This window comes from Tachysurus fulvidraco, chromosome 12 (genome assembly GCF_022655615.1).
Source record: "Tachysurus fulvidraco isolate hzauxx_2018 chromosome 12, HZAU_PFXX_2.0, whole genome shotgun sequence".
In the NCBI taxonomy this organism is placed as follows: Eukaryota; Metazoa; Chordata; class Actinopteri; order Siluriformes; family Bagridae; genus Tachysurus; species Tachysurus fulvidraco.
In genome coordinates this window covers 4061296-4168714 of record NC_062529.1, presented here as the reverse complement: position 1 = coordinate 4168714, position 107419 = coordinate 4061296, and the positions used below count along the sequence as shown (strand labels likewise).

The window sequence follows — 107419 nt, the reverse complement described above, 5'->3', positions numbered from 1 at the left end:
AGTTCCAAAAATCTTAAAAATGTTGTGCGACCTTGGTAAGCGCTCTGCTTGGTTGACTGTCGGACCAGTTCCCGCTGCCACAGGGACGTAATACATACACTACGCTGGCAGCAATAAACCAATCAGAGAACATTACGTAATACGTACAGTACGTACGCATTACGTAATACGTACAGTACGTACGCTTACCTCCGCCACGCTTCTGGTAGGTATACTACCGGTATGTTGCAAAACAACATTTGTTTCTTCCTAACCATTATGCGCTCCACACTCCAGTCCAGTAGGTGGCGGTAAATGCACCTTAAGTTGGTTTGCCATCCGCCACTAAAAATCAGATGCTTACGAGGCACAATTCAAACTACAGTCTATCAGTTACATGGTTGTAAATGGGAATAGAGCAGCTGAAAGTATTCAACATCAATGTATCTATGGTTCGAAAGTGGAGGAAGCAAGAAAATGTACTGTGCTAAGTTAGGAAGACACAGTAGATGAGGACTTTGATGGATTTGTGGGAGAAGATTGATTAAAAAATAATGTGTGTGTATTGTTAAATAGTAGAATAAAATTAAACTAAACTCACTGTTTTGCTTCTGTTACCTTTTTTGTAGACCGTATGTTTTAGCATGTGCCTTATAATACGGTGCGCCTTATGTATGGGTTAAGTACAGAAATAGACCCGTAATTGAGACTGCGCCTTATAATCCGGTGCGCCTTATAGTGCGGACAATACTGTAAGTAAATGTCTGTAATGTTAAGACCTAAGTTTAAAAAAAAAAAGAAGAAACAATCACTTCACATGGCTAGAACCTGATCAATAGCTCAATTTTTGATCTGTACAACTGCTGTGTTCTACTGTTGTGATTTGATTTGAGGGACTGGTCTGTTGTAATCTGCTCTAGAACCTGGTTTTGTTTTCATTTGCTCTCTGCTCTAAAACCAGGCCATTTATCATCTTGTTCTCCACTCCAGAACTACCTTTTGAGTCCTATTTTTTTTTTTTTTCAATCTGCTGACCTCTCTGATGTTCTACGCTTAGAAACTTGGCCAAATCTGGCTTTGGATCCTTTCCTTTGGAACCTTATTAAATGTTCTGTGGTTCTCCTTTGCAGAACCTGATCCAGCTGCTCGCTCTGCAATCTCGGGTGAAACAGCTGCAGTTGGTGATGGAGGGTCGCTACAGAGCCACGGCTAGAGAAGATGCGCTGCAGCTCCCCATGAACACACTGCAAGAAGAACTGAACACGATCAGACACGGCACACTCTAGGACACAGAGAACATCTAGAAGAGATAACATTTTAACAACATCTAAAATTATGATGTAATGCTTGATTTCAGTGTGTGTGTGTGTGTGTGTGTGAGACAGACCAGAGACGTTCTACAGCAGGTCCTTCAGGACTTACCTCAGTACAAGTCTATGCTCCACTGGATCTGTCTCCTCCTCTCTGCACACACACTTGTAGGAAGAGTAAAAGACCACTATGACACTTGTCGGTTCTTGTGTGAGTCTGGCAGCCTGTCTTAGTTCGTCTGCTTTCCTAGATCTCACACAGGACCTTTTTTGTTCCCGAAAGTCCTTTCATAATGAGGAAAAAGACAACAGCAACAACCTGGAAGTGTGTGTTCTGACAAGAACATGCTGCATAAAATGTACAAAATTCCAGTAACTTCTAGAATATCCAACATTTCGAGCATTTAGCATCCATCCATAGCATTTAGAGACTTCTAACATTATCTGTGTTTGCACATGTGTACCATTCTAGAACATCAAACACTGATTTTTGCCCATCTAGTGTATTACTGTAACTTTTAACATTCTAGAACATTGAAAACTTCTAGAACCTCTAATATAGTTCTGATTCCAGACAAATTAAAGGAATAGATTTAAATGATGATTTATATAAATGGTGATCTTACTGATGCTGTTGATATCAGAGACGTTCTTGTGCTGTTTACTCTAAAAGTCTCTGTTAGCATTGAGTGGGTGGGGCTTACTGTCTCCCACCTGTCACTCACACAGGTGTGGGTGGCACATGCGTGTCATTTGGGATGATGCAACATGTTTTAGGTGCAGATAATCAATTAAATGGGTTTTTATCATTAAAACACACCCAGTACTATTATTATCTTTAATTATTTCTAAACTAAAAATCATGAGTGTTATGTGCTTTCATGCTAAGGGGAGTGTGGGTACACATGCTTGATTTTGCATATATTGGGGGCGAGGCTGCGGGAAAATCAAAAGGCCAGTCGATACACCAATTTAAATGTTTGTCCAGAGTATTGCCCTAAAGAAGCTGGCCAAGTTTGGTGCAGATAGCTCAAACGATTGCAGAGTTATAAACCTTTAAATTTTATAATGGGTGTCTATGGCAAAAAAGGTAAGGCAAGGTCGTTTTACCCCTTTTCCACCAAATAGAACCGAGTGCTGGTTTAGAGCTAACGCTGGTACTGGTTCAAAGTTGTTTCCAACTGGCGAACCTTCTAATAACCGGTTTGCCTTTCCATCGGTTAGAGAGCCATCACAGAGCCGAGTCTGACATCACTGTATACATGTCACGTGTCCCAGCAACTTTAGCACAGCAGCGGCAAACACAAACACAACATCAACAATGGCGAATGTTGCTTTACTGCCCACAGCCCCTAACGCAAATGGCTAGACCAGCAATGTTTTGGTGCTACTTAAGAACCACTTTTCCTGGTTCAGAGCCCGTGCCTTGACTGTCGAAAAAGAAAGAACTGGTTCTAAATTAGGCTCTGGCTCTGAACCAGCACTCAAACTGCCTCAGTGGAAAAGGGGCAATTTAGACCCGGTACCATGAGCACTGGTACTCGGATCGATGAGAAAAGTAATAGCAACAAACTTCAGAACATATCCGATTTTGGTGCATGTGGTTCGAAAGCCCTAGGAGGTATAGCAATTAATTTTTGTCTAAGAAGAATAAGGAAAACAGAATGTTGGCTTCTACAAGCCAACATAATAAACCGGTGAATGGTTAGTCTACATCTATTATCAGACTTGTCTAAACCTGTGGACCAATCCCCGGCAGGATCAGGTGTACAGTTAAAATCTGCTGCTAATACGTATTTTCCTCAGAGGCTAGACAAAATAAGAAATAAATTTGTAAAGAAAACCTGAGTCATCTACATTATACATTCAGTAGGTTAATATTTTCTGATAGCAGTCAACCTTGAATGATTAAGCACCTGCCCAGTTTATCCTTAATTACATTTGACACTCTAAAGTCAAGTCAAGTCAAGTAACCTTTATTGTCACATCACCACAGCACATGGTGAGTGAAATTTTTGGGAGCGAGCTCCAGAAATTGCAGAACCATTTACATACAATGGTTAAGAAACAGAAATCAGAACAATTTACAAACAGGTTAAAAAAGTACCAGTTGAAATGTCCAAACGCGGAAAATGTGGAAAAGGTGCAATGTGCTCATACATAGTTAGTACACACAGTGTACTACTAGACATATTTACAATGCACTTCACATTATATACAGTATGAATTATTAATTTATATATATATATATATAACAGGTAAGGTGCAACAGACTGTACAGATACAGAAATGTCCTGTGGTACCGATAGCTTATTGTCAGATAGATTGTTATACTAAATTAAATGCAGTGTGTGTGTATAGTCCAGTGTGTGTAGATGCACACTGGACAGTTGGGATGTGCATGTTCGGAGCACACGGCCTGGGATGCCATCAGGACCCGCAGCCTTGTGGATGTTTACCCGTCGGAAGGATCAGGTTACATCCATGACAGAGACGGAGAGTGCACTCACATCTTCTGCAGCAGCCGTGGGAGTGATCTCTGTGTGGGCGTGGTTGTGAGCCTCGAAACGAGCATAAAAGTTTTTTAGCTCATCCGGTAGAGAGGCGGCAATGTTCACAGTCGCTGGTTTGTTTCCCTTTAAAGTCTGTGATGTTGTTGATGCCCTGCCACATGCTTCTTGCTTCGTTGGTGTTGAAATGTTCTTCAACTTTGTTTATATATTGTCTTTTTGTGGCTTTGATGGTTTTCCTGAGATCATAGCTGGCATGTTTGCGATCTTCTGGATTCCTGGATTTAAAAGCAGACATCCGCGCTGACAAGGCAGCTCGAACATCGCTATTAATCCACGGTTTTTGGTTGGGGTAGACGCGGATTGTTTTTGTCAGCACAACATCTGCCCGGAACTGGTCCCAGTACACGTGATCAAAACAGTCCTGTAGTATAGCATCTGATTGGTCCGACCAGCATTGGATTGTCCTGAGGGCGGGTGCTTCCCGTTTCAGTTTCTGCCTATAAGCAGGCAGGAGCAGAATGGACAAGTGATCTGATTTGCCGAAAGGTGGGCGGGGGAGGGATCCCGGAAGGGAGAGTAGCAGTGGTCCAGTACACGGTCACCACGCGTGTTGGTGGTGATGTGTTGGAGATATTTTGGAGCTATTGTTCTGAAGTTGGCTTTGTTAAAGTCCCCTGTAACAATAAATGCTGCATCTGGGTACGCGGTTTCCTGCTCACTTATATTCCCAAACAGCTCCTTGAGTGCCTGGTCTGCGTTAGCTTGAGGAGGAATATAAACAGCTGTGATAATGACTGGGATAAATGGGACTGTCTTATGAATATGATTATGATCAGCTTGGGAATGGTTTGCTTCCTACCTGGAAGGACGCTCATATCAGGTAACATGGAGGGGAGTGACATCTGCTCCGCGCAGACTCTCCACTGGCCTCCCACATGGCACAGTACTTGGTCCTCTTCTTTTCTCCCTGTATACTCACTCTCTTGGTGAAGTTATTTCATCACATGGGTTCTCTTACCACTGCTATGCTGATGATACACAACTTAGCTTCTCTTTCCCACCCTCAGATGCCGAAATTTCATCATGGATGACTGCTCATCAGTTAAAGCTCAATCCTAGCAAAACTGAACTGCTGTTCATCCCAGGTGATTCATCCCCAGGTCATGATCTTGCTATATCCTTGCACAATGATCTGATCTCCCCTTCAGCTACAGCTCGCAAACTTGGGGTAACCATGGACAATCAACTGTCCTTTTCCTCTCATGTTGCTAATGTGACTCGCTCATGTCGGTTTCTTCTCTACAACATTAGAAGGTTTCGACTATTTTTGTCCACACAGACTGCTCAGGTACTTGTTCAGTCTCTTGTCATTTCTAGACTGGATTACTGCAATGCACTGCTGGCAGGTCTACCTATGAACGCAATCCGTCCTCTGCAAATGATCCAAAATGCAGCTGCCTGGCTTGTTTTCAACCTGCCAAAGTTCTCGCATACCACCCCGCTGCTGCGATCCCTCCACTGGCTTCCGGTAGCTGCACGCATCCGATTCAAAACACTGATGCTGGCCTACAAAGCCAAAAATGGACCAGCTCCCTCTTACCTCAAAGCCCTCATCATTCCTCGCACTGCACCCCGCAACCTCCAATCTACCAGCACTGCTCGACTGGTTCCACCATCTCACAGGGTAAGAGGCAAGTATACTACAAGACTCTTCTCTGTTCTGGCACCAAGGTGGTGGAATGAACTTCACCTAGAGGTCCGGACAGCTGAGTCACTAGCTATTTTCAAGCGGCGGTTGAAGACCTACTTATTCAGGAAACACTTCAACTAGCACTTCTTTCCTTATCTTTTGCATTAAAAAAACAAAAACAAAAAAAACCTTTGACACCTTTTCCATTGTAACTTTGAACAAATGTTTTAAACTCATGGTATCTTAAGTATGTAACCTAGTGAACCAGCATTAATGTATTCAATGTTAGAGATTTAAGCACTTATGTACATCGCTCTGGATAAGGGGGTCAGCCAAATGCTGTAAATGTAAATGTAAATGAATAGGTGTCATAACTCCTTTAGCCTGAGATGTAAAAGACGCTCTAAATACACTCCTGATCCTATTCTCCTTACCCAAAATATGGCCTGCAGTTCCACGATACATAAGCATAATTTACCCAATTACCTAATTGAGATCCTCACAAAAGGGGGCATGGTGGCTTAGTGGATAGCACGTTCGCCTCACACCTCCAGGCTCGGGGTTCGATTCCCGCCTCCGCCTTGTGTGTGCGGAGTTTGCATGTTCTCCTCGTGCCTCGGGGGTTTCCTTTGGGTACTCCAGTTTCCTCCCCCGGTCCAAAGACATGCATGGTAGGGTGATTGGCATCTCTGGAAAATTGTCCGTAGTGTGTGATTGTGTGTGTGTTGGCACTCTGTCCAGGGTGTATCCTGCCTTGATGCCTGGGATAGGCACAGGCTCCCCGTGCCCCGAGGTAGTTTGGATAAGCGGTAGGAAATGAGTGAGAATGAGTGAGAGAGATCCTCACAAATTATCAGATTAGATTACAATCATACACAGTACAAAATGTGGTGAAATGTTTTTTCAGACTGTTCTTGATATACAAAATAGCCAATAGAATAAAAGAATAAAACAAAGGGGAAAAGGTATTAAAATTAAGACACAAGTGCATACAATAAAAGAAGATTGGATTCCTGTATAAATGAGCAAGAGGACATGTTTTCCTAATAACTGTTCTGCAGCAGAATTCCAGATGTTCTTTGAGATGATGTCGAGTTCAGTATCAGTTTCAGTACAGATGCCCAAGATTGTCTTGCTTTTCTCTGAAACGGTTGCTTCCGCTCACAGATGAATGCACACACCCGGTTTTGGATGTTCATGTGGATCCTTTTAGCAAAACTTTTTACAACTGACAAGTATACAAAATAATTTCTGCAGAATTTCCTTGGCTGTGCTCTTGGCCATCTCCCTCAGAAAATTCGGTTTCGCCTCATTGGAGGCAAAAAAAAAGAGTTTTGGGACAACACTGAGGCAGCAAGTTTTTGCTCCATTTCCAGAAGAACTTTACTGACCACTTGTGAGGCTTTGCTCATAAACTGATAACTGAAAGGGCTCTCGGATTGAGGAACTGATGAAGCACAACTTGGAGTCATCACTTCAGTTGTCATGGCGAAAGACTCAGAACTTGTGGATATGGTAAACAACGAAGAGTACCTGCTGTTGTAGACAATTTTTTCCAGCCCTTCAAGCCCTTCCATTGTCTGGAACTCTAGGAGGGACTTTAGTGACACTGCTGATGTCTCTCCTTCAGGTCTGTGGAACTCTTCAGAGTGATACAAGGCCAGGAACCTATCACAGATCTCATTAGTGCATGAGACACTGAAATCATCTAACTGTGTGATTGGATCTGTTGCACATGATGAAGCCCTCTCAGAGCAGCTCGTCCCTGGTCCTGATTCCATAATCCGGATCACCTCCTGCATCACACCTTTAATTTCCATGATATTTCTCTGATGACATCAGAAACCTCCATAAGGTATCTTTATACACACAGGGAAGAGAAAACAGTAACAGGAATGAATATTATTTTCACATCAACACACACATGAACCTAAATAAATAAATGCAGGTAAAATAGCACAATGTTAATTTAATTTTCTGATAAAAAACACAGATGACCCATGTTATTAGTCATTCAACACCATGCTGCTTGAATCCTGGATACTGATTAGTCAAAAAATAGCTTTGCTGGGAGGCTTCAGTAAACACAGTAGATGACAATGCTGCCACAGCAGCATACTCCAACTTTGTCACCTTTTAAAGTAAAAGAGAGAAATATGAACCTTGATCAGTGTTCAACCAAATGAAAACAGTGTTGAACTCTGCTGAGGTTCAAATCCAGCTTTAAACGATCCATGAGCCACATGATGTGATGATTACAACAAAATTAACTCTTCACATAACAACGAATAACTACAAATAACTACAGATTTACACACATCATTGAATCTGTTTCTCACATCAGTGAAGCGAATAGCATATTACACAATTCACTGATTCATCTGTTCATCAGCAAGATCTAGACATTCTTTCCATCATGCCATGTTTAGATTAGATAACCCACTTCCTAGTTTCTAACACACAAAGCTCAGAACGCTTCACCTGAAATGCCTGTCCTTATAATGATCCAAGCTGCATCTTCTCTACCTTCTTAATCCACTTTCGCTTCTGCACTAGTGAGAGCAAATTACTCTTAGCTTCTTAAGAGTAATTTGTTATTTGTTTTAAAGCTTTACATGACATGGGGACCAAAACTTCTCAGGAAACCAAACATATAATCCCGTTTGGAAATTAATTACACTGATGTCATTCAAATGTATGATAGCAGATGTTATAGATATTCTTATTATGTTGGCTTTGTAGAAGCCAACATTCTGATTTCCGTTATGAGCTTATTATTATTATTATTATTATTATTATGTTGGCTTTGTAGAAGCAAACATTCTGAATTGCATGTCTGAATTGCATCTCACACATGCAATACATCCAACATTAAGAATCGCATGTTCTATGCAGTATAACATTAAGTAGAATCCCATAATGACTGCTGTATTGACATGAAATGTCCAAACCCTCAGTAGCCACTTTTTGCCAAAAGTATTGGCACCCCACCGGGTATTCTGGTGACGTCACTCGACACCACATGATGTCACATGTAGCCCCGCCCCAAAAACAAGCGAAATTAAAAATTTGCACAACATGGACATGTGACATATCAAAACACTCAGCACAATGAGGGGAACCGCCCCACGGGTATTATGGTCACGTCACGTGACGTCACATGAAAATTAAAAATTTGCACTACATGGACATGTGACATATCAAAACACTCAGCACAATGAGGGGAACTGCCCCACGGGTATTATGGTCACGTCACGTGACATCACGTGAAAATTAAAAATTTGTACAACATGGGCATGTTACATATCAAAACACTCAGCACAATGAGGGGAACTACCTCACGGGTATTCGGATCACGTCACATGCTCATGTCCGCTCACCTCCAAAAGTATTGGCAGCCTAGCGGTCCAGTAGCTTTCACAATCTTTCTGTCCACTCGCCTCCAAAATGCATCGGCCTTTGCGAATACTTGCACCGTCAAAGCCAACATCAAAGTTAGTCGTGACGGACTTTACAAATCTAGTTATTATTATTATTATTATTATTATTATTATTATTATTATTATTATTACTATTCTTAGACAAAAATTTATTTTATAAAAATGCGGCCTAGGGCTTTCGAGCCACATGCACCAAATTCGGATATTTCGTAGACCCTGGTCTGAAGTTTGTTGCTTCTATTTTTCTAAGCGATCAGAATTCCGGCATTCCCGGTACGGAAGCTCAAAGTGGCCTTTTTTCCCATAGACTTCCATTATAAACTTTTGAGGTTTATAACTCGGCAATTTTTCGAGCGATTTACACTGAACTCGGACAGGTTCTTTAGACGGACGAAGTTTTTATTTCGGAGTTCCGACGGAATTTTTGGTTTTCCTTTAGTCGACGGTCAAACATACCATAGACTTGAATAGGGAATTCCGAAAAGTCCTCTAAGCTCTCACACATGCAATACATCCAACATTAAGAATCGCATGTTCTATGCAGTATAACAATAAGTAGAATCCCATAATGACTGCAGTATTGACATGAAATGTCCAAACCCTCAGTAGCCACTTTTTGCCAAAAGTATTGGCACCCCACCGGTATTCTGGTGACGTCACTCGACACCACGTGACATCACGTGTAGCCCCGCCCCCAAAACAAGCGAAATAAATTTGCACAACATGGACATGTGACATATCAAAACACTCAGCACAATGAGGGGAACTGCCCCACGGGTATTCTGGTCACGTCACATGACGTCACGTGACATCACGTGAAAATTAAAACTTTACAAATTTTGTTCTTATTCTTATTATTAGTATTACAGTATCATGTTGTCTCCCTGTCTATCTACATCATCAAAGTTGTCATGGCAATCATTACCTGTCTGGTTATTAATGTGATATAGAACTGAACTTCAGAGAGAAAGAGATAGTGAGAGCAAGACAGAGAGAGAGAGAGAGAGAGAGAGAGAGAGAGAGAGAGAGAGAGAGAATTGTTAGGTATGATTGAAATCTGGCAAGACTAGCTATGACAGCATAACTAAAAAGCTAAAGCCAGAAGGTGACACAGACATGAGGGTTTCCTGGGACGTAAAGCGTCCATCCACTGCACGGTCTGCAAACCTGGGTGACTTGCAAGGGTGGTAAGCTGACAGCATCCAGACATCCCAGTTCGCTAAACACTCTATGCCCATGAACCCTCCAGATCTGCTACTTTACCTAAGAAAAGCTATTCACAAAAATCTAAACTAAACAAATGTGTTTTTAGCCTGGACATAAAGACTGAGACTGTGTCTGTTCCATGACTGTGGGGCTCTGTAAGAAAGAGCTTTGTCCCCTGCTGTATCCTTTTGCACTTGAGGCATTACCAAATAGTCTGCACCTTTTGATTGAAGTAGGCAATCAAAAGGCGTGTGATCAAGTGCTTTATAGGTTAGTAATAGTATTTCATAATCAATGTGAAATTTGACTGGGAGCCAATGCAATGTAGATAAGATAGAAGTGATGTGTTCATATCTTCTGGTTCTACTGTAGTTAGGACACTAGCTAGTGTTCTGGACTAACTGGAGCTTGCTTATGCTCCCACTGGAACATCCAGACAGTAAAGCATTACAATATTCCAACATATAGGTAACAAATGCATGAACTAGTGTTTCTGCATCATGAAATGACATCATATTTCTGATCTTAGCAATATTTCTGAGACAAAAGAGAGGTCTTTTACTGCTGCACATGATGTAATAGAAAGACCACCCAGAGTTAATCTATAATCAGAAAACTTACTTCTGACTGCCTGTGGTCCTAGTAAAAGCATTTCTGTGTTGTCAGAGTTAAGCAGAAGAAAGATAGTAAGCATCTACTCTCTGATGTCCTTCACACATTCTTCAAGCTTATTAAGCTGGTGACTCACATCTGACTTAATTGAAACGTATAGCTGCAAGTCATCAGCATAACAGTGGAAGTTAATACAATGTTTACAGATAATTGCACCAAGGGGTAGCATCTATAGAGAGAAAAGCAATGGGCCTGAAGCAGAACCTTGCAGAACACCAAACATTTCCTAATTGTTTAGAGTAGTCAACGTTTAGATCTACGAACTGATAGCGATCAGTCAAATAAGGCCTGAGACAGGAGAAGGCTGTCCCTTTAAACACAACAACATGTTCTAGCCTACCAAGTAAAATATCAAATTGGTCAATGGTAACAAAAGCTGCACTAAAATCAAGCAACACCAGCAAAGAGACACAACCCTGATCAAAGGCCAGTAACAGGTCATTGACAACTTTAACCATTGATAACTGCAACCTTAAAAGTTTTCAGCACATATCCTGTGCTTGGGGAAGAGTTTTTTATTTTTAGAATGGGTTGGATAGCTACTGGTAATATCTGTTAAAGAAACATGAATAAATCAGTGAAATTAAGTCAGTCTCTTGGAAGGAATTAAAACGGTCTAAGTACTGATCAAAAACAGAGATATCTATGGCATTATCTATCAAATAGTTTGGTATCAAATTAATGGTCTGAAATTTCTGCCTAATGTTATCAATTTTTCCATTGATATAATTCATGAAGTCATTACTGCTACAAATAGATGGTGTGCACGTTTTGACAGTGTTTTTATTCCTAGTTCATTTTCCAACAGAATTAAATACACTTTTAGGATTATTTTTGTTATCTTGAATTAGGCTGGAGAAATACACTGATCTACAGTAGCAGCAATAAGATATTTTGTTTTAGCTATGAAGGCTTTCCTTCCATTCTGAATGAAATACTGATCATTTATTTTGATGCCATTTATGTTCTAATTTCCTAGACTTGTGTGTAATTTCCTAGTCTTGTGTGTTGTCATTGTACCAGGGTGCTAGTTTTTTCTCTTTAATTACTTTCCTTTTAAGTGGAGCTACAATATCAAGGGTGTAGCAAAATACTGACTCTAAATAGTTAGTCACCTGATCAAGTTCTGTGGGGTCAGATGGCAATCCAATCATCTATAATAATTCTGGGAAACTATCGGTAAATCTCTCTGTAGTAACAGACATGTACATTTATCATGGTGACGTGACAAATTGCATACTGTATCGTGCAATATCGTGTCTAAAGTGCATTTTAAATGAAATGAGATCATTGTCTGAGAAAGCTTCTGATTGAAGCACTTTGACTATGTTTTTAATAATTTATCCAAAGGTCAGAATGAGATCAAGAGTGTTACCTTCATTATGAGTGGGTCCCATTTTATTCTGGATAACTTGCTGTTCTCAGAGGCTCTTCTAACTTAATGGATATTAATGTCTGCAAAAATTATTGCTTTGTCTAAAGGAACAACTAGGTTAGAAACAAAATCTGCAAATTTACAGAGGAATTCAGAATATGGTTCAGGAGGTCTGTAAATAACAATTTGAGAAACTGACTCAGTAGACTTCTTTTTTGTGGCTACATATGTTATGTTAGTATGAACTTCAAATGTGTTGAACATAAATCTAGATTCTTGCTTGACACCTAGCTTATCATCGTAAATAACTGTGACACCTTCTCCCCTGCCTGTTTGTTGTGGCTAATGTATATGCGACAAACTAATTTGGTTTGACGCAGGATTCTGTTGAACACAGAACATTAAACTTCAGGGGTCTCATTTATAAAACTGTGTGTAGGATCCCTACTAAATGTTTACGTGTGCCCAAAAGCCAAAAATGGCATATGCCAAAAAAAATTTCGATTTATAAAACCGTGCATATGCACACCTGTAAGCAATGCTCCCGCAGATGTGCGTACATGAACCAGCCTCATATCCCGCCCTGTACACGCCCATTTTTACACGCCCATTACACGCTCCACAACTGCGTGGGCACGAGAGTGGACCTCATTATAATGAGTTTCCTCTGTCCTCTGCAGGTTTAAAAATGGGGTGAGGAGCCAGCATCTCACGGGTTAGCCACTGTTGCCTGCACATCATAATTATATTAAAAACAAAATTGTTACAGTTTCTACTTTTTAATATTGTTAAACTCACCAAGAAGACAGCTATCATGTACTGCGCCTGCATTTAGTCTGTTCCCTACACTGCTACAGTATGTGTCAAGATAAAGGAATCATGTGAACCAGGCCAGCGTGCCACAATGTTTGTGAGGGTCATGTTGGAGTCACATATGATTTGCACATTAATAGAATGCACATGCTTTCTATTAACATAAGCAAATTCATTTTCTGATGGTGCCCTTATAGCAACATGAGTGCAGTCAATTGCGCCGATTACATTTGGGAAACCAGACATTGCTGCAAATTGCATTTTAATTTTGGCCTGTTCTCGCAGTGTAGGGGAACCTGATGTATCGACTACCCATATTAAGTATACATTCAAAATGACAGATATTATGGCACTCAGGGACCAGACCTATAGGGTGAGATGATAGATTCCAATATAATTACTTCATATACAAAAAGCTCTTAGAGACAAAGTTGAGGATTACTTATAGTTTTTTTTATATATAAATAATTTACCTGTCTGCCAATTCCTGCTGGAAACAGAAGTTGCCAAGAACCCCAGAGTGGTGAGGACTTGTATTTGGACTGGGATGGCAGGGTTCCGGCGTGTTGCCCTCTCTAAGACTAGACCCAATTCAGCACATAGATCCAAGAGCACAGCTCTAGGGAATCTAAATCGGCTTATTAGCCAGTCATCATCATGGGCCAGGAAATCATCATAGTCCCTGAAAACTCGTTCTCTCTTTATTCTGCCATTGGCGTAATCCTCCAACAGTGTCAGCACTGCCATCATGAAGCATTACATACCCGGGTCACCAGAGGATTTATATGTTTCTAGCAATTAGACTGATCGTTTACACCTTAACAAAATCACATAATTAATTTGTGGGCGAAAATTTTATACAAAAATGTTATAGTGAACACATGCTTCTTCATGACGGTTTTGTAATGAACAGCATAATAGTTAGGACCCATGATGAGTAGCGATTGTGCTTCATGACTGTATTTGTAGACTTTGACATTTTATGATATATGTACATTAACGAAAATATTTCGTTTTTACATTGTGTTTTGCAGTTCTCTAATAAAAGGGTATTTCATGCTATTCTGTATCACATGTAGTCGTGCCATCTCCTCCTGCGCACCCGTTGTGGTCAATGTGACTGTAAGGCAGCGCTGATTATTATTATTATTTATTTATTTTTGAATACATTTTGAATTACGTTTGGATTTTACTAGATGTATATAGCCTAAAACAGCCAGTTCACCAATACAACATTTGTTCACCAATACAACATTTGTTTGACTGTATATTTATAATCACACCTCCAATGTCACCCATATGAGGATGGGTTACCCTTTGAGTCCGGTTCCTCTCAAGGTTTCTTCCTTCACCAATTCAAGGTTCAGAAAAAATGAGTTTTTCCTTGCCACTGCTGCCTGAGTCACCTCAGACTTGCTCATTGGGGATAAATACATACACATTATGAACTATAGATATCTAATAATAATCTTGAGTTTTTATTTTTGTTAATTCTTTATATTATTCCTTATGTTTACCTTCTGTTCTATGTTTATGTTCTGTAAAGCTGAGACAATGTCTATTGTAAAAAAAGCACTATACAAATAAACTTGAATTGAATTGAATAAAACAATCGGCACAAATAACACTGTTGGATTTAATCTTCATGATAATGTGGATATAACAGTATGAAATGGAGTGAAAATTTAACCTCTTACCTGTCGCCCCCCCATTTTCATGATTTTCGCCTAGATGATATACCCACCTAAAAAGTGGTACAGCTCCCATATACTTTGACACACAGAGGTGAGCCTGGTCTCATTGGAAAGAAAGTCTCTAGTTTCTTTTTTTTTCTTTTTTAGTTCATGCTATACTAAGCAAATTTTTATTTTTTATTTCAATCTTTGTATTGAGAAAGTAACACAAACAGTCATGTACAAACAATTTACAGGTATTCCCCTTAAATTTTTGTTATTTTAAAACACAATAAAACAGTAAGTAAAGAAGGAAAAAACAAACAAACAACAAAAAAAGGCATATACAGGAGACAGAAAACACACGCAATAAAAAATAAATAAAATAAAATAAAAATAAATAAACAAAAATTTATAAAAAATAAAAGTTGGGGGGGGGGCAGAATCAATCACATGGGAACGTCTGTTGCGATTTAAAATAGTCTATGAAAGAGCCCCACTTTTGGTGAAATTTTTCAAAGTTACCCCTGGATGAAAACTTTATCTTTTCCAGTTTAAGCAATGACATCACATTCTGTAGCCACACAGAAACTGAAGGTGCTTTAGAGGCTTTCCAGAGAAGTAAAATGCACCGCCTAGCCACAAGTGACGTAAATGTCAATATATCAGCCTGATCAGTGTCAGTTAACACAGAGTTAAAATTAGGTAAAGCCAGACCGCCACTAAATGTAAATCTCTGCAAAAGTGATTTCCTCACCCTGGGATTTTTACCTCCCCACAAAAAACAGGTAACAAGTTGGTCCAGTATATAAGGAAGGCAGAGTCCGGGTCACGTTAACTGCTAAATATTTGAAACCTGAAGGACTGAACTTGAAAGGAATGTCAGACTGTTTCAGTGTAAGAGCGAGAGAATTTATAGGATAGCATTCACTTTTAAGTAAGTTCACTTTATAACCTGAAAAAGAGCCAAATCTCTTCAACAAAGATAAAATTGCTGGATCAGAAACATATAGAAGGAGATCATCTGCATACAGTGACAATTTCAGACCAATGTTATAGCGGGATACTCCGTGAAATGAAGTGAGTGATTGCAAAGCTAACGACAAGGGTTCAATGGCCAAAGCAAAAAGTAAGGGAGAGAGGGGGCAGCCCTGTCTAGTGCCACGTGACAAAGTAAAATAGTCGGAAGAAATCTCATTTGTGTGAACACTAGCCTGAGGGGAATTGTACAACAATTGAATCCACGTAATAAATCGGTCCCCAAAGCGAAACTTATTTAGGACAGCAAAAAGATAGACCCACTCCACCTGATCGAAAGCTTTCTCAGCATCAAGCGAGATAACTACTTCTGGACTAGTTAAAGAGTGATTAGACAGAATGACATTCAAAAGTGTGCGAATGTTAAAAAATAACTGCCGTCCTTTAATGAATCCATTCTGTTCCTCTGAAATAATAGAAGGAAGGATTTTTTCAAGGCGTCTCGCCAATACATTGGCCAAGATTTTTACATCCACGTTGAGGAGGGATATAGGTCTATATCAGGCACAAGATGTAGGATCCTTATTCTTCTTTAAGAGAACCGTAATGACTGCCTGAGAAAGAGTGGGAGGCAAAGAGCCACGTTCTAAAGATTCGTTGTATACTAAAAGAAGAAGTGGAGCTAAACGGTCTATAAATTTCTTGAAAAATTCAACAGGGAACGCGTCTGGGCCTGGTGCCTTACCATTATGCATAGCTTTAATAGCATGCATAACCTCTTCTAATGTTAGGGGCGCATCTAAATGTTCAGCCATGGTGTGGTCAACGGTAGGCACTGCTAAATCTTTGAGAAAAGAAGCCAAATCTGATGTATCAGCTACAGATTCAGACTTGTACAGAGATGAATAATAAGTTTTAAATACATTATTTATTTCCTTTGGCTCAAAAACCATTTTGCCAGCCCTGTCTTTAATTTGAGGTATCAAACGGGAAGCAGCTTGGCGCTTTAACTCGTGGGCCAAGAGCCTACTAGATTTATCACCATGCTCGTAATAAATTGCGCGAGAACGCAACAGGAGACGCTCAGCTTCAGTTGTTGAAAGCAGGTCAAATTCAGTCTGTAGCTCAAGTTGTTTCTTTTGAATGCTGGGAGTTGGATTGGCAGCCATTTGCTTGTCTAAATCATAAATGTTTGTAGTCAGATCCTGAAGCTTAGTTTTGCGGTCTTTATTGGAATGGACAGAATACGAAATAATTTGACCGCGCATATATGCTTTAAGAGATTCCCACAACAATGAAGATGAGACAGCATCACTCCTATTAAAAACTATATATTCGTCTATTGCAGACAAGGTAAAAACCCTAAATGCCTCGTCTGACAACAACAAAGAATTGAACCTCCAGGGTGAGGAAAAACACGGCTGGCCAACAAATTTGTTATTAAGACCAAGTGGTGCATGGTCAGAAATAACAATTGCATGATAATCAGACTCTGTGACTTTAGGGATTAGGGAATTGTCAATAAAAAAATAATCAATACGTGAAAAAGATTGGTGCACCTGAGAGTAGAAGGAATATGTCCTGGCACTAGGGTTATAAAATCTCCAAGGGTCTACAAACCCATTTTTACTCATTAAATCCGAAATGGATTTGGACATAGAAGACTGGGTCAGGGTTCGAGGGTTTGAACGATCTAAGGCGGGGTCAATAACACAATTTAGATAACCAGCTAGTATTAAAAGATGGGTGTCAAGGAAAGGAAGGATACTCCACAACTTGTCTGTAAAACCTGGATTATCAAAATTTGGAGCATATACATTGACCAACAATACAGGGTTATTACAAAGAGTGCCAACAACTATTAGGTATCTTCCATTATTGTCAGCCACTGTCTTTGAAGGAGTAAACTGAACTCTTTTACTGATCAGAATAGCCACCCCTCTGACTCTAGAATTAAACGTCGAGTGAAACACATTTCCCACCCATGGACATCTGAGTCTAACATGGTCCCTGTCCCTCAAATGGGTCTCCTGCAGAAATATTACATCACTCTTCAGGCGCTTTAAGTGTGAAAATTTTCTGGACCACTTAGTGGGGCTATTCAAGCCTTTCACATTCCAACTCAAAAATCGAATACCAGTCGAATCACCACACTTTCTTCCTTGAGTGCTGGCCATAGCTAACAGACCTTAGTTTGAAAGTAGGCTACACATTTAAACAGGTCATTCCTCCCACCCCCATAAAAAGAAAAGGGAAAAGTGCACGTAAATGCGCTGACACACAAACAAAGTAAAATAGACATAAATGTGAACAAATATGAAAACAGAACCGCGTCCACTTCCCACCCTCCCCCCACCCGCACCGCAGATGTCCCCATCCCCAAACAACAGATACAGCAGTGCAAGCTCCTAAGCGGAGCAAGAAAAAAAGAGACGCTTATGTCTGTATAGCTAACCATAACATATAAAGAAAGCTCCTACAGAGACATTTCAAAATAAAAATAAAATTGTAAGGCATGCGTGTAATTCTAAGGCACGTATACAAATGAAATAACCCCCGACACTCACTGGTAGCGCGGTAAAAACTGAGTTAAACAAAACAAAGTTATAATTACACTCACCCACAGAGTCCTTTTGGGCCAATTTAAATTTTGTAATTTTGTAATTTTGTAAATTTGCAAATAAACAATATGTAACCCTCATATAATCAGTCTATTTTGTAATTTTGCTAATAAACGCCTTAGCTTCAGCTGGTAAAGTGAAATCGCGTTGCACTCCCTCGTATGTTATGCGTAACTTGGCTGGATGGAGGATGCCGAACCGGACTCCTTCAATGTCCCGTAGCTGGCATCGAACCTCATTAAAAGCTGCGCGGGCTCGTGCTGTTTTAGCGGTGTAGTCAGGGAAGACGGAGATGGTCATGTTGTGTAGTTTAATCCGCTGTAGCTCCCTTGCTTTCTTGAGGATATTCGCACAGTCTGTATAATAGTGGAGCCTTGCTACTATCGCGCGTGGACGTTCGCCCGGCTTGGGTTTGGGAGCCAGGGTCCGGTGGGCACGATCCACAAGTGGTTCCTTCTCAACTGTAAATGCCTCCATCAAGAGTTTTGACACATACTTTGTGGTTAAATTATTTGGAGTATCCTCCTGCACACCGACAATACGAACATTATTATGGCGTGACCTAGATTCCAAATCATCACATTTGCTCTCCAATTTAACCAGTTCTCCAGACATGTACTCCACCTAAACACGGAGAGTGGCTATGTCATCAGTGCAAGTGGAGAGGGACTGCTCCATCTCGGACACGGTGTCTTTGAGTCCGGTAAAGCTTTGCTGCATAGTGGAAATATTGGAGGAAAGATCGGTTTTCAGTGCTAGCAGCTCAGATTTAATCGAGGAGAGGTTGTCACCTAACGCTGCATGAAGTTCAGCTTTAAAAATTGCTGAAATTTCTTCACGAAGGGAGCAGAGAAGTTCGGTCTTGAGAGCAGTAAGCTGGCAACAGGCCGCAGGTGAGCCATTTGCGCTTTTATAGACCTTGGGTGGCATTGTAGTCGCCGAAAATCAAAATAATTCTTATTCAGAACAGGTTTAGAAAAATTATAAGCTACCAAAAGTGAGCAAATCGTGCCTAAAAATAATGGAGAAACAAACTCTGTAGGAGCGGAGCTCGATGCGACCTACTCCATGATTAGCTAAGCCGGAAGTCCATCAGTCTCTAGTTTCTGATACAAGTGTCAGGGTGATTCTAGGCCTTACTGACACAGAGTTACAGAGGCTAAAAAGTTACAAAGGATTTTTATTTCCATCTGAGTTGTTTACCTGATAAACTGATTACATACATTGCTGTATTTAATGATGGTGGTAAACAACAACTGAGGGTCATAGCCACATGTCTTGGCTTTCACCCAAAAAAATGAAGTCAAAAGACTCAAAAATGGATTTTATATGAATATTTTTCTACGGGCATGTCCGTCCGTTCATGTTTTTCTTGTTTATTTGTTTACTGTATAACTTTGTATAAAAAGACTGCATGCTTAGTTCAAAAGTCCTATAACAAAGACACCCCCTCTGCCTAGAAGTCTGCTGTGAAAAAAGGCCTGTAAACTGACACCCTGAGGCGTGAGAGTGTGAAAAGTTCAAGAAATGCGCAATAAAGTTGAAAAAAATTAATATGCGCATGCTCATTGCACAGCCCACCCTCACCAGATGTATCAGGTTGCATCTCGTTGGAATTGTCTCCTTACTGGCTAAAGAGCTATGATGCTCGCAAAACATCAAATCGCTACTGGAGGGAGCAATTGTCAGTCAAAGGGAGGGTGACCCACATAGCATGGAGAGACCTCATTGGCTTCTTAGCTGCCTATCTCTGCACCACAGGCACTGGTTGGCTCATGAGAGGGCTTGTTTGATTCGATAGACCCTCGACTACAAATCTGACACGTTTTGTAAGTTTTGTAAGCCTCCAAAGAGAAGTAGAAGTCGAACAAAGGACGGAATGGTTAAATTTACTATAAATCATATTATGCTTTGTGTGTGCCCTTAATAAAATCCTGAGAGTCTAAGCTTTCAAACAGTGTATAACTTAACCGTGTATTTAGAGGATTTAATGCTTAAAAGTTAGAATGAAGTTACAAACCTCCTAGCGGTGGTGGCTCGTTCTCGTGACGGCGACCTGATAAGTGGTTTTTAATTCTTATAATCGTTCTTCTCACATTTATTTTCTACAATCTAATTTCAGTTCAGGACCTCACCATCTGTGTCGCCAATTCCCTAAAGCTGAAAATATAAGTAGTTATAAACTGTCAAGGGTAAAGCTCTATCATTGTTTAGGAAAAAGAATTAGCAAAGGACCTGATTAGCTGTCTGCTTAGTCCTGATTGCTGCAATGTACTATTCATCAACAACAGCTCCAACTCCCTCTCTCACTCACACACACACACACACACACTTACTAACTTTGAGCTTATTTTGCTGCTCCCTCATCTGTGTTATGACCAGCTGATGAAAAAGATGATAGTCACTTCAGCCATGAGGGAGAACGGGAGAGATGCTCGAGACTGCTGGAAAAGCAGGAAAAAACTGAATACAGACAAAAAGTAACCATCTACACAAGCTCTGATGAGTTCTAGCTGAAATGACTGTAATATTCTGTCGGCTTTCAGGAATTGCTGCAGCAACATCCCTGTGTGTTTGAGTCCAAATGCATTAGAATATAAGGACTAAGGGAACTTTCACACATTGAAAGCTCCTCCAACATGAGCCTGCATTAAAAATATTAAAAAATTTTAATTTCCTAATACAACTGAAACAGGAGGAAAGTATCAAAATGATTAAAACTGCATTATTTTACTATTTTAAATATTGTCCTCTTTTCCATTGAGGTCCATCAAGCCTGTAGGTCAGGGGTGTTCAAACTTTTTGCAAAGATGGCCAGATTTGGTGAGGTGAAAATGTGTGGGGGTCGACTATTCAGCTTGACATTCTTTGAAACATTAATATTAAACTCAAATTATTTAACTATTTAAACTAAACTATTTAATGTTTTTTTTTTAATTGAAAAGGGCTTTCACTTTTCAAAAACAAAATAAATTATACACAGATTATAAAGATGAAAAAGTGCATATTAAAAACTGTGGTCACAAAAAAAAATTAATTCAGAGATTTTAGAATTTATTCACTTCAGATGGCTAAATAAATAACTTGCCTGCACTAATGTGATGAGTGATACTGAGATCTCGACTGTAGTAAATAGACCAGGTCTGGCTCAAAGATTGATGCGCAAGATGTCACACAGGTGAGAGTCACTTTTCTTGTCCTCTCACGGTTTTTGTTAAAGGTCATAACCGAGAATGTTTTCTCGCACAAGTATGTCGAGCCAAACAAGCTCAGTATTTTCTTAGCAAATGTTCGAATCTCTTGGAACCTGCCTTTATCCGGCTGGTGGTAAAAGTCAACGAGAGGCAGTTGTTGGTGCCAACTCCGACACTCGGCATTGCAATGCAGCTCAATGAGCTCTAGCTGCAGGTTTCTGTAGCGTCATCAGGGTCCACAGAGAAAGGAGAAGAAAAAAGCGTGATCTCCTTTTCAATTGCTGCAAAATCTCGAAACCGCTGTCGGAACTCCTCGGCCAGGGATGAGATTTCTGATACATACCTCTGTATTTGCGTACTGATGCGTTTGTAACAAGTGCGTTTGGAAAAGTTGCAGCTTGATCCCAAATGCTTTGATGTATGAATACAGTGACTTATCACTGAATTTTCCCCCTGAAGGCTCGTTTTTAGCGGGTTCAGATGCCATATTTTATCAACTAAAAATCCAAAATCAGCCATCCAAACAGGATCAGATAGTTCTGGCATCAGTTGTCCCTTATTTTTTTACAAGAATTGTCTGATTTCCTTCCTAAGACAGTAGAAGCGCTGCAGTGCAGACCCCCGACTGAGCCATCTTACGTCGTTGTGATACACAACATCTCCATATTCAGCCTGGATGTCGAGTAGAAACTGTTGAAACTGGCGGTGACTTTATTCGACAATAGTTTCATGTCACCTACGGGAGAACAAACAGAAGTAAATAAATCTGCTCCTCTTGTTTGGTCCTTTAGGCTCTGGAGGTCAAGTAGCTCTTCACTCACGATCATCTCATTGTCCACTCTTCTCAAAAAATCAGTGACTGGGCAGTGTCAGATGCGTCCGTGCTTTCATCGAGAGCCAACGAAAAAAAGTCAAGCTCTTTCACAGCTTTTGCCTCTAATTGCCTCTTAATATCCAATCTCATATCCACTCTTAATAGTCTTCAATTCTCCATACCATTGTGTTATGAGCCAGGCAAACATTGGCAAACTCTTGCTTCTTCTCAGGACAAATGTTCTCCACAAATTTCACAATTTAGTCTTTAATAAATTCGCCCTCCATAAAAGGTTTGCAATGCTTGGCAATCAGCTTTGCCACCTCATAGCTCGCCTTTGTGGCATTTTCATTTGACTCACGGGCTCTTGTAAAAAAACGCTGCTGTGCCGTTAAAACAACTTCTAGTTGCTTTATTTTTCCATGACATTCGTTCACAGTTAGCTTGTTGTAATTAGCATGTTTCATCTAGTAGTGCCTCTTGATATTGAATACCTTAAAAACAGCCACATTTGGCAAATTAGGCAGACACAGTTGTTTCGTATTTTAGTGAAAAAATATGCCAATTTCTACTTGTACGGGAAGCGACGGGCCCTCTCGGTCAACTTTCCTTTTCTTCGTTACAGTCGTCATTTTAGAAATGGGCTATAAAGGGTCATCCAGCGATAGTGCGGCCATGTGTCAGCTGCCATTTTCTGGTAAAGGACATGCCGGCTGTAGGTGAATGGATATAAGACATGAAACAAAAATTTGAGACAGCCAGGAGTTGAACCTGGAATCTCGTGGTACATAGTCAGACATGTTATCTATTGTACCACTGGCCCACAGAAGTATCATGCAAGGGTTCTTCCACATGCTTATGTTTGTAAACTGAAACGGGGCAAACAAACAGAAGCTGTGCTTAAGTTTTGCATTGGACTGTGAGGAGGAAAATCCAATGCCGTGACTCGGATTCGAACCGGGGTTGCTGCGGCCACAACGCAGAGTACTAACCACTATACGATCACGGCACACCAGGCAGCTGGCCTTGGCTAGGGGGCAGCTGCTATACCCAACGACGTACTGGCCCCTATTGGCCTGGAGTAGAGACAGAATTGGCATTTTGTTTAGAAATGATCGCATCAGCTGTAGCTTTTTTTTAACGCTCTGTTGAGAGACGAGCAAATCCACATTCAATCTAGGCCTACACACTGCATGTTTGCCATACCATACACACTGCATGTTTGGTCTTATTGACATTGGAACTGACATTCACAAACACACAGAGAGACAGAAAAAACACAGGCTTCATCTCAGTTTATCAACATGCTTAAGTATGATTTAAATTAAAGAATGCAATCTGAATTAAGATTTACTTACATTAATGCTTTGGGCAATGAATAAAAAAAAGGCAGTATACACTATACGATCACGGCACACCAGGCAGCTGGCCTTGGCTAGGGGGCAGCTGCTATACCCAACGCTGTACGTACTGGCCCCTATTGGCCTGGAGTAGAGACAGAATTGGAATTTTGTTTAGAAATGATCGCATTAGCTGTAGCTTTTTTTTTTAACGCTCTGTTGAGAGATGAGCAAATCCACATCCAATCTAGGCCTATACACTGCATGTTTGCCATACCATACACACTGCATGTTTGGTCTTATTGACATTGGAACTGACATTCACAAACACAGAGAGAGAGAGAAAAAACACAGGCTTCATCTCAGTTTATCAACATGCTTAAGTATGATTTAAATTAAAGAATGCAATCTGAATTTAGATTTACTTACATTAATGCTTTGTGCAATGAATGAAAAAAAAAGGCAGCATGAAGAGTTGCTGGCTGCAAGGAGTGAACATTTCATTAAAGCTCACAGGTCTCCCAATTGTTACTAACTAGAGGATGTCGTGAACATCTCACATGCTCTGCCAGAGACCAAGGTTCCCATACCGTTCAGTCTCTTGTCATTTCTAGACTGGATTACTGCAATGCACTGCTGGCAGGTCTACCTATGAACGCAATCCGTCCTCTGCAAATGATCCAAAATGCAGCTGCCCGGCTTGTTTTCAACCTGCCAAAGTTCTCGCATACCACCCCGCTGCTGCGATCCCTCCACTGGCTTCCGGTAGCTGCACGCATCCGGTTCAAAACACTGATGCTGGCCTACAAAGCCAAAAATGGACCAGCCCCATCTTACCTCAAAGCCCTCATCATTCCTCGCACTGCACCCCGTAACCTCCGATCTACCAGCACTGCTCGACTGGTTCCACCATCTCTCAGGGTAAGAGGCAAGTATACTACAAGACTCTTCTCTGTACTGGCACCAAGGTGGTGGAATGAACTTCCCATAGAGGTCCGGACAGCCGAGTCACTGGCTATTTTCAAGCGGCGGTTGAAGACCTACTTATTCAGGAAGCACTTCAACTAGCACTTCTTTCCTTATCCTTTGCATTTAAAAAAAAAAAAAAAAAAAAAAAACCTTGACACTTTTTCCATTGTAACTTTGAACAAATGTTTTAAACTCGTGGTATCTTAAGTATGTAACCTAGTGAACCAGCATTAATGTATTCAGTGTTAGAGATTTAAGCACTTATGTACGTCGCTCTGGATAAGGGCGTCTGCCAAATGCTGTAAATGTAAATGTACCGGGAGTCGAACCCGGGCCACCCTGGTGAAAACCAGGAATCCTGACCGCTAGACCATATGGGACCGTGGTTGCTGGAAAAGGCCACCTCTGAAACGGTTCCAGGGCAGGTTGGGGCGGCAATTTTGTCCGCCGGTAGGCGGTTTTAGCTCCCTCTCTGTCAACATGCTGTATCGACAAGATCTAAGCATTGCAGAGCACAATCGACTCAGCGTTCACAACTCTGCCAGCATCCAACAACTCGAAGGGTGGGATAGTAAAGCGGTCGCAGCAACCAGCGTACTGCCCACCACAGGACTGTCTGCATTTCAGGGATTACTAGAGCTGTTACTCTGCCTGAAATAAAGTCGATAGAGACTGTTGCCCACCTCTGGACTTGTCTAAAAGACTCGGCCGAGCCAGCCAGGAGTCGAACCTGGAATCTCCTGATCCGTAGTCAGACGCGTTATCCATTGCGCCACTGGCCCACGGAAGTACCAGCCAACTGTGCTCCTACCTGTTTATGCTTTTCAACTGAAAAGGGGCAAACAAACAAACAGAAGCCATGCTTAAGTTTAGCGTTGGACTGTGAGGAGGAAAATCCAATGCCGTGACCCGGATTCGAACCGGGGTTGCTGCGGCCACAACGCAGAGTACTAACCACTATACGATCACGGCACACCAGGCAGCTGGCCTTGGCTAGGGGGCAGCTGCTATACCCAACGCTGTACGTACTGGCCCCTATTGGCCTGGAGTAGAGACAGAATTGGCATTTTGTTTAGAAATGATCGCATTAGCTGTAGCTTTTTTTAACGCTCTGTTGAGAGATGAGCAAATCCACATCCAATCTAGGCCTACACACTGCATGTTGCCATACCATACACACTGCATGTTTGGTCTTATTGACATTGGAACTGACATTCACAAACACAGAGAGAGAGAGAAAAAAAACACAGGCTTCATCTCAGTTTATCAACATGCTTAAGTATGATTTAAATTAAAGAATGCAATCTGAATTAAGATTTACTTACATTAATGCTTTGGGCAATGAATAAAAAAAAAGGCAGTATACACTATACGATCACGGCACACCAGGCAGCTGGCCTTGGCTAGGGGGCAGCTGCTATACCCAACGCTGTACGTACTGGCCCCTATTGGCCTGGAGTAGAGACAGAATTGGCATTTTGTTTAGAAATGATCGCATTAGCTGTAGCTTTTTTTTAACGCTCTGTTGAGAGATGAGCAAATCCACATCCAATCTAGGCCTACACACTGCATGTTTGCCATACCATACACACTGCATGTTTGGTCTTATTGACATTGGAACTGACATTCACAAACACAGAGAGAGAGAGAAAAAACACAGGCTTCATCTCAGTTTATCAACATGCTTAAGTATGATTTAAATTAAAGAATGCAATCTGAATTAAGATTTACTTACATTAATGCTTTGGGCAATGAATGAAAAAAAAAGTCGGAACGAACAGTTGCTGACTGCAAGGAGTGAACGTTTCACTAAAGCTCACAGGTCTCCCAATTGTTACTAACTAGAGGATGATGTGAACATCTCACATGCTCTGCCAGAGACCAAGGTTCCCATTCCGGGAGTCGAACCCGGGCCGCCTGGGTGAAAACCAGGAATCCTGACCGCTAGACCATATGGGAGCGGGGTTGCTGGGAAAGGCCACCTCTGGAACGGTTCCAGGGCAAGTGGGGACGGCAATTTGTCCGCCGGTAGGCGGTTTTAGCTCCCTCTCTGTCAACATGCTGTATCGACAAGATCTATGCATTGCAGAGCACAATGGACTCAGCGTTCACAACTCTGCCAGCACCCAACAACTCGAAGGGTGGGATAGTAAAGTCGTCACAGCAACCAGAGTACTGCCCACCACAGGACTGTCTGCATTTCAGGGATTACTAGAGCTGTTACTCCGCCTGAAATAAAGTCGTTAGAGACTGTTGCCCACCTCTGGACTTGTCTAAAAGACTCGGCCGAGCCAGCCAGGAGTCGAACCTGGAATCTCCTGATCCGTAGTCAGACGCGTTATCCATTGCGCCACTAGCCCAAGGAAGTACCAGCCAACTGTGCTCCTACCTGTTTATGCTTTTCAACTGAAAAGGGGCAAACAAACAAACAGAAGCCATGCTTAAGTTTAGCGTTGGACTGTGAGGAGGAAAATCCAATGCCGTGACCCGGATTCGAACCGGGGTTGCTGCGGCCACAACGCAGAGTACTAACCACTATACGATCACGGCACACCAGGCAGCTGGCCTTGGCTAGGGGGCAGCTGCTATACCCAACGCTGTACGTACTGGCCCCTATTGGCCTGGAGTAGAGACAGAATTGGCATTTTGTTTAGAAATGATCGCATTAGCTGTAGCTTTTTTTAAACGCTCTGTTGAGAGACGAGCAAATCCACATCCAATCTAGGCCTACACACTGCATGTTTGCCATACCATACACACTGCATGTTTGGTCTTATTGACATTGGAACTGACATTCACAAACACAGAGAGAGAGAGAGAGAAAAAACACAGGCTTCATCTCAGTTTATCAACATGCTTAAGTATGATTTAAATTAAAGAATGCAATCTGAATTAAGATTTACTTACATTAATGCTTTGGGCAATGAATAAAAAAAGGCAGTATACACTATACGATCACAGCACACCAGGCAGCTGGCCTTGGCTAGGGGGCAGCTGCTATACCCAACGCTGTACGTACTGGCCCCTATTGGCTTGGAGTAGAGACAGAATTGGCATTTTGTTTAGAAATGATCGCATTAGCTGTAGCTTTTTTCTTTAACGCTCTGTTGAGAGATGAGCAAATCCACATCCAATCTAGGCCTACACACTGCATGTTTGCCATACCATACACACTGCATGTTTGGTCTTATTGACATTGGAACTGACATTCACAAACACAGAGAGAGAGAGAAAAAACACAGGCTTCATCTCAGTTTATCAACATGCTTAAGTATGATTTAAATTAAAGAATGCAATCTGAATTAAGATTTACTTACATTAATGCTTTGGGCAATGAATAAAAAAAAGGCAGTATACACTATACGATCACGGCACACCAGGCAGCTGGCCTTGGCTAGGGGGCAGCTGCTATACCCAACGCTGTACGTACTGGCCCCTATTGGCCTGGAGTAGAGACAGAATTGGCATTTTGTTTAGAAATGATCGCATTAGCTGTAGCTTTTTTTTTTAACGCTCTGTTGAGAGATGAGCAATTCCACATCCAATCTAGGCCTACACACTGCATGTTTGCCATACCATACACACTGCATGTTTGGTCTTATTGACATTGGAACTGACATTCACAAACATAGAGAGAGAGAGAAAAAACACAGGCTTCATCTCAGTTTATCAACATGCTTAAGTATGATTTAAATTAAAGAATGCAATCTGAATTAAGATTTACTTACATTAACGCTTTGGGCAATGAATGAAAAAAAAAGGCAGAACGAACAGTTGCTGACTGCAAGGAGTGAACGTTTCACTAAAGCTCACAGGTCTCCCAATTGTTACTAACTAGAGGATGATGTGAACATCTCACATGCTCTGCCAGAGACCAAGGTTCCCATACCGGGAGTCGAACCCGGGCCGCCTGGGTGAAAACCAGGAATCCTGACCGCTAGACCATATGGGAGCGTGGTTGCTGGGAAAGGCAACCTCTGGAACGGTTCCAGGGCAAGTGGGGACGGCAATTTGTCCGCCGGTAGGCGGTTTTAGCTCCCTCTCTGTCAACATGCTGTATCGACAAGATCTATGCATTGCAGAGCACAATGGACTCAGCGTTCACAACTCTGCCAGCACCCAACAACTCGAAGGGTGGGATAGTAAAGCCGTCGCAGCAACCAGAGTACTGCCCACCACAGGACTGTCTGCATTTCAGGGATTACTAGAGCTGTTACTCCGCCTGAAATAAAGTCGTTAGAGACTGTTGCCCACCTCTGGACTTGTCTAAAAGACTCGGCCGAGCCAGCCAGGAGTCGAACCTGGAATCTCCTGATCCGTAGTCAGACGCGTTATCCATTGCGCCACTAGCCCAAGGAAGTACCAGCCAACTGTGCTCCTACCTGTTTATGCTTTTCAACTGAAAAGGGGCAAACAAACAAACAGAAGCCATGCTTAAGTTTAGCGTTGGACTGTGAGGAGGAAAATCCAATGCCGTGACCCGGATTCGAACCGGGGTTGCTGCGGCCACAACGCAGAGTACTAACCACTATACGATCACGGCACACCAGGCAGCTGGCCTTGGCTAGGGGGCAGCTGCTATACCCAACGCTGTACGTACTGGCCCCTATTGGCCTGGAGTAGAGACAGAATTGGCATTTTGTTTAGAAATGATCGCATTAGCTGTAGCTTTTTTTAAACGCTCTGTTGAGAGACGAGCAAATCCACATCCAATCTAGGCCTACACACTGCATGTTTGCCATACCATACACACTGCATGTTTGGTCTTATTGACATTGGAACTGACATTCACAAACACAGAGAGAGAGAGAGAGAAAAAACACAGGCTTCATCTCAGTTTATCAACATGCTTAAGTATGATTTAAATTAAAGAATGCAATCTGAATTAAGATTTACTTACATTAATGCTTTGGGCAATGAATAAAAAAAAGGCAGTATACACTATACGATCACGGCACACCAGGCAGCTGGCCTTGGCTAGGGGGCAGCTGCTATACCCAACGCTGTACGTACTGGCCCCTATTGGCCTGGAGTAGAGACAGAATTGGCATTTTGTTTAGAAATGATCGCATTAGCTGTAGCTTTTTTTTTAACGCTCTGTTGAGAGATGAGCAAATCCACATCCAATCTAGGCCTACACACTGCATGTTTGCCATACCATACACACTGCATGTTTGGTCTTATTGACATTGGAACTGACATTCACAAACACAGAGAGAGAGAGAAAAAACACAGGCTTCATCTCAGTTTATCAACATGCTTAAGTATGATTTAAATTAAAGAATGCAATCTGAATTAAGATTTACTTACATTAACGCTTTGGGCAATGAATGAAAAAAAAAGGCGGAACGAACAGTTGCTGACTGCAAGGAGTGAACATTTCATTAAAGCTCACAGGTCTCCCAATTGTTACTAACTAGAGGATGTCGTGAACATCTCACATGCTCTGCCAGAGACCAAGGTTCCCATACCGGGAGTCGAACCCGGGCCGCCTGGGTGAAAACCAGGAATCCTGACCGCTAGACCATATGGGACCGTGGTTGCTGGGAAAGGCCACCTCTGGAACGGTTCCAGGGCAGGTGGGGACGGCAATCTGTCCGTCGGTAGGCGGTTTTAGCTCCCTCTCTGTCAACATGCTGTATCGACAAGATCTACGCATTGCAGAGCACAATCGACTCAGCGTTCACAACTCTGCCAGCATCCAACAACTCGAAGGGTGGGATAGTAAAGCCGTCGCAGCAACCAGCGTACTGCCCACCACAGGACTGTCTGCATTTCAGGGATTACTAGAGCTGTTACTCTGCCTGAAATAAAGTCGATAGAGACTGTTGCCCACCTCTGGACTTGTCTAAAAGACTCGGCCGAGCCAGCCAGGAGTCGAACCTGGAATCTCCTTATCCGTAGTCAGACACGTTATCCATTGCGCCACTGGCCCAAGGAAGCACCAGCCAACTGTGTTCCTACCTGTTTATGCTTTTCAACTGAAAAGGGGCAACCAAACAAACAGAAGCCATGCTTAAGTTTAGCGTTGGACTGTGAGGAGGAAAATCCAATGCCGTGACCCGGATTCGAACCGGGGTTGCTGCGGCCACAACGCAGAGTACTAACCACTATACGATCACGGCACACCAGGCAGCTGGCCTTGGCTAGGGGGCAGCTGCTATACCCAACGCTGTACGTACTGGCCCCTATTGGCCTGGAGTAGAGACAGAATTGGCATTTTGTTTAGAAATGATCGCATTAGCTGTAGCTTTTTTTAAACGCTCTGTTGAGAGACGAGCAAATCCACATCCAATCTAGGCCTACACACTGCATGTTTGCCATACCATACACACTGCATGTTTGGTCTTATTGACATTGGAACTGACATTCACAAACACAGAGAGAGAGAGAAAAAACACAGGCTTCATCTCAGTTTATCAACATGCTTAAGTATGATTTAAATTAAAGAATGCAATCTGAATTAAGATTTACTTACATTAATGCTTTGGGCAATGAATAAAAAAAAAGGCAGTATACACTATACGATCACGGCACACCAGGCAGCTGGCCTTGGCTAGGGGGCAGCTGCTATACCCAACGCTGTACGTACTGGCCCCTATTGGCCTGGAGTAGAGACAGAATTGGCATTTTGTTTAGAAATGATCGCATTAGCTGTAGCTTTTTTTTAACGCTCTGTTGAGAGACGAGCAAATCCACATCCAATCTAGGCCTACACACTGCATGTTTGCCATACCATACACACTGCATGTTTGGTCTTATTGACATTGGAACTGACATTCACAAACACAGAGAGAGAGAGAAAAAACACAGGCTTCATCTCAGTTTATCAACATGCTTAAGTATGATTTAAATTAAAGAATGCAATCTGAATTAAGATTTACTTACATTAACGCTTTGGGCAATGAATAAAAAAAAGGCAGCACGAACAGTTGCTGACTGCAAGGAGTGAACGTTGACGCATTTCACTAAAGCTCACAGGTCTCCCGATCGTTACTAAGTAGAGGATGTGGTGAACGTCTTGCATGCTCTGCCAGATACCACGGTTCCCATACCGGGAGTTGAACCCGGGCCGCCTGGGTGAAAACCAGGAATCCTGACCGCTAGACCATATGGGACCGTGGTTGCTGGAAAAGGCCACCTCTGGAACGGTTCCAGGGCAGGTTGGGGCAGCAATTTAGTCCGCCGGTAGGTGGTTTTAGCTCCTTCTCTGTCAACATGCTGTATCGACAAGATCTACGCATTGCAGAGCACAATGGACTCAGCGTTCACAACTGTGCCAGCATCCAACAACTGCTGTAGCTTTTTTCAACACTCTGTTGAGAGATGAGTGTGGTGGAAATTTCTTATCTAAAGATGTTCATAAGGTTTGACACATTTGAAACATTGAGCGTGAGTGGATTCGGGAGTTCACCGTGAGCCGCCTCAACGCCGGAATCAAAATTAATTGGACACCTGGAAGGTGAGAGGATTTATTTTATTTTAATTATAAGGTTGTAAGGGTTTTTTCCAGATATCCCTAGTTTAATTTATTAGTGTTGAATAGTAAAACTATATTGTTGGTTGTCTCTGTATAGAAAAGGCTGTAAAGACAGGATTTAGACCTGGATCTGTCGACAGGTCAAGGACCTGGATAGGCACCTAGTGTAAGGCCTAGAAATAAAAAGTAAAGCACAGTACTAATCTGGGTTTAGGTGTTAAAGGTGTCTTGTTTGTGAGGTTTTCAGAAAACCCGCTGCTAAGAGCTGACAAGCTTGGCGTAGACTCTCAGGTTAGGGGAAAAGAAAAAAGGCCAAAACAAAAGATAAAGCACACACATAGCACAAAGAACAGGCTTTCTGATGCAGAGACTGTCAACAATAAACTAAGATAGTCATGGGCAACAGTCAATCTAAGAGCAAACTCAGTACAAACATAGTGTGTATCACTGGACCTAATGTGAATTTTATGAAAACTAATTATGGTCCTGATTCTGTGTCACAACTAATGTGGTGGGTGACGGAGTGTGGCTTCCCAGACGGTGGCAGTTTTAGCCTGAAACAGTTAGACTTGAGAGGTAACCTGATCCAAATTGAAAGAGATAATGGCAGAAAGAAGAAGAGAAAGAGGGTAGAAGTAAATTGAACAGCTTTTCAGATGTGGAGGTCAGAGGCAGAGAAAAGGTTGAGAAAATCACAATCTTCCCCAAAGAGATTATCTACACAGTATTTTCAAAATACACAAATTACATTAAGGAGCCCCAAAAAGTCTCCGGTGTCTTAAGTCTTTTTTGGATGATCCTGACCTGGATGGACCGCCTCCTCGACCACGTCTGGCAGCGGCTGTGTCAACACAGGTGTTCACGGTTTCAGAGATATGCCCCCAAAAAGGGCCAGCCGCGAAGGAACCAGAAATGAAGAGTCTACCCACAGAAACCGTGAAGAAGAGTCCACCCCTCCACCCTCCCCACGGATCGTACACGTCAGAGGGAGAAACAGAAGGTGAATGCTGATCCTGGACCAGTTGAAGAAGAGGCTCAACTTAAGAGGTCAAAGAGCAAATTCAGAGTGTGATTACAATGCCCACGGTGGAAGTAGCTGGACCAGATGTAGGCCCCACGCTAGCACACCGTCCCTGGAGTCTAAAGGACATTGAACATGCTCATGAACACCTCCCTGACCCAAGAGAAGTCGGGGGGAAAAAGTTCTGTGTGGAGTTGGAACGTTTTTGCAAGGAATGTCATCCCACCTCACTTGAACTGAGGCACCTGCTGGGAAGAAAACTAGCAGCTGACATAACGCAAATCAAGTATGTATGGCCGAATGAGAATCTGTGCATGAGGCATCCAGATCATGCAAACTTAAGGAATGCGACGTACTCTAACTTCATAATGGAATTACGTGAAGCGTGTAGTGATGCCTTCCCAGCGAATATGGATATGACAAAGTTTGCGCTTTGCAAACAGGAGGACGGCGAAAACGTTGACAAATATCTCCATCGCCTCACTGACATACACAACACGCACAGCGGCCTCACTCCCCCACCTGATATGAATGAGAGAGCAGTGACATCGTACGAAGCACACTTGAGAAACTGTTTCATGAATGGACTGATTCCAGAAATATCTGACAAATTCAAATTCAAAGTGCTTATTGTCATATGCACAGACAGAAAGCATGTTTACCTGCACAATGAAATTCTTACTTTTCTGTCCACACTAAATGTCATACAGTAAAGTAAAAAGTAACAATAAATGAATAAAATAGAATAAAAAAGAGCAATAAAAGAAATAAAGTTCTTAATAAAGGAAATAAGAGGTGCAGTGCTGAATAATGCAATGAAGTGAGGTAGTGCAGTTCTTGGTGAGGTAGTGCAGTTCTGAGAAAATGAATGTGCAAAAAATGTAGTTCAATGTAAACAGTTATGTCCATGTAAACAGTAAAGCAGTTATGTCCATAATTGCAAACTCCTATCAGCTGTTTAGGAGTCTGATGGCAGAGGGGAAGAAAGAGTTCTTCAGTCTAGAGGTCCTACATTTCAGACTTCTGTACCTCCGTCCTGGGGGTAGAAGTGTGAACAATCCATGCTGGGGGTGGGAGGGGTCTTTGAGAATGGAAGCAGCTCTCCTGTGGACTCTGTGGTGCTCTGCAGAGAGGGCAGTGAAGTCCTGATGATCTTCTGCGCAGTCTTCACCACTCTCTGCAGACGTTTGCGGTCCATGACAGTAGTGCTGCTGTACCACACAGTGATGCAGTTGGTCAGGACACTCTCGATGACGCAGCTGTAGATGTTTCTGAGGATCTCAGGCTACATGCCAAACTTCCTCAGCCTCCACAGAAAATACAGCTGCTGTTGGGCCTTCTTGACCAGCTGCGGGACGTGAGGTGTCCAAGTGAGGTCCTCACTGATGTGGACACCCAGGTATTTAAAATGGCTCACCCTCTCCACTTCAAGCTCCAGGATGAACAGTGGCTGATGCTTTCTCCTTTCTCATGTCCACTATTTCCTTCGTCTTGTCCGTGTTGTGGTGAGGTTGTTATCTCAGCACCATGACACCAGACTGGCCACCTTCCTCCTGTAGGCTGCCTCGTCACCGCCAGTGATGAGTCCTATCACTGCAGTGTCGTCCGCAAACTTCAGGATGATGTTGTCCTTGCGGGAAGCGACACAGTCTTAAGTGAACAGGGTGTAGAGGATGGGGCTGAGTACACAACCCTGTGGAGTTCCAATGTTTGTGATGATACTGGCTGAAGTCCTATTACCAATCCTGACAGACTGCGGCCTGCCAGTCAGGAAGTCTAGGAGCCAGTCACAGAGGGTGGGGTGCAGACCAAGTGTGGACAGTTTGTGGGTGAGTTTGTGGGGGATAACCGTGTTGAAGGCGTAGCTGTAGTCTATGAAGAGTATCCTTAGGTATGAGTCCTTATTTTCCAGATGAGAGAGGGAATAGTGGATGGCAGCAGCAATGGCGTCCGAGGTGAACCTGTTGGGCCGGTAGGCATACTGCAGGGGGTCAATATTGTCTGGTATGCTGCTCTGAATGTGGGCCAGCACCACTCTCTCGAAACACTTCATGATGATTGGATTGAGTGCCACTGGCCTGTAGTCATTCAGGCAGGTGGGTGTGCTCTTCTTAGGCAGGGGGACGATGGTCGTGGACTTAAAGCCCGAAGGAACAGTGCACTGACTGAGGGAGAGGTTGAAGATGGAGGTGAGAACATCAGTCAGCTCGTTGGCACATGCTCTGAGGTCCCGTCCAGGAATGTTGATCTTCCTCAGAGTTTTGTGTACCTGGGTTGTTGAGACGGTTAGTGCAGGGGAGGGAGGCTGAGTGGTCCAAGTGTGTGTGAGCCCCCTCTCTGCAGTGTAGCTGGGCGCCTCAAAGCTGGTGTAGAATGCGTCCGGCAGGCTGTCTGTTGAGGTGATATTGTTAGTGGTGGTCCTGTAGTCTATTCGCTGCAGAACTTGCCACATCCACCCTTAGTCAGCAGTGAAATAGAAGCTGTCCAGCTTCTTTCTGTACTGCCTCTTGGCCGCTGTGATGGCTTTTCTCAGTCCATACTTTGCAGCTTTGTACTCGGTCACGTTGCCTGATCTAAATGCGAGAGAGCGAGCACGCAGCATGTGACATACCTGAGTGTTTAACCTGGGCTTCTGGTTTGGAAACTTCCTGATTTGTATGGTGGGCACGATGTTATCGACACAAGTGCTGATGTACCCAGTCACATACTCAGCATAGTCCTGTACGCTGACAGAAGAGTCCTCCAGAGTGGCTGCAGCTTTAAACACATCCCAGTCTGTCAAAGCAAAACAGTCCTTCAGGGTGCTCCCAGTCTCTGGCGTCCAGAGTTTAACCTGTTTGGGGACAGGGTGTGCTTGTGAAAAACCTATGCATCACATGGGACACTGGAAAACTGAGCTTCATCGAACGACATGCTCTGAATGAGGCGAAACCACTCGCACAACACAAGCAGGAGCAGGAAAAGAAGAAATAAGCACAAACAAACAGAGTCCAGCTGACAATGATGCAAGATGTGGCGGGGTCTCGAACACATAGAGGAAGAGGGAGATATCAAGGAAGAGGCAGAGGTAGAGGCCAAAGAGAGAGAACGGGAGACAGTGGATGTTTTATTTGCGGAAGACAAGATCACTGGGCAAGGGAATGTCCTAAGAAACGCAACGAAGAAACTGCATGACAATCAGCATCTCAGGTCGGGGTCGAGGAGGTCAGTCCTGAAGGGATGGGTGAGTCAAAATCTTTGATGCTTTGCAATGAAGAAACACTTCAGCTAACTCTGATTCTGACTTAAATGCTAAAGTTTTGAATGCTATTGTTTTTCTTGAGAAGAAACATACTCCACAAGGCCCATATGCAAAGTACAGTTTAGATGCCTATAAGCACATGCCAATACACACATTAAATGTAGAAGGGACAGACATTGTGTTTTTAGTAGATTCTGGTGCAGGAAACTCTGTGATCAAAGTACATGAGTTGAGTGAGAAGCCAAAAATGAGTGGTAGATCCCTGAATTCAGTTGGAGCGTCTGGGATTATCGTGAAAGAAAAATTTACAGCACCCTTAAGGTGTGTTGGGGATAACCAACAGCCATTCACATTTTCTTTCCTGCTATCTGAATGCTGCCCTATTAATCTGATGTGCAGGGATTTGATTTGCAAGTTGGGAATAAACCTAATTAGCACCCCAAATGGATTGAAAGTGTGTACAAGTCAAACAGGTGAATTTCAGGGCGTTAAGTGAGACCCTAGACCTCTGTTGTATGCGTATGAGTGGGAACTCAGCACCTATGCTGTGAATTCAGTGAATCAAGCACTCACAGATAAGGACCGTGATTAACCTTACTCGTACACAATACATGGACACACAAGATCTGCACTGCACAGCTCACACACACACAGGGCCAGATGTAGCTTACAAACAAGAGTGGTTTGAAAAACAAAAAGAAGCTGAGGAGTTGTTGTTGAAGAATCTGTATTGGGACAATCACAGATGTGCTGCAAAAGTGAGTCTGTCTAGGATACATGTGAAGCCGGGGAAGGCCCATCCATTCACTATAGAGAATTCACACCCACATGTGTCTCTAGCTAAAGGTGACTCAGAGAATTGGGAAGATTTAGGGAAATGGACATTAAAGTGTGTTGAAGCTGGTGATTGGAAGCCCAGTTCAGATCCCACAGTGTTGTACAGTGAGAAAACTAAAGCCTTTTGTATGTCCTTGAATTGGGTAGCTTTTGTTGACAGAACAGTTGAGATAATGCCACAGGAAGACACAGATGTACTGAAAACAATGTGGCAGATGACACACATTTCTGGGGAAGACCCCCAATTACAAGCAGTTCCCAGAGAACTTTGGGAAACAGGGAAATATAATGTAGGTCTAATCAAAAACTGTGCACCGGTTCAGATAACACCTAAATCAGATTACAGACCCTGCAAAACACAGTACCCCTTAAAGCCAGAGGCTATTAAGGGTATCACACCGGTATTTAATTCACTGCATGGGGCTGGTGTGATCGTGCCATGTGAAACCTCTCCAGTGAAGACACCTATCTTTCCTGTGAAAAAGATTAGGCCTCTGGAAGAACCAGAGGAGTGGTGCTTTGTCCAAGATTTGCAAGTAGTGAATGATGCAGTAATTTCCAGAGCTCCAAATGTGCAAAACCCTTACACAATCTTGTCTCAGATTCCACCAGACAGCAAGTGGTTTTCTGTAGTGGACTTAGCTAATGCTTTTTTTAAGTGTACCAGTTCATCCAGACAGCCAGATTTGGTTTGCATTTTCCGTCAATGGAAAACCGTACACTTTTACCAGATTGTGTCAGGGGTATTGTGAATCTCCTACTATCTACAACAAAGCCCTTAAGAACAGTCTAGAATCTCTGACTCTGACCCCAGGGTCAGCAATACTTCAATATATGGACGACTGCATGATTGCAGCGCCATCCAAAGACCAATGTGAAAAAGACACTGTTGCATTGCTTTGTCATCTAGCAAAGGATGGTCACAATGCTAACTTATCAAAGCTGCAGTTTGTACAACAACAAGTGAAACTAGAACAGGACATTTCCTAAAGAAAATGTGAATGTGCTTGCACATGACGTCAGTTCCCCTCATTGTGCTGAGTGTTTTGATATATGACATGTCCATGTTATGCTAAATGTTTGATTTCGCTTATTTTGGGGGCGGGGCTACACGTGACGTCAGTTCCCCTCATCGTGCTGAGTGTTTTATGTTGTGTAACTGAGATATGGCTTCTTTATATTGCAATATGGTTCGTAAGGTGCACTATATGGTTGCTAGGGTATGGCTGCACAGTTACTATGGTTATATTTGCAGACTAGTTTCTCACCTGCAACAAAAGAGCACACCTGAAAACCTATTTATCTTTTCCTGAAACAAGCGCCATGAAGATCTTGAACTAAAGCATCAATCAGTGATTTTACTGGGGAAAAATATAATCACATTACTATAAGGATCATTAGTTCAAATGTAATGTATTAACTAACATTTACTAACCGTGAGCAATAAATTATTGTATTTAGTAATCTTTGTTAAAATAAAGTTTATTCTTTGTTCATGTTAGTTCACAGTATATTAACTACTGGGAAAAAATATAATCACATTACAATAAGGATCATTAGTTCAAACATAATGTATTAACTAACATTTACTAACCATGAGCAATAAATTATTGTATTTAGTAATCTTTGTTAAAATAAAGTTTATTCTTTGTTCATGTTAGTTCACAGTATATTAACTACTGGGAAAAATATAATCACATTACAATAAGGAAATGTGTAAACAACAATCCACGTCCGTCCTTTGTTTTCGGCTCTCACTTTATTTTCCAAAACAAATGCTTGTAAAAAAATCCCCAAGAGTCTAAGAAACTGGAATATGTAAGCCTTTTAATCCAAAATGCTTTAATCCAAAATGCGTTTCTGACCGAAACACACAGCACTTCCGTCCTTTGTTTCGCCTCTTGTCCTAGGAGGCTTAAAAAACTACACTGAGCCTTCAAATGAAAATCATGAAAATAGGGGGCGATCCCACTATACTATATATATGAAATGAAACTGAAGCTCACTGTGAAATATAGCAACAAGCTTTAATAAAGACCTTTACACAGATTCACTGGTGTCTGCTGCCCTCTTTTGGATGTTAGCACATCTACAGAGAGATTCCCCATTCAAGTATATCTACAAAATAGATAGCACACCTCTCCTCAATGAGCCGGTCGATTTGACACCTCATTTATGGGTCTAGGACAAAAGCTGCGGGACAAGTTACGCGCCGAAAAAGTGTCCGGAATAATAATAATAATAATAATAATAATAATAATAATAATAATAATAATAATAATAATAAGTATGCAAGAGAATAAGAATGTGCTTTAGCAAGCACATTATTTCTTGGGACATCTGATGTCAGAACAAGGCAAAACTATTGAGCAGAACAGAGTTGCAGCAATACAAATCATCCCAAAACCTAACACAAAGAAACAATTGACGTAATTATTAGGCATGTTTTCTTATTGCAGGACCTTCATACCCAACTATGCAGTCCTCAAGGTGCCCTTGAGTGCAAACGTTCATGGGAAAGGCCTACAGATCCACAGTGCACTGACTTGGACACCAGAGGCAGAAAAATCCTTTGTAGATTTAAAAATGGCTCTACAAACCACCCCAAAATTAGGGATTCCAGATCCAGATAAGCCATTTGTGCAAACAGTGGATGAGAAAGACGGATGTATGAAATCAGTGCTAATACAAAATCATGGGGGAAAATTAAGAGCCTATTTCTCAGCTAAATTGGATCCAGTAGCGGCAGGCCTGCCAATGTGTTTAAGAGCAATAGCAGCAGCAGCACGGTGGCTGAGATATCATACTATTTTGCTTGACATGCCAAATGTGAAAGTAAAACTCTGTACTGTACTAAACCCTGTGACTCTTCTCCGCACAAAAGCAGATGGAGAACCACACAATTGTGTTGCAGTTGTAAATTACATTTGCAGTCCTGGGTCTGATTTGCAGGAGACGCAATTGCAGAATCCAGATCTTGAGCTTTTTGTGGATGGATCAGCCTTCAGAAATCAGAAAACAGGCCGCAACTGCGTGGGGTATGCAGAAATTGGGCAAGCCCATGCATCAAAAGGGGGGATGTATAACAGTGTCTCCAGATACTGGCACACTAAGGGCTTTGCTAAGTATTCCCAGAAATGGTCCCTGAGCGAGAGGAGAAACCAGCAACCGACAACTGTTAAGAGGATTGAAAGGGAGCATCAGGGCACACGGTGACGTGTTAGTAACGTGAGCTCCAACTGACTCTCTATGACGCGTGGTGTCTGAGTCAGAAGAAAACAGAATAAACACCGGTATAACACCTACTCTCCAACACTGAGAAGAAGCAGCGTCATCTGAAAGAGTAACATTGACATACACACACACAAATGTGAACACAAATGTTAATGAAATGAATAAACTAAGTGAGAGAGTAGACGGCTATACAGTAACACATACTGATTACTAACCCAGACTGACATATATACACACACACAAAGGTCTGGCTTCTAAGGACGATTCAAATACTGTAGGCAAGGTAGAAGCTCCTGTAAGGAGAGGAGCCGTGTTAACTATCACCCTATAATCCAAGGGACCACAGGCATCTTTATGATCTGCCTGTTAATAAAAGAGAATTCAAGGAAAAACTCCCGAAAATCCCACTTCTATTAGAAGCCGCAGAGATGTGTATGAAAAGACTTACTGGCAACTCGACAATTACACTTCCAAAATGATCACAAATGATTATGTCCTGTTATGTGTGCATGATGATCCCCACATCTGCAAGCAAACACACAATGATTCCCATGAAAAGTAATGGTAGTGAACTGAAGGCAATAGCCCAATACTGTAAAAATTCATACTGCATGTTTAAGCAGGATTCTTATGGAGTACCGAATGGTACCCAGTTAAGTCTGGTGATAAATTCACCAGCCTCCCTATGGTGTGAAGATGGAGGACCTGGGAGGACTGGTTTAACTAATGTCACTATATGTCTACATACAGTACTATAATGAGTGTGTTGAAATGAACACCCAAGGTAAATCAAACAAGAAATATAGCTGCAAGCAGCAATGGCGGGCCCTGGCAAGTTTTTTTATCGCTATACGGAGCCTCCCAGAAAACAATGCACGGTGGGCAAGTGCATCAAGTGGGTAAATATCAGTGGACTATTTCATGTTGTTACTGACCCATTTGGGGACTGTAGGTAAATGAAACCCCACATTTTAGAAAAACGGGGGCGCTAGTGAGCCACTTAAGAGACACACCTTTGGCTGATCTTTTTGTCCACACTTAACAGCCGACAAATGTGATGTATGTGTCAAATTTCAAGTTAATCTAAGCATGGCAAAAGTCGTAAATGCCTGAAATAAAAATAAATTTTGACACGATGCCATGGCAACAGTGTTTGAGATATCAAAAATCCGTTTGCAATTTCGCATCTCCAATATTTCTGCATCATGGTGGCCAAGTCTGTTCTCAATTGCATGAATCCCCTAGGAGGAGTATTTAAAAGTTTACCGCATGCAGCTGTCAAAAAATCCACCTTTGTGACTGACACACTTCCTGGGGCCTTTTGGTGGCACTATACCCAGGACTCACAATAAGCACATCAATGCGATCGGAATCCTTGGCCGAACATACACACCACGTGTCATCACAATAAGACATTTTTTGCCTTAGATAAAAGACACTTCCTGTTTCTCTGAATTCGCCATAACTTAGTCGCCTCGACCATGGCAGCACCGTTCGAGATCCCTCCGCAACTTAGCAAGTGCAATGTCTCGGCATCATGTTCACCACGTTTGATGTCAATCGCATGAATTCCCTAAAAGGAGTATTTAAAAGTTCACCACTGGCACTTTTGAAACCATCCAAAATGGCCGACTTACTGTTGGGCGGAGCTAATAGGTTTGATTGTGAAATTTGTTTGGGTCGATGAGATCTATATACATACCGACTCTCGTACATGTGCGTACATGTTTGGCCGATCTGTGCACCAATATTTATTTTTCCAATTCAGGGGGCACTACAGAGCCCTACTGCCATGCCTATGTTCCAGCCTTTGACAGGTCCTAATGGCAAATGACTCTGATGTCTGTGCCAAATTTCTGGTATTTTCGAGTATTTTAAGGCACCCAAAGTGCATGCCAAGAGCTTAAATATGCCTGAAAATGAAAGTAAAGTTTGACGCATTAACCGTGGGAATAGCGTTCGAGATATCAAAAATCCCTTCGCAAATTATCATCTACAATGTCTCGGCATCATGTTCACCACTGTTGGATTCAATCGCATGAATCCTGTAAGAGCAGTATTTAAAAGTTCATTGCATGCAACTGTCAAAAAAATCCACCAACTGTCAAAAAATCCACACAATTCCTGGCACCTGTTGGTGGCGCTATGTCCGAGATTCACAATAGGCACATCGATGCGATCGGAATCCTTGGCCAAACATACACACCGCGTGTCATCCCAATAAGACATTTTTTGCTTTAGATATTAGACACTTCCTGTTTATCTGAATTCGCCATAACTTTGTCGCCTCGCCATGGCAGCACCGTTCGAGATATCAAAAATCCCTTCAGAATTTAGCAAGTGCAATGTGTTGGCATCATGTTCACCACGTTTGATCGATGAGATCTATATGCGTACCAACTCTCGCCCATATACCAGGCTTTGCCCGAGCCTAGTGTCGCACGACTCTGACGTGTGTGCCAAATTTCAAGTGTTTTCGAGCATGTCAAGGGACCCCAATTGGCCAATGTGTGTAAAAAAAATAATAAAATTAATAAATAATAATAATAATAATAATAATAATAATAATAATAATAATAATAATAATAATAATAAACCCGAGCAAAAGCAATAGGGCTTCGCACCATTCGGTGCTCGGGCCCTAATTAACACATTCATTGCACAGCCTCCTCCTAAATTAAACTACACACACTGTGTTGTAGGAACAGGAAACATACCATTAGGTAATATCGCCAGCCAGAGATGCACTCACTTATATTACTCAAAGTCGGATGACAGGACTTGCCCACAGGCAGAGTGTTCCTTTATTCATCCATCTGAACACTACGCAGAGCTGACGATTGGTACTGGGTCTGTGGTAAAAATGTGTATTTGGCCTTACACTGTAACTGGAAAGGAGTATGTACTTTAGCAAGGTTTAAGTACCCTGGTGTGGTCATACTTCACTCACACTCGCCGATAAAGCGGCCCAAAAGAGACATTTCTGATGATGATTTTCCACCGCCAGAACAAAGACTAAAATAAATAAATAAATAAATAAATAATTTCTTTGATTCCTTCTTCCCACAATATGGGATGACTCAGGTATGGAATCAACCAGAAGTCACACATTATCGGAGATCAATGTTGCACCTTCTTTCCCTTCATGGGTCTACACTGCATGATATGCATAAAGTAGCAAACCAAATGAAACGAGATAAACACGGAGATCATAGTTGGGGTCTGATAATCCCAGTGAGTGTGGTAGTAATCTTATGTTTGTTTGGCCCTTGCACATATAAATGCGTCCATCACATCATAATGTCCAACCTAACGACTAAACAACTTGTGAAACTGGACGATGTTGACAATGATATAGAATGGATTCCTCCATTAGACGATGACTATTTCACTGAATTTGGCTAGACTGATCCAGAAAGAGACAAAGATGAATACAGACAGTAGAGACTTGTGACTTTTAGAAAAGTTACAATGGGATTGATGTTAAACGCTTTGCCTTTAATTGCATTTCTATGTTCGGGTTCTGTCCCCACAAAAAAGCGTATGGTCCACTGAAGTTCATGTATTTTATGACGCATTCATGAAAACCTTACAAGGGAAATGATATGCTGATGTGAGATTATACATTATAAAACTAAGCTTAAGCCATATGAAAATATACTCATAACTGATTAAGTGATACTGATTAAGCAAATGATAAATAATACTGTGGATCAAGTAGTTGATAGCATATATTATTTAGAGTCTGGATTTGGTTACAGATTAATGATGAGTAAAATTTTGTGTATTGTCCCAGAGACAAAAGGGGGGAATTGTGGTGGAAATTTCTAATCTAAAGATGTTCAAAAGGCTTTGTCATTTTATGCTTGTACCCTGTATGCATCATGACCACAGACTGACATTGTACTCAGTTGTTTTGTTCAGATTATAACAAGGGCAGTAGGGACTGGAGACGAGTTGTCCATGAACAACGTACAGTAAATCTTCTAGTAGGCCTTCTAGAAGACCTTGGCCTGGTCAGATTAGCTTGGTCAGGAGATGACCATGTGGTAATTTTGAGCCAATTGATGATGTTTTGCTTTTACATATCTTCTTCTCTTGAGTTCTGTCTATAAAATCTTGATGTAATCAATAATTGTGGCCCTTCATCTCTCATGCTACATGTGGAGTGTTGGGTTCTGCGGCACAGCTGAGCACAATAAATTGTGTAACCTTTTTTATTCTTGCCCGTGTCTAACAGTCCTATACTTTATTCTTTAAATCTCTCAAACCTCAGAATTTCCACAACAATGACCCTGTTCAGACTGCAGGTAGAAGTGGCCCAAATCTGATTTTTTTGGGGTCAAGTGACCAGGTCAGACTTCTTCAGTAGTGAGTAGTGTGAACACTCAAATCTTGCCCAGATCTGATTTTTTCAAATCAGATTTAGACCACTTCCATGTGTGGTCCTGAATCAGATCCAAATCTGATTTTTTCCAATGTGGCCACAGTGTGAACAACCAAGGTGGATTTGAAGCGACTTTTACTTTTTATGTGCCGGCGAGTACGCACACAAATGTGACTATGCCTACAAAATGGAGAACAGTGATGGAGCAAGTCAGTGGAGGGAGAGTGAGGTGTTAGACCTAATTAGTATATGGGGAGATACTTCAATTCAGCCAAAACTAGAAGGATCATACCGTAACCGCTACGTGTTTGAAAAGAAAGCAAATGAAATGGAAGAACGAGGACACAGGAGAACTTGGCTGCAGTGCCAATGGAAGGTGAAGAGTTCATTAATGTTACTGCTGCCATTACACAAACATTTTGAAAGAAAAGCGAAAATGCTTACTTCCTCCATAACCTCACCAACTTTTTAGCGCAACGGAGTGCTGCGTGTGACATCATTGTTATTGTTCGTTTGCGCATGCAGGTCAGTTTGAAACAGCAAACAGTTCACACTGGTATCTGATATAGGCCACATTTTAAAAGGTAATGTGAACAAAAAAATCAGATCTGAGCAAAATAGTATGAACGGGGTCAATGAGCAAATTCACATCCAATCTAGGCCTACACACTGCATGTTTGGTCTTATTGACATTGGAATTGACATTCACAAACACAGACAGAGAGAAAAGCACAGAGAGTTCATCTCAGTTTATCAACATGCTTAAGTATTATTTAAATTAAAGAATGCAATCTGAATTTTAGCATTAATGCTTTGGGCAATAAATGAAAAATAAAGCAGCATGAACTGTTGCTGACTGCAAGGAGTGAACGTTTGCGCATTCCATTAAATCTCACAGGTCTCCTGATCATTACAAACTAGAGGATGTGGTGAACATCTCTCTAGCTCTGCCAGAGACCAAGGTTCCCATACCGGGAGTCGAACCCAGGCAGCCTGGGTGAAAACCAGGAATCCTGACCGATAGACCATATGGGACCCTGGTTGCTGGCAAAGGCCACCTCTGGAACGGTTCCATGGCAGGTAGGGGCTGGCAATATACTGTAGCGTACTTCCCATGACAGGACTGTCTGCATTTCAGGGATTACTAGAGCTGTTACTCTGCCTGAAATGAAGTCACTAGAGACTGTTTCACACCTGTGGACTTGGTTTGTGCAAAAATAACTATTAAAAATCCATCAATAGAAGCCCATACAGTGCCAATGTGCTTCAGTCATTTTCTTCAGTCAGTGTAGGGACTGTTATCAAGGTGGAGAAAATCCTGAATAGCTCTAAATTTAAGTTGAGTTCATTACACAAATTTCAGGTGCCTGCTACTTGTAGTAAGCTTAAGATAAAAAGGAATTCCACTTTTCAGAACAAAAATGACCCAAAAGCATATACTGAAGTCAACAAAGGAATATCCTAAAAGTTGATCAGTGTTTTGGAAGCCCCACCCAAAGCCCAGACCATAATTTAAATAAAAATCTCTTGGGCAAATTGAAGAAGGCTGTGAATAAGAGATGTGCTTAGTGCAAGACTTGATGCCTTACTTTCTCCAAAAATATTTAATTGTTTTTCACTTAATCTTCATTGATTGTATAAAAGGGAGCGGAAAGCCATTTGGGATATAACTTGATCTTTGGACAATTTCTGTTACAATTTATTAAGTCATGAGATAGGGCAGAAAATGAATGAATGAACGAATAAAGTTATCAGATCTTCGCTTTACTCATTATGGAGAATAGCAGTAGCCATAGGTTCTTTTGGGGTTTTTTTTCCCTTTCACTTCAATGTGGCACCACTATTTAATTTGTAATACATTCATTAATTTCACCACACATTCTTTTTCAGTTGCTCTTTCAATATACAAGAAGAAAAAAGACTGTAGTTGGCACTGCCCAGGAGCAATGCCAGGATGGCCAAGTGAACAAACTGATAACATTTATTTACACCCCTTGTTTCATCTCTAGTTCCTTTGAATATCACAGCTGCCTTAAAAAAGTATTATCTTTTAAGTATTTTGGGGAATGGGCTGCCCATTGGATGTATAATATTAAAACAAAATTATTTACTGTCATTAGTTTTTAAATTGAGGATTGATAAGTGATGATTTTGAGGGCATAAAAGAAAATATAGTTTAGCCCCCCACAAAGTGCAATTTATTGAGGATGCATTAAATCAGGAACAAGTCTATTTTAAATCCAACATATAGAATATTTAATCAGAGACTAAGTATAGGAAAATACACACACAAAAACACAAACAAAAGCAAACGTACATTAGGAAAAAGGTTATTGCATTATCATCAGATTGTAAAGTCTGCATCAGTGCAGTAAAGAGCCCTTGGCTCAAATATAGATTTTATTTTGCATTGGGAACCATGTTTGGAATTCTGAATTTCTTGAAAAGAATGAGACCGATACAGGATTACAGTCCGTTCTGATTTTAGACACCACAGCACATAGCCCATTTTGGGCCAGATGTCACTTGTTTGTTTTGAGGTTCAGTCCTGTGTAAGTGTTGGTTACTGTTTAGCTCTTGAGGTTGCTGGCAGGTAGAGTGGTCTTATCCAAATCATCAAAATAGGGGTGAGTCATAGCCTGGCGTGCAGAAATCCTCTTCAGAGGGTCGTAGGTGAGCATTTTCTAAATGAGAGAAACAGTTTGTCACTCATTTCTAAACACTCTGGGTTTAATTTTCCTACTTTATGTAAATGAAAATCTAAATGGAAATGGCTTACCGCAAGCAGGTCAATACCATTCTTGTCAAGATTCTTAACCATGCTTCCCAAGTTGCCAGTCTTCCACTTGGGGAAAGTATTCTTATAGTCAGGTAGCGACTCTACATCTGGCCACACCTCATTGTTTGGGGTACCAAGAATCCTGATAAATCATATACACACCCAACTGGCAATGTTATATAATTAATAGCATAAATGAATGGTAAAACACAGCATGTTCAACACAAACAGACTAGGGAAACATCCTCCCATCATACAAATGGAGTTTGACAGTAATTGTATAAAAGTCTTAAAACCATCATGTTTGTTGTCAAATCATATATTTGTCTTGTCTGAATAGTGCATTATAATTGTCTGTGCACTTTGCAGCAATAGGATATGATTTCCACCCATCAACAAGAGGGATAGTTAGCACACATTACATATGCCCCTTTTCCACCAAGGCAGTTTGAGTGCTGGTTCAGAGCCTAATTTAAATTCAGTTCTTTCTTTTTCGACACCCAAACACCGGCTCTGAACCAGGAATAGTGGTTCTCAAGTAGCACCAAAACCCAAAACGTTGCAGGTCTAGAGTTAAAGGAGGGGTGCACGATGTTTGAAAGCCAATGTTGACATTTGAAATCACCTAAACACATACATACATACATAACCCAGGCAACTATTATGGCAGAACCTGCTGAGGCAGCTGGCCAAGGGGATATTTGTCAGTAAATGAACTCAATGGGTAATACAAATGTGTTTTTGTAGCACTGTGTGTTGCAACGTGAAAGGTTTAGTTCCGTTTCACACGGAAGACATTCGGTTCTCTCCAGCGCTGGAAAGCTGATCCTATATTAACATGCGGCCTACTTCTTACCTTATCTTAAGCCTTTTTTCGCTTTTCATTTTTATTCGCCATGCCCCTTTCTGCTGCATTTCTCAAACATCGTGCTCCCCACCTTTAAAAACCACTTGCGTCAGGGGCTGGGGCAGGGTTACTGTTAAGCGGCCTTCACACTGCACACGACAAACGGACACGACTGTCGCATTTCGCCCCTAGTGGCAGTCGCACGGAATGTGCAATATGATCGTGTAGACGTCAACATGGGAGAGAAGCTAATTCTCGTGACACCCGAAAATAACCACGCAACTCTTGCACTAAACGGTGATCCTCGCCGAGACTTTTTCTCTGAGTCAGGTAGTGTTTTATCCAGACTGATTTGAAATATTTTCTTTTGCGTCTCCAGTAAAGAAGAGTAAAAGCAAGAGCCTGTATTCTCCCTCCATTTATCATGGTGAATGAATTAATGAAGGAGTACAAAAAAAAACAATCAATACAACAATAAATCCAGAAAGACCATGAATAATTTGTGGAAACATTGACACATTAAAAACAATACAATAATAATAAATTATTAATAATGTATTACTTTTTTATCAATAACAATGTATTTAAAACAAAAAGATTGCTTTTGATAAAGTTTAAAAATGACTAAAGTTAATATTAATACTTTTTAATAATTCTTATCACCTCACGCACACGAACCTGATTGGACAACATTGGAATACATCACATCCGGTCGGCATATCAGATGCGGTGTAGTCGCACAAGTTCAATTTTTTTAACGGATCCGACGCTCAAAACGGATCCGAAAATTACGGATCCGCAGATGGTCGGTACCTCACGCAGCGACCTTGCGACTCTCCATAGGAAATGAATGACTTTCGGTTTATCGGCAGTCGTTTGTCGTGTGCAGTGTGAAGGCGGCTTTAGCGCTTTGATAATGTACCTTAAGTATACCAATGTTTAATACACTTTTTCTTTACCACAATATGATCAATTTTCAGCACACGTGATCGTAGGTAGCTACGTGCTAAGGCTACCTTTTTTCTGTGTTAACGATAGAATAATTTTATGTACTTTCCGTTATTCTCGATTGCAACCTCAGTTTATAAAAATTACATTGAGCTGCACGTACACAGTGACGTAAGAGATGGCTCTCTAGCCCATGGAAAGGCAAACCGGTTCTTCGAAGGCTCGCCAGTGGAACCAACTTTGAACCAGCACCCGGTTCTTTCTGTTGGAAAGGGGGCAATACTGCTCCATCATTTAAAAGTTTTTCCTTTGGTTATTTATTTATTTATTTTATTGGATTGGTTTTCATATAGATTATTTGACTTAATTTAAAATGTTCTTTCTGCCACCTCATACTGCACTCTATTCAGGATACAGCTGTCCGTCATACACTGGTGTGTGTGTACCTGAAGATGCGGAAGAGCTGGTCAATCTCGGAGTCTCCGTGGAACAATGGCTTTTTAGTGGCAAGCTCAGCAAAGATAGTGCCAATACTCCAAACATCTACTGGAGTAGAATAACGAGAAGCTCCCAGTAACACCTCTGGAGCCCTGTACCACAGAGTCACGACCTACAAAACAAAAGAACACAATTTCTGTTTATATTAACCGTTGCTATTGAGTTACGCAGAGACTGGAGAATTTGGATGGTCATATACCTCATGTGTGTAGACTCGAACAGGCACCCCAAAAGCACGGGCCAAACCAAAATCAGCCAGTTTTATCACCCCTTTGTTATCAATTAGCAGGTTCTGTGGCTTCAGATCACGATGCAGAACTCGACGACAGTGACAGAACAGAATCCCTTCCAGGATCTGATACAGGTAACTCTAAAGAACGGAGAGAGAACACAATGATGCAAGTCATGCAGATAAATTCAGCTATTTTACCAAGACCCTTCAGAGAGGAGTTTTTACTTTAATTTTGGTGCTATAGAGCAATTTTTTTTATTATAATGCTATTTCAGTTCCACATGCATACCACCAGTGATATGCATATAGTTGTAGCATACCTTGACAAGCATAGGGTCCATGTACTGGCCCGAGGGAATAGAGTCCAAGTATTTCTTCAGGTCCATTGACAGAAACTCAAACACCAAATATAGTTTAGACTCCTGCATCAACACATCCAACAGTCTGAAGAGCAAAAGAGGTGTGAGATCAGAGACAAGAGACAAACTGAAAGTTCATCATACGGCAAAACACAGCACTTGTAGAAGAACATTATCTGCATTTTTCAGTATAAATGAGCTCACAAATGCCCAGGACTGGCTAGAGTTTCTGGACAAACAGGAGAAACAAACAAATAAACTATCCCTCCCAGCCAGATTGGCAAAGATGTCTGGCCATTGATGTCTGTGGCACCATCAGATACATGCAAGCTCTTCTGTAGTAATGAATACAAAATTGGATCAAGTACACACCGTACGACATTGGGGTGCTGTAACTCTTTGAGCAGTGAGATCTCTCGTACAGCAGTGCTAGGCACACCCTCCTCCTCACTCTCCAGACGAATCTTCTTCAGAGCCACCACCTGACCTGTGGACTTGTGCCGGCCCTTATATACCACACCATACGTACCTAAGATAAGACAATATAAACAAGTCAGTTTTACTGTGCTTTTCTCATGAATTAAATGGCAAATAAATTAATACACTAAACAAATGGAACAGTGTGTGCATCACCAGCAGTTTGTTCGAACTTGCATATTAATTTTTAACTTGAACATTCTGGGTTGACTAAAGTTTAAAATCCTTTGATTGTCATGTAGCATTCTTTTCACTTTGGATTCCTAAATTAACTAACTTGATATTACCTAAAGTGAGAAGTGCAGTTGCACTTTAATCCTTTGATTTATTCAGTTCTTCTACCTCCTCATCTGTATATGCTGCTCGAGGAATTAAGTTCCCAAAGCTTCAGCTTTCTCCATCAATGCAATTAAGCTTGTCATCTTGGAGATCACTAGCTATCCAACCCAAATTTCTGCTCAGAATTAGTGCAATAGTGTCATATGCCATGTCTACTGGTGTACTGTAACTTTGAGTGTACTGCTTGCTGTCTCCACTAATTCTGTTGTTCAGAAAATAATACTTAGGAGGAAATTCAACTCTTTTGCGTGGTATTGAAGAAATGTAAAAACATCCTTCCCTGTGAAATATTAGGTGTAAATTTAAAAGATTCAAAAACTGAACTCAACCGGTAATATGTACTATACAAGAAAAATAAATGACAGGAATGGAAAAACAAACAAAAACATTCACTCACCTTCCCCAATTTTCTCTATCTTGAGATAGTCTTCCATTATCAGAAGGTCTCTGTTAAGAAAAAATATAAATAAATAAAAAATCCACCATGATTGCAATGCAAGCATGTTTTTAAACATGTATTGAAAGTAAACTAAAATATTTTTATCCATTAGCTGATTTTCTATTTATTGGAAAGTCCATATTTGTGCAGAGATGGCAGTTCACTTAGTTAACAACACAGTAACACAACACAGTAACACAACACAGTAACACAACAGTCAATAAGTGGAAAATATAATGTATAAATCACCTGCAAATACATTCTGATTGTCAGCAATATTGCTACATGTTAAAATATCCTGTAAATTTGGTCATCAGCATTCAGTAGACCTGGTTTTAACTGGTTTCAATTTTAATGGTTTAGCCTCTATCATAGCCTTTTTTCTTCGACTTCTTAACCTAACATTTCGGCTAAGGAAACTACAGTCAAATACATGAAATCATTAAGGTAGTTTTCCGTCTATGATTTAGTCAAGATGATTATCTTGATTGTTTATTTTGTACAAAATGTCTGTAATCTCACTGTAATCCCGTTGCTAATCTCACATTTCAGTTCATAAACTAGCTAGCTAGCTCGTTGTGTTGAGCTAGCAATGTGTTACCAAGTAACTGCTAACAGACAGAATGAATAATTAGCAATACTACCGTACATTTGAAGTAAAAGTCGCTTTTGATATAGGAAACTTACCAAAAGTTGATCTATTTTTGATACTGCGAAGACGTGAGAAGAGTCTGCATTGACTAGAGGATTTCCCAAGTTCAAACTGGCCGCGGTGACGGAATTCAAAACCAACCAATCACATTGCTGGGAGATTTTCAAAAGCGCCAATAAGGAGCAAGCACAGCTGCAGCGGGAGACATCTTTTAAACGCGGCATATCCGTGGGAATGTGGATGCGTGCTGCCAATTCCGCGAGTATCCCGTACAAATGATCTTACTAGGTGGATCGTTTAATACAGGTCTTCTCAAGCATCTTGCACCCACGGGACCCATTTAACTGTGAAATGAACTCGGCACATATTTATATAATAATAATAATAATAATAATAATAATAATAATAATACTTTTCTTATACCTTGATTGTATTGATACACATTTCATTACATTTGAAATACACCCGTAGTGCATATACTGCATTTCCTTTAAAAAAAAAAAAAAAAAAACTTTCCTATTTTAAGTAGCATAAATTAAGCCAGGAGTATCATAACAACGCTGTAAAACCGAGGGCATGGCAACCCAGTCATCTGCGGTTGTATACGATTAGTTGTTTCAGTTGAAAATAGTTCTGTTGCGATTGGTTGGAAGAACGTGTCTTTCATAACCTGATTGGCTGAAGCAGACACAGAGGCGTCCTTGCATTCAGTGATATAATGTACTATCAGACGTATTATTTGTCAGACGACATTCGTCAGTACAGTGAGATAACAGCTTGTTTGTCAGATTTCTCTATTTTCCCTATAATTATATAAGGAAACTGATTTTATTTACATTAGTTAGAAAATATAATATAAATAAAATAAGTATTTTCTTTACCTTTATGACCAAGTATATAGTATAAAAAAGTCCCTAGTTTGTTGGAAAGGGATTTATTGCAGGTATTATTAAGTAATTAATAAAAGTCAGTAATGTACAAATATTGGTAGAGATAATGTTATATAAATTACACATAATGTTTATATATTATTAATGAAAGCTCTTGTTTTTATATTACAAAAAACAATAATTAAAATATGTTCATTAAATGACTACCTGCTGTGCTGATTTTTAGAGTAAATAAATTAATTGTCTCATTTCAAGAGCATCATATGAAAAAGCACCAGTTTAAAGAGGTGCTACTGCCTGTGTTTTTATATTTCTTGAATAGAATAAAGGAGATTTTTAACTAACAGGCACAATTAAAGCTGGTAAACAGTGACAGAAATTACAATACTTTACAATTCAACATTAAATAGTTTATTTGGGTCAACAAAAAAAACAACAATTTGTCACTTAGCTGCTTCGTTTATTATATTGTAGATTTAATTGTAACCTCAAATTCATCAAAGATATCAATTAAATACCAAATTGTTGTCCTAAGAATAGAAATGACGTCATAACGTTTAATTATTTGACATGATTTTTTCATATACATGATTTTTATATAATTTTTCCATCAATAAATAAGCATTTATGTGTTATGTATATATTTTATTTATGTTTATATTTTGTTTATGTTTATGGGTTTGCATCGTTCTTTGTACCTTCTGGCAATTAATAATTAATACAATTACATAAACATACAACTATTCCTCGGTCATTACCCTTGTTTACATTATCGGAGCCGGAGGGCGAATTTGCGCATGCGCGTTGTATGATGACAGTTCCATAGCAACCGCTGTGGATAACATGGTGAGAGGCTAATTTATGTTTTTAACGTTTACTAAAGTGTTACGATGTTAACGAAGTTAAAAAAAATAGCTGGGGCACTACAAAACTACAAAATTAGTCAACTAAATTAATTAATCTAACGTTGTACATTCGGCAATCGGGAATTCATGTGCTTAGCTAATACAAGTTAGCTTCAGTATTCTAGCTAAGTATTTTAATGTCTAAATGATATGAAATCCCAACAATGCGAACAGGACAGAAAATGCCAGCATGCTAATCTGGTATTAAGTAGGCAAAGTGTTGACATTGTAGTTAGCAAAAAATAAATACATTTCTGGGATTTTAATACCAAATCCTCATGTTTTGTTTTTGTTTGCAGGCAAAATCAACTACTATTAAAGAGGCTTTGGCGAAGTGGGTAAGGAATAATTAATCTCTCTTTGCTGTTTTTATGTCGCTCTTATTCAGTATATATGATAAGAGGTTGGTTTTCCTCTAGGAGGAGAAGTCAGGAGAAAAAGCAGGTGATGCAAAAGAAGTGAAGCTCTATGGCCAAATCCCTCCAATTGAAAAAATGGATGCATCTCTCTCCACCCTTACTAACTGCGAGTGAGTTTACCTGTTTATTTTTATTTCTTTAGTATACACTTTTGTGTGTTTATCGCACAACTTTGGTCATGTTTGTTCTTGTGTTTGGTGTTCAGGAAACTGTCATTGTCAACCAACTGTATTGAAAAAATTGCCAACCTAAATGGATTAAGTAAGTAAATACTGCGTGCACATATGTGTAAATCTTACTTGTGAAATACAGAACATCAATCTTTTCTAAATGGAACAAAAATACAGTTTATCATCTAAAAGTAAAATGGCATTTTCTGATTCTTGTAGAGAACCTAAAGATATTATCCTTGGGTCGTAACAACATCAAGAACCTTAATGGACTAGTAAGTGAGTGTTATACACCTTAAATAATTTAGTGTGAACGAATGATCATAAGTGGCACCCAGTGGTATTTGAATATATATATTTTTATGTTTTCTTCTGTATGCACTAGTATACCTAGACAAATTCTTTGTACATGTAAACTCATGGCAATAAATGTGATTCTGATTAATGGAATAATTTGATTATATTTTAAGAAATAGAACCAAGTACAGAGTAGGAGTAAATAAGCAGTCCCACAAATGACCAGGCTGATATATAATAATTCCACAATTTATTCATCTATTTATCTTCTCTAACCACTTTATTTTGGTCAATCTGGATCTGGAGCTTTTACTGGGAACATATAGCCAGGTGGCCCATCCATCCTTACACACACATTCACACCTAGGAGTGTAGCCAATCCATCTACAAGCAAGTTTTTGGGAGGTGGGAGGCAGCATTAACTGCTGTAGCACCCATTTGTGTGAGAATGTGTGTTTAGGCATTTGTCTGTGTGGTCTTGTCTTTTAGGAGGCCATAGCAGACACTTTAGAGGAACTATGGATCTCCTTCAATCTCATAGACAAGCTTAAGGGAATCCATGTGATGAAGAAGCTCCGTGTCTTGTACATGTCCAACAACTTGGTCAAAGAGTGGGGTGAGCATGTTCTCCAGTGCATAACATAACAACATTTGGAACAGCTAGTTGTTTTTGGGAAAACAAAAAAAATAACTGGTCATCTTTTTTTGTGCTGATATTCCATGTCAGGGGAGTTTGTGAAACTGGCAGATATTTCATCACTGGTAGACCTGGTCTTTGTGGGGAATCCATTAGAAGAGAAATACTCTGCTGAGGGAACCTGGATAGATGAGGCCACGAAGAGGGTCCCTAATCTGAAGAAGCTTGATGGTAAGGAAGATGTTATATTTTTAAACTTCTACATACTTGGCTTTACACTGATACCAGCACCGCTGTATATATAAACACATATAATCATGCAGATTCACATTCATTTTATTCATATAATTAATTTATCCACATATAGAGAGATACATGTTCTTAACATTACATTAAGCAGTGAATATACTTGAGGTATATTTACAAGTTCATCACTTAGAAACATTTGAAAAAAAAAGGATTTTAAGCTCCATTAAGGCTTTTTAAAAGTGAATTGTGAATAAAGTGAATTGTAGCTTTAGTATTTATTGAAATACAATGCTGACTCTTGGAACTCTTCTGTCATTACCAGGGATTCCTGTGATTAAGCAAGAAGAAGAGGAAAAAGAGGCAGAAACTTAATATTCTTTCTCTGTGGTACAGTTTTGATGTCTTCACTACAACATGTTAGAAATTAAGTGATTTTGTAGTATTTGCAGATTTTATATTTTGACTTTGTTAATTTATACAGTTCTAACAGCTAATAAAAGTAACCTCCACAAAACCCCAGAAATCAACCCCACAACTTTGTGGCATTATGTAGCTATCTCTTGTTGTTAATGTGACTGTAACATAAACATATCATATTTATGTTGTATTGTAAATTATAGGGTGCAAAGAGTCACACTAGAGGCACAAATGAAAATGTTAATGTTTTATAACAATGAAGAAGAAATCTAACAGACAAATATACTAGATGCATTTTAAAATAATGTAAAATTCGTCTAATCTGTTTTTGTTTACAGTAATTCTGAAGGATTTTGTAATGTGATTTTTACTTGCTTTTATGACTTTTTAGACAGGTTTCTATGATATACATTTATGTGGGATTTATCAGTATATTTAAAACATCTGTTGCAATAAAAGAACATAAGTTCCTTTTTGTCACCAATATTGTGTTTACAGATGATATACAGGGAGTTGAGTTCAGTTATTTTTATATGGCCAAGAGAGTTAAAGCTTAAATAGTGAAAAAATAGCAATAACATACAAACATACATATGAAAAGAGTCATATAAAGTTATTTAATTATTTACTTCAGGGAATTTGAGTTTTGTCAGACCTTGTCTCATTTCATTTGGAGAAACAAAATATGACATACACTTAAGTTTATGTAAATCTATTATAACACATTATAATTAGGAGTTACAAACTAAACAACTATTTTTGGGGTTCTCCAACTTTTTGCAGCAAGGGACATCTGTTAACTGTAAAATTTCCAGGACCCCTTCAATTTAAATACAGAATACTTAATTGGTCATTTCATGTTAATGGTTCTATGTATGTAATCATCTTTATTTGCCTTTGCTGTTGATGCCTTCTTTCTATATGCATTGTAATACCTATAATGCCCGCTAGGTGACATTAACACTTCAGAAAACAAAGGTGTACTTTTCTTTTATCTTTAAAACAAATGTCCAATCTTTCTTCTGCAACAGGTAAATATGTTTTTGTATGTTTTGAATGTAATTCACACATTAAAACATTTTTTTATTTTGTGTCTGGTATAAATGGGCTTTTACACTACAGAAAAGTCTAGCAATATTGCCTTGGTGAAGGTGAGGTGGGATTACGCCACCTTTTTTTTGTTTTTTTTTATCATTAAGTGACGTGTTAGAGGTATTCGTCCTTTTGGCCTTCTCCAAAGCCAATGACACACCATACGACCAAATGGATAGAGTAGACAGAAAAATAAATACGAATATTTATTACTGTTAGGGGAGATTTGTTTTAGCCAGTCCACCTACTTCTATGTTTTATTTCCTAAGAATAGAAGGAGAGGAAACCAGAGAATTTACAAAACTAAACCCACACCAGGTTGCCTGTTGACATACACACATATGACTTAAATTCATTTAACCTAGCCCTTGTTATTGTTGGTCACTCATTACTTTATATGCATGGGTTATGTTTAATTACAGTATGGTACTACTCTTCTGGGAAGGCTTTCCACTAGATTTCAGGACGTAGATCTGGGGATTTGTGCTCATTTAACCACAAGAGTATTTTAGTGAGGTCTTGCATGTAGTGGACATTCCAGTTTATCCCAAAGGTGTTCAGTGTGGCTGTGGTCAGAGCTTTGTTCAGGCCACTCAAGTTCTTCCACATCAACTTGGTAAACCATGGAGTGCATTTTGTGCAGAAGAGCATTAGCATGTTGGAGCACATTTGAATTCAAGTAAAAAGAAACCATAATGCTACAGAATACAAAGAGAGCCTGTACAATTGTGCGCTACATATGGGTGTTATGGTCAGCTGCAAATGTTTGGACGTATAGTTTATCTGAACTCAAGTATTATTTGTAGATATTCAAATTCTAATTTTATTTGTCACTCAATCATTCACAGTCACACAATGCATTGTACGACTGTCCAAAAAAAAAGCCAATAGTAGAGTAAAGAACAAAATAAAGGAATAAACATAAGGTACAGGTGAATACAATATAAGGAGAAAGATATATATATATATATATATATATATATATATATATATATATATATATATATATATATATACGCACACACACACACACAGTCAAGCCCAAAATTATTCATACCCCTGGCAAATTGTGACTTAGTTACTTTTATTCAACCAGCAAGTTTTTTCTTGATTAGAATTGACTCAGGTGTCTCCCAGAAGATAATAAAACGTACAAGAGGCATCATTGTGGAAAAATTATTACTCATCTTTTATTTACATTTTAACAAAAAGTGGCATATCCAAAATTATTCATACGCTTTGCAAACTGTCAATAGAAAAGCCTTTTTTGGCTATTACAGCAATCAAACGCTTGCTATAATTGCTGACCAGCTTTTTGCATGTCTCCCCTGGTATTTTTGCCCATTCATCTTTAGCATTGAGCTCCAACTCTTTCACTTTGGAGGGTCTCTTTGCCATCACCCTGATCTTTAGCTCCCTCCACAGATTCTCAATCGGATTGAAGTCAGGACTCTGGCTGGGCCAATGAAAAACGTTAATGTTTTTGTCTGCTAACCATGTCTTCACCACTTTTGCTGTGTGCTTTGGGTCGTTGTCTTGCTGAAATATCCACTGGTGCCCAAGTTTCTCTGCAGACTGCTTGATGTTGTTCTTGAGAATTTTGATGTATTGCTCCTTGTTCATGGTGCCGTTTACTGTGATTAGGTTCCCTGGTCCACCAGCTAAAAAACACAACTCAAAACATTAGGTTTCCACCACCATGTTTGAGAGTGGGGATGGTGTTCTCCTATTTTACACCAAAAGAAAACTACATCATTGTGGCCAAAAAATTCAATTTTTTTCATCTGACCATAAAACAGAAGGCCAAGCGGGCTTTTGTGTGCCTTATCTGGAGAAACGGTGTCCTCCTTGGTCTGTGTTTGTTGAACCCAGTGGTGTGCAGTGTCTGTTGGACTGTCTGCCTTGAGATGTTGCCCAGATTCATCAGGATGGCCTTGTTATTGATCCTTGGATTCTTTTTTATCCCTCTCACTTTTTTTTTCAATTTTGGCTTCCGACGAGGTCCTCTGAGATTCTTCACAGTGCAGAATGTCTTGAATTTTTTAATAATACTTTGCACTGTAGCCACGGGAACTTTAAAACATTTAGATAAGGTCTTATAGCCATTTCCTGACTTGTGAGCAGCCACAACGCGCAGTTGCAGGTCCTCAGTGAGCTTCTTTGTCTTAGCCATGACTGTTCAATTCAATTCAATTCAAGTTTATTTGTATAGCGCTTTTTACAATAGACATTGTCTCAAAGCAGCTTTACAGAACATAAACATAGAGCAGAAGTTAAACACAATTAATGATAAAGGAAATAACGAATAATAAAAGAAAAAGAATTGACAGAATAAAAAATTCTAGATTATTATTAGATATAAATAGTTCACAATCTGTATGTATTTATCCCCCTATGAGCAAGTCTGAGGTGACTCAGGCAGCAGAGGCAAGGAAAAACTCCCTTAAATTAATTCCTTAAAAACTCCCTTAAAAAGGAAGAAACCTTGAGAGGAACCGGACTCAAAGGGGACCCATCCTCATATGGGTGACACTGGGGGTGTGATTGTAATATACAGTCAGATAAATGTTGTATTGGTGTAAGGATCATGGACTTCGGATCTCCTTAGTATCACAGAGTCTAACTGGATATGTCTCAGGATTCTTAGAGTCGGCCTCGGCTCAGTGGACGTCCAAAGGCTACGTCCCACAGAGGACGTTGGGAGCTGGTACAATGTCTGGATGCCTCGGGATGGGTACAAAGAGAGAAGCAGTGGATAGGGATTAACATATCTGCTGTTCATAAAAATGTGCAGGTCTGATGTACTGGTGCATGATACTATAGGATGTATTATGTGTATGCCTGACTAAAGAGATGAGTTTTTAATCTACATTTAAACTGTGAAAGTGTGTCAGAGCCCCGAACACTATCAGGAAGACTATTCCAAAGTTTGGGAGCTAAATAAGAAAACGCTCTACCACCTTTAGTAGACTTAGATATTCTGGGAACTACCAGAAGTCCTAGGTTTTGTGATCTCAGAGAGCGTGAAGGATTGTAACGTGTTAGAAGACTAGTTAGATACATGGGAGCTAAACCATTAAGAGCCTTGTACGTAAGTAGCAGCAGTTTGTAATCAATTCTAAACTTAACAGGTAGCCAGCGTAGAGATGATAAAATTGGGGTTATATGGTCCTACTTTCTTGTCCTAGTGAGAACTCTGGCAGCTGTATTTTGGACTAACTGTAACCTATTTATTAAAGATGCAGGACAACCACCTAGTAATGCATTTGAATAGTCCAGTATAGAGGTCATGAATGCATGAACTAGCTTCTCAGCATCAGGTACAGACAGGATGTTTCTCAGCTTGGCAATATTTCTAAGGTGGAAGAAGGCTGTTTTGGTAGTATGGGCGATATGATTTTTAAAAGACAAGTTGCTGTCTAATATAACACCGAGGTCTTTCACTGTCGAACTACTAGTAACAGTACATCCCTCTAAATGGAAGTTAAGTTGTGAGATTTTCTGTGCACTGGTTTTTGGACCTATAAGTAGTATTCCTGTCTTATCAGAGTTTAACAACAGAAAATTGCAGCTCATCCAGTCTTTTATCTCTCTAAGGCATTTAGTTAGTTTGGACACTGTGGCTATTTCATCTGGTTTTGATGAGATATATAACTGTGTGTCGTCAGCATAACAATGGAAACTAATTCCATGTCTTCTAATAATGTTCCCTAATGGAAGCATGTATATCGAGAAAAGCAGAGGTCCTAGAACTGATCCTTGAGGATACCCCATAATTAACTGGTAATAAACTGGAGGATTCACCATTTAATTCTACAAAATGGTTTCGGTCTGACAGGTAAGATCTAAACCAACTTAAAGCCTGTCCATGAATACCTGTGTAATTTTGTAAGTGATCTAAAAGAATGTTGTGGTCTATAGTGTCTAATGCAGCACTAAGGTCAAATAGAACTAATAAGGACATACAGTCTTGGTCCGAAGCTAAGTCATGTGTAACTTTAAATGTGCAGTTTCTGTGCTATGATGGGGCCTGAAACCTGACTGAAACTCTTCAAGGATGTTGCTCTCCTGTAAGAAGGAGCTCAGTTGAACAGACACAACCTTTTCAAGTATTTTAGACATATACGGAAGGTGTGAGATAGGTCTGTAATTTGATAGTTCATTTGGGTCTAAGTTAGGTTTTTTGATGAGTGGCCTAATAACTGCCAACTTAAAAGACTTCGGGACGTAACCTAAAGATAACGAGTGTCCACAAACCAACAGAAGAGAGCGTCTGTTTTTCACCTGTTTCAGCTGTTCCCAATGAATCAGGGTAATTAGGATGCTTTAGAACAGCTTGGACTGTTTGGAATGGTATAGATCTTTTTATGGTATAGATCGCGCTTGACTGTGTGTGTGTGTACAACTTGTTTTTGTGACTGAGATTATTACATTTGTTGTACACATACTTAATTTGTGGATTTAACAGGTCTTTTGAATCAGCTTCCAAAACAGTCACGTGGCTGTATGCTGAAGCGACGACTCTGACGTCATTCATCACGTGTTCTGGCAGAACGAATCAAAGTCGGAAATAGTGTTTGTGCAGTTTTTTTTTTTTTTTACAATACCTTCTGAAGCTTGACTATCAACTCAGAAAAAAGACTTTTATTATAAAATGCCTAAGAAGAAAGAGGAGTGTAAACAGAACGTAAAAGCCAAAGAAGTGATCAGGACGCTTTGTGAGTTCCTTTCAGTACTGAACGTTGAGTCAGTACCGACTCCTGAAGTGTTCAGAAGAGCCAAATTCAACAAGACACATGCGGTCAGTGAGTCGTTTCTAAGGGCGACACTTACTTCACACAACACACATAACCCGAAGTCCTTCATTAAAACGCAAATGTACGATAAAATATTTACATATATTTTCTATTCCAGGCCCAAGAGTTGTGGTGTTTGCTCATCAGTGTCCTTAAGAAGGTCTTCGAACCAGACTGCGCATGCGCAGAATTAACCGAAGACTCTACTACTGGTACTGAGAGTTTGTCCAAGATATTGTACTGATCAAATTTCCAAGTGTTCATCTAATGTAGCTGCCATAAACCCGTGTGTGTGGGGGTTTTTTTTTTGTGTTTGTGTGTGCATCTGTCTGTGTTTTTTGTGTGTGTGTGTTTCCCATTGTGAATTTAATAATACTTACAGATACCCAGTTACTCTTTGTAAAAAGTGCCCTCTGGCATAGTGGTTACGGGGGCTGGTGGGTTGTCCAACCACATCCCTGTGAAAGCAGAGAGAGGATCGGAAGCAGGGATCTGCTGCTAGCCTTCAGCTGGCTTATTGCATCAGGAAACCTGTTTGAGGCTCTAATGCGAGAGAGACTCCTGCAGTTAGATGTCCTCTCCTCTGCAGCAGGGGTGAGTCTCTTGAAGTATATGGCAAGACATGAGTTTCCAGCACGTTCCTCCAGTCTATGAGAGACAATGACTATACATACGTTGAAAATCCAGGGCTGCAACCAAACCACACATAATGTAGACAACATTATAGACACCACAGGTGTATTGACAGACTTCTTACAACAGTAGTATGCAGGTTGGGATGCAGCTCATTCTGGAAGATGCTGGAATTATTTAGATTTCTATATATTATAGAAATGAGTATGAAATTATTATCGGTATGACCATCAAGGTTTCTGAGTGTTAGGTGAATAAGCAAAACCCTATGCTATTTCGCTAGAACAGGGCTTAGTGCCTGTTTGAGCTCAAAGACAGATGAAGGGGAAGACATGTCTCTGTGATGATGCATTAACCTCTAAATCTAATCTAAGTCATGACAGAAATTTCATCAAATCTTATCTTCTTAATAACTTTAGACAAGAGTGTAGTGGTTATTTCTAACAGCTTACGATAACATGTTACTACAAGAAATTCAACAAAATCAGCACAGATAAAAAAATCTTTAAACCCTTGAACAGGTAAAGTGCAACGAGACTATAGTTATTTTTAAGGCTTTTTTAACATGCATGCATGCACTAGCAAAAGCCTTAAACACCTCACAGTGGTCAGAGCCACATGGAAACCTTCGAACAGTGCACGTAAAATTAGCAACAGCAAAACTGTTGTGGTTTGAAGAACCAACTCTGCTGCTACAAGTTAAAAAGTTTACAATTAAAAAGTTAGATTGCCAATGTTAACCCACAACACACAGACAAAATAGGATTTCCTTATAAGACATCTTAACCTACAGCTAGGGTTTATTTACAACATTAGACCATAGTGTTAAATCAGTGGGCTTGTAATTGGCTTGTACATATTTCAGTTTTGCTTTACTTTGATTTGTCTTCACGTTATCTGCAAAAGATGGGCGTGTTCTTAACATACATCCAGAGCATATGTCTCATTATACCAACACTGTGTGTGTGTGTGTGTGTGTGTGTGTGTGTGTGTGTGTGTGTGTGTGTGTGTGCGTGTAAAATCAGGGTCCACCTGAAAAACTGGAACTGGACTTAAATGGATGTGGAGAAAAAGATGTCAGGAGGTTGCAGTGGCAGTATGGGAAACTGAAGCTGCAGTGGCGGAGTCTTTTTATAGCTCAGCAAGAGCAGACCAAGCTTACTGACAAGGCAAGTGACGAGTCATGCTTAATGAACCTTATATTTTGGCTGAAATGGTAACTAAAATGATTTGTTGTTTGTTTCTCAAGGTCTGCTATCACACAAGCTTAACACCCATCTGTTACCCCAGCACTGCCTATGTTCCTAATATAACTGGATCAACTGCACTTGAAAAGGTGACCTATGACGGTTTATACTGCCAACAGCATTATCTGCCAGTGCTCAGGAACAACCTTGTCAGTTTGTATGATTTGCAAGATAGGATTACTGTGGTAATTATATATACACTGTTCAGCCATATGGAGATTTATTCTTTTTTGGGTGACTTTTGGTTGCATACCAGGAACTGCCCATCATTTTTGGATATGCGCAGACCTGTCATCTAGCCATCACAGATTAGCCCTAGTCAAAGTCACAGAGATCCTTTTGCTTGATCATTTTTCATGCCTCCAAAAGACAACTTTTACAACCGACTGTTCACATGCTAATATATCCCACCCCTTGACAGTTTTTGTTTGAACAAGATAATCAGTGCTATTCACTTTTTTAATGTTACAACATTATGGCTAATCAGTGTATATCTCGTCTATAGCACTTTAGAAGGCTGAAGATTTTTCCAAGAAAATGTTCCATGTTTTTTGTTTGTTTGTTTGTTTTTTAAATTAATTATTTATTATTATTTTTGAAGACACTCATTCCAGTGACCTCACTGCATGTCGATTGTTTATATGCAAATTGAATATAAGCTACAGCACATTTAATGTTTAATGTCACATTTGAATGTTTTCATGTATTGTGTTTTAGGACCTAGAGCGCATACAGACCCTGAATGGAATACTTGAAGCATATTTAGAATGGAAGACTGTGGAGCCACTGTTCTGGTGCTGGATGGTACGCAGGTCTCTACGTTAAGTCTGTATTGACAGCATGTAAACTGTACTCCAGAATTATTTCAACGTTTGAGGAAAATGCAAAAAGTATGAAAGAAGTGACTAAATGAATGGAGTAAGCGATATTAGAATTCAAACACACATAGACATTATATAGATGTATAAAGAGGAGAGAGAAATATTTATTGCAAAACAAACATTGGCTCATCATTTTGCTTATGACCAAGTCTCAGCAAGCTCTCACCAGATTTTGGGCCTAGATATCTTGGTGCTTAGCAGAATGATGTCCTCAGTTTTCAAAAGTTTCCCTGCTCACCAGCTGCTAAATGGCTTCAAACCATCACTATTTCACCACCAAATGTTACAGTAGGTTCCGGTACACCTGTTGCGGTGCTGCACTTACTGCTGTGCCACTGCCATGTTATGCACAAATTCTGGTCAGATGTGTTCAGTCATAAATAACAATACTAATATTATACTACTATATTAAACTAACAGAGTACCTTTATGGTAAGTGTACCGGATTTAACAACCACTAAGTGTAGCTGTATGATGCTCTTGTATCCCTTTCATAACCCAAACTTCTAACTCGGTTATAAATTATTATTATGTTTACTAAAGAGGAATGGATTTGTAATGGGTAGTTCATAGTTTACAGTCTTTGCATATTCAATTAGATTAATCTCAAACATTGCAGTATATTATTAAAGTAGAACAAGGTTTTTAGCTCTGAGCCATTGGCACTTTTCAAACCCCCCCACTAACTCTGCCTTGCTAAGGTGCTTTGAAGGCTTTGCTTGAGCTGGCATCCATCTCACATCCATATTGCACTGAAGTAATTTAGAAGCTTCCTGCTAAGAGCTGTGGTTTCAGAGCGCTTGGCAGGAATCACTAATTTTGCCTTTGAGTTTGTAGATTAAATTAAAAAAACAAAAAAAACAAAGAGAAGCAGCGTGACAGTGTTGAGATATTATACATGAGTGGGAGAGATTTTAAGTTTTCCGAGGTAGCAACGAGGAAGACGGTTCTCTTTATGTCTCTCTTCAGGTGGCAGTTGCTGGTTTATAGTTTCTTTTCAGTTGAAGAGTTTGAGACATGTTCAGTTCAAGTTCATTATAAAAGGCAGAGTTTATGTACTAGTACTGGGACTGTGCTGAAAGACCTTTTGATATTATATTGAGTACACCCCAGTTTATACTCTCAATGTAGTCTCGGAGCATCAGTTATGATTCTTCCTTCCACACTTTATGCTCAGTGAATGAAGAATGGAGAGTTAATTCATTTATAGGACTACATTTGAAGCCCAATTTGGAACAGAAGACACTTCTAATATAAATAGAAAAAAATCTGTGAATAATTGCTTAAACGACAATCAAAACCTAGCCAAGTATGTTTGCTTTTTGTAGCCATGTTGCTAATTACCTGAAAAGATTAATAGAGACTCCAACTGTAGTTAGAGTGTGTTAAGGTTCAGTTGAAGATATTGTGAATAAAAGAAGTGGAATAAGTACAGGACAGTTTTTAGATTTAAGCCATGGGTACAAGTCAATAGAACATTACTGTTGTTTTACTAAACCTTTGGTGCTTCTTTAGGTTGTCCATTTCTGGTATGATTCCAGCCAGCACTTCTAAATGAAGCCAGCTACTCAAACAAAACCAATTTGCACTTTGTATGTATCCCTGTACAGGACAGTGTGATTGATGGCTACCTCTCAGATGGGCATCAAGAAGGACCTGTAGGTGCTCAACTAACAGACCAGGTTGTCACTCAGAGCTGTTCCTATGGTGACAAGGCGAACGGATCTGTGAGACGTCTAGACAAGATGTTGCTGAGGCTACAGACTAAGCACCAGGATAGACTAGTAATAACCACACACTAAGGCACAAACATATCTAATGATGATGATAAACCATACAAATAACACTGAACTAAAGCTTGCCAAGTGAATTGTTCCAAAAAAAAAAAAAACATTTCGGTTAATGTTGAGGGTTTCAATAAATTGTTCAACACTATAATATGATATAATATATACTATATGATTAACATTTAACATAATTATCATTTATTGTTCAACCCCAAAATAATTAACCGCAATGAAGTCATTCACTACACATAGGCAATTTTTTAGGTTTACTGACAGTGAAGCTGAATTAAATGTGAAGAGAAAATACCAAATCAGATGGTTTTTCACTTTTTACATTAGCAGCTAATAAATACTATCGCTAAGCTATTGCAGTCTAAAGCCTGCCTGGATGAGCATAGAAACTTGGCACAGATTTGGCAGTATTGCACTCTAGTCCTAATAACAGTTTTTTTTTTCTGTCTAGGTTTCTTTGAAAATGACAATGTGACCTCTCAGTCAGCATTTCTTTATTCATCTGATAATAGCTGTAGCGCTAGAAACCTGGTCTACAGCACATTTGTGATGTCTGAAAAATTGACTGTCGTTTTGCCAGTTACCTAATGCAAGCTTTTATACAACCTACTCCACAGACATGTTAATTAGTGCCTCCTACTTTTAAAAACTCAAAAAATGCCTTGAGCAGGTTACAATATGACCTTAAAATCAGAACAATGAGATATGTAAACTTGTCTTCAGTGTTATTCCTGATAATGGAGGAGGAATAGTGCTGTTAATTTGTGATCTTTAAAGAAATGTCACCTCATGATTAATACAAAGTTTTATTGCAGGAATAAATCCATTAAGAACTTAAGTTGGTCTGCGGTTAACAGAGATAAAAGTACTTTGAGACACCTTTATCTATTACACAGGTTTAGCATGGGAAATAGAGAAATCTGTACAACTTTTGTAGATGGATCCTAGCCTATTTTTGAATCTAGCTTATAAATTTAATTCATTGGAATTCTAGTGTTAACATTGCTTATTTATTTCCTGTCCGGTTTCTCTAGCACAGATGCACAGACACGACACGACTTAGCCACAAGCAGAAAGAAGAGGTGGAGAGGAGAGTGGCTTCCCGACTGCAGGACTTTTCTCTAGTTAATACTCTGACAGCCATAGACAAAGGCTTTATGCCATACTTCCATGAGCCACAGGCCTCCAGGTCAACAGGCAAACCCCACAGAGGTGAATCAGGCAAAGCCCAGACTTCAGGAATGCTCCAGGCATCATCAGTGCTGAAGGAGTTAAGGCATAGAAAGGCAATACTAGAGTGGGAGATGGAGCTGCTAAGACAAAGCAAGCGAGAGGAAATGCAGTCAAAGGCTAACAGACTAGATGGACTGGTGTTTATTCTGCCTCTCAAGAGATGACACACACACATGCTACAAAAACGCTTCAGGTTCCTTATATAACTAAAAACTTTCCATACACTACTCTTCAGGTGAAAGTTGATTTTTGTTATGAAACTAAATAGCTCTGTACAATAGTTATGCACTCCCTGTACAATATCTATGTTCCTTTTCAGTCCTTTTGATCTCAAATTATCATTCTTTCTTTATGCATTTAATGCAGTTGGTTGCATTAAAAAAGAAAAAACAGAAATGACACAAATAATACAGATAAGCAGATCTGATGCACCAATGAATTTCTGTGTGTTTGTTAATTTTTTTTCATGAAATGTATATGCGATGGCCTCGGAAAACCCAAAGGATGTCAAAAATCAGAACAATTTGGGTTTTGATTAAAATTTAAATGACCTTTTATCGGCAATACATTATTAATATAATATCAAGAAAATACAAGTCAATTTTTTTTTTTTTTTACCAAAATGATGTGGAAATGTTTTATTGGAGTTGTAAGTTTTCATGTGGAACTGTGTCTGCATAAGCTCTGATACGAGCCATAGCCTCGGGATGAAATGACATCATATTGCACCATATTACATTTTCACAGAGCACTCACCCAGCTAACTATGGTTAATAAAATTGCAACAGAAATGAGAGCTTACTTTATTAACTGCTCAATAATACACTTAATAAACTGGGCCTAAATATGATGAGTTAATGCCTGAATTCCACTCGTTGGTTTTCAGACCACTGAACTACCTAAAGTTCAGTGTGGTTGTGTATCTGTTTTCACTTTCAATTTAGTTTCTGTTCATGTGTTATCCACATAACCGGGCAAGGAGCTTTATGACATCCACGTCTACTGTCTGACAATTTGTTATACCACAGTTTTCTCCCTGAAATGAATGTTTTGAAGAATATATGCTGTGATACACAATCACACTGAACTTTAGGTAGTGTGACTTGAGGTCAGGACTGAATTGTAGAGACTGGAACTAAGAAATTTAAACTCATCGTATAACTAACATACCGTCCCTGGGTGCTAGAGGGATAATGACTAATGTAGCACTCCTAGTCCATGTTGTCTAATATTTATGTAACCACTTTCTGAGCTGACTGCTTCACTGTGTCAGCAAAGCCAAGGGAAGTGGTAAAGTGTGTGTGTGTGTGTGTGTGTGTGTCTTGAATATGCAATTCAAGTTCAGCTCATCCACATCAATTTTACTCACACTTGTCCAAAACACTGCTCAAGATATCCCATGAGATTATCCTTGCTACTGTACATTAGATGAGAATTATTATTTTGCTAGCTGTTCAACTACTAATTAAAAATGAAAAGTTTTGGGATAAATGATAAATTTCCTGTCAAGAAAATGGGTACTTATAGTTAACTAGAACAAATTCTGCAGGGATTCACAAGTAAGTCCCTTCAATTAAATATAAACAATAAAAGTCAAAATAATATCAAATAAAAAAATAATAAATCTCTCTCTCTCTCTCTCTCTCTCTCTCTCTCTCTATTTATTTCATTGAGTATCCTTAACATAATTTTATAATGTTTAATTGTATGCAGAACCAGAAATAATGATCAAATATGCTGCTAAAATAACTAACAAAACGGAGGACTTTTTATTTCTTGCCAGTATTTTCAGTCCTGGATCCATCCAAAGGAAAGAAAACAAGGAAATGACAGTAAACTAAAGCAAACCAAAAGCAAGAGGATCTATTACAGGTGCAATTTCATGACTGGATGATACCCCATGCCCTAAGGACAGCAAACTCTCACCTGAGCATAACCAATATGTATTCCAGCAGCTACAGACAACATACCAGAGGATTTACAGTGTTTATAGACTCATTTGTTGAAGTTGAAGCACACACTGGGTGACATTAACAAGACCTATCTGGCAGTTACAACCAAACCCCTTAATCCTTCTGTAGTACTTAATTAACAGCTGTGGCCTTTAGTCATGCCACATTACTCAGAATACCACCTTTTTTAGTGGTGTTTCTGGGTACCTGTTCTTCCATAACGCTTCTGTTTCCGTGTAGTCATGCTGGTAGTGTTGCTGTCTGGTTTTGCATACAGAATGCACAAAATAATGGTGTCCTGTCAAAAGAGATTAGGTGTAAGAACCATATTAATCTAGCCTCTTTCACCACTATGAAGGCAGGAAATTATCCTAATTGACAGTGTATACAGTGCATCTAAACGTTATTGAATGAGGGCTGGCAGGACGAAGCAGTATGTGGATTTTCCTTCGCAAGCTTTTCAAATGTAAATTGAAAACTTTTTCAGGGCCCATTTTAAAAATGTAGTGTTAAAAACATTTCAGATTAAAGCTAAAACGGAGAGTAGTGTTTACAGACATCAGGCTGAGATTTGTATGCTAAAATCCAAAAAACACTCTATTTGTTCTACTCACTGTATTTAGTGTTTTAGTTTTTAGATTGATAACATTTTCTTATATCCACCCTATATATTATATGATACACTGACATCCAATAGTTTAAATTTTAATCTGATGCCTCAGGCTATATTTTAATTTAATTTAAACGGAAAAGGCCGGAAAAGGGTGGCTTGTCCCCTTCAGGTTTGTGGAGAGCTCCTGCCTCAAGTGGAGGAGTTTAAGTATCTTGGGGTCTTGTTCACGAGTAAGGGAAGGATGGAGCGGGAGATCAACAGGCGGATTGGTGTATCTTCTGCAGTGATGCGGTCGATATACTGGTCTGTTGTGGTGAAGAAAGAGCTGAGCCGCAAGGCGAAGGCGATCTACGTTCCTACCCTCACCTATGGTCATGAGCTTTGGGTCATGACCGAAAGGACAAGATCCCGGATACAGGCGGCCAAAATGAGTTTCCTCCGCAGGGTGGCTGGGCGCTCCCTTAGAGATAGGGTGAGGAGCTCGGCCACTCGCGAGGAGCTCAGAGTAGAGCCGCTGCTCCTCCACATCAAGAGGAGTCAGCTGAGGTGGCTCGGGCATCTGTTCCGGATGCCACCTAGACGCCTCCATGGGGAGGTGTTCCGGGCATGTCCAACCAGGAGGAGGCCCCGGGGAAGAGACTATGTCTCTCGGCTGGCCTGGGAACGCCTCTGTATTCCCCCGGAAGAGCTGGAGGAAGTGTCTGGGGAGAGGGAAGTCTGGGTGTCCCTGCTTAGTCTGCTGCCCTCGTAACCCGGCCCCGGATAAGCGGTAGAAAATGGATGGATGGAGGGATGGATGGGTATACGTTTAAACAATATAGTAATACTGTACTAAAGACTGAAGTGCTTTGCCCTTTTCATTATTTATGGGTAAATTATTTATATTTTAAATGTATGCTAATATAGAATAGTATGTTAATAGATTTTATTTTAACTTATTGCTGCATTACTGTACATTTTACTTTTGTTGGTAATTGTTATTGTTTACTTCTCTCTTTAGACCTTCAGGCTAAATAAATCATTGTGACACCATGTTCTTCTGTGAAGAGCTATAGGTTATATATTAGGAAATATTAATTAATTAGTACCTCTCCAGGATGAACTTGAGAAAATTTTGTTGATGTGACGTAATATTGAGTGTTTAATCGGTAGTTATTAATAAAGAGATGTAGTTAGTAAGAGAAATGTAATAGTCAGTTTATACTCAGTAGTTACTCAGTAGTACTCATTTACTGCTAAAGTACTGATTGAGTAAATAAATAGTAATTAACATAGTAATTAACAATAGTAGTAACAGAAAACTCTTTTCTGTTCTGGCTCCGAGGTGGTGGAACAACTTACATCATCCTTGAACATTTAAACTAGCGCTTATTTTCCCCTGTTTGTTAGCCAAACAGCGTTTTAGGTTGGTGGTCTCCTACTGTAAGTCTGTAATCCAGTGAACCAGCATTAATTCATTGATAGAGACTTCAGTGCACTTTTGTACATCGGTGTCCAATATGGTTTAGTGGTAATGGTTCCTGGTTTTCATAGTTTAGATATGAATTAGACCGTCTCACAATACAGCGTTAACAAAGCTTACAGCTAATGCAATGATGTCTAAATGTATAGCAGCTGCTTGCTAACCAAGCCTAGATGTGTGAAGTGCTGTGGTTAGTGCTTTGCGTTGTGGCCACAGCAACTCTCGTTCAAATCTGGGTCATGGCATTAATGTTTAAACTAGTCCTTCTTTTCCCTGTTGGTTTTATGTGTATATATATATAAAAAAAGAGTTTTCGGACGATGGTAACCTAAGTCTACAAATTAGTGAACCAGTGTTAATGTACTCATTGACAGAGACTTCAAAACACTTTTGTACGTCACTCTGGATAAAAGCATTTGTCAAATGCCATAAATGTAAATGTGATTGTATTAGTTCTTTGTAGTTCACACAAATGTTTGTTTGTGTGTGTGTTTGAGCATGTGATCGAGTTTGTGTGTGTGTGTGTGTGTGTGTGTGTGTGTGTGTGTGTGTGTGTTTCCCAAAGTGTTCTTCTTGATTACACTCACTGGGAATGCTTAAAATACCAAAGAGAAACAAGTGTACTCAGAATGGTTGCCAATATAATGCATAAAATTAGTCTTATTAGTTTCTCATTTCTCCTGCTGGGAAATTTGTTAATTAGCTCTTTATAATATTTGCAGTATTTGATTGCCACCATGAGCTCTTAGCAGCATGCACTGAGCTGCATATAAATCATCCTGGCCTTGTTTTCTGCTTCAAAAACAGCTCTCGCTGGACTAATTTTTTTTGTTGTTTATCATTCTTAATGATTCAGGTAATGTGCCAAGAAGACATATCATGCCAAAAAGAATTATGGACCAAAGTAAACTAAAATCAAAATAAAATCCATTGATATAACTCAAAGCAAAGAGAAAATGTTTGTGTTTAATATGTTTAATTAACAGTCATTTAGTCATAACATTTATAACTGTATAACTATAAAATAAATAATCTGCGATTATTTCAGTGAACAGTTAAATATTACCCCAACCTTTACTTGAAGTGTTAAGATTAGAGACACAGAGGTGGATGATACTGATCATCAAGTGATTATACATTTCCAGATAATGTCCTTTGTTTTGTCTCTCTCGTCTCCATCCTCTATCTGTCTAGAGACTTTGGGCACTGTTGAGAATAAATAACACAGTAACCATGCTTACTTGTGATTAAATGTAAGCTGGATTTATGAAAAACCTTTGTAAACCTTCCAGGAAAGACAGCCGCGTCTTTGTTGATGTGTGCTTCTGCTGGTCTATGCAATCTCTTTTTCCATCTAACCCACACAAAAAATAAATACTAGAAATACTGTCAGGTACTGGCATGGAGATAATGTAATAATACAATGTGCGATTTTTCATCTTATGCTTTGAGGGACTTGTGAATGAAAAGCCTAGACAGGCTCACACACCAACATAACAAGGCATACTTTCCTACTGAGGGAGATAAACAACATACATACTGTAGAGTAAGCTCAAAATAGACTGCATAAAAAATGTTATGTAGGGGGGTGAACATGAATTGTAGTTATTATCCATGTTCATGAAGTTCAGATCTCAGACCATCTTTCCTTATCATATAGAGGTTTGATAACGTCCTTGGCTTTAGACTTTTGCATCAAAATGCATCAAAAGATAAATCCATTATTTTTCTTATTAATCCATTATAATTTGATTGAAACTGTTTTAAGCAGTTGGTTAAACACCAGATTCGAAGAAGAAGAAGAAGAAGAAGAAGAAGAAGAAGAAGAAGAAGAAGAAGAAGAAGAAGAAGAAGAAGACGTTGTTTAGGATGTGGATGTAACAGGCAGAAAACATACTTTGTATTATAATAGATGGGTAAAAGACAATCTCTGAAGGATTGCTGACTATATTCATTATTTTACTTTAAATGTTTCACGTTGTTTCATGTAACTCTTGTTTGGTTTTACGACATTTCTATTACTCATTGAGAAAGTGACCTTGAATCTTGAGTCTCTGGTTTCATGTCTTGTCTCAATTCTATCTTGATCTGTCCATGATTTCACCTGTAACTGCCTCAGCCCATCAAAGTCTGCAATGCACTGCACAAATAGGAAAACACAATGGTTGTTGACACTGAAGCATTTGTCCCAATCTGCTAAAAATAAATAAATAAATATTGCTCTTTATCAATTCTCTCTTGTTATTGGTTCATCTTGGTCCCTGACTGCAGAGATAATCAGCCTGTCTAAATCTAATTGCCCGTGTAGCCACCAGTGCTTTTCAAGATTGCACAGATAGAGTTTAGCCGAGTGTGCATGTTGCTTAGAGACATCTGCACTGTGTTCAAGGCCTCATTGTCTCTATGTGTCCCCAGGAAACCCCAATCCTAATCTTTTCACTACCTTGATCTACCCTTGTTTTAACCACTCTATATCACAAAAATCTCTTTGACAATGAGTCAAGCAGGGACAAATTTAACAACTCTGGTGGAGCACACCTGAATCAATCCATCTCTTTTTCATACTTAATTTACAGTAACAAAAATAGGATTTTTGTTGTTCTGAGCATTGTGGTATAAAAAAATGTAAAAACATGAAACAAACAAGCACATCCCAATGAGTTTGAATTTTATGAGTTTGAAATTTAAAAAAGCAATTCCCATTTCCATGCCTCTATTGGGGGCATATATAGCCTTTATAATTGCCTTGTATACATAACAGCACAGTGGAATTATTTTCTTTACACAACCCAACTGGGGAGGTTGAGGACAGAGCACAGGAGCAGCTATGATACAGCACCCCAGGAGCAGGAAGGGATAAGGGTCTTGCTCATTTGCCCAACAGTGGCATCTTGAACCCCAAACCTTAACCACCAGAACAACCGCTGCCACAATTATTTAATCTCTCTATAGCCCCAGGTCTTTTCTATAGTCTCTGCACTTGTTGTTAAGCTACACATACAGATGTATATATACAGACATTATAGTGAAAAACACTCATATATTTGCATTTTAGCAGCTCAAAGTGTGTATTGAAGTATTTAAGAAAGTACTGTACCTTCCTACTTTCATAGTATTAAAAAAAAAACACACACACACATTCATGGATGAATAATGAATACACTGCCCTAAAAAAGTCATGTATTCTGGTAAAATGTACACAAAAAATATTTTATTCAGGATACATTTATTCATTCACTGATTTTCAGTAATTTCTTCTTCTTTCTGGTCAGAGTCACGGTGAATCCGGAGCTTATTCGTGTGAACGCTGAGCTCGAGCTGGGCTATGGGCAGTTTAACATAACACACCTATCTGCATGTTTTTGGAATAAGTGGGCAAATCAGAGAAATTCTAGGAATCCCACATAAACATGCTAAGACCATGCTTCTATCCAGTGCTTGTGGAAATAAAATACATTTACTGTAGGTCTATGCACAATATTTTATTGCTGTGTATTATTAAAACTGATGGAAATATAATGTCCATAGACATTATAAACAAATAACATAACAAAAATACATAACAAAAATAAAAGTCCATAGACAATTTGTTTAGAATGAGTTTCATTTGAACCAAATTGAGATGTTACAATAAAAATGCATGTGCTAGTCATTCTTACTCAACAAATAACACGCAGTTTACACACAGCCCTACAAAGTGAGTGGAATGGGGCCAGATTGTGGTATTGGCTAAAGCAATTCAATTCCACAAGTCACAAAAGTTAAATTAGGGGGGAAAAAAACGCACAAACTGATGTGGTAGCGAATGGTTAAGTCCTCAGAAGAAGAAGAAGAAGAAGAAGAAGAAGAAGAAGAAGAAGAAGAAGAAGAAGAAGAAGAAGAAGAAAAAGAAGAAGAAGTTGTTTAGGATGTGGATGTAACAGGCAGAATACATACTTTTTATTAGATGGGAAAGGATAATCTCTGACTATAGGACTAAAGGATTGCTGACTATATTTATTATTTTACTTTAATGTTTCATGTTTGTATATAATTTGAACTCTTGTTTGGTTTTACAACATTTCTATTACTCATTGAGAATGTGACCTTGAATCTTGAGTCTGTGGTTTCATGTCTTGTCTCAGTTCTATCTTGATCTGTCCATGATCGCTGACTACTGATTGTTAGGTCATGAATTCGAATCCCAGGTCCACCAAGCTGCCACTGCTGGGCCCCTGAGTAAGGCCCTTAACCCTAAATTGCTCAGTTGTATAAATTAAAAGAGATCATAATAAGAGTTTCTGCACACACACACACACACACACACAAAAAAGGAAATGAAATGAAGTCTGTGCCACTTTGTTTAGATTTGGAAGATTTCGATTTAGTTAGTTTTTGAGTTCATTCATAAAAAATGAGGCAGGGAGGCGGGGGCTGACATTTGACATAAGCAAATTGGCAATAAATTAGGCTCCCTGTCGAGGGCGTGAGTGGAGAATGAGACACTGAATCAGGAGAAAGAAATTGGATTGGACAACACAGTCCGCTGATGCGCGTGAGCTTGATGCTTTATTCTAAAGCTGATATTCAAAAGGTTTTTCTTTTTTATATGTCTCTCGAATCTGCCGCTTCTTGTAGTGGGATTTAGGCATCGCGATAAGGATTAAAGAGTCAGCCGTCAGTGCGAATCAGCCCTGTGGACGACAAGCAGCAGTGTTTGGTAAGCGCTTGATCTCTAACGAACGGCGTTTATACCTTGTGTGATAACATTCTAAACATATGTGGTGCATCATTTCAGCTGCTTCCGAGTGCCAAATGATGTGAAATATACAGTTATTAAAGCAACACTGTAGATTTTTTGTTTATAGAAAGCTTCTGTTCGAGCAAAGGGGGTTTAAAGACATGCATTGCCATGTTAAAACTTTGGGAGCAAAATACTTCAGTTTTCAATTTCAATTCAATTTATTTGTATAGCACTTTTAACAATTTCTCATTGTCTCAAAGCAGCTTTACAGAAGTATGGAAACATAAGTATATATTAATATTATTAATAATAATAATAATAAGAAGAAGAAGAAGAAGAAGAAGAAGAAGAAAAAGAAGAAGGAAAAATAAGGATAAAAATAAATAAATGAATATATACTGTACAATTAAAGTTTAAAATTAATTTAAAAAATTAATTTACAATACTATGTATCTATACTATTGATCTATATATAAGTGGGGCATGGTGGCTTAGTGGTTAGCACGTTTGCCTCACACCTCCAGGGTTGGGGGTTCGATTCCCGCCTCCGCCTTGTGTGTGTGGAGTTTGCATGTTCTCCCTGTGCCTTGGGGGTTTCCTCCAGGTACTCCGGTTTCCTCCCCCGGTCCAAAGACATGCATGGTTGGTTGATTGGCATCTCTGGAAAATTGTCCGTAGTGTGTGAGTGAATGAGAGTGTGTGTGTGCCCTGCGATGGGTTGGCACTCCGTCCAGGGTGTATCCTGCCTTGATGCCCAAAGACGCCTGAGATAGGCACAGGCTCCCTGTGACCCGAGAAGTTCGGATAAAGCGGTAGAAAATGAATGAATAAATGATCTATATATCCCTATCTCTAATGAGCAAGGCGGGGGTGAAGGCGGCAAGGAAAAACTCCCTGAGAGGACATGAGGAAGAAACCTTGAGAGGAACCAGGCTCAGAAGGGAACATATCCTAATTTGGGTGACACTCTACAGTAAATAGTGTGAATTATGTCCTTTCTACAACAGTTTATAATAGTGCAACCAAGAGCTCCTGAGGAACTAATGGGTCATCGTAAACTCTGAGTTCAGCGCAGACCTGATTGCTGATAAAGACCAGAACCATACAGCTGTCTGACACAACATTGGCTCAAAAGAAGTCATGACGGTCTCTGGACGGCGCCATTAACAACGATATATATACCGATATGTCCTGATTCATTAGCATAATAAGTGGCAGAAAAAAGCTTTGCATTTGAATATTTCCTAAAGCATAAACTTATTGTTACATCCCTTTTTTTCAATGAAGTTATAATGATTTTAAAATCTTGTTTGTTTGGTTGGTACTGAATAAAAAACTATAGATGAGGAATGCTGTTATAAAAAAATAATAAACAGCTGGTTGATGTGAATGTGGCTCCACGTGAAGTCGAAGTGGATTGTTTTCCTATAACAGCACACCACATCCATTGTAATTTAGTCTTTCTGTGTCACATCTAATCCATCTTATAGATGTATATAGAGGTTATTTAAAGTGAGTGAGCATGTCCTGAAGTGTTTTATTCCTCTTATAGCACATCACTGAATTAGGTCATGCTTACATAAATATAAATATATAGATATATAGATATAAAATGTTATCACTTACATTATGGCATCCATAAACAGCTGGTCCCTCATCAGCTTTAAAAGCCACAGATTGCTGCCAAGAAACCAGAGAGCCAGAAAGTGTCCAGTGTCATGAAGCCTTTTCTATGGCAAAATTCTTACTGACATGTTATAGCGTGTTGACAATCAAGACCAAATGTTTCCATAAACAAAGCTTCAACTTATTAGCAAGTTTTTCTCTGTTAAATCATCTTTTACACATTTTTTTACCCACCCATACAGGAGCTATTCAGTTAGCATGAATAACAAATGTCTTTCGATTCACTGTACATGTGTATGCTTATCACAAAAGTCATAACATAAGTATTAGGCTACATGCCCAATAGCATTTTTGTTTGACTTACAGAGGAGCATGATTGTGTGTCTCACTATTACAGGCATACATGTATAGATGATGCTGTAACTTTTAAATTGATGGAAAAACAAACAGTGTAGTATGTATTCTTGCAGCAGCTGCAACATTTTTCCAAAGATCGAAAGCCATCCTCTTTTATGATGGTGTAGTGCATAGGAAAAATGAGAGGAGTGTTTAAATATCAAAACCAAACTACAAATGTATCAAACAAATATAACTCATAGTTTGTTTGGATGTTAGGCTCTTGCTATCTTTATTGCTGATAAAGCTAAATTCCATGGCAGTTAACCAAGAAATAAATGCAGTGTTATTGTTTAACTTATGTAATAAGGTTTGCATTGTTCTAAATAAAAAGTGATAATGCTGCAGTCTTGTGTTGATTGACAAAGACAGGCTGAGTTTCCTCCTGTTAGTGGTTGCTATAGTGGAATGTTGATCCGCATGTTTCATGTGGTAATCTTGCCTTTCCTGATGTAAAAATTTTTTTCCAGGGTTGTGACAGACACTGAAAGTATGTAGACTTGTGCATTCCCCAGATTCTGTGTTGTAGCGTCCCTGCAAACAAATTGAACCCATTACATTGGAATGAGAGCACAGGATCCTAGCCTAGTCAGCAGGGAAAACAAATGCAGTCTGAGGGAAACATTAAAATCAATGAAATATGACTACTTCTACTTTTTTGCTCACAGTAGGTCACCTAGTCAGAAACTTGACATAGCTATGAGGTGAGTTTTCACAGGAAACTCAGTGTGCGCAAATGTTTGAGTCATAATGGTGGAAAGGAGTGAAAATAGTGGTCTACTGTATGATCAGGAGTTTGTACATAAAATTCCAAAAATACCAAAGCCGTCCGTGGTCAGAGGCCGACAGTACATATTTTTCTGTGTTCTCTGGGTGTCATTCATAGCAACATGAGACAGTTGTGGGTGTCCTGGAGCTCATGTATGTGGACAAAGCTTTCCTCTAAGGATGTTATGTAGGCTGGAAGTTAGCAGGTAAACAAATTAAGGCAAAAATTTTCAGGAAAAAGAAAACAAATCTATCGTGGATGGGCATTTTGCCAATGTCTTGGGGTCAAACTGAAGCAAAAGCAAAATTTTAGAAGTAATATATCCTTATTTAATGCTTAAAGATATCCTTATATACATAAACATAGCCATAATTTAACTACACGTCAGCTACACATTAAGGATAATATTATTAAAATCACTGTAACTGTAATGTTAGCTAAATACATTGGTTTGAATGACTTATCACAATTTGTTGTAGATAAGTCTTGTAGATTTTCTGGCCCTGAACCCATTCATTTGTAAAATTCACATGGGGCTTTAAGTGACTTTTAATGTTTAAAATGCTCAAAAGGCACCGAGCTCTTGCAGCATGTAAACATCAGTGTAGAATCCAACTAACTAATGACCACATAATTGATTATGCATGGCATAACATCTGTTCCAAAGCCTAATTACTATTATTTTGAATTACTTCATTCATTCATCTTCAGTAATTAAGGTCCAGAGTCTATTATGCAGCACAGTGAGTGCCAGGCAGCATATGCATACACATTTACACACATCTAGGGTCAGTTCAGGATACAATTCATCTTAAGGCTATGTAGAAAATTTGTCATATAATTTAATGTAAAATGAATTGTTACTTTGCATCAGTAAATTATAGTATGAGTGCTGTTATGATTACCTGTGGTTTGATTTGCAGTTGTCACAGCTGTCAGAGCTGTGGGTTAGCGTTGTTTCCTCACCGGTCCAGTGTCCATGGTTTGATTCCATGCTTCGGATCCTGACTATATGGAAATTTACATGTTCGCACTGAGTCCATTTTGGTTTCCTCCAGGTTCTTCACCCACTTCCCATAAACATGGTGCCCTTCAATGGACTGAAATTCTTCCTCCTTATGCCCAGGGTTGTTGGGATAGACTCCTGTTCCATCACAATGCTAACCATGAATAATTTCTAACTGAAGATTAATGAATAACTGATTTATTATTTAAGAGATGTGAGAGAAAAATGAAACTTTGCTTTTTGATTGTTGACCATATAGCTTAAGCTCTTAACAAGGTCTTATGTTACTCATGAGAAAAACTAGTGTCTGTTTTAAATATCTGGCCAGAAATTCTAAATGTATATAGGCCTAATAACTGAATCACTACATGGCTTGATGGTGATATAATCAGATGGTGTGCTTTTATATAAATGGCCAATTTTATTCATGGGAAAGGATGACTATAGGTTAAGAATTCATCAAGCATTCATAAGCACTTACAATCTTATGATAATTGGGAAATGATTTGCTGTTTCATTTTCAGTGAATCAGCCTGTAAAATTTGATTAAAGTGTAATCATTAGACTGTAAAAAAAAGTAACAAAAAAATTATTTGGTTCAGAGACCTGTCAATAATTTGTGTCCAAACTATATTAAAATTCGTCCTGACAGAGTTCATGTACATTTAATGATCCATCAGAAAATCATTAATCCATAAAATTAATCAGTTGTTGACTTCCATGTTCCATCAGCTTGATAACAAGAACATGAGGCTTAATAGTGTTAAACGTGCTGCTAAAATGGATTAACAAGACTCTATTTCTGTTCCAAATGCTTACAAATACAGTTCATCAGGACTAGCTGTGTATCCTCCAGCCCTCTTTCTTTTACCTTGCTTATATACAAATGGTAAAGAGTCACTATACAATAAACACTAAATATTGATAATCAAATAATTCCTTACTAGTTCTTTCAGACATTTAATTTGAACCGATTTAAAGGGCAATGAGGCAAAACCATTAACGGTTTTTGGACACTTTCTCAATCCATGACATTTTCCACAGCTCATGGTCCACACAGTTTCCACTTCTAATCTTTTGTACTTCTGGATCACGTAATTTTAGAAATGAAAAAATCTTTGTCATTTTAGACTAAAATGACAATTCAGAGAATTTTTTCAAAATATAAATAATATAAATGTAACTCTTGTCCCCCTTTGAGAGCCAGCTTCATGGATGTAATATTAGTCTGCCACCTTAAATAAACACATGTATTGTCACATTTCCTGTCATATTAACAAATTTATCTTAATTCAATAAAATGACGCCAATAAAGTGTTTTCTTTTGAATGGATGTAAATAAGGTGTAATATTTTACAAATATATATAATACAAATATTTTGTAAATAGGGTGTAATATTTTTCATTTGTACTGCATAGCATGAGAAAACACAAATTTGCATGTGCATTAGGATCCCAGGTTGTGTAAAGTGAGCCTGTGCATGAACACACATATAAATAATTTTATCTATTTATACACGGTCACGTCACCTAGAAAATCCCCTGGTTGCTTAGTTACAAGTAATCCACTCATAGACTCAAACGAAGGCCCAAATGATATCAACCGTCTGAAATACTTAAACGCTTATCAGTGTTTCAGATCTGACATATATTTGGCTGGTGATTAGAATTTTTTTTCTGTGAAGGTTAGGTGACAAACGAACACAAAATAGGAAAAACGAACACAAAATATCTCAGTATGTTATCGTAACTTGTACTAACAAACTTTCTATATATGTAATGGGGATTTTTCTCAAAGCCAGTTGCCATTCGAAGGTCTTCAGACTGACTGTCCAGGTCTAGCACTCAACTGGGATTAGAAATGTCTCGAAGAAGAAAAAAACAGAAAAACAAAAAAGTAGTTCTAAGTGTTAAATACTTAAATCGCATGACTTGAAATTTGCTGACTTTTTGCCATAATCTGGCAACTTGACTTTGACAACAGTGAGTTGTGACTTCACTTGGATTCGAGCCCTTTCACTTGGAAAGACTTGATAGATTCTTTCTCGCTGGATTATCCCTGAACAACACAAGATGTAGTTCAAGACATTCAGATGCAAGTGCAACAACTTTGAATTAAATTGAAATATTCAGCTTTTATAATGACAGTTATGTCTCATTTTGAATGAGTTTTATACTTTAGATTGATGTCAATCAATCAATCAATCAATCAAGAACACAATGAACCATAAAATAGCAGTTGAAACCGGGTCTATGCGTTAAAAGCTTGTATGAATAAATATGTCTTCAACTGCGATTTAAAAACACTCAGCACAGTGATGGATCGTAAATGTGCTGGAAGTGCGTTCCACAGCTTTGGTCCCTTGATGGCAAATGACTGGCCTCCAAACTTCTCATAATTGTATTTGGGAATGACCAGAGAGGTATGTCCAGAGGAGCGGAGAGATCTGGCTGGTTGGTAGACCTTTATTAATTCTGTGAGATAGGCTGGGGCCAGACCATTGATGGCCTTGAACACACAGAGAAGGACCTTATACTCCACCCTAAACCGCACCGGAAGCCAGTGAAGCGAGTGGAGGACAGGGGTGATGTGTGAGCATTTGGAGGTGTTGGAGAGAAGACGTGCTGCCGCATTTTGTACTATTTGAAGCCGATTGAGAAGTGATTGATTAAGTCCAGTGTAGAGAGCATAACAGTAGTCAATCCTTGAGCTGATGAAGGCATGTATAGCTTTTTCAAGGTCAGCTTGAGACAAGAATGATTTTACCTTGCTGAGTAGTCTTAACTGGTAAAAGCTCGCCTTCACTACTGCACTGATTTGCTTATCGAAATGCATTCCCTTGTCAAAGATAACACCCAGGTTTCGCACGGTAGGAGCAAACTGAGGTGTTAGAGAACCAAAACTATCACCCGTTTGATGTGATAGATCAAATGATGAGCACTAACTTAAAAGGCCTGAATGATTTACATAAATGTACTATTCTAATTATTGGCCTGTCCTTAAATTTGGTAACGAGTGTTTTAATGAACTATCTGACTAAACAGTATTCTGCTATGGTTACAACTCAAAATAATCAGGTGAAGATGATTATTTTATTGTAAGTATCAACATGCCAGTACAAGAAAGGACGTATTCAGTACTGGCAGAAGCAAGAGAAACAGCATACCTCCAGCTTAACCTGTTTTGCTATCATTTGTGCAATGATTAACCAGTCAGTCATTACACATACTATAGATACAAGTGTTACAACCAACCAGCTGTAATGTCAGAATCCATGAACCCTGACAGTTGTCTGAGTCAAACAACAAAACTGTCTAGACCAGGGGAACGAGTGCAAAGGTAAATTGAAGGAGTCAAGATTTTCAAAGCATTTTTCTCTCTGCTGATTCATTCTTAAAACTGCAATCAGAAACTAACATGTCGATTTTTCCATTGTAGCAACGGAAGCTCTAGCATTAAAGCACCCATTATATCGATACAATATATAGAGTATATTTGGTCTGTAAAAGAAACCATATTTAATTCTGGGATGGGACAGAAACATCAATATTCAGGATCTATATAAATAATTTACTACATAGTGCAATGCTTTGGATATAATAATATAATGAATTAGCTGAAGGGGATAAAGACAGTGGCCTCTCACTGCAATTTTGTGGAAGCTAATGTGCCTTTTGTGTGCATTGATTGGCCTGATGAGCTCATTCTCTATTGCTTTAGTTCACATATTACCCCATGTGATTTGCCATTTTAATTAAGCTGTTGATTTAAAACTGCAACTCAACAGCCCTTTCCAATGAGTACAGTAGTGTGAGAAAGAATTTTACAGAATTTTGGTGTGCAGTAATATACCAAACATGAAAGAAGTATTTTTCAACTAGTGGCATATTTGGTGCTTGTGGTATGTCTTTAGAGAAATTTTAGTACATTTTTGAAAATTGTACATTTACAGCATTTGGTGCACACACACACACACACACACACACACACACACACACACACACACACACACACACACACAAGTAGTGTGTGTGTGTGTGTGTGTGTGTGTGTGTGTGTGTGTGTGTGTGTGTGTGTGTGTGTGTGTAATGAATATGAATAAAATATCTGTAGATGTCTGCATGATGTGTATTGAAGCCTTATATATTTATGTTTGTGCACCACTTTTCTGTTTCTGTTACAACTTTAGGAAACATAAGACAGATTTCCACCAAATGAATCATGGCTGAGTTTAGTTGTTCAGTTGCTGTCCATTAATGAGATATGGTGAGTTGTGGCTGATGGTTTTTACCAATTCGTCTTTAACGGTGTTTTCTCAGACCTATTTATATTCAGATTAGCATGTGTTTTTGACGTTTTGCATTGCACCAAATGCTGTAAATGTACAATTTTCAAAAATGTACTAAAATTTCTCTAAAGACATACCACAAGCACCAAATATGCCACTAGTGGAAAAATACTTCTTTCATGTTTGGTATATTACTGCACACCAAAATTCTGTAAAATCTATATAAAGCCAATATATAAATTTTATTTGATCTACATTTTAATCAATAACAGCCAAAGGTCATGGTGGCATAGGAAAAACTCCCTGGGATTATATTAGGAGAAAAATATATAAGGAGGGAACTCATCCCTGTCTGGGTGACATTGGATAGTGTAATTATAAATTATTTTCTTTCATTAATTGTGTAATATATGGTCAAAAACTGCAATTATGTAAGTGGGAAATTAATTCTAGTTTTAACATAAAGTCCATATTGATATAGACATCAAAAAAATGCAGTAATGATATTTGTTCAGAGTCTGGAACCTGGGTGGAAAAATTGTTTCTACTGTAATTTTCTGTTAAGCTTCTGGTGTACCAGTGTTTATTAAAATAGTAAACACTCCATCTTTGAACTGCCATCACATGGTTCAGCTATGTGCTCAGGACTTCATTAGTGAACATTTGAAGACTTCGGCAGGAACGAACTAGTGTTAAGTTTATAATGAACTCAGAAATTACACTGACCTGTTAATTACTCAGCAGCTCTTGATTGCACTATTCCACTCGAATATAAACTGTTGTAGAAAGGATATTGTTTACATTTACATTTTTGACTATCAAGTGTCACCCAAATGAGCATGGGGTTTCCTTCTGAGTCTGGTTCCTGTCAAGGTTTCTGCCTCATCATCATCTCAGGGAGTTTTTCCTTGCCACTGTTGCCTCAGGCTTGCACTTATATTAGTAATAAATATTACAGATAAATAGCAACAAAAAAAGCTGTAAAGCTGCTTAGAGATAATGTCCATTGTTAAAAATAATATACAAATAAATTGAATCAAATTTAAATGAATTGTGTGTCAACAGCAATATTATTATGCATTTGTTTTATTGTGCATCATTTATGAAATGTAGCCTCTGCTTAGGAAAATACTGTAATAATGAAGTGGAGATTTTAATGTGCTGTACATCCCTGATCTCAATTTATGTGAAGTCATAAATTATATTCTAACCACTGCTCACACCTCTCTGAAGTGTGCTAGTCCCCCACTGCTTAGGGCTCATCATCCGTTTTCATTGCCTTCTTAATATAAATGGTTGCTATGGAAGCCAGGAGCTCTGGAATATTAGAGAGAGATATTTCTGAACTCATACTGCATATGGTAGTGCCTTAATTCTTCCATTGCTGTCATAACCTACTTCTGTGAGGTTGGTGCATTTTGAGACTAGCCTTTGGAAGCTTGACAATGGGACAGTCAGATGGGTGCGCTTAGAGTTTCAGTAAAATACTGATATGTACTGTAAGAAATAAAATACTTAAGGGCAAGCTTCCATAGGATCAGTAGTGGTGTGGGCTTAGGGAGTCTTTTCTTGCCGATGTTTTCTCTGGCTTGCTCATTATAAATCTACATCAGGTTTCTCTTAAGCTTATGCCTTATGTGTATGTGTATTGTTAAAAAAGCATTATATAAGTAACCTTGATAAATTGGTGCAATGGGTTATTCTTGCTGCCTCACAGATCTAGAGTCCCAGGTTCAATTCTAAGCTTGGGTTTTTGCCTATGCAAGGTTTTGTATATGCTTACCAACTGTGTGGGTTCCTTCAGGTTTTCCAGTAGGTGGATTGGCTATGCTAAATTGGTTGTTAAGACTATGCCCTGTGATGGAACCCGATGTCCAGTTTGGGTGCATTCCCACCTTAAACCATGTTACTGGAATATGCCCCAAAACCACCCTGACCAGGACAAGTTTCAAGGAAGAATGGACAGAATAGGCAACAATTTCGCATGAGCTTAATAAATAGGCATTTTTAGAAGAAATCTAAAAGATTTTCTACAAAAGATTGTTTACTTTTGTCTAAGATTAGGCTGGAATGAAAATAATTCATATAAGTTCTACAAATGGGTATTTTACAGGACCAGATTAAACCACATTGAACCAGTGTATAACAGAGAACATGATTAGATTTACCAGACTGAACTCCTTTTCTCTCATTGACAGGATCCATGTACCAGCAAATTCAAAAGACCAGCCGTGGCTTCATATGCAGGCCACACAACGACTGGCTCCCACCAAAGATCGCAGCTTCAATCAACAGAAGCTGAACCAGAGTGAATTTAAGCTTGTAAGCATCCTGTACGAAAGTAATTTGCTCTAACTCTGGCTGTATGGAGCCAGGGCTCAGCAGCTCTGCCATGGTGTTATTGTTGTCCACCTGACATAGATGAGTGGGTCTGTGTCTATCAGGAAAGGGTTTGCTGCAGCCAAAGAAGATATGTGTGCAAACATTTCAATACTTAACCTCAGAGACACTGACTCATTTCAAACACACAGCCATTCAGGCTGTTGAATATTGAGAAATACTGAGCACACCCAAGATTACATGAAATTCCTAGATATTCCCAGTTTTCATAACAAGCATTGTCTAAAGACACTTACATCAGCATCAATGGATTGCTAGAAGTTGCTAAATATGAAGTAAGCATTTAATATCTTACATATTTTTTATTATTTTTATACCCATTATATTATACCTGTTGTCATGTTTTTAAATAAATTGTGAGTTAAGAGCAATAGAAATCTCATTATGGTTTTGCCTTCCCCTGACAAACAGCATGTCTGTTTAACTACCATAATCATCATGATGAGCATGGCTGTCATGGATGCGTACCTGGTGGAGCAGAACCTGGGTCCACGTAAGATTGGCGTTTGCATCATTGTATTGGTAGGGGACATTTGTTTCCTCATAGTTTTGCGCTATGTAGCTGTTTGGGTAGGGGCTGAGGTGAGGACTGCAAAGCGTGGCTATTCTATGATCCTCTGGTTCCTTTATATCTTTGTTCTGGAGATAAAACTGTACTTTGTTTTTCAAAACTACAAGGCAGAGCGCCAGAGTATGGAGACTGTCACACGGAAAGCTTTGACTCTGCTACTCTCAGTTTGTGTTCCAGGGCTGTATTTTGTCCTGGTGGCCCTGGATAGCATGGCGCACATGAGAACTTTTCGGAAAAAAGAAGACATGCGAGGTAGATTGTTCTGGGTGGCACTGGACTTGTTGGACATACTGGATATCCAGGCCAACTTGTGGGAACCACAGCAAACCGGACTGCCCATCTGGGCTGAGGGACTAATGTTCTTCTATTGTTACATTCTTCTGCTTATTCTGCCATGTATATCTCTCAGTGAGATCAGTTTGCAGGTTGAGCACATGTCTCCACAGAAGATGATGCTTTACCCTGTCCTCAGTCTTGTTGGCATTAATATTGTTACTACTCTTATTCGTGGGGTCAATATGGTGCTTTTCCAAGACAGTCGAGTGTCCACCATCTTTATTGGTAAGAACGTAGTGGCCTTAGCCACCAAGGCCTGCACATTCCTGGAGTATCATCGGCAGGCTAAAGAGTTCACGCCACAAGACCCTGTAACCATTGCTATGGAGACACAGCAGAACTCAGTGCCACACAATGAAAAGCTGCCAAATACTACCACTAGCTTTCCAGAAGAGTCATCATCCCCCCATGAGATCACTGACACGTGACCAGAGTTTAGAAGAACTCCTAGGACCAATTCCCATAGTAAGCATTTTGGAAGTGTTTTGGAAGTCGTCTATCTCCAGCTTCAAACCACACCCATCTGTCCTGTACAGTGCATTACAAACTATATTTAAACTACTGATCTCAAAACATGTATTTGCAGAGCAAAAGTGTGGTGATAACACCCATTAAGCCAATTTAAGGCACTAGTACAGAATAAACACAAATCTATGTTGTTTATTTACTTCCCCATGTTTTTATTTCATGGAAAATTAAATTGCATTTTAATTTCAGCTTGCTCACATTCATCTGTTCCCAACCTCATGCACCATCAACATTGTTTCATGTAAGGCTGTTAAAGTTATTTATAAAGCAGGTGTGTGCTGTTGCTCTGTTTCTGCTGCAGCAAACCAATCTGCCTTTGATTGGATTTGTCTGAAGGTTGCTTACACTACACACACTTCTTATTTACCTTTCACTACAGACTGAATTTTATGTTAGACTGATTGTAAGTTTGGTGCTTGAGAAATATTAGGCAGGTGAATGAGGTCGTCTTTTCCAATCCTTTTTGACTAGACAGCTAAAGTTGGATGCTGAAGTTCCTCTTTATAAAGTATTTTTATCTTCCTAAACTGAAACATGACCTCAGCGAATTAATGATTAGTGGCCATTTATTACCAAAGTGAAATGTCTTCGGAATTATTAGTCATATGTATGTTTTCATCAGGATGAATAATGTAACCGTAAAGGGGATTCTGTTGCCATGAAGAGAATATTTGTATAACTATGTTAATTAGAGGTGCTATTTTACAGCAGTTTCATTACAATTTGAGATTTTCCATAGCTAGGATTAATTTGTTATTTAAAGAATTTCCCAGATTTCATGACTTTTGGTTAATTGCCTTGTATGCTTCATTATAGAGCCTATATAATACTGTACTTTTACATTTCACAAAAGAAAACACCCTTCAAATGATCCATAAGGGTTGCCAAATTTTCAGGTCAATAAGAACTCTCAGTCAATCAGTTTGAACCGGTTAAATATGTGCACATGTCCAGAAATACACATTTTGTTCGAAGCAAAAAATTGTGTATCGTAAACATTTGGATAAAAGAGATATTTTTATGATTTTATGAAATTTTGTCAATTTTATTGACATTTAAATTGCAGGAAATGATTGCAGAATATTCGGAAATGTGTTGCCTGTCTGAGAACATTGTCCATGTCCATATATGTGTGAGATGATGATTTTAATTGCCTCTCAACTTTTAAAAAGTTATTAAAAGAAATTTAAGAACATGTAAACTTTGGTTTGAGACTTATTTTTATATGGTTATCTTATAGTCTTCTATATTCCATACAGTGTTTAGAGCTGACCAACAGAAAAAAATAGGCTTTTAATCTTTCCCCTTTCCCCGTAGGCATTGTCCCTGTTTATTTTTTGTATTTTCTAGAAACTACTATATAGAATTTTAAGTTACATTATTTTATAAATTGTTTTCTATGGGTGTAGGTGTAGGGTGTATAGGTTTAAAATTAAATGTAGAATAATATAAGCTGACTTTATAACATAAAACGATGAAGCACTAATAAAATAAATAATAAAAGTATACCACAAATTCAGTAAAGGAAATCTCAGGGGTTTTTTTTCCCCCAATACATTTATTCCATTCTACAAGGAACTGCTCAATGTTGATATTTTAAAGGGATTACAATGCATTTTTATTAGACATATTTTCCTAATGGTCAAATGACAGACATATATTACAAATCATGCTATATGTGTTTACATATCTTTACAGAAGTCAAAACAAACAAATTGGCAATTATTATATATAAACATATAATATAAGAATATATATATTAACAGTAAACAAACAGCACTTACATAACACAGTTTTTTTTACAGTGATTAAACATACTTACTGTTTTTTGATCTAACGAACATTCTTTTTTGTTATTTGTTTGTTTATTAAAAAAAACCTTGTTTCTTTTAGACACATATAATTTATTTTGAGTTAACCACCAGCAATTTCTGCATGTATGAGTTTAGCCATTTCTGTCTCTCCATGGCTGTGAGAAGCTTACTCTTCTCTCTGAATGCTGCATCATCTGCCACAACAATGTTTCTCTTTTCTTGGTTTCCCACCTTCTGCTGCCAGTCTCCTAGCCATCCCTTCATCAGTTTCTCCTCAATCTGTGATTGGCTAAGAGGGATCCACTCATTCACAGGCAACTGCTCTGTTCTGGGCTCGGCTCCATCGAAGTTTGGGTTGGACAACATTTGGATGCTCCAGTCACGGAGTGAGATGGAAGGGTAGAGAACCTTCCATTGCTCCTGTATAGAATCCTGGCCGTCTGAAGGGGATATTCTGTGGTAAAACATTTAAATGTATGCTTTTATATTTCCTGTTTTGCTTTTATGGGGATAGGCTATAGTCTGAATGTAATAAGTATTTACCTCTGGAACGGTTGGGGGTAAGCAGAAGTGTTCAGACTCATATACATCAGGACGATGAGCAAAAGTACAGGACGAGGAGTTAGAGTTAAAGCTACCATCTGCAGAATGTGTAAAGGTAAATCTGTAGGTATTAATTAGTCGCTTCATAAACTTCATTTATCAGGCATGATTTGAAAATGTAAATTTCTATATCAAATTTCTGTACTGTTTATCCTACACGATGGGGAGCCTGGAACCCATTTTAGTGAACTTTAGTGCACAAGGTGGGAAAAATCCTACACAAGGCACCAACCCACTTAAGGACACATTCATTCACACACTACAGACTATTTAGAGATGTCAAATCAGCCTACAACATACCTGGGGAAAATATAGAACCACATTAAAAAGAAACAACTTTATATCAGTTATATAAACAGATATCTTTCTCACCTTCTGTTGCTGATTGCCTTCAGATCTTGAAGTGGAACACAGTGTGGTGTTTGATGAAGTCCAAATAGGTATACAGTTCTCAAAAGTAATACATTTGAAGGTACACGATTTCCCCAAACTGCTTTCTTGCGTTCTTTTTAAAAAAAAATGCTGTACTACAAACGTTATTTTAATTGAATTAACAAAGCTAGAGTTTTACCGTAACCTAAGGTGATGGTGCAAGAAAAACTGTAGCATGCATTCGCGACAAGTGCTGGAATAAATGTGCCGGATCTTAGATGTACAAGCTTATATATACAGTCTTACTGAGTCAGAAGGGTATAGAGATGAAAAAACTATGAAAAGACGTGTCACACGCCCCTAAACGTCCTGTTTGGCTACAGATTTAAAATAGAGAGGAATAACAGAGGAACCTGTTTTGACGTCATTGCGCTTAACGATGTCTCAGAAAAAGTATGAATGGAAAGATGCAAGTGTGATCATTGAGTGATCCATTTAGATTAAACATCCATGTACATGGACCTTCTTGCTGGTGATATGTGAAGCCCTTTACTCTTTGACCTCAGTTTTCTTAAACCTACAAAGTTCCAGTGAGATGGCATAAGGCAAGGTTATTTGTGATGGAACCGGAAGTGTGTAACAAGCGTCCAGAATCCAATTTTGATTTATGTCGTTAATGTCTTCAGGCAGCCTACGCACAACATGTTGGGAATTTAAGCCATGCAAAATGTTAGTCTCATTAAATCTGATGGCCTTTTACAGCACCTGTCAAATGCAAGAAAACACCCAAAACACGTTAAACTGGCAGAAATGTGATGATAATAATGACTCTAAAGTACATAACCTATTAACTGGTGATTTTGCATATATATAAAAGGCTCAGAAAAAAATTTAACAAAAATGGCCTAATGATCATCAAACTTTTTTAGTTGTATATAATGGTGCTGTTATTAATGAAATACACTAGCATAGTGCTGATTAAACGTGAGATAGGAGCAGAAGACTAACTGAAAGACATGTTCATTGTTCTCTTGTTAAAAGCAGCACATTCTTCCTTAAGGACAACACACTCTTTCACGTATGGTCCAGAGAGTTCTCGTTAGTGTGGGTTAACTTTATTTTGCCCTCATTTAAAATAATGGGCAGCGATAAAGTACATAAGCATCAGACAAAACGGAACCTAACACTCATTATGGAGCAAGGCAGCACTGACGTGCACTAGTCTCTGGATGAAGCGTGAACAGAACAAAGGAAGAAAAGGGGGCTGTTACAAAGATGAGGCCATGACACATATGGCCACCGGGTGCAAAGAGGTTTTGGGCTTGAGAGCAGACCTTGGTTGTGATCTATACAGATGTTGAATGGCATAACAGTGATACTCATATACAGCCATTAGTCATGCATATATTTATGCACACAAACACCATCATATTTTGTCCATATCTCACTCAGCTGTCTTTTCACCATTATGACATCACATTGTCATGTGTACTATGGTAAATTAACACAGTTAATGAAATGATGCAATCTACTTGAAATGCAACATTTTCTCTTATTAAAAATGTCTTTATATGACATTTGTTTACTTTTTTAATCTTAATATTTCATTATAAATGTTTTGTCTTCCTTATTAGATTAATGCTTGCTTTTATTGTCATATAGTTATATTATCAGTCCAAAAATATATTATCATTAATATACTGTATATATACATGGCTAAGCAGTGACAACAATTACATTTTAAGACTTAATTTTAATGTGTATTGATAATTGTGATGATGGTGACTGTTGCCATTTACTATAAACAGATGTTTAAAAATGTTTTCAATTATGATTTAAATTAATAAAGGCAGAAATCACATCTCAGAAAAAACTCATCAGTTCATTAATAAGACCAGTGAAGGTAAATGAAATGAAAAATGCCCTTTTACCTTTTTGAACTAATGTCTGTAGCTAGTCTCTGGCTGTGTAGCTGCCTTCAGCTTAATAATAATAAAAATAATATCTAAATAATAAATGCATAAAATTGGTTAAAATGCAACAGACGGTAAGCACATCGTGGATTTCTCAGCTTTATGAACTCAGCTACTCAGCTTTTTTTGTATTTTCATGCCTGTTACCAACCCCTGCATCAAGCTGATAGGTGCATTAAAAAACATCGCATTTATCAGGAAACGTACGGTTTCGCGTTCTTTCATTTGTTTACTGTTTTATTGGCTTTAGCATTAAGCACATATGAGCTTATACACCTCTAATGTTATTCTGTATTCCAAAAGACCTTGAACAAATACTGGCTCATGATAAAGATACAACCTTCTTGTAAAGGTTGAAGTTCAGACATGTTTTTAAGACATATTTTCACAATAAGAAAAAATATTCTCTCTTAGCACATACTGTGCCGGCAACACAAAGTTTTCTGTTTGAATGAAAATTTACTGTGTTTTTCTCACATTATTTAAGTGAGAATAACTTATTTTTCTCTCATTCTTATTTTATAATTTTAATTTTAATTTTTTAATTTTATGTACTATGGCATTATGTCTAATTTCTTACATGAGACAACTGAAACAATTTGGTTATAGATTAAGCAGGTAAGCTGAAAGTTGCAGCGGGAGTTGATTTTCATAAAAGTTCTGGTGCAGTACAACCCATTGAGTAAAACTGCAACATAGTAGTTTAACTCTTACAAGTCGAATTACATTTGGACCACTGAGAGCATCCTCAGCAGCTGTATCACTGTCTGGTTTGGGAATTGCACCGTCTCGGATCGCACGACCCTGCAGCGGATAGTGAGGACAGCTGAGAAGATCGTCAGAATCTCTATTCCCTCTATCATGGACATTTACACCACAAGCTGCATCTGCAAAGCCAACAGCATCGTGGATGACCACACACACCCCTCACACACACCCTTCACCCTCCTGCCATCTGCCTGTATTCAGGACCTCACAACCAGATTGTGTAGCATTATTTTCCTTCAAGCCATCAGATTCCTCAACATTCAGAACTGAACACACACTCAATCTATGCTTACATCACCACTGTACGAACACTGATAATGTTAATGCTGTTTATGCTGTTCAGCTCAGTGCTGTTTTGCACAAAAGGTCATGCCGCTATTGAAAGTTTACATATGTTTACAAATTCAAATTCAATTTATTTGTATAGCGTTTTTAACAATTCCCATTGCCTCATAGCAGCTTATTGTGATGGATTATTATTTATATAATAATGGATTATTTTATATATATATATATATATATATATATATATATATATATATATATATATATATATATATATATATATATATATATATATAATAAGGATTAAAAGTTAAAAGTTTAAAATTTATTTAAAAATTTAAAAATATGAACTTAAAATGTACAATACTATATATCTATCCCTATCCCTAATGAGCAAGCCGGGGGCGGTGGCAAGGAGGAAAAACTCCCTGAGATGATATGAGGAAGAAACATTCAGTAAGAGGAACCAGGCTCAGAAGGGAACCTCGTCCTCATTTGGGTGACACTGGACAGGAAATGATATAAATGTAAATAATGTCATTTTTACAACAGTTTATAATAGTGCAACTGAGAGCTACAACCATCTTGCTGTGTACTAATCACCCCTGTCATTTGCACAATGCAATTGCTATCTGTACTCTGGTCTTTGCTATATTTTATGTACCTATCCTGTAGCATATTGTATTGTTTGGACTGTCTGTCTTTACATTTTAGTCCTTAGCTCTGTGTTGTCTCTGTGTATCCCTCTGTTGTTTTATGTAGCACAATAGTCCTGCAGAAATTTTGCTTCATTTCACTATGTACTGTGTCATCTATTTATGGTTTTAAATGGCAATAAAAGCTTCTTGACTTGACTTTTGATTTGACTTAAAATTGTTCCTGTGATATTATATTACTCTAAAAACATGCTAGAAATGTATTGTACGTAAATGTATTAGGTATTAGGTATAATATTCTTGTTGTACCAAATAGAAATATGATCTAAATGACTTATTGATGGTGTGTACATTCCATTCAGGAAGCAAAAAAAAACAAAAAACAAAAAAAAAACATTTTCCACATGTTAATGCTTATTATAAATAGACTGTAAATAGATAGTGCTGTGTCAGTTACTTTGAATTTAATTCTGGCAACTAAACACAAATGGTCAACCACATGATGATAGGATACTTTATTGGTGTACAAGTAAAAAAAAAAACCCTGCTTGCTGTGGCTGGATTTAAATTGTTATAAATTTCAATTGATTTACATCGCATATTGGAAATGCACCTAATCACCCTGAGTCATATATAAAAAAGTTTAAGCGATTCGAGTCATACATACAAACATTATTCGTGTGCTCACTGTTTATCACTGGAACTATTATCCAGAACATCTGAATTAAGGAGCAGACATTATATTAAGTGAAACCAATACAATGTGGCAACAGCAAAATTTAAGACCCAGGTAAAGTTGACAGACAAATAAACAGAATAGGTAAAATACAGATGAAAAAATATGCTGGTTTGTCAGCTATAATCTGACATGTGCTATAACATCAGATGTGCTAAAACATTAGCCACATTTAAATCTAGACTGAAAACCCATCTTTTTAGCTGTTCGTTTCTGAATGAACACTGTGCTACATCCAAACTGATTGCACTATGTATAATCCTTTCCTCTTTTCAATTGTATTAATTTTATTTTTAAATCAATGTTTAAATTTTAAATGTTGTGCTTATTGTTTTATGATTATTTTACTTTCTTTTATGTAAAGCACTTTGAATTACCATTGTGTATGAAATGTGCTATATAAATAAACTTGACTTGCCTTGCCTTGCCTATAATTTAAACATGAGTGGCATTTCAATGAAAAAGAAAAATCATAACTATATAATCTATAAGCCTTAATCGATTTCTGAAATACAGACCCAAAATGTTACCCTATTAGAGTGAGGAAAGGGTTTTTGTCAGCATCTGTGCATAGTAAACGTTGTCATGGTGACTCAAAAAAGTCACTGTCAAATTTTAATTTTTGAAAAAAATTCCTGTTCAATTCATCAAACCAGTGCCAAAATGTTTTTGAGTGTTTGCATGACTTTTAGGAATACTGCTCAGCTGTGTGTAGTAGAAGGTAATGACAAGTTTATCAAACAGTTACTATTAAAGAAGAGGCTTCTTATAAAATGCAATTCTGCTGTAACCCCTAAACTTTAAGTACATTCATAGAGTATAGAATAAAGATACTTCCTTTTGCTTTCAGTTACATTATGGGGTTATTTAAAAGCAAAAACTTCACTAATTCTTACTGACTATAAGTCAAAGTGCAATTTTGGAGAAGACTTGGTGCCAAGATGGAAATACAGTAAAATTCCACTTAATCAATTGCTTTTTATAACTGATGATAGTGATGTTGTAGAGTGTTTTATTTTCTGTGATAGGAGCAAACATAATCTTTTTTGTAATTCAGACTTCAGATCAAACTCTCCTCCTGGGCAGGTGTTGGTTCAGGGGTATGCTGTATTTGTTTGTCAGGTTCCTTCTCTGGCCAGCGTCCGTGCTGGTACACAAAGTAAAATTCTTTGCGTGGCTCACTGCAGTGCAGGGTGGATTTTATAGCAAGTGGTAACTCCTCTGGAGTCAGGGGTCGGTAGTGGCCGTCTACTAGCATAGTCAGACAGTAGGTGTCAGGATCCTGCACTTCAAACTTCTCTGCGCACTGGGCACTCAAGTCCCGAGCAGTGGTTTGGGGATCTACACCCAGAGTCCTGGTGTTAGAACATGCCTCCAAGAAAGAGACAGTGATGAAATCCTACAAAAAAAATAAAAATTCAGGTATGAAACTCTAACTATTTTGCAGACTGCTACCTAATATGTGTGTAAAAGTTCTATAAGCAAGTCTCACCAGCAGGAAACATCATTGATGTACCCTACCTGTATGGCTGATTGTGAGGCGCGTGCCTTATTAAGAGTACGGCGACGCTCCCAGCGATGGATAGAGTCCTGGATTTCCAAACTCAGTTGCCTGGAAGCTGCTTGCTTATCGTAGTTTTTGATATGCTCCAGAGCACCATATGTGGTGGTTAGATAGTATGAGCCTAGGAATACAAATAATACATCACTCAATGAATACTACAGTGTACAGCTGTAGTTACATGTACAGTGATGAGGAAGGTGAGTCATGCAAAGAGAGCCTATATATTGAAGTTTTCTGAGCTCAAACCTCTACATGTCGACACTAAATAACAAATTATTTGTGTTGGTTTCTTAAAAGAAGCTCAGGATAACCCACAAAACTTAAAAATTAAAAAAATTAAAAATTAAAATTTAAGTTAATGTTAGCTAATGCTGCACTGTGTAAGAATGTTATAAATACATTGTAATTGAGTAAGGGAGCAATAAAATATGTATAATATGATGTTCCTGATCTGCCCTGATTCACCCTGCCAATCCAGTAAGAGGAGTAACAGTGTTCTGTCAAGGGTATTGGGTAGGAAATTTGTATGCATATCATACACCAGCTCAACTCTGACTCCACAATAGCCGACTGATGAATCAGGGGAAAAAAAGTCAAAGAGATACAGAGTGTGTGTGAATCAATATAATCAATAATAAAATAGATTTAGGAGTGGATGGAATTTTTTTTTTATTGTTGAAAACCGCCAGGTAAAGCATTTATACTTTCTATATACTTTGGAATTTGGATTGTTGGTTTAGCTAAAAAGATAACTGTACAACTACTTTTAACTTAAAGTTCTATCATCTTTGGTAACTGTCATCCAATACTGTAGCTTTTAAGTTGTGATATGATAGTTTGGTCCTCTACACTATACCTCAGCTGTCTACATTAAGGTAGCAGAACATATAATTAATATTTCCTTTAGCAGGTCTAAGACAGGGCAAGGCTGTGTTTGAAGAAAATGCCATTTCTATGCCGAATTTCTACTCAGAAACTCAAGGCAGTCGCTGTGTAAAGCAAGTCCTTATAAATCAGTGTAGCTGCTCATGGGCTCAGTGGCAGTGGCGGTTCAAGTGGTTAAGTTTTTGAACTGAGGATCGGGGTTCAAGCCCCAACACTGCCAAGCTGCCACTGTTGGGCCCTTGAGCAAAGCCATTAAAACTCTGTGCTGCAGGGGCACTGTATCACGGCTGATTCTGTGCTCTGACCCCAACCTCCAAAGTTGGGATATGCAAAGAATATAAAAAGAATTCACTGTGCTGTAATGTATATGGGTCAAAATAAAGGCTACAATCTGTCTATTCTATCAACACTAAACTAAGGATCACTTTTTACTTTTAAATGTGATATGCTGTATATATAAATATTTGCTTTAGATCAATCAACATACAGACGCATAAATTTAAATTAAATGTATAACACTGACAATATAGTTTGCTGTTTTGAGGCAGTAAATATACAGTACATCATTTATCACCGTCAGGTAGATTGTTGCTAATAAAAGACCAGTATGCAGGCATCCGGCACTTTGCAGCTCATATATACAGTTACATACTTAATATACAGACTTATATAGAAGAAAATAGAAAATAATATAGTGGCCAGTGTTGAGTTCTCACTTCCTATATCCACCATGGTTGTTAGCAATTTAGTAAGCAAACTTTTTAACTGGGAAACCACCATTCATTCATTCATTTTCTACCACTTATCCGAACTACCTCGGGTCACGGGGAGCCTGTGCCTATCTCAGGCGTCATCGGGCATCAAGGCAGGATACACCCTGGACGGAGTTCCAACCCATCACAGGGCACACACACTCTCATTCACTCACACACTACGGACAATTTTCCAGAGATGCAAAACAACCTACCATGCATGTCTTTGGACCGGGGGAGGAAACCGGAGTACCCGGAGGAAACCCCCGAGGCACACGGAGAACATGCAAACTCTACACACACAAGGCAGAGGCGGGAATCAAACCCCCAACTCTGGAGGTGTGAGGCGAATGTGCTAACCACTAAACCACCTTGCCCCCTGGGAAACCACCACTGAATTGTAAAATTATGTATTTATTCAGAGAAAACAATTAGTTTTTGTTGAATTATTACTCCAAACCATGTACTATAATATTAAATAGCAAGTCATACAGCATTGTGGTCCTGAGTATTTAGTCATGGAAAAAAGCCTTGCATTCTCCTTGAATGTGTATTACTTGCCACTGATAAGAATGAGATTCACACGGTGCACCATGACCCATGTCATGAAAATAAAGTAGCTTTTTTTCTATCACACAAATCCTAGAGCACATCTATTAGCATTTTATCAGTTTTTACTCTTACTTACTTTCATGACATATTCCAATATTCCAAAATTTCAGGAGTTGGCTGTATTTAATATTTTATATGTGCTGTGGGATTTCCTGTAATTAAGATACTATACAGTAGCATCTGTGTGTGTGTTTATATATTGACCTTCTCCAAGCTGTAGCGCAGGGTCCATCAGTTCCATCATATACTCCACATCCAGCAGCAGTGAAGTCATGTTGCAACGAGCCAGTACGTACATCAGTACAGGCAGGAAGTCGTCTGCACCATGAGGCTTCCCTAGAGAACCCAGCATATCATTTTACATATCTCTGATGTATATAAGACATCTCAAAGCATACATGGCATTTACAGCATTTAACCTATGACTGTAGTCAAACTGCATTGGAGAGAACCACAGCAAACAGTAATATAATCTCCTTCTCACCCCATAAACTGTAGCCTGTTTTTTTTTATTTTTTGCAAATGATAGAGTTCCTGATTAGATTTGGTTAATGAGAACAGCTGTGGTATTGGGACTAATCATGTTGTAAGAAGGAAAGGGTGGAGCAGAGCATTGGCAGTTCAGAAAATACTTTTATTCTTGCCAAAACTAGACAGAAATTGAACTCTCTTGTAAGATTACATCTGGAAACAGAATATGACTTATTATTCTTCCAAACCCCAAAATGGTTTCTGTTGTAAGAATTAAGGAAGTAAATTAAGAACAAAGGCTGCCTGCTGTGTGAAATACTGCACATACCCAGACATGAAGAAAATAGAAAATCTATTTTAGCATGCTATGGGGAATGCCATTGCTAATGCTGACTTTTATCATGGTTGAAAGAATAGTATCAAACACACGGACAGTCAGATCAAAGTTAATACCTTAAGTATTATGTGAAAAGGAAGTACATAGGATAAGATTTTCACGCAAAGGGTCACCAACCATCAAACTTAATGCCTGTTTTCCAATCATTTCCAATTCCAATTTTCCAATCAGCTAATCATATGGCAACAGCGTGATGCCAAAATTCATGCAGATACAGATCAAGAGCTTCAGTTGATGTTCGCATTAAACAACAGAATATAAAATTAATGTGATCTCATTCACTTAAATGTGGCTTGGTTGTAGTTGCCAAATGTGCTGATTTTGAGTTTTTCAGAAATTGCTGATCTCCTGGGATTTTAACACCAAGAACAGCATTTCTGTGGGTGGATGAGAAATAGGTCATGTTCAAGAACATAGTTCATGGCCAAACTGGTTCACAATGCAGATTATAGCATAGATTAATTGTAATGAGGTATAAGATCTGAATACAGAATACATATAATAACAGAAGTCTACAGCTACAAATGTTTGAGTTTCTAAAATTCTTAAACCAAATCACTGAGATCAGATTTTTCCCCCCTTTCTGATGTGTAATACGAATGGAATAACACCTTACCATATAAAACTGCTTTAGTTTCAAAAGGGATTTAGTCATCCCAAGTTATTCACAGTAAAGAACACAATTACTGACCTGGGCAGCCAACAGACATGGACTCATATATGATCTTGCAGGTCTTGAGGAGCAGGTCTATTTTCTTCTGTGGTGAGTATTCCTGATGCAAGTTTCCTAATTTCCCTTGGATTTTCTCCATGACAGGTGAGTCAGGAACACATGTGGTTACACCCAAATCTGTGGTAGTGGTGCCCAACAATATCTGCTGATTTTCCTTGAGCTTCTTTAGGGTGCCTGCACGTGAGTGGATGTCCCTAAGCCCATTATATATCGCCTCTCTTAAGGGCTTCAGAACACTTTTATAGAGTGATGCCTCAATGATTATCTCTGTAGAGAAGGAGATTAATTACGAATAACATATAAAAAGAGACCTCAAGAAGCTAAGCAGATTAAGAACTTGATAAAAGTAAGAGGAAATGTAATCATACAGAAGCTTATCCAGAACTCTTTAATTCTTAAATAAATATAATTATACTAAATTGATGGCAATTATATTAGATCACTTAAAAATGTGAATATAAATTCACCCTGTCATGGAAGTATATACAGTAGATAAATTACCCAGTTTCTCATCAGAATAAATAGATGGCTCCTGCAGGTTCTGCAGCTCTGTGCTTTGGATCAAATAGCTCTTGAGCTGTGTCATCATTTGTCTGATCTCTTGGAGCATCTCTGTACTGGAGGAATGCCTCTTCATAGTGTCCAGTGTAAAACCACGGTAGTCCTGTACCAGGTTACCAAAGTATGTGCTCCCATCTCTAGTAAGCTCCACAATCCTTTTCTGAAGCTTGCGGTCAGTACTCATGAAGCTTGTGAATACGGTGGAGAAGTTCACCATGGAGAGCCGTTGCTTAGCACGGTCTAGTATAACAGTGGGTGTCCTCTTTACAATGGCACCCATCGAGCTAGGATCTGCTTCTTCCTCTGTGCTGCTTGTGGAGTAGGAGTCATGTTCAGGCTGGGGAGCACCTCCTTCAGGGGCAAATAATGACACATCTGAAACTTTAGGGTGGTCTGTATTGATCCCAAGGTTATGAAACTTTGCAGCGGGCTGTGGAGTAATGTGGCTGAGCTCTTGGGTAACACCTTCAGAGGTATTGGTAGCATTTTGGGTTGTTGTGATCGTGGGTATTCGTTTTCTCCTAGGAGGTGGCACAGGCTTCTTCATGTCATTTGCTGGAAGCATGTTCACAGAGGAATCTCCATTTGAAATTTTCAATTGATCAACAAGATCTTCCTCTTGTGCTATTTTAAACTGTCCAGACTGCCCGCTCACCCATTGGTCCATGCAACTGTCATCAAGGCATATGAGAGACACGGCAGAACCCGGATTCTCAGTGATCTCTGCTGCTGCAGATGTACAGATAGTTTCCTTTAAAGGCTCCTGCTGGACTTCTCCTGTGGGTTGGATCTCTGATATCCGCCGTCGGAGTGGGACTGGGGGACTCTTGTGTGAAATGGGGCTGCTACCCTGTTTAGTTGCTTCACTTAGAGATGGTTGCTCTGCATCTTGTTTGTTACACATTTCTGCCTCAGCAGTGGGTAATAGAGTTCTCTCTGCGTTTTCATGCCCACAATGACTTCCTTCCTCTTTTTGGACTATAGGCGAAGGAGAACTTAGCAACAGAAGTGAAGAGTCCTCTGACGTGAATTTCTCTCTTTCTGGCTTGGCTGACACTTGCAGCGGTGCATCTTCGGAAATGGTAAGTGGACGTGGAGGTAGAGGTGGAGGCCTCTTGAATTTTGGTGGAGCCTGAACAGGCATGTTAATGCTTTGTGACCTCAGGATAGGTGTAGGAGAGTTGGGAGGAAGACTGTTATAGTATTCCTCAACGAAGATCGGGTTGATATACCAAAGTTGGTCTTTTCCAGAGGAGACACCGCAGTCTGCAGATTTATTCAAATCTTCCCGTATGTGACTATTCAGCTCTGAACCCCAGAATTCTATCAATGAGGTTTAGTACATGTTAGCATAACAGAGTAACTCAGACATGCATAATTAAAGTATAATCAAATTAATTTAGTGTTTGAAAATCTACTTTGTATTACCTACTCCTAGTGTGGAGATCACTTCCATATCTTCATATTTAAATGCCTTGATGATGGCCTGAGGTAATTTCAGGGTAAAGGGTAGAATGTCCCTGAATAACAATAAAAAAAAATACTGTCCTGAAAATGTGCTCATTGAGAACTATGATTTGGGCAGGGTGGACTGGAGGGCTAGCATAGCTTACCTGCTAACACAGTAGAATGCAATGAGTTTAAATATGTTGTCAAAAACCAGGACAGAGCCTTCAAGGTATAGCACTGGAACAGAAGACACAAACATGAAGCTATTTATGGTCATGAATGCATAGAATTCATCTTGAGTATACCACAACTAGACTTTTTCAATTATTTTAAACAACATATTGCCAACAGTGTTTTTTTTTTAATCAATTTGTATTTTCCATACAATAAAAAAAAGTATACAAAAAGACATAGTCTGAAATTGAAGATTGTTTGATGAATGAAAACAGTGACCAATCAGCTTTACACATGAATTTAATACTGAGTTTCACACAGGCTTTGTGACAAGATTTAGATAAATCGATAGAAACTACAGCAATTTGAGGACCCAGATAGGGCAGAACTTTTTTCACAACAAGACAGCAAGCTAAATTAAATGATCTGCCATCGTCAAACACCCACTGCAATACAAACACACAAACATTACGTGGAGTTCAGGAAGTTGGACACTGTTAACATCAGTTCAGTGCTAAGGACAGGAAACCTGTGGTCATCTCCCCTCCTCCACAGACCTTGTCTGCTTGTGTGAACAACTGTGTGAGTCATTCAAAATCAAACTGTGTTTTGTACTCTGTATTTCTAATTATCACATTTCAGATCAGTGGCATTGACCATAAATAAGGAACAGCATAGAAGCTGCAACGGCTGACCAAAGTTATAAAATGCCAGTTTACAGTTGAATCCCGTGTATTCATGGTAGAACTGGGAGGTTATAGTTACTTTACTTTTTGCACTTTTATTTCATTTGGAGAAATTAGTAAACTGAGCAATGTGTGTGGTTAGAAATTGTATCCAGTAAAGTGGTAAACACGTTCATCTTATCATCACAAGTTCTAACCAACACTCTTAACTGATTCCTCAAACCTGTCTCCTTTAGCCATACAAATACTTGAAGACATGTCCATCCATCCATTTATATATGGTTACAGAGAGTCTAGAACCAATCTGGGGTGCCAACAGACACACACACACACGGCCATTTAGAGTTAGCTTACGACAGGTCTTTGGGCCGAGGAGAAAACCAGAGTGCCTAGAGGAAACCCCTGATGCATGTTTCAACTATGTTCTATGTTCAGAAACCAGGTATCCACTCAGAGAAATTAGAGAGAAAAGAACACTAACTCACTGGTCTTTTCTTCATTGACAGGCAAGTCCTGGATCTGAGGAACTCCATGCTGGTCTGGAAGACGAACTGATACCACCATCAACGACTGGCCACGGTCCCTCCTCACTAAAAAGATCTGTGAAACCATAATTTAGGCCAGCGATATATTTACTGCATATTTATATTTAAGATAAGATATGTATGTATACAATTTTACCCCAGGCAGCTCTTTGGTGAGTATTTGAGTGGCTTTTTCCTTTTTCATTCCCAGTTGTAGCCACACTGGACATGTTTTGATCAGCTTCTCCAAGATGCTAATGCTAGGGTGGGCTGATGTCTGAGTTGGTACAGGTGGGGATGGTACAACAGGAGTTTTTGAAGTGAGTGGTGGTGGGGGTCTCTGAAGAGGTGATGATAATGGTTTGGAGATTGGCCTTGGAGGAGCTTTGGGCATGGCTGTAGCAGCAGTTTTGGGGAGTGCTGATGGCTGCTGCACTGGGAGAGGTGGACATGTGGGCTTAGGAGCCTTTGCTTTGTGATGACGAGGGACAGAAGGTTTTGAGTTTTGAGGTGGTATAGAACTTGGGGGTTTTCGAATTGAGCAAGGAGGCGAAAGAGGCAAAGGAGGCGAGGTGGTTTTTTGGAGATTTACTGGAGCTGGGGTAACTGAAATGTCCACCAATTGGACCGGTTCTACAGAAGATGAGGAAGGACAGTCGGAAAGCAAAGTAGACGGAGTTGTGGGTTTGGGGATGACGGTAAGCGATGTGGCAGCAGCCGGGGACAGCATGGTGCATATTTAAGAGTAAGGAGAAAAGGCTGGAAATGAAACAAGGGATCTCTGGTTTAGTGATTTAGATGGATCTGTGGAACATCCTGAGAGAAAAGAAAGACAAAAAATAGTTATCAAATGACAAGCATCCAAGTTTTTACTTCAGCTAAATTGTTTCATGGAATTCATGAAAGCAGAAACGAAAGCACTTTGCTGAAGCAATATTACTTCTGTATAAAAGATATCAATAGTAGTTACGTGGTGGAAAATAAAGTGAACGAATCTTATGATATTGAGTCATTACAGTGACATGACAGCTGGGAATAGAATTTGGTAGGTTCTGATTATGCTCAGTGGTTTTACGTAACTTGAAGTACTCATAGTCTGCTGTCTAAATGTTCTTTCCTTCTCTTGTCAAGGGTTTTCCTTTCATATTTGTAGTACTACATAAATACGCTTCCCAAGGGTATGATGTTGAAACACTAGCCACTGTTTTTTTTTTTTTTTTGGCTGATATTTTTTTTGTTTCTTACTCTCTCTTTCTCACTCTCTCTCTCTCATATATATGTATATATATATGCAGAGTAATGCCAATAAAAATGACAACAAAAAGAAAACATAGGAATTCTTGTTTGATCAACTCACCCACTAGGCATTTTGAAGTCTTTGGTTGCAACAGCTGCTTTCTTCATTGGTGTGTCTTTTACACAATCACTTGCTTCTTTGTGTTTCCATTTACCACTCAAACAGGCGACCTCAGCTCGTCCATCTTCGCCTTTTTCTTTTCTCTTCTCCTGTTTTCTTTAAAGCTATATTTCTCTTCCCCTAGTGAAAAATAAATTTCTTAAAAAGTTCTCTCTTTCTTTATCGTCCTTATCTTGGTCTTGACTTCCTGTCTGTGAACAGCAGTATTCTCAGGAAGGGGTTGTCCGGTGTGGTCAGCCAACCCCTTAACACAAACATATGCACAAAGATGCACATGCAAACATCTAAACTTTTCTACTTGCCAATAAACACGATCTCCAGATGGGCTAAATGTCAATTCAGCAGACCTGAATTGTGTGTGTATGTGAAAGGACAAAATCTATTCGTAAGCAGTGAACTTCCCAGTCTATTTAAAGTTAAGTTTCTCCAGATGCGCCCGAGACCCTTAAGTACTCAACAAAGAATGCAGCACATGTGGGAAGTCTCACTGCGAGGTCTGAAGCCCAGCCCATCCCTTTTAGCTCATGACTGGGCATGTACAAATGTAACCAAAAGAGAGTGATACATTGTTTTGTTGTTAAAACTGTTATTAGAAGAATTATTTATATGAACCTGGATAACCAGCCTAATATATTTGTTAAAGTTGTTATTCTTGTAACATGTAACTTATGCAATTACTCATTAAATCAGTTTCATTGTGTTCATAGTACATATTGTTGCCTTGTTAATGTAGTTATTAGCTGTAACTACTGTAGCTGCAGTTAATGCATAAGGGTTATGATATTTTCACTTTAGTTACTTCATAGGGGTCCTTACACTTCTAACAAAAGCCATGAAGACAGATGTTTCCTGTTAGCAAACTGTGACTTCACACTCAATTGAATCTGAGCAGTAAAAGACCAAGCTGCAATGAAAAGGTCTTAAAGCGCAGAAGGCTCACTGAAAGTTTGTCAATAAAAGTAAAAGAAAAATGTATGTTTGTATGTTGAAATGCTACACACACACACACACACACACACACACACACACACACACACACACACACACTCTCTCTCTCACAAACACACACAATGCAACAACAAAAAAAGCCTTTGTGTAAGTTTTTGTCAGTGTGATAGAAGTCATCATGCAGTTTTAACATGTAGACTGTAAAAGCTACTGGGGACTAACATAGACTTTAAAAGGAAGCTTGATTCAATTTTTTCTTCCAGTTGAACCAGTCATACTTTCCAGTTCCTGCTAAAAGGCTACTGTTAGTTCAGCTGTAACCCCACCCCTTAAATCACAGCTGCCT

The 107419-nt window shown here is 39.2% G+C and overlaps 7 protein-coding genes, 1 long non-coding RNA gene and 11 other non-coding genes across 30 annotated transcripts in view; 4 read left to right on the top strand and 15 right to left on the bottom strand.

The window, feature by feature from the left end:
• The window catches only part of LOC113651173, a 3169-nt gene extending 1408 nt beyond the window's left edge, over positions 1-1761 (bottom strand). For both annotated transcript variants that reach the window (XR_007144520.1, XR_007144521.1), the window contains exons 1-2: positions 1402-1761; positions 1015-1223 (exon numbers count right to left, since the gene is read on the bottom strand). This is a non-coding gene — a long non-coding RNA (uncharacterized LOC113651173). The remainder of the gene's footprint in view (positions 1-1014; positions 1224-1401) is intronic.
• The window catches only part of LOC113651171 (coiled-coil domain-containing protein 40-like), a 9839-nt gene extending 7731 nt beyond the window's left edge, over positions 1-2108 (top strand). For all 5 annotated transcript variants that reach the window (XM_047821521.1, XM_047821520.1, XM_047821518.1 and 2 more), the window contains one exon: positions 1110-2108. The gene's annotated coding sequence lies outside the window, so the exon portion shown is untranslated. The remainder of the gene's footprint in view (positions 1-1109) is intronic.
• A 23188-nt stretch (positions 2109-25296) lies between these two features.
• Positions 25297-25369, bottom strand: trnar-acg. The gene has a single exon. It is a non-coding gene; the product is annotated as a tRNA-Arg (tRNA).
• Positions 25370-25487: 118 nt separating this feature from the next.
• Positions 25488-25559, bottom strand: trnah-gug. Its single transcript has one exon. It is a non-coding gene; the product is annotated as a tRNA-His (tRNA).
• A 915-nt stretch (positions 25560-26474) lies between these two features.
• trnae-uuc lies at positions 26475-26546 on the bottom strand. Its single transcript has one exon. It is a non-coding gene; the product is annotated as a tRNA-Glu (tRNA).
• A 328-nt stretch (positions 26547-26874) lies between these two features.
• On the bottom strand, positions 26875-26947 carry trnar-acg. The gene has a single exon. It is a non-coding gene; the product is annotated as a tRNA-Arg (tRNA).
• A 118-nt stretch (positions 26948-27065) lies between these two features.
• trnah-gug lies at positions 27066-27137 on the bottom strand. Its single transcript has one exon. It is a non-coding gene; the product is annotated as a tRNA-His (tRNA).
• Positions 27138-28467: 1330 nt separating this feature from the next.
• On the bottom strand, positions 28468-28539 carry trnae-uuc. Its single transcript has one exon. It is a non-coding gene; the product is annotated as a tRNA-Glu (tRNA).
• Positions 28540-28867: 328 nt separating this feature from the next.
• trnar-acg lies at positions 28868-28940 on the bottom strand. The gene has a single exon. It is a non-coding gene; the product is annotated as a tRNA-Arg (tRNA).
• A 118-nt stretch (positions 28941-29058) lies between these two features.
• On the bottom strand, positions 29059-29130 carry trnah-gug. Its single transcript has one exon. It is a non-coding gene; the product is annotated as a tRNA-His (tRNA).
• Positions 29131-30049: 919 nt separating this feature from the next.
• Positions 30050-30121, bottom strand: trnae-uuc. The gene has a single exon. It is a non-coding gene; the product is annotated as a tRNA-Glu (tRNA).
• Positions 30122-30640: 519 nt separating this feature from the next.
• On the bottom strand, positions 30641-30712 carry trnah-gug. The gene has a single exon. It is a non-coding gene; the product is annotated as a tRNA-His (tRNA).
• Positions 30713-31633: 921 nt separating this feature from the next.
• Positions 31634-31705, bottom strand: trnae-uuc. The gene has a single exon. It is a non-coding gene; the product is annotated as a tRNA-Glu (tRNA).
• Positions 31706-47019: 15314 nt separating this feature from the next.
• cdk1 (cyclin-dependent kinase 1) lies at positions 47020-52530 on the bottom strand. Its single transcript, XM_027159615.2, has 8 exons — positions 52393-52530; positions 51664-51713; positions 50823-50979; positions 50412-50535; positions 50059-50229; positions 49808-49971; positions 47567-47708; positions 47020-47471 (listed from the first exon to the last, which is right to left on the bottom strand). Exons 2-8 carry the CDS (start codon positions 51698-51700, stop codon positions 47358-47360), a joined length of 909 nt encoding a protein of 302 aa, XP_027015416.1. The 5' UTR covers positions 51701-51713; positions 52393-52530; the 3' UTR covers positions 47020-47357.
• A 1441-nt stretch (positions 52531-53971) lies between these two features.
• On the top strand, positions 53972-57432 carry dnal1 (dynein, axonemal, light chain 1). Of its 3 annotated transcripts, none has more exons than XM_027160066.2 (8): positions 53972-54093; positions 54452-54490; positions 54572-54681; positions 54777-54832; positions 54961-55016; positions 55528-55654; positions 55766-55906; positions 56247-57432. In XM_027160066.2, exons 1-8 carry the CDS (start codon positions 54091-54093, stop codon positions 56294-56296), a joined length of 582 nt encoding a protein of 193 aa, XP_027015867.2. In that variant the 5' UTR covers positions 53972-54090; the 3' UTR covers positions 56297-57432. The 3 variants fall into 3 exon arrangements, with proteins under 3 accessions (XP_027015867.2, XP_047677700.1, XP_027015866.1); XM_027160065.2 differs by lacking the exon at positions 53972-54093 and adding an exon at positions 54334-54353; XM_047821744.1 differs by lacking the exons at positions 53972-54093; positions 55766-55906; positions 56247-57432 and adding an exon at positions 54114-54353 and having other exon boundaries at positions 54961-55020.
• A 4387-nt stretch (positions 57433-61819) lies between these two features.
• Positions 61820-68461, top strand: tedc1 (tubulin epsilon and delta complex 1). 2 transcript variants are annotated; one of them, XM_027160063.2, is made up of 8 exons: positions 61820-62234; positions 62348-62441; positions 62612-62823; positions 63882-64031; positions 64112-64198; positions 64827-64913; positions 66601-66774; positions 67824-68461. In XM_027160063.2, the coding sequence occupies exons 1-8, from the start codon at positions 62088-62090 to the stop codon at positions 68184-68186; spliced, it is 1314 nt and encodes a 437-aa protein (XP_027015864.1). In that variant the 5' UTR covers positions 61820-62087; the 3' UTR covers positions 68187-68461. The 2 variants fall into 2 exon arrangements, with proteins under 2 accessions (XP_027015864.1, XP_027015865.1); XM_027160064.2 differs by having other exon boundaries at positions 61822-62234; positions 63888-64031.
• Positions 68462-76519: 8058 nt separating this feature from the next.
• On the top strand, positions 76520-89884 carry tmem121aa (transmembrane protein 121Aa). Of its 3 annotated transcripts, XM_047821118.1 has the most exons (4): positions 76554-76583; positions 76667-76748; positions 84760-84836; positions 87057-89884. In XM_047821118.1, exon 4 carries the CDS (start codon positions 87643-87645, stop codon positions 88591-88593), a length of 951 nt encoding a protein of 316 aa, XP_047677074.1. In that variant the 5' UTR covers positions 76554-76583; positions 76667-76748; positions 84760-84836; positions 87057-87642; the 3' UTR covers positions 88594-89884. The 3 variants fall into 3 exon arrangements, 2 of the variants coding, with proteins under 2 accessions (XP_027015510.2, XP_047677074.1); XM_027159709.2 differs by lacking the exon at positions 84760-84836 and having other exon boundaries at positions 76520-76583; XR_003442596.2 differs by lacking the exon at positions 84760-84836 and having other exon boundaries at positions 76527-76748; positions 87057-87533; positions 87670-87789.
• Positions 89885-90482: 598 nt separating this feature from the next.
• Positions 90483-92090, bottom strand: pth2 (parathyroid hormone 2). Its single transcript, XM_027159643.2, has 3 exons — positions 91483-92090; positions 91051-91148; positions 90483-90961 (listed from the first exon to the last, which is right to left on the bottom strand). The coding sequence occupies exons 2-3, from the start codon at positions 91146-91148 to the stop codon at positions 90598-90600; spliced, it is 462 nt and encodes a 153-aa protein (XP_027015444.1). The 5' UTR covers positions 91483-92090; the 3' UTR covers positions 90483-90597.
• A 3574-nt stretch (positions 92091-95664) lies between these two features.
• rin3 (Ras and Rab interactor 3) lies at positions 95665-106612 on the bottom strand. 2 transcript variants are annotated; one of them, XM_027159979.2, is made up of 10 exons: positions 106066-106612; positions 104866-105524; positions 104670-104784; positions 103489-103561; positions 103304-103395; positions 101816-103198; positions 101273-101581; positions 99918-100049; positions 97422-97585; positions 95665-97299 (listed from the first exon to the last, which is right to left on the bottom strand). In XM_027159979.2, exons 2-10 carry the CDS (start codon positions 105436-105438, stop codon positions 96961-96963), a joined length of 3180 nt encoding a protein of 1059 aa, XP_027015780.1. In that variant the 5' UTR covers positions 105439-105524; positions 106066-106612; the 3' UTR covers positions 95665-96960. The 2 variants fall into 2 exon arrangements, with proteins under 2 accessions (XP_027015780.1, XP_047677233.1); XM_047821277.1 differs by having other exon boundaries at positions 104866-105512.
• Between the last annotated feature and the right edge of the window lie 807 nt (positions 106613-107419).

Bases quoted from the DNA above. Each gene is read 5' to 3' on its own strand.
- cdk1 (XM_027159615.2), bottom strand. From the start codon at position 51,700: ATGGAAGACTATCTCAAGATAGAGAAAATTGGGGAAG. The intron at 50,536-50,822 runs GTGTGTACTTGA...TTTGCTCTTCAG, and splicing joins CAGCACCCCAATGTCGTACG to ACTGTTGGATGTGTTGATGC. The intron at 47,472-47,566 runs GTAAGCCATTTC...TCTCTCATTTAG, and splicing joins ATGGTATTGACCTGCTTGCG to AAAATGCTCACCTACGACCC.
- dnal1 (XM_027160066.2), top strand. The intron at 54,491-54,571 runs GTAAGGAATAAT...GTTTTCCTCTAG, and splicing joins AAGAGGCTTTGGCGAAGTGG to GAGGAGAAGTCAGGAGAAAA. The intron at 54,833-54,960 runs GTAAGTAAATAC...TGATTCTTGTAG, and splicing joins TGCCAACCTAAATGGATTAA to AGAACCTAAAGATATTATCC.
- tedc1 (XM_027160063.2), top strand. From the start codon at position 62,088: ATGCCTAAGAAGAAAGAGGAGTGTAAACAGAACGTAAAAGCCAAAGAA. The intron at 62,824-63,881 runs GTGAGTCTCTTG...GTGTGCGTGTAA, and splicing joins TCCTCTCCTCTGCAGCAGGG to AATCAGGGTCCACCTGAAAA. The intron at 64,199-64,826 runs GTGACCTATGAC...ATTGTGTTTTAG, and splicing joins GATCAACTGCACTTGAAAAG to GACCTAGAGCGCATACAGAC.
- tmem121aa (XM_027159709.2), top strand. From the start codon at position 87,643: ATGGTTTTGCCTTCCCCTGACAAACAGCATGTCTGTTTAACTACCATA.
- pth2 (XM_027159643.2), bottom strand. From the start codon at position 91,148: ATGGTAGCTTTAACTCTAACTCCTCGTCCTGTACTTTTGCTCATCGTC. The intron at 90,962-91,050 runs GTAAATACTTAT...GTTTTACCACAG, and splicing joins TACCCCCAACCGTTCCAGAG to AATATCCCCTTCAGACGGCC.
- rin3 (XM_027159979.2), bottom strand. From the start codon at position 105,438: ATGCTGTCCCCGGCTGCTGCCACATCGCTTACCGTCATCCCCAAACCC. The intron at 103,396-103,488 runs GTAAGCTATGCT...ATTGTTATTCAG, and splicing joins GCATTCTACTGTGTTAGCAG to GGACATTCTACCCTTTACCC. The intron at 103,199-103,303 runs GTAATACAAAGT...CCTCATTGATAG, and splicing joins GATCTCCACACTAGGAGTAG to AATTCTGGGGTTCAGAGCTG.